We start from the raw sequence: 125,203 nt of genomic DNA, 5'->3' as shown, positions 1-125,203 counted from the left end.
CATCATCCCAAAAGAAACCTATTCATTAGCAGTCACTTCCCATTTGCCCATCTGCCCAGCCCCTGGCAACCACTAATCTACTTTCTGTCTATAGATTTGCATATTCTGGATATTTCATATAAACAGAATCATATGCTATGTAGTCTTTTGTGCGTTTTGCTTCTTTAGCATGTTTTCAAGACATGTTATAGCATGAATCAGTACTTCATTCCTTTTGTAGCTGGATAATATTCCATTTTATGGATTTACCATATTTTGTTTGTTAATCAGTTGATGGACATTTGGGTTGTTTCCAGTCTAGCTCTTGTGAACAAAGCTGTGAATGCTGTGAACATTAATGTACAAGCTTTTGTGCAACCCTATGTTTTAACTTCTCTTGGGTCTATACCTAAGAGTGGTATTACTAGGTCATATGGTAACTATGTTTAACTTTTTGAGAACTGCCTAACTGCTTTTCCAAAGCAGCTGCACCATTTTACATTCCCACCAGCAGTGTATGCAGGTTTCAATTTCTTCACATCCTTGTCAACACTTGTTACTGTCTTTTTTATTATAGCCATGCTAGTGGGTGTGAAGAGGTTTCAATTTGCACTTTCCTGATGGCTACTGATGTTGAGCATCTTTTCATGTGCTTATTGGTCATTTGTACATCTTCTTTGAAAAAATATCTTCATATCCCTTGCTCGTTTTAAAATTATTTAATCTTTTTATTAGAGTTGTATGAGTTATTTAAGTCTAGACCCCTTCTTTTTTTTTTTTTTTTTAGACAGAGTGTAGCTCTGTCACCCAGGCTGGAGTGCAGTGGTGCAATCTTAGCTCACTGCAACCTCTGCTTCCCAGGTTCAAGCGATTCTCATGCCTCAGCCTCCCTAGTAGCTGGGACTACAGGCGTGTGCCACCAGACTCAGCTAATTTTTGTATTTTTGGTGGAGACGGGGTTTCACCATGTTGGCCAGGCTGGTCTCAAACTTCTGACCTCAAGTGACCCTCCCGCCTCGGCCTCCCAAAGTGTTGGGATTACAGGCATGAGCCACCGTGCCAGGCCAATACAGATTATTTTTATGATACTTTCTAACCACCACCGCCTTCCATATTCTAAGGATTTCCCCAGCCCTCTTCTGAGATGCACTCTCTTGCCCTCTAGGTGGCACCAACTCTCTAATTTTACCTCTAGTTTTTTAGCGACGGCACCGCTGGAAGAGGCTTGAAGCCCCCATGCCAGGCCCTGTCTGTCCACTAGAGTGACCCAGGGCAGTTTCAGAGTCCGGGGACTAACCTGAGCATCCCTTCAATATAACAGGGAGACTCAGGACTACCCTTGCTTTAGAGGCAGCTTCCAGCCTCATAAAATGAGTTTTCCAGTAAGTCACCTGTTTTCTTGTCCACCCACACCCACTTTTGAAACCATGCCCTCACTCATTTGGCGTTTGTTGAGCACCCACTGTTACATAATACTTGTAAAAATAGCAAGTACTCTATACATATGAGCTGTTGTTAACAAAAATTAGACTTTTTTAGGATGAGATCATGAATATAAGCGCCCCCGCCTTTGCAAACTGTGAAGGGCAACATTGTGCTAAGGTGTGATCATTATTGGGGCAGGAGGACCACAATACAAGTGCTAGCATTTATCGAGGACTCACCAGGTGAGAAGCACTTCATGTATTTTATCCTGAGCCCACCTAATGAAAGTTCAAAGTAAACATCATGCTGACTTCACTGGCACAAACCTGAATCTCAGACATTATGTACATTGATAAAGGACACATGCCAACTGAATGACACAGCTGGGAATCAAACCAGTTTCCTGGGTTTCCACAGACTGCTACTTACCCTGAATCACAAGCCATCAACTAAAAGGAGAGCTCGGGGGTGAAATCAAGGTTTGACCTGGACACATGGTTATTAGACAACCTGGGGGGTCCCATCAGCTTCATAAACATGTTTTCATTACACCATTTTTCTTTTTTCCCCTTTTATGTATGTATGTATTTATTTATTTTTATTATGTTATATTTAAGACAGAGTCTTGCTCTGTCGCCCAGGCTGGAGTGCAGTGCCACGATCTCGGCTCACTGCAACCTCCGCCTTCCTGGGTTCAAGCGATTCTCCTGCCTCAGCCTCCCGAGTAGCTGGGACTACAGGCGTGCACCACTATACCCAGCTGATTTTTGTATTTTTAGTAGAGACAGGGTTTCACCATGTTGGTTGGCCAGGATGGTCTTGACCTCCTGACGTTATGATCTGCCCGCCTCTGACTCTGAAAGTGCTGGGATTACAGGTGTCAGCCACCACTTCCAGCCTTATTTATTTATTTTTAAAAATAGAGACAGGGGCCTGGGTGCAGTGGCTCACACCTGTAATCCCAGAACTTTGGTAGACCAGGGCAGGCGGATCACCTGAGGTTAGGAGTTCGAGACCAGCCTGACCAACATGGTGAAACCCCATCTCTACTAAAAATACAAAAATTAGCTGGGCATGGTGGTGCACGCCTGTAATCCCAGCTACTCGGGAGGCTGAGACCGGAGAATCACTTCAACCCAGGAGGCGGAGGTTGCAGTTAGTGGAGATCGCACCACTGCACTCCAACCTGGGAGACAGAGTGAGACTCTGTCTCAAAAAAAAAATGGAAACGGGCCGGGCACGGTGGCTCACATCTGTATCCCAGCACTTCGGGAGGCCGAGGCAGGTGGATCACATGAGGTCAGGAGTTTCAGACCAGCCTGGCCAACATGGTAAAACCCTGTCTCTACTAAAAATACAAAAATTAGCCAGGCATGGTGGTGAGCGCCTGTGATCTCAGCTACTCGGGGGGCTGAGGCAGGAGAATCGCTTGAACCCGGGAGGTAGAGGTTGCAGTGAGTGGAGATTGTGCCATTGCACTCCAGCCTGGGTGACAAGAGAGAAACTCCGTCTCAAAAAAAAAAAGAAAGAAAAGAAATCAAAATAATAAAATAGAGACAGGGTCTCACCATGTTGCCCAGGCTGGTATCAAACTCCTGGGCTCACATGATCCTCCCGGCTCAGCCTCCCAAAATGTTGGAATTACAGGCATGAGCCACCAAGCCCAACCTATTACACCATTTCTCTGAGCATGCTAACACAATTCTACTGGTAATGATTCCTAAATTTAGCAAGAGGCATTTCCAAGATTACTTAATGTAGGCCAGGTGCAGTGGCTCACACCTGTAATCCCAGCACTTTGAGAGGCTGAGGCAAGAAGTCACCTGCAGTCAGGAGTTCGAGACCAGCCTGGGCAACATAGTGAAACCCCGTCTCTACTAAAAATACAAAAATTAACTGGCCGTGGTGGCGCACGCCTATAGTCCCAGCTACTCAGGAGGCTGAGGCAGGAGAATTGCTAGAACCTGGGAGGCAGAAGTTGCAGTGAGCCAAGATCACGCCATTGCACTCCAGCCTAGGTGACATAGCGAGACTCAGTCTCAAAAAAAAAAAAAAAAAAAAAGAGATTACTTAATATATTTCATTTTTCTCTTATCAGAAAAAAAACATATTTTGGGGGGAGGGAGCTTTAGGAACATGCAGCAAAGTAACAAGCAGAAAATCAGACATTCTTTTTTCCTTTGTACGTTTTTTATTTATACTTCATTCAAATGAAGGAATATATGTCAACATGTGTAAGTTTTAGACCATAATGATGCCATGAACACCCATGAACTCACCTCCCAAATGCCAATCCGGAATGTTACCAATAACCAGAGCTTCTCCCCTATGCCATCATGCCCTGCCCACCCCAGAGGTAACTCTACCATCTTGAAATTTTAACTTATTGTCTCCCTCCCTTTTGGAAAAAAAAAAATACATATATAGACACACTTAAACAATGAGTTTAGTAGTTTCTGAGCTTTATAAAAATGGTATCATACCATAGGTAGTATTCTAGGACTTGATGTAATCACCATTATCTTTTTCACTACTATATAATATTCTAAGGTGAATATACCACAATGTTCTTACCAATTTTCTTATTGCTGAGCATTTACATGGTTTCTAGTTTTTTTATTACTAAAAAAAATGCTGTTATGAATGTTCTTGTGCCTGTGTTCTGATGCGTATATGCAGGATTGCCCCTTGGATACACACCAAGGAGGGGAAATGCCTAGGCTGTTCAACTTTACAAGATGAACAATTGTTTTCCAAAGTGTTTCTGTCAATCATACTCCCACCATGGATCCACATCCACTCCAATTTGGTATGATTGAACTCACTTTTTGCCAATCTAGTGGATCTAAATGGTATCTCACTAGGGCCTAATTTGCTTTTCCAGAAGCTGAAAATCTTTTATCTGTTTATTGGACAATCATGATACTTCTCTGAAACTGACTGGATGAAGCCCACCCATGTTACAGAAGTCCAGTTTGCTTTACTCAGTCCACTGATTTCAATGTTTGTCTTATCCAAAAACACCCTCACACAAATATCCAGAATAATGTGTGTGTGGTTTTGTTGTCATTGTGCGTGTGTGTGTGTGTGTGTGTGTGTGTGTGTTTATAGACAGGGTCTAGTTCTGTTGCCCAGGCTAAAGTGCCGTCCATGTGGCAGGATCATGGCTCACTGCAACTTCAACTTCCTGGGCTCAGGCAATCCTCACACCTCAGCCTCCAAAGTAGCTAGGACCACAGTTGCATGCCACCACACCTGGCTAATGTTTTTTTCTTCCATTTTTTTGTAAAGACAGGATTTCATTATGTTGTCCAGGATGGTCTTGAACTCCTGGCCTCAAGCCATCCTCCTGCCTTGGCATCCCAAAACACTGGGATTACAGGCATGAGCCACCATGCCCTGCCCTGAATAATGTTTGATCAAATACCTAGGCATCTGACTCCCAGTCAAGTTGACACATAAAATTAACTGCACTTGTTTTTTGTTTGTTTGTTTGTTTTTGAGATGGTGTCTCATTCTGTCGCCCAGGCTGGAGTGCAGTGGCCCAGTCTCGGCTCACTGTAACCTCTACCTCCCGGGTTCAAGAGATTCTCATGCCTCAGCCTCCCCAGGATTACAAGCATGCTCCATCATGCTCCGCTAATTATTATTATTATTATTATTATTATTTTGAGTCAGAGTTTCTCTCTTGTTGCCCAGGCTGGAGTGCAATGGTGCGATCTCAGCTCACCACAACCTCCGCCTCCCAGGTTGAAGCAATTCTGCCTCAGCTTCCCAAGTAGCTGGGATTACAGGCATGCGCCACCACCATGCCCAGCTAATTTTAGTAGAGATGGGGTTTCTCCATGTTGGTCAGGCTGGTCTCAAACTCCCGACCTCAGGCGATCCACCCGCCTTGTCCTCCCAAAGTCAGCGTTTGTTTTTTATCATCTTCTGTTTACCTTTGGAATGTAAGTTCCTTGTCTGCCATATCCACAGGGCATGGCACAAAATAGGTACTCAGTACATATCAGTTAAATGAATGAATACCAGAACCAAGATTCCAGCCCCCCAGTCTGAGCAACTCCAGGTTTATTCTTTTTCTGCAATAAGAAATTCCAGGCTGGGGCCGGGCATGGTGGCTCACACCTGTAATCCCAGCACTTTGGGAGGCCGAAGCGGGCAGATCACGAGGTCAAGAGATGGAGACCATCCTGGCTAACACGGTGAAACCCCGTCTCTACTAAAAATACAAAAAAATTAGCTGGGCATGGTGGCGGGTGCCTGTAGTCCCAGCTACTCAGGAGACTGAGGCAGGAGAATGGCGTGAACCCAGGAGGCAGAGCTTGCAGTGAGCCGAGATCGCGCCACTGCACTCCAGCCTGGGCAACAGAGCGAGACTCCATCTCAAAAAGAAAGAAAAATTCCAGGCTGGTTGCAGTGCCTCACGCCTATAATCCCAGCACTTTGGGGGGCCAAGGCAGGAGGATCGCTTGAGCCCAGGAGTTCAAGACCAGCCTAGGCAAGATGGCAAGAACCCATTCATACAAAAATTTTAAAAATTAGCCAAGTGTGGTGGCATGTGCCTGTAGTCCCACCTACTTGGGAGGCTGAGGTGGGAGGACCACTTGAGCCCAGGAATTCAAGCATGCAGTAAACTGTGATCCTGCTGCTGCACTCCAACCTGAATAACAAAATAAGACCCTGTTTCTAAGAAAAAAAAACCCAGATCACTTTACATTGATCACTTAAGGTTTACTAAGAAGAAAAACATAATATAACATCTAAAGTCTAATCAATATCTGTGTGCAAATGGTTGAGTTTCTTTTCATGTGATAAAGTTGAAAGAGCCCTGGTCTGGGGATCTGAGGGCACTCTACCTACCCTGCTTCTTATGGATCCTAAGTTCTGAAGCAACGAAATTAACACCATCCTGCTCTTCTGAGTGTGTGACTGTAAGCTGAAGAGGCCTGTAGCAAAGCTTCCAGGTTCCTAAGAGCCAGCTTTCCTGCCACTGTAGAGTAGGAAAAGCAGCCGTCTGCAAGCTCTCCCCACCCTCCAGGAGGACTGGAGGGCTGGTGTGGTGGAATAGCTATTAGTGACTCACCAGGAGCTGGTGACAATGAATAGGAAGGGTTTGGAACATCTCCACCCACCAGCAGACTGAGAATAATGACAGTCCAAAAAGCAAAAGGGAGCGTCTATGATGAGGTCTTCCAGGCTTACACCCCCCACCCCAACCCATCAGTGGCACTTCCTTGTTCAAACCATCATACATGGGCACAGTAAACATTGGGTTGTACCTGGGTCCATAACATTTTGTAGTCAAAATCTCCCGGAACAAGTCTGCCTTTCCATAATAGCTAAAATCTGCCTGATATCATGGAGTGTACACAAATCACTTTGTGTGAATAAAGCAATGTGCATTTGTTGTGCAAGGACTGCCCACTTCGCTACGCCTTGCCCCGATCCCATTCCATCAGCTCCCTAAAGGGTGTTTATAGAGCAATTTGGGAAGGGCCTTGAGCTTAGAAGTCCCCAGGAAGTGCAGCCATTGGGTGACTGTTTTCTCGTGCAAAACATGTCACTGGAGACCTACTATATGTGAGCTTGGCTGGAAGAGCCCTAAACAGGAGTTGGTGGGTAGGGGAGGAAGAGCACAGAGCTGGATTGCGCAAGAGATGCAGTAAACAAGTATTTGCACCCCAGTCAAGCAGGGGCACCAAGACGAGAGAGCAAGGAAGGGAGGGAGAATACCTGAAATAATTAAATATTTGATATTTGCTCCCAAAAAAAGACTCAAAGTAGTCATCAGGAAAAAATATCAGGATATTGCTGGTTTATATTAGTCATTATTTTGCTTCAGAACTAGGCAAGCCAGCAGTGCATCCTGGGTAACGTGGAAGCTCCGGAGCCATCCAGCCTGGGCTGTGGTCCGTGCCCTGCCAGAGGTGTTGCTTTCCCATCGTAAAAATAAAAAGAAAACAAAACCCTCTCTCTCACCATCTCCTACTCCTCATTTCTCTCTCCTTCACAGGAAAGAATATAGACAACCCATAAAAATCTAGAGATGGCTCCTTAAAAAAATGTGGCCCTTGCGCACTCCCTGTCTCTGCCTCTTCTCTTCTAGGCCAGCCACTATCCCCACTTCTCCACTAGGATCTGCTCTGCCCAATGTCCCCAGCGTTCTCTTTTTTATTTTGTCTTATTTATTTATTTACTGAGACAAGGTCTGGATCTGTCACCCAGGCTGGAGTGCAGTGACTCAATCACATTTCACTGCAACCTCGAACTCCTAGGCTCAAGCCACTCTCCCACCCCAGCCTTCTGAGTAGCTGGGACCACAGGCACACACCACCATACCCGGCTAATTTTTGTATTTTTTGTAGAGATGGGGTCTTGCTATGTTGCCCAGGCTGGTCACAAATTCCTGGGCTCAATTGATCCTCCCACCTTGGCCCCTGAAAATGCTGGGATTACAGACATGAGCCACTGTGCCCAACCATGTGTTGTTTTAAGCAGCTAAGCTTTGAGATCATTTTTAAGTAGCAATAGATAAGTAACATACCATTTCCTTTGGTGAATTCCAAGAAGGGAGTGGTCATTGGTTTCAAATGTTGCTGAAAGGTTGAGCAAGAGAAGTGAAACAAAGTTCCACCGGAGTCATCACAAAGAGAAAGCTGGGGCTGGGTGTGGTTGCTCAGGCCTGTAATCCCAGCGCTTGTGGGGACAAGATGAGAGGGAGAATCGCTTGACCCCAGGAGTTTGAGAGCAGGCTGGGTAACATAGTGAGACCCTATCTATACAAAAAAAATGTAAAAAATTACTGAGCAGTGTGGTGCACGCCTGTGGTCCCAACTACTTGAGAAGCTGAGGCAGGAGGACTGCTTGAGCACAGAAGGTAGAGACTGCAGTGAGCTATGATTGTACAACTGCACTCCAGCCTGGGAGACAGAGAGACCCTGCCTCAAAAAAAACACACACACAAACCCTACAAAAATCCCTGCACATTTAATGAGATGCTACCTTGTGCCCATTAGGATGGCCACTACCAAAAAAACAGAAGATAGCAATTGTTAGTGAGGATGTAGAGACATTGGAACCCTTTACACTGTTTTGTTTTGTTTTGCTTTGTTTTGTTTTGTTTGAGACAGAGTCTCACTCTGTTGCCCAGGCTGGAGTGCAATGGTGAAATCTCAGCTTACTGCAACCTCCACCTCCTGGGTTCAAGCGGTTCTCGTGCCTCAACCTCCTGAGTAGCTGGGATTACAGGTGCCCACCACCATGCCTGACTAATTTTTTGTATTTTAGTAGAGGCGGTGTTTCACCATGTTGGCCAAGCTGGTCTTGAACTCCTGACCTCAGGTGATCCACCTGCCTCGGCCTCCCAAAGTGCTGGGATTACAGGTGTGAGCCACCATACCTGGCCTTCCCTTTACACTGTTGAAGGGTATATAAAATGGTACAACTGCTGTGGAAAATTGTAAGGCAGCTCCTAAAAAAATTAAACATTGGATTATCATGTAATGCAGCAATCCCACTTCTGGATATATACCCAAAAGAATGGAAAGCAGGATGTCAGTGATAATATTTGCATACTCACATTCATTGCTACATTATTCACAATAGCCAAAATGTGGAAGCAACACAAGTGTCCATTGAAGGATACACGGATAAGAAAAATATGGCATATGATGGAATATTATTCAGCCTTAAAAAGAAGGAAATCATTCACATACTACAATATGGATGAACCTTGAGGATGTTAAGTAAATAAGCCAGCCATAAAAAGACAAATACGGGCAGGCACAGTGGCTCATGCCTGTAATCCCAGCACTTTGGGAGGCCGAGGTGGGCGGATCACAAGGTCAGGAGATCGAGACCATCCTGGCTAACACGGTAAAACCCCATCTCTACTAAAAAAAAAAATACAAAAATTAGCCATGCGTCGTGGCAGGCGCCTGTAGTCCCAGCTACTCGGGAGGCTGAGGCAGGAGAATGCCATGAATCCGGGAGGCAGAGTCCAGTGAGCCAAGACCGTGCCACTGCACTCCAGCCTGGGCGACAGAGCGAGACTCCATCTAAAAAAAAAGAAAAAGACAAATACTGTATGATTGCATTTATTTGAGTACCTAAAGTAGTCACACTCAAAGAAACAGCAGAATGGTAGTTGCCAGGGGCTTGGGGAGGGAAATGGAAATTGTTGAACAATGAGTATATACTTTCAGTTTGAAAGATGAAAAAGTTCTGAAGATCTCTTATACCACAATGTGAACATAGCTAATGCTGCTGAAGGGTACTTTTTTCTTTTTTTTTTTGAGACAAAGCTCACTCTGGTCACCCAGGTTGGAGTGCAGTGGCATGATCTCGGCTCACTGCAACCTCCGCCTCTAGGCCTAAGTGATCCTTCCACCTCAGCCTCCCGAGTAGCTGGGACTATAGGTTTGGGTCGCCATGTGAAGCTAATTTTCTTATATTTTTTTTTTGTAGAAACGGTTTTGCTATATTGCCCAGTCTGGTCTTGAACTCCTGGGCTCAAGCAATCCATCTGCTTTGGCCTCCCAAAGTGCTGGGATTACAGGCATGAGCCCCCATGTGTGGCCTAACTGTACTCTTAGAAATGGTTAGAAATGGGCCAGGCACAGTTGCTTACGCCTGTAATCCCAGCACTTTGGGAGGCCGAGGCAGCAGATCACGAGGTCAGGAGATCAAGACCATCCTGGCTAACACGGTGAAACCCATCTCTACTAAAAATACAAAACATTAGCCAGGCATGGTGGCATGCGCCTGTAGTCCCAGCTACTCAGGAGGCTGAGGCAGGAGAATCGCTTGAACCCAGGAGGTGGAGGTTGCAGTGAGCCGATATATTGCCATTGCACTCCAGCCTGGGTGACAGAGTGAGATGCTGTCTCAAATAAACAAAAAGAAATGGTTAGAAATGGCCAGGTATGGGCCAGGCGCAGTGGCTCACGCCTGTAATCCCAGCACTTTGGGAGGCTGAGGCAGGCGGATCACGAGGTCAGGAGATCGAGACCATCCTGGCTAACACGGTGAAACCCATCTCTACTAAAAATACAAAAAATTAGCCGGGCATGGTGGTGGGCGCCTGTAGTCCCAGCTACTCAGGAGGCTGAGGCAGGAGAATGGCCTGAACCTGGGAGGCGGAGCTTGCAGTAAGCCGAGATCGCGCCACTGCACTCCAGCCTGGGCGACAGAGCGAGACTCCGTCTCAAAAAAAAAAAAAAAAAAAGAAAGAAATGGTCAGGCATGGTGGCTCACACCATTACAGCCCAGCACTTTAGGAAGCCAGACTGGGAACATGGCTTGAGGCCAGGAGTTTGAGACCAGCTTGGGCAACATATTGAGACCCTTCTCTATAAAAAAATTTTTAAAAATTTTAAAAATAAGGCTGGGCACAGTGGCTCATGCCTGTAATCCCAGCACTTTGAGGGTGGATCGCTTGAGCCCAGGAATTTGAGACCAGCCTAGGCAAAATGGCAAAACCCCATATCTACTACAAATACAAACAAAAATTAGCTGGGCGTGGTGGTGCGTGCCTGTAGTCCCAGCTACTTGGGAGGCTGACCAGGTGGTAGGAGTGCACCACTGCACTCTAGCCTGGGTGACAGAACGAAACCCTGTCTCGTACACACAAGAAGACATGTTTTTAATGGTTAGAATGGAAAAATTTCATGTTATATTATTTTTACCAGAATAAAAAAAAACATAAACGCCACTTTTATTGTCTTCCAGTTTCTGTGGGTAGGAATCCAGGCATAGCTCAGCTGGGGCCTCTGCTCCAGGGTCTCTCATGGGGCAGCACAAGGGCTGGAGTCTCATCTGTAGGATCAGCTGAAGAAAGACCCTCCTTCAATATCACATGATCATTGGCAGGACTCAGTTCCTCACGTGCTGTGGGACTGAGGGCCTCGGTTGCTCACTGGTTGCTTACCGGCTGTTGGCCAGTGGCTGCTCTCAGTCCCTTGCCACATGGGCCTCTCCAACGCTGCAGCTTGCTTCTCCCCAGTGTGCCAACCAAGAAGGCAAGAGAGAGAGTCTGCTGGCAGAGGGAAGTAATAATTTTTGGTAACCTTATTACAGAGGAGCATCCCATCACCTTTAGTCATAGTCTATTGGGTAGAATAAAGTCACTGGGTCCAGCTCACTTTCAAAGGGAGGAGTTGACACAGGCCATAAACCCTAGGAGGCAGAGATCACTGGAAATCTCTCAGCCTTTCCACCATGTGAGGACCCAGCAAGAAGATACCATCTACAAACCAGGAAACAGGCCCTCACCAGACACTGAATCTGCCGGACTTCCAACCACTAGAACCGTGAGAAATAAATTTGTGCTATTTATAAGCTTTAAAAAAAAACTATCTTAAGCAGAGAAGGCAAATGAGTAAAATATAGAAATATTATTCATATTCATTAAGAAATACACTTTTTGAGAGGCTGAGGTAGGACGATCACCTGAGTCTGGGAGGTCGAGAGTACAGTGAGCCGTCATCACCCCACTGCACTCCAGCCTGGGTGACAAAGACCCTTCCTAACTCCACGTTTCCCTAACCAGACTCTTCAACCTGTTCCAAGTCCCTGCAGACCAGCTCACCTCTCTCAATGGCACCACTCAGTTGCATAAGCCAGAAACCTAGAGCCATCCTTGACATTTTCTTTCCTCTCATTCTCCACATCCAATTCATCCACATCCTTCTTTGTCTCTTCAGCAAATATACATAGAATTCTTCCTGTAGACCAGGCTGCGTGTCTGGGGATGAGCAACAAACAGGACCGGGAGTCTCATGCTGTGGGCCAGTAGCCAACATTATGCTCTTTCACTGCAGCAGTCTGGGTTCAATTCCCAGCCAGGAAGTGATTCCTTTAAAAAAATTAAACAAAAATAAAAACAGAAACAAGCCTGGGTGCAGAGCCTCACGCCTGTAATCCCAGCATTTTGGGAGGTTGAGGTGGGTGGATTACCTGAGGTCAGGAGTTCAAGACCAGCCTGGCCAACATGGCAAAACCCCATCTCTACTAAAAATACAAAAATTAGCCATGCATAGTGGCGTGTGCCTGTAGTCCTGGCTACTTGGGAGGCTGAGACAGGAAAATTGCTTGAACTCAGGAGGCAGAGGTTGCAGTTGAGCCGAGATCGTGCCACTGCACTCCAGCCTGAGCAACAGAGTGAGACGCCTTCTTAAAAAAAAAAAAAAATATATATATATATATATATAAAATAAAAATAAACAAGTCAGGCAAAATCTCTACCCGCATAATGGCCACAGTTTAGCTGAGGTGATAGTTTTAAACCAGTTTCCTTAGCTTTGGAATTAACTTTAAATAGAGGAATTTTTAAAATTTTTAAATAGGGAGGCCAGTCACGGTGGCTCAAGCCTGTAATCCCAGCACTTTGGGAAGCCGAGGCGGGTGGATCACGAGGTCAGGAGATCAAGACCATCCTGGCTAACACAGTGAAACTGTCTCTACTAAAAACGCAAAAAAAATAGCCCGGCGTGGTGGCGGGTGCCTGTGGTCCCAGCTACTTGGGAGGCTGAGGCAGGAGAATGGTGTGAACCTGGGAGGCAGAGCTTTTAGTGAGCCAAGATCGTGCCACTGCACTCCAGCCTGGGCAACAGAGCAAGGCTCCATCTCAAAAAAAGAAATTTTTTTTTTAAATAGGACAACAGAGTTGGGTAAATGAGCACTAAATGGGTTACTATAATGCAATGTGCTTAGAACCGCATCTGGCACACAGTAGGTGCTCAATAAATGCTAGTTGTTATTATTAGAGAAAGTAAGCAAACTCATAAGGGGTAAAAGAGGAAGCTGTGACAGAGATCAAAAGAGGACCTCCTGTCATGGGGATGGGCAGAGAAGCCTTCTCTTAGGAGGCCACATAGCAGATGAAACCTGACGAATGAGAAGGCGGGGAGATCGACCAGTGCAAAGATGAAAGGTGGCAAATGGTCTGGACTAAGGTGGAGCAGGTGGAGAGGGAGGAAACAGGACCCTTGTCAGATATATCTGGAAGTAGAATTGACATGGGTGGGTAAAGCAAGACAGTGGGAGGGATCCAAGGTGACACCTCTGTTCCTGGCTTTAATAAGCCAACATCATTGATTAAAATGGATAAACCTCAGACAGCACCAGGTTGGGGGAACAAGCTTCCCAGGAGAGGTGTTCCGTAGCCCATTTCCTGCACGGTCACTAGGATCCACCCTGACCCTCCCTCCCTGTGCTACCCTGGTCCCAGTGTGCGTCCCTGGGCTCCTGAAGCAGCCTCCACCCCATCTACCCCTCTCCAGTCTTCCCTCCACTCTGCAGCCAGGATGGCCTTGTGCACACAAACCTCCAGGCACCCCTGGTGAGCAATTAATTGCTCAGTCTAAGAGTTCAACAAGTGCTTATTGACCGCCAGGTTTATAGGCTGTTGCAGCCAGAAGGAGCCTTAATAGCCACCTACAGTCATGAGCCATGTAACAACATTTTGGTCAATGATGGATCGCATATGCAACAGTGGCCCACAAGATTACAATGGCGCTGAAAAATTCCCGTTACCTAGTGATTCTGTAGCTGTCTTAAAGTCATAGTGCAATGCATTACTCATGTTTTTGTGGTGATACTAGTGTAAACACACCTACTGTGCTGCCAGTCATAGAAAAGTACAGTACATAATACTTGATAGTGACAATAAACAACTGTTACTGGTTTATGTATTTACTTTTTTTGTTGTTTTTAAGACGGAGTTGCCCAGGCTGGAGTGCAGTGGCTCAATTTTGGCTCACTGCAACCTCTGCCTCCCGGGTTCAAGTGATTCTCCTGCCTCAGCCTCCTGAGTAGCTGAGATTACAGGCATGCACCACCATGGCTGGCTAATTTTTGTATTTTTAGTAGAGACAGTTTTCACCATGTTGGCCAGGCTGGTCTTGAACTCCAGACCTCAAGTCATCCACCCACCTCAGCCTCCGAAAGTGCTGGGATTATAGGCATGAGCCACCATGCCCAGCCTGTATTTACTATACTATACTTTTTTATATGTAAAAAATAAAGATGGGGTCTCACACTTTGGGAGGCCAAGGTGGGTGGATAACCTGAGGTCAGCAGTTCAAGACCAGCCTGGCCAACATGGTGAAACTCTGTCTCTACTTAAAATACAAAAATTAGCTGGGCATATAAGCCGGGCACAGTGGCTTATGCCTGTAATCCCAGAACTTTGGGAGGCCGAGGTGGGCGGATGACGAGGTCAGGAGATGGAGACCAGCCTGGCCTGTAGCAGGATGAGTCGCAGACAAAACTCCTCAGACACCAGATTAAAGAAGGAAGAGGTTTTTTATTCAGCCGGGAGCGTCGGCAGACTCATGTCTTAAGAGCCGAGCTCCCCGAAAAAGAAACTCCTAGCCCTTTTAAGGGCTTACAAGTCTACGTGAAAAAGTCATAATAGATTAAGTAAGTGTGAGGAACGTGACTGGGGGCTACATACATCAGCTAACAGAACAAAAAGTTTTACAGTGCTTTCTCATACAATGTCTGGAATTTACAGATAACACCAGTAGTTTTGCTCAGGGGTTAATATTATCATTATTTTAGCCACCAGGGACAGGTGGTGGTGCCAAGTTCGTCTAGCTATTTATCTTACTTCTGTTTCTTTCCAACTTTTTGCTTTCTCCCTTTTCTCCTGTCTTATAAACTAGGGAAAAGGGGAGGTTGGGGAGAAACTGAGAAGGACAACAGGAGAAGTGGTAGCCTCATACCATAGGCCAACATGGTAAAATCCCGTCTCTACTAAAAAAAATACAAAAATTAGCTGGGTGTGGTGGTGCATGCCTGTAATCCCAGCTACTCAGGAGGCTGAGGCAGGAGAATCACTTGAACATGGGAGGCGGAGGCTGCAGTAAGCCAAGATTGCGCCACTGCACTCCAGCCTAGGAGGCAGAGTGAGACTCCATCTCAAAAATAATAGTAATAATAATTAATAATAATAATAATAAAGATGGGGTCTCAATATGTGGCCCAGGTTGGTCTTGAACTCCTGGACTCAAGCGATCCTCCCACCTCATCTTCCCAAAGTGCTGCGATTGCAGGTATGAGCCGCTATGCCCAGTCAATACCATACTTTTTTTTTTTTTTGAGACCGTCTCACTCTGTCACCCAGGCTGGAGTACAGTGGCGTGATCTTGGCTCACTGCAACCTCTGTCTTCTGAGTTCAAGTGATTCTCATGGCTCAGCCACCTAAGTAGCTGGGATTACAGGCACGCGCCACCATGCCTAGCTAATTTTTGTAATTTTTGTAGAGATGAAGTTTCGCCATGTTGCTCAGCCTGGTTGTGAACTTCTGGCCTCAAGTGATCTGCCTGCCTCAGCCTCCCAAAATGCTGCGATTACAGGCATGCACCACCATGCCTGGCTTCCTTCTACTTACTAAAAACAAAAGTTAACTATAAAACAGCCTCAGGCGGGTTCTTCAGGAGGTGTTCAGAAGAAGGCATTGTTATCACAAGAGAGGACAGCTCCATGCTTCCTGCCTCGGAAGACCTTCCAGTCAGACAAGATGTGGAGGTGGAAGACAAAGGTATTGATGATCCTGACACTGTGTGGGTCTCAGCTATTGTGTGTGTTGCAACTTAGTTTTTAACAAAAAAGTTTAAAAAGGAAAAAATTAATGGAAAAAGGCTTATAGAATAAGGACATAAAAGCCGGGTGCAGTGGCTCACGCCTGTAATCCCAGCACATTGGGAGGGCAACGTGGGCAGATCACGACGTTAGGCGATCGAGACCATCCTGGCTAACAAGGTGAAACCCCGTCTCTACTAAAAATACAAAAATTAGCCGGGCGTGGTGGCGGGTGCCTGTAGTCCCAGCTACTCGGGAGGCTGAGGCAGGAGAATGGTGTGAACCCAGGAGGCAGAGATTGCAGTGAGCCGAGATTGAGCCACTGCACTCCAGCCTGGGCGACAGAGCGAGACTCTGTCTCAAAAAAAAAAAAAAAGACATAAATAAATTGGGCAACATAGGGAGACCCCATGTCTACAAAAAAAAGAAGGAAAATAAAATAATTTTGTGCAGCTGTACAATGTGTTTGTCTTAAGCTAAGTGTCTAAAGAGTCAAAAAATTAAAAACATTTAAAAGTTTATAAAGTAAAAAAGTTATAATAAGCTAAGCATAATTTGCTATTGAAGAAAGAAAAATATCTTTTATAAATTTGTGCAGCCTAAGTATACAATGTTTATGAAGTCTGCCATAGGGCATAGTCATGCCCTCGACCTTCATATTCACTCACCACTCACTCAATGACTCACCAGAGCAACTCAGTCCCACAAGTTCCAGGCATGGTAAGTGCCCTATAGAGATGCACCATTTTTATCTTTTTTTTTTTTTTAATTGAGTCAGTCTCGCTCTGTCGCCCAGGCTGGAGTGCAGTGGCGCGATCTCGGCTCACTGCAAGCTCCACCGCCCAGGTTCAAGTGATTCTCCTGCCTCAGCCTCCCAAGTAGCTGAGATTACAGGCACACGCCACCAAGCCTGGCTAATTTTTGTGTTTTTAGTAGAGTTGAGGTTTCAACATGTTGGCCAGGCTGGTCCCATACAGCCTAGGTGTGCAGTAGGCTCTTCCATCTAGGTTTGTGTAAGTGTACTCTGTAATGTGCACACAACAGAATTGCCTAAGGAGGCATTTCTTGGAACATATCCCCACCATTAAGTGACACATGACTATACTTTAAACTGTCAGTCATGTGGTCTTTCTGCTTCCACATTCTCATTGCCTACCCTATCCTTGTGAGAGTCAGTGGGCAGGGCAGCAAGAGACAGGGCTTTAAAGTCAAGAACCTGCATTCAGTACAGGAAAGTTACTTAAGTTCCGGGGACTCTCGACATTTTGTCTGTAAAAGAAAAAGTGTCCTTTTTTTTTTTTGAGACAGAGTCTTGCTCTGTCACCCAGGCTGGAGTGCAGTGGCACAATCTCGACTCACTGCAAGTTCCACCTCCCGGGTTCACGCCACTCTCCTGCCTCAGCCTCCCAAGTAGCTGGGACTACAGGCACCCGCCACCACGCCCAGCTTATTTTTTGTATTTTTAGTAGAGACGGGGTTTCACTGTATTGGCCAGGATGGTATCCATCTCCTGACCTTGTGATCCGCCCACCTCGGCCTCCCAGAGTGCTGGGATTACAGGCATGAGCCACCGCGCCCGGCCCAAAAAGTGTCCTTTTTAACTGGTGTGTGGGGGTCCCAGGTTCAGTGATTTGCTAGGGGGACTCATAGAACTCAGAAAAGCTGCTATGCTCATGGTTGTAGTTTATTACAGCAAAAGGATACAGATTAAAATCAGCACAGGAAAACGTGTTTAGGGCAGAATCCGGGAGAGAGCAGGTGCGAGTTTCCATGTGGCCTTACCGGAAGAATTGTAGGGACCGTGCTTCATTCTCCTGTAAGGATGTGTGGCAGCATGCAGGGAGTGTTGACAACAGGGAAGCTCACCCAAGCTTCAGTGTGCAGGTTTTTTATTGAGGGTCAGTCACACGGCCATGGAGCACCAACCTGCTTGATCTTAGTCTCCAGCATGACCCTGCAACCATGTCAAACTCAGTGTGGCCCAAGACCCCAAGCAAACAGAAACGGACATTCACCCTAAAGCACATTTTTAGCACAAGTATCTGGCAGGGCCCAAGGCCCCAGGTATGCAAAGCCACTCCATCAGGCAGAATATTTCAACTGTTTATAGGTTATCTTCCAGGAGCCGGTCTTTGGGATGTGCAGGGTTTGAGCATCGCAAGCCTGCTGAGTCACCTCTTTACTGCATAGCTTAGTCTGAACAATTACCGTGTGTATCAGCCACAGCCCAGGCAGAAGCAGACAGAATTCAGTACAAGGAATTATTACACAGGAATGGAGGAGCTGAGAAACCAAGCAGGAAGCGGTGAGGGAACTGGGAGATCAGCAACAGGAAGGACAGGGAGCCTCTCCTGCCTCTAGGGTACAGGTGGAAGTGGAGCCCAGGGGCTGGAGCCATCTGTGGGAACCAAGGTCGTGATGGGGGCCACCTGGTGGGCACTGCAGCCACAGAGAGAGGGGCTGTCCTACTGGGAACCAGTATTCAGAGGAGAATTAGTTGCCATCCCACCCCAGGCAGAGGGAGAAAGGGAGAAATACCCTGGTTTCTCCCTCCCCCAAGCCACCAGTCTCCCACATGCATCTCCCAGTGGCTGGGCCCGGCCTAAAACAATTGGCAAGGGAGCCTGGGAATGCAGTGTCCACAAGAGTGAGGACTCCTAGGAAATTATCACACAACATTCACTTAGGGCCTTTTCCACTGTGCCTGACACCGTGCCAGGCACATCCACCATTGCCATTCCACACAGTCCTGTATGAGAACTGCCCTACAAGCAGACACCACCATCTCAGTTTTATGGGTGAGGAAATTTAGGGACTCTGATAAAGAAAAACAGTCTGTTGGGAATGGAAATGGAGCAAGAGGGCTGGAGGAAAAGAAGGAGAGCTGTGGGCTTCACTCAGTCATAGAATGCACAGAATGTCCTGTGAAAACCTTCCAGGGCAGGAAGGATCCCCTGTAGCCAGAGCTACAGGTGGGAAGAGTAGGGTATTCATGAAGCACATTCTTTACTAACTTAACACAGTAAAGGATTTTCTCTTGCCAGCAGCGTGGTGGCTCACGCCTGTAATCCCAGCACTTTGGGAGATGAAGCTGGGTGGATCACTTGAGGTCAGGAGTTCGAGACCAGCCTAGCCAACATGGGGAAACCCTGTCTCTACTAAAAATACAAAAATTAGACCAGGCGCAGTGGCTCACACCTAATCCCAGCACTTTGGGAGGCCGAGGTGGGCAGATCACAAGGTCAGGAGTTTGAGACCAGCCTGGCCAATATAGTGAAACTCTGTCTCTACCAAAAATACAAAAATTCACCGGGCGTGGTGTTGCATGCCTGTAGTCCCAGCTACTCGGCAGGCTGAGGCAGAAGAATTGCTTGAACCCAGGAGGCGGAGGTTGCAGTGTGCCCAGATCGAGCCATTGTACTCCAGCCTGGATGACAGAGAGCAAGACTGTCTCAAAAAAAAAAAAAAAAAAAGAATTTCCTCCTCCCTGGAGCTTCATTTCCTTCCTCAATCAAATCGCCCCCACCCATTTCTCCGCCTGGGAAGACCTGGGTTCATTCACAGCAGAAATTGTCTGCACTGAAACTTTTCTGTCTTTTTCCCCTTGCTTGCTAGGATGACTTGTGGGTACAGTTTGTTTCATCTCTCAAAGGCTGATTCGCGTCTGTTTTTCATGTCATTTCACCCTGTTCATCAGTGGGGTCTTCCCAGGGGTTGCTAATACACAAGGCAGTTAATCACACATGCTCAAGATCCAGGCAGCTGAGGTCTCCCACAGATGGCTTTAAGCACACCTTTGAATGATGCTAACTTCAAGCATTTGTCCTGGCCTTCAAGAAGCACAAAGCCCTTTCTTTCCCACACCCTACATTTGGCCTAGCACCCTGGCTGAGTTTCTTGTGATTTCAGATATCTCAGTTATCTCCTTCCCCAAAACCCTTGTTCAAAGATTCTGTCTAAATATAGTTAATTTTCCTCGGTGTGACAATGCTATGGTGGTGATGTAGGAGAATTGAAATTATCTCCGAATCTTTGAGGAAAGGCCAGGCGCAGTGGCTCATGCCTGTAGTCCCAGCACTTTGGGAGGCTGAGGTGGGCGAATCATGAGGTCAGGAGATCGAGACCATCCTGGCTAACATGGTGAAACCTCTCTACTAAAAATACAAAAATTAGCTGGGCGTGGTGGCAGGCGCCTGTAGTCCCAGCTGCTCGGGAGGCTGAGGCAGGAGAATAGCGTGAACCCAGGAGGCAGAGCTTGCAGTGAGCGGAAATCGCACCACTGCACTCCAGCCTGCGGACAAGGTGTGAGGGAGCATGCAGTGAGTGGTCTTGTTGGACCTTTGGACACTGCCTTGAAGCATTAGTTGAGTCAGGAGCTGCGACCCTTGTTTTTCAGGCCGTAAGCCTGCCTCCTGAATGTTCTCCTCTGCATTTCCAGAACCTATTCTGAGAAGCTAGCTAGATCTGGGGACTGCCAGACAGGGAGGGGCTCAGAAGGAGGTTAAAAAATATTATAGCATTGGAGGACTAACATCCTGTTGTAGACACTCTGACACAACATACACACAATCAGATGTGGTGTCTTGAATTAGATTCAGGACCCTGTTACCCATTTCTAAGTATAACTAACATTTGTTTTCACGTACGCCATCCAACATAATCCTCACATCCAGCCAGGAAGAGACAGTCAAAGGGAGCAAACATTTGGGCAACCTACATGCTAAAGTGTGCTGTGGGCTTTAAACTATGTGTTATCTTGGTGAATCTTCCCCATAACTCTGTGAAGAAGGTTTCATTACTATCCCCATCTTACAGTGGATGATATAGGCTCAGAGTTGACACAAGAAATGGCAGAGCTGCAATTCTGCCCTGAGTCTTTTGATTCCAAGTCACAGGCTCTATCCACTCCCTGCTCTGGCTTTCCCACAGCAGGGCATGTCATGGGCGGGTGGCCAGGCTGCGCACTCTCCAAGAGCTTCCTCTCCATACAAGGGTGTGCATGAGTCAGAGACATGCTGGCAGGATTAAAAGAAGATGCTTATCATATTACCTTGAATTTGTCTTTCTTTATCCAACCATAACATCTGAAATACACTATGCGTAGATAGGATATATATAAAATGTTTCTGTGTGTTCACTATACTTTTTCAAATTAACAATGGACTCCATTGTATTTTGTGGGGTTTTTGTTGTTGTTATTTTTAACACAAGGTCTCAGGCTGGGCGCGGTGGCTCATGCCTGTAATCCCAGCACTTTGGGAGGCCGAGGCGGGCGGATCACGAGGTCAGGAGTTCAAGACCAGACTGGCCAACATGGTGAAACCCCATCTCTACTAAAAATACAAAAATTAGCCGGGCATGGTGGCACGTGCCTGTAATCCTAGCTACTTGGGAGGCTGAGGCAGGAGAATCACTTGAACCCAGGAGGCAGAGGTTGCAGTGAGCCAAGACTGTGCCACTGCACTCCAGCCTGGCAACAGAGCGAGATCCCGTCTCAAAAAAAAAAAAGAGAGGGTCTCATTTTGTCACCTAGACTGGAGTGCAGTAGTGTGATCTCTGCTCATAGGCTCAAGTGATCCCCCTACCTCAGCCTCCCCAGTAGCTGGGACTACAGACATATACCGCTGTGCCTAGCTAACTTTTTTAAAAAAACAATTTTTGTAGAAATGGGGTATCACTTTGTTGCCAAGGCTGGTCTTGAACTCCTGGCTTCAACTGATCCTCCTGCCTCAGCCTACCTAAAATTGCTATTATAGACATGAGCCACCATGACAGGCTAACTCCATTGTTTTAAATGTAGAGGTGCTTTACTTGAAAAGGTGACTAAAGGTTTAAAAAAATGTATATTACTGTTTTAAAATAAGCTTACCTGGCCAGGCACGGTGGCTCACACCTATAATCCCAGCACTTTGAGAGGCTGAAGGAGGATTGCTTGAGCCCAGAAGTTCAAGGCTGCAGTGAGCTATGATTGTGCCACCGCACTCCAGCCCAGGAGACAGACTGAGACCCTGTCTCTAAAAACAATTCATAAATAAAATACGGCATACCAAAATTTTAAAGTTGTATTTACTATTTCTTCATATTCAATAAACAAAATTAGAAGTAGCCCAAGTCTCTCTCACCCCCTGAGATGCCCCGCTCCAGATGATTTGAACCATGTCAAGTCTAGGATTTACGTTGCTTTTTAAAATTGCAGGGAAGTGATCTGTTTGGATTACGTTCAACTTGCAGTCCATGTTTAGCCATGGCAAAAACAAACTCTAGGGCAGATAATACTCGTTTGGCTTGGCAGAGCTTGTAGAGGAAGTCCTGTGGCTTCCTTCCACGTCCCAGCTTGCTGCAGATCCTCCTTCCGGTGCCCAGTATGCAGTGGCTGCCAGCATGTCCCAGTGCCCTGCTGGCCCTAGGCTGGAGCTGTAACTGAACAAGAGGCTGTGTCCTAAATAACTCTCACAGTCACCGAGGCTGATTACAATTCTTTCGCAACATAGTCTCTGATTTGCTTTCCAAAGGTCAGAAGCTTGAGCTAATGTGTTTCAGGGACGCCCCAGTCAGCTTGTATTTAAAAAAGAGAATTTTTATAATTTGAAAAAGAAGATAGAGCATCCGGAAACCGAGAAAACAAATTAAAAGTTCGTTCCTCCCATTCTCGATGTGTGTCTTTTTGGAATATAACAGGAAAGGAAATAAAAATTTCAAAACCCTCAACAGTCTCAGCATTCCTCCTTCAGTCCTCATCCATATAGGACTATAGTTTGATAACACTGTAATTGTAGCAGGATACAAATTTCTGTTCTGTCTTCTCTCCTGTAATAAATTCCAAAAAGGAAACCTAGCTTTTTATGGGGTAGGAGTTACTTTTTATTCTAAAGGCAGTGCAATATTACATAAAGTTTGAGGAAATTGAAAAAAAAATTATTCATAAGCCTGTCATCCTTACTTAACAGAATTTTGTTTGTTTGTTTGTTTTTGAAACAAGGTTTGGATCTATTGCCCAGGCTGAAGTGCAGTGGTTGATCTCAGCTCACTGCAACCTCCGCCTCCTGGCCTCAAGTCATCCTCCCACCTCAACCTCCTGAGTAGCTGGGACTACAGGCACCTGCCACCATGCCCAGCTAATTTTTTGTATTTTTTTTTTTTTTGTAGAGATGGGGTTTTGCCATGTTGCCCAAGCTGGTGTCCAACTCATGAGCTCAAGCAATCCATCCCCCTCGGTCTCCAAAGTGCTGGGATTATAGGCGTGAGCCACCATGCTCAGCCAATTTTTGCATTTTCTTTTATTCTTTTTTTTTTTTTTGAGACGGAGTCTCACTCTGTCACCAGGCTGGAGGGCAATGGCACGATCTCGGCTCACTGCAACCTCTGCTTCCCGGATTCTCCTGCCTCAGCCTCCTGAGTAGCTGGGACTACAGGTGTGTACCACCACGTCCAGCTAATTTTTGTATTTTTAGTAGAGACGGCATTTCACCATGTTGGCCAGGATGGTCTCTGTCTCTTGACCTTGTGATCTGCCCACCTTGGCCTCCCAAAATGCTGGGATTACAAGTGTGAGCCACCTTGCCCGGCCTAATTTTTGCATTTTGTATCTACACTTTGTCCACTGCATCCATAGTTTGCATCTTTTACATAATAGAACTATTATGGTTATTCTCCACAAGTATTCACAAGTATTTATTTTAAAAAGACTATATCCTAGCTTGTAAGTAGTACAGAAAAAAACTAAAATAAAAAAGATTACATACTTCCTAGCACTCTAAAAAACCCTAAAAAACTTTTAAGTTCTCCTTACCAGTCCTATTCACATGCATATTTTATTTTTACAGTTGTGAATAAAGCAGGAATTCAATTTAATATTTTTGTTGTCATTTTATATTATAAAAAATTAGCATTTCCTTATAGTCTGTCATTTTTTCCTTAAACTTTCTTTAAGAATTGAAAGAATTACAAAAGTGATTTATGCTTATTTGTTACACACAAAATCCAACATTAGGTGAAAGAAAAATTATATCTGCCCCACCTTATCCTAATTTCATCCCCTAAAGTAATAAATATTAACAACATGAAGTGTATAATCCCAAATCTTTTTTTTCTCCATCTTTCCTATATGAACAATATCCAAACTTGCCCATTTTTTTGAGACAGGTTCTCACTCTGGTGCCTAAGCTAAAGTGTAGTGGCATAGCCTCTACCTGGACTCAAGCGATCCTCCAACCTCAGGCTCCCAAGTAGCTGGGACTATAGGTGTGCACCACCATACCCGGCTACTTTTTGTATTTTTTTTGTGGAATCGGTGTTTCGTCATGTTGCCCAGGTTGGTCTCAAGCTCCTGAGCTCAAGTAATCTGCCCACCTTGGCCTCCACGAGTGTTGGAATCACAGGCATGAGCCACTACATGTGGCCTATGAACCCTTTTCTTAAAACAAAACTGGGACTGGGAGCTGTGGCTCAGGCCTGTAATCCCAGCACTTCGGGAGGCTGAGGCAGGTGGATTGCTCTAGGTCAGGAGTTTGAGACTAGCCTGACCAACATAGCGAAACCCCCTCTCTACTAAAAAATACAAAAATTATCTGGGGATGGTAGTGTGCGCCAGTAATCCCAGCTACTCAGGAGGCTTAGGCAGGAGATCAGTTGAACCCAGGAGGCAGAGGTTGCAGTGAGTCAAGATTGTGCCACTGCATTCCAGCCTAGGCGACAGAGCAACACTCTTGTCTCCAAAAAAAAAGAAAACTATGGACTATGTACATTTCTTGGCAACTTGCTTTAAAAACATAAACAAAAACAAAAAACAAAAAAGGCCAGGCGTGGTGGCTCACACCTGTAATGCCAGCACTTTGGGAGGCCGACGTGGGCAGATCACGAGGTCAGGAGATCGAGACCATCCTGGCCAACATGGTGAAACCCCATCTCTACCAAAAATACAAAAAGTGAGCCAGGTGACTCCAGCACACGCACACAAAAGGTTATAGCAAGTCACATTCCTACCAGCAATGGATGGGACTTTCATTTTCTCTGAATCTTTTTTTTTTTTTTTGAAATGGAGTCTCAGAGTAAGCCTCCTGAGTAGCTGGGATTACACGCACAAGCCACCACGCCCGGCTAATTTTTTTGTATTTTTAGTAGAAACAGGGGGTTTCACCATGTTGTCCAGGCTGGTCTCAAACTCCTGACCTCAGGTAATCCGCCTGCCTAAGCCTCTCAAAGTGCTGGGTTTTTTTCCCTGAATCTTTGCAAGTACTGGATTTTATTTCGCTTTTTAGTTTATGCCAATCTCACGAAAGAATATTACCATCTCATTATTACCTGAATTTTCATTTCCTTGATGACTGAGGTTGTGTTTCTTGGATTTCCTTTTATGAATTATCTGCACATATTATTTACCCATTTTTCTATTGGATTTTAATTTGTAGAAATTCTTGGTATGCTAACAATATTAACATTTATTGTAGGTATTATAACTTTTTTTTTTTTGAGACAGAGTCTTGCCCTGTCGCCCAGGCTGGAGTGCAGTGGCGCCATCTCAGCTCACTGCAAGCTCCACCTTCCGGGTTCACGCCATTCTCCTGCCTCAGCCTCCTGAGCAGCTGAGACTACGGGCGCCCACCACCACGCCCAGCTAATTTTTTTGTATTTTTAGTAGAGACGGGGTTTCACCCTGTTAGCCAGGGTGGTCTCGATCTCCTGACCTTGTGATCCACCCGCGTTGGCCTCCCAAAGTGCTGGGATTACAGGCATGAGCCACCATGCCTGGCCAACTTTTTTTCTGCTCTATGCTTTGTTCATTTGACTTCATAGTATCTTTTGTCACAAAACTTTAAACATTTTAAGTAGTCAAATATGAATATCTTTGCTTGCTTCCATAGCTTCTGGATTCCTTGAAAAGCATCACACATTTTATTTCTTTTGTGTTGTTTTTTCTTTTAAGGTATAAGTGGCCAGGTGCAGTGGCTCACGCCTGTAATCCCAGTGCCTTGGGAGGCTGAGGGCCAGAGGATCACTTCAGCCCAGGACTTCAAGACTAGCTTGGGCTCAAGTGAGACCCTGTCTCCAAAAAAAAAAAAAGGCCGGGTGCAGTGGCTCACACCTGTAACCCCAGGACTTTGGGAGGCCAAGGTGGGCAGATCACAAGGTCAGGAGATCAAGACCATCTTGGCTAACACGGTGAAACCCCATCTCTACTAAAAATACAAAAAAAATTAGCTGGGCATGGTGGCGGACGCCTGTAGTCCCAGTCGCTCAGGAGGCTGAGGCAGGAGAATGGCGTGAACCCGGGAGGTGGAGGTTGCAGTGAGCTGAGATGGCGCCACTGCACTCAAGCCTGGGAGACACAGCGAGACTGTCTCAAAAAAAAAAAAAAAAAAAAAAAAGGTGGGCCTTGTTGCTTGTACCTATAGTCCCAGATACTCAGGAGGCTGAGGTGAGAGGGTTGTGGGAGCCCAGGAGTTCAAGGTTGCAGTAAGCTATGGTCATACCACCACACTCCCGTCTGGATGACAGAGTGAGACCCTGTCTCAAAAAAAAGTAAGATGTAAATATTTCCCATTTGTTGCAATTCTCAAAATTATGTTTTTTGTTTGTTTGTTTGTTTTTGTTTTTGTTTTTTTTTTGAGACAGAGTCTCGCTCTGTCGCCCAGGCTGGAGTACAGTGGTGCGATCTCGGCTCACTGCAAGCTCCACCTTTCGGGTTCACGCCATTCTCCTGCCTCAGCCTCCCGAGTAGCTGGGACTACAGGCGCCGACCGCCACCACACCCGGCTAATTTTGTTTGCATTTTTAGTAGAGACGGGGTTTCATCGTGTTAGCCAGGATGGTCTCGATCTCCTGACCTCGTGATCTGCCCGCCTCGGCCTCCCAAAGTGCTGGGATTACAGGCGTGAGCCACCGCGCCCGGCCAAAATTATAAGTTTTAATGGCTACATAATATCCCATCCAGTGGGTGGCCCATAAATTAATTAAAAGTAGTCTTCTCTTGTATATTTAGGTTGTTCTATTTTTTTTTTTTTTTTTTTTGAGATGGAGTCTCGCTCTGTCACCCAGGCTGGAGTGCAGTGGTGCAATCTCGGCTCACTGTACCCTCCATCTCCCGGGTTCCAGTGTAATCCAGTGGCTGGGATTACAGGCATGGGCCACCACGCCCAGCTAATTTTTGTATTTTTGGTGGAGGCGGGGTTTCCACCATGTTAGCCAGGATGGTCTCAATTTCCTGACCTTGTGATCCACCCACTTCGGCCTCCCCAAGTGCTGGGATTACAGGTGTGAGCCACCGCACCTGGCCTATTTTTCATTTTTAATTGAAACATCTTTGTGCACATGCCTTTTTCTACTTATTCAATTAATTACTTTCAATAATTTCCCAGGAGTAAGGCCCTGGGTTTTGAATAGACAAGTAATTTAAAGACAGTAATGTAAAGAAATACCAGCCTAACATCAGCAAAGATTTCATAGTTCAGTATAAAATGACATTTATAATAGACCTAGAGTTTCAAGGGTTGACCACATCAACCCCAAGTGTGCTTAGAACCCACTGCTGGCTGGGTACGGTGGCTCACGCCTGTAATCCCAGCATTTTGGGAGGCCAAGGCGGGTGTATTGCCTGAGGTCAGGAGTTCAAGACCCACCTGGCCAACTTGGCGAAATCCCGTCTCTAATAAAAAACACAAAAATTAGGCCAGGTGCAGTGGCTCACACCTGTAATCTCAACACTTTGGGAGGCCAAGGTGGGCAGATCACCTGTCAGGAGTTCGAGACCAGCCTGGCCAACATGGTGAAACCTGTCTCACGTGTCCAGGTGAAGAGACCACCAAACAGGCTTTGTGTGAGCAACATGGCTGTTTATTTCACCTGGGTGCAGGTGGGCTGAGTCCGAAAAAGGAGTCAGCACAGGGCGGTGGAATTATCATTAATTCTTATAGGTTTTGGGATAGGCGGTGGAGTTAAGAGCAATGTTTTGGGAGCAGGGGGTGGATCCCACAAAGTGCATTCTCAAAGGTGGGGAGAATTACAAAGAAACTTCTTAAGGGTGGGGGAGATTATAAAGAACATTGATCAGTTAGGGTGGGGCAGAAACATCGCAATGGTGGAGTGTCATCGGTTAAGCTATTTTCACTTCTGTGGATCTTCAGTTGCTTCAGGCCATCTGGATGTATACGTGCAGGTCACTGGGGATATGATGGCTTAGCTTGGGCTCAGAGGCCTGACAAAACCCCGTCTCTATTAAAAATACAAAAATTAGCTGGGTGTGGTGGCAGGCACCTGTAATCCCAGCTACTTGAGAGGTTGAGGCAGGAGAATCGCTTGAATCCAAGAGGCGGAGGTTGCAGTGAGCCAAGACCGTGCCATTGCACTCCAACCTGGATACAAAAGCTCTTGACAAACAAACAAACAAAGACTTAAAAATCAGCTGGGCATGGTGGTGGGTGCCTGTAATCCCAGCTACTCGGAGGCTGAGGCATGGAGAATTGCTTGAACCCGGGAGATGGAGGCTGCCGAGAGTGGAGATCATGCCACTGCACTCCAGCATGGGCGACAGAAGGAGACTCAAAAAAAAAAAAGGAAAGGAAAGGAAAGAAAGAAAGGGAAAGAAAGAAAGGGAAAGGAAGAAAGGGAAAGAAAGAAAGGGAAAGGAAGAAAGGAAGGAAGGAAGAAAGAGAGAGAGAAAGAACCAACCCACTGCTGCCCCTGGCTCAGGGTAGAAAAGAAACTGGGTTCCTAGCAGAGGCGGCTAGGATGGAAGAAAAGGATGCGTCTGGATCTCAGAAACATCAGGTTTTGAAACAATTTTTGGCCACTGTGGTGTCTGCGGCTATTCAGGACTGATTTCTCCCTTAAAAACTTTACAAGTCAGGGCCGGGCGCAGTGGCTCACGCCTGTAATCCTAGCATTTCGGGAGGCCGAGATGGGTCAGCCCAGCCTGACCAACATCGAGAAATCCCGTCTCTACTAAAACTACAAAAATTAGCCGGGCTTTGTGGCGCATGCGTGTAATCTCAGCTATTCAGGAGGCTGAGGCAGGAGAATCGTTTGAACCCGGGAGGCGGAGGTTGCAGTGAGCCGAGATTGTGCCATTGCATTCCAGCCTGGGCAACAAGAACGAAACTCTGTCTCAAATAAAACAAAACAAACAAACAAAAAACTTTACAAGTCAAACTTTCTGGCACTGACGACCTGCCCAGGAGAAAATGACTCTTGAAAAGGAGCTCCCTCATCCTTCTGCGGAAAAAGATAACGAAACACAAGAAGTCCCTAGCGCAGAGTCCCAATTCCTCCCTCATAGATGTGAAACGCCAGGATGCTGGAAAGCCACTACGGCCTCTGGCCATGCACCAGTTGTAGTTTTGTGTGTTGGCTGCTCCACTGTTGTCTGCCAGCCCACAGGAGGGAAAGTGAGGCTCCTGGAAGGATGCTCCTTCAGATGGAAGCAGCACTAGAAGAGCCCCAAGTTGAGGTGCATGGGACACAAACTAAGTGAACATATTTTGGATTTGAAAAAAAAAGAACTTTATAAGTCATGCCTGGGTGTGGTGGCACATGCCTGTAGTCCCAGCTACTTGGGAAGCTGAGGCAGGAGGATGGCTCGAGCCCAGGAGTTTGAGGCTGCAGTGAGCCATGATAGCACCTATAGATAACCATTCCAGCCTGGGCAATACGGTGAGACCCCCATCTCTCTCTCTCTTTTTGTTTTTTTGAGACAGAGTCTGGCTTTGTCACCCAGGCTGGAGTTCAGTGGCGCAATCTGGGCTCACTGCAACCACCTGGGTTCAACTGCCTCCTGGGTTCAAGCAATTCTCCTGCCTCAGCCTCCAGAGTAGCTGGGACTACAGGTTCACACCACCACACCAGCTAATTTTTGTATTTTTAGTAGAGACAGGGTTTCACCATGTTGGCTAGGCTGGTCTCAAACTCCTGGCCTCAAGCAATCCACCCACCTTGGCCTCCCAAAGTGCTGGTATTACAGGCATGAGCCACCAAGCCTGGCTGAGACCCCCATCTCTCTCTCTTTTTTTTTTTTGAGACGGAGTCTCGTTCTGCCACCCAGGCTGGCATGCAGTGGCGCCATCTCGGCTCACTGCAAGCTCCACCTCCTGGGTTCACACTATCTTCCTGCCTCAACCTCCAGAGTAGCTGGGACTACACCCGCTACCACGCCCGGATAATTTTTTTGTATTTTTAGTAGAGACGGGGTTTCACCGCGTTAGTCAGGATGGTCTCAATCTCCTGACCTTGTGATCCGCCCGCCTCGGCCTTCCAAAGTGCTGGGATTACAGGCGTGGGCCACCATGCCTGGCCAATACCCCAATCTCTTAATTAAAAAGAAAAAGGTAGACATTGTCAAAGTTATTTAGTGTGGTGAGTTACAGTCACTCCACTGGCTTTGATCTAATGATGTGGAAACAGAGGCAACTTTAACAACTACTTACATTGTTTATAAAATTATTCAACATAACAAAACATTGTTCAATATAAAAGTATCTGATCTAGACAAGTTTCCTATGAAAACAACAGCACACACAGGCATATCGCTGCAGGGTAGGGCCAGACAGTCCCTTCACTTCTAGGTGGGTGTCGCATTAGGGATGCTCCCTCTCTGCGGCTACCGAGGCGCTCCCTTCCTGTGGAGTGGATCCAGAACAACAGCTCCGTCATCACGGGAGGGCCAGAACCCTCAGCCAGAGACTCTCCACCTTCAAGGGTTAGGATAATGGAGAGACTGCATACCACTCCTGCTGTGGTGGGCACAAATGCCACCAAGCTCTGCAAGCTCAGGGCTTTTTTTTTTTTTTTTTTTTTTTGAGACAGAGTCTCACTCTGTCGTCCAGGCTGGAGTGCAGTGGCATGATCTCGGCTCACTGCAAGCTCTGTCTCCCAGGTTCACGCCATTCTCCTGCCTCAGCCTCCTGAGTAGCTAGGACTACAGGCGCCCGTCACCACGCCAGGCTAATTTTTTGTATTTTTAGTAGAGACGGGGTTTCACCATGTTAGCCAGGATGGTCTCGATCTCCTGACTTCATGGTCTGCCCACCTCCGCCTCCCAAAGTGCTGGGATTACAGGCGTGAGCCACCGCACCCAGCCCCTCAGCTCAGGGCTCTTGCACTCTGGAGTGGGGAATGGCTTTCCAAGATTGATTTCCTTGGGGGTCTTGCCTCGCATAAGCTGCTCTGATGGACTGCCTGCAAATTAGTAAACCCTAATATGCCAGTCCCAGATATGACAAGTGCACCCCTTGCTCTGATGTAGATTTTATGAATATGTAAGTAGGCAGTCCTAGTATATTGATAGTGATAAAAGATATGTTGACCTTTACTGGGTCACGTAGGGCAGCCCCCATATGTTGGAATTGATAATGTGCCCAGAACTGAGACCTAGGGTCATAGTTCATATAACAACCCACTCTACATGCATAAATGAACAGGAAGAAAATCGTAATTTCTCATAATCCCACTAGCTAACAGTTTTTTGAGGTTACGCACATCTATGTATTCATGCATTTGTTGTGATTTTTTTGTCTGTTTTTTTGGTTTTTTTAGACACAGTTTCGCCTGTTGCCCAGGTTGGCGTGCAATGGCATGATCTCTGCTCACCGCAACCTCTGGTTCCCAGGTTCAAGCGATTCTCCTGCCTCAGCCACCTGAGTAGCTGGGATTACAGGCATGTGCCCCCACACCCAGCTAATTTTGTATTTTTAGTAGAGACGAAGTTTCTCAATGTTGGTCAGGCTGGTCTCAAACTCCTGACCTCAGGTGATTCGCCCGTCTTGGCCTCCCAAAGTGCTCGGATTACAGGCGTGAGCCACCGCACCTGGCCTGTTTTAACTTTTTCAAAATATGTATCTGTGCATATAAAACATCACAACAGGCCAGGCGCAGGGGCTTACGCCTGTGATCCCAGCACTTTGGGAGGCTGAGGCAGGCGGATCACAAGAGGTCAGGAGTTCGAGACCAGCCTGGGCAACATGGTGAAACCCCTTCTCTACTAAAAATACAAAAATTAGCTGGGCGTGGTGGCAGGCGCCTGTAATCCCAGCTACTTGGGAGGCTGAGGCAGAAGAATCGCTTAAGCCTGGGAGGCGGAGGTTGCATTGAGCTGAGATCGTGCCACTGCACTCCAGCCTGGGCCACAGAATGAGACTTCATCTCAAGAAAAAAGAAAAAATTAAAACAAGAAATACAGCAATAAAATTGAGATAATACTATGCATACTGTCGCATACCTTATTTTTCACATAAACACATATTAGTGGACATATTTCTGAGTTTTCCCAGAAATGATTAATTAGGTGGTCTCAAGTAGGTTACTTTCCCCATGCTTCAGTGTTGTCATCTACAAAGATAAAAATATAAGTATCTTTTTTTGAGATGGAGTCTTCGCTCTGTCTCCCAGGCTTGAGTGCAGTGGCGAGATCTCGGCTCACTGCAACCTCCACCTCCCTGGTTCAAGCAATTCCCCTGCCTCAGCCTCCCAAGTAGCTAGGATTACAGGTGCACTCCACCATGCCCGGCTAATTTTTTTTGTATTTTTTTTAGTAGAGATGGGGTTTCACCACGTTGGCCAGACTGGTCTCAAACTCTTGACCTCCAGCAATCCGCCCACCTCAGCCTCCCAAAGTGCTGGGATTACAGGCGTGAGCCACCATGCCCAGCCAAAACTACAAGTATCTTAATCACAAGGAGTATTGTCAGGATTAAATAAAATAATGTCTATAAAGCGCTTAATACAGGTCTAGTAAATTAAGTATTTTTAAATATTTTTCTCCAAAGTTTTAAATGGCTGTAGAGCATTTCATTGTTCTGATATACTGGCATATGTATAAATAAACATACATTTATGTACTATAAATGTGTTTAAATATTATTTATGTTATATATTACTTATATATATCTGACATATGTATTGATATATTTATATACTGATATATGTATTAATCAAGATTTCATATACATTATATAGTTTTTATATAAATATACACACACACACACCAATTCCTTACCTTTAAACATTTAGGTTGTTTGTTCTTTTTAAAGATGATTAAAAAATCCAGGCCAGGCACAGTGGCTCACACCTGTAATCTCAACACTTTGGGAGGCCAAGGCAGGTGGATCACGTGAGGCCAGGAATTTGAGGCCAGCCTGGGCAACATATGTTTTTATCTCCACAAAACAATAAAATTTAAAAAAAAATAGCTGGGTGTAGTGGTTTGCACCTGTAGTCCCAGCTACTCAAGAGGCCTAGGTGGGAAGATAGCTTGAGCCCAGGAGCTCGAGGCTGCACTGCGCTATGGTCACACCACTATACCCCAGCCTGGGCAACACAACCAGAACACATCTCAAAATAAATAAATAAATAAAATTATATCTTAAATATTTGCCCAGTTATATATTATATTTCATTTTATTATTTTTTTTAGAGACAGGGTCTCAGTTGTATAATCCAGACTGGAATATAGTGGTGCAATCATAGCTCATTGCAGCCTCCACCTCCTGGGCTCAAACGATCTTTCCACCTCGGCCTCCCAAAGTGCTGAGATTACAGGTGTGAGCCACTGTGCCCAGCTTCATATTTTATTTTAAATACCAAAGTGTTGGCCAGGTGTGGTGGCTCCTGCCTGTAATCCCAGCACTTTGGGAGGCCAAGGTGGGTGGATCACCTGAGCTCAGAAGTTTGAGACCAGCCTGGCCAACATGGTGAAACCCCGTCTCTACTAAAAATACAAAAATTAGCAGGGCATTGTGGCATGTGCCTGTAATCCTAGCTACTCAGGAGGCTGAGGCAGGAGAATCACCTGAACCTGGGAGGTGGAGGTTGCAGTGAGCCGAGATCACACCACTGCACTCCAGCCTGGGGGACTGAGCGAGACGTCGTCTCAAAAAACAAAACAAAACAAAAAACTAAAGTGTTAACCCAAATTGAAATCAGGAAAAACATCATTGATTATATTTACCCATTTCTAAATGTTTTATAAAGGGAGTCATATAGCGTGTATGATTGTGAGATTCATTCATGTTGTTGCAGGCAGTTGTGCTTAGTTTGTTTTCCCTGCTGTATAGCGTTCCATGACCCTACCTGTTTCACCACCTCCTTTTAGTTGCTTACAAAATTTATTAAAATTGACATGTAGTTTCGCTACATTGCCCAGGACAGATTCAAAGTCCTGGGCTCAAGTGATCCTCATGCCTCAGCCTTCCAAGTAGCTGGGACTATAGGTGCATGCCACCAGCCCAGCAGTTGCTTCTGCATTTAACTATGTGTTGCTAATATCCAGATTCCACCAAAAGTCCTAGACTTAAATTGATGAGCTAAGGCCAACAAGAATAACTATCATTTTCCTTTGGGTAATTTATTTTGTGGAAATCCTAATAATGTAACGAACACTAAAATTCTTGACTAAGTCAATATCGAAACTCTTAATTTTGGTGAGTTAAAGATTTTTTTCAGCTGAATGCAGTGGCTCACGTCTATAATCCCAGCACTTTGGGAAGCCAAGGCAGGAGGATTCCTTGAATCCAGGAGTTCAGACTAGCCTGGGCAACATAGTGAGACTGCCCCCTATCAAAAAGAAAAAAAAAAAAAAACCCCAGGAGTGGTGGTGCACACCTGTGGTCCCAGCTACTCAGGTAGCTGAAGCTAGAAGATCTGGTCTTCCTGGGAGGTTGAGGCAGCAATAAGCCATGATCATGCCATTTGCACTCCAGCCTGGGTGACTCATAGTGTCTCAAAAAAAAAAAAAAAAAAAAGGTTTTGTTTCCATTTTTCTCTCAAGAAACTTTAAAGACTGCCCCAATAAGAATAAAATCGTCAACTGAATATTTCAGGAAGGCTTTCTCCTCTGAAGAAGGTTACCTCTACCCTGCAGTTCTTTGCTACCCAATTTTAGTCACAAAACCCTGGAACGGGCCGAGCGCGGTGGCTCACGCCTGTAATCCCAGCACTTTGGGAGCCGAGGAGGGCGGATTGCCTGAGGTCAGGAGTTTGAGACCAGTTTGGCCAACATGGTGAAACCTCATCTCTACTAAAAATACAAAAAAATTAGCCGGGCGTGGTGGCATGCACCTGTAATCCCAGCTACTCAGGAGGCTGAGGCAGGGGAATTGTTTGAACCAGGGAGATGGAGGTTGCAGTGAGCCAAGATCTTGCCACTGCACTCCAGCCTGGGCGACAGAGCGAGAATCTGTCTCAAAAACAAACAAACAAAAAAAAACCTGGAGTGAAAAACATCCTTGCAATCCCAGTCCAGTCTCTCATTTTGCAGAAGAGAAAGCAGACTCAGAGGGAGACAGGGACTCTTCCAGGGCCACCAATGAACTGGAGGCAGAGACGCTAAGCTCAACCACCTTCCTGACTAGTGCAACTCGAGTCCTAAGGCCTGGCCATGGCCAGCCCTGCCTCCACCTGCTTGGCTTCCTCTCCTGGTCCTTATGATGACTGAGCAGAAAGCCCTGGGCAAGCCCAGGTGACTCAGAGCTGAGGGTTAGGAGGGTCAGGGTGGGGTAGTGGGTGGTGCAGGAGTGCCTGGTTACTCACAAGAGGGAGAAAGGCTCTTAGACTGGGAACCTGGGAAGACTTCATGGAGCAGGGCCAGTCAGCTTTGGAATCAGGCCAAGAGCAGCCTAGAAGCTGCACAGGAAGGATCTGAGGAGGCAACTGGTGGGAAGAGAGGGCTGCAGAGGCTGAGTGGAGCCAGCATGGGGCCTCCCTGCCAGTCATGGGGCTGTGGAGTTTTCATTCTGCAAAGCTACAGAGCCACTGAAGGGCTGGTTGGTTTGTTTTCTTTCTTATTTTGGTGGCCAAATGTATATAACAAAATTTGCCATTTTAATCATTTTTAGGTAGCGATTCAGTGACATTAATTATATTATTGTGCAATTATTACTGATAACTATTTCCAAAACTTTTCCATCACCACAAATAGAAACTCCGTACCCATTAAGCAATAACTCCCACTTTCTGTCTCTATGAATTTGTCCCCTTTTATTTATCTTTTTAACAGGGTCTTGCTTAGTCGACTACCCAGGCTGGAATGCAGTGGTGCCATCATAGCTCACTGCAGCCTCAAATTCCCTGGATTTTGCCTATTACAGATGTTTCTTATAACTGGAATCATACATTATTTGTCCTTTTGTGCCTGGCACATTTAACCTAGAAATGTTTTTAAGATTCATCCGTGTTGGCTGGGTGCGGTGGCTCACGCCTGTAATCCCAGCACTTTGGGAGGCTGAGGCGGGCGGATCACAAGCTCAGGAGATCGAGACCATCCCGGCTAACACGGTGAAACCCTGTCTCTACTAAAAATACAAAAAAATTAGCCGGGCATGGTGGTGGGCACCTGTAGTCCCAGCTACTCGGGAGGCTAAGGCAGGAGAATGGCGTGAACCCGGCAGGCGGAGCGTGCAGTGAGCCGAGATTGTGCTGCTGCACTCCAGCCAAAACAAAAGATTCATCCATGTTGTACCTACCATGTATCAGAATTTCGTTCCTTTTGGTTTTTGGTGGGGCTGAATATATCATGCTTTTTTCTTTTTTTTTTTTTTTGAGACAGAGTCTCGCTCTGTCGCCCAGGCTGGAGTGCAGTGGCGCGATCTTGGCTCACTGCAGCCTCTACCTCCTGGGTTCAAGTGATTCTCCTGCCTCAGCCTCTGAAGTAGCTGGGACTATAGGCATGTGCCACCACTCTCGGCTAATTTTTGTATTTTTAGTAGAGATGGGGTTTCACCATGTTGGCCAGGATGGTCTTGTTCTCCTGACCTCCTGATCCGCCCACCTTGGCCTTCCAAAGTGCTGGGATTACAAGCGTGAGCCACCACAGCCAGCCAATATCATGCTTTTGTTTGTTTTTATTGTGGTAAAACATACATAACTTAGAATTTATCATTTTAACCATTTTTACATGTAAAATTCAGTGGCATTAAGTGCATTCACATTGTTGTGAGCCATCACAACTCTCCATTTCTGGAATTTTTCATCTTCCCAAACTGATACTCTGTACTCATTAAATACTAACTCCCCATTCTTTCTCACCCCAGCCACTGGCAACCAGTACTTTCTGTCTCAAGGAATTAGACTATTCTGCATACCTCATATAAGTGGGATCTCATTTGTCCATATGTAGTTGGTTTATTTCACTTAGCACACATTTCTCAAAGTTTACCCCTGTTGCAGCATGTGTCAGAATCTCATTCCTTTTCAAGGCTGGATAATATCTCATTGTGTGTGCAATAATACTCCATTCTGCATTTTGTTTATCCATTAATCCATTGTTGGATGTTTGGGCTACTTCTGCCTTTCAGCTATTGTAAATGATGCTGGTATGATGACTGGTATACACAAAACTGTTAAAATCCTTGCTTTTGATTCCTTGCAATATATACCTAGAAATGAAATTGCTGGATCATATGGTGGTTTGGTTTAAATTTTTAAGGACTCATCAAACTGTTTTCCAGAGAGACCTACCAGCAATGCATGAGGGTTCCAATTCTTCCACATTCTTGCCACCACTTGTTATTTCCTATTTTCATTCCGTTTTAAGGCCAAGTAATCTTCCATTGAAGAGTATATACCGTGTTTTGTGTACCTGTTCATCTATTGATGAACATGAGTTGTTTCTGCCTTTTGGCTGTTGTGAACAATGCTAATGCTTCAATGACCACTGGTGTTTGTGTCCCTGTGTTTAATTCTTTGGGGTATACACCTAGGAGTAGAATTGCTGGGTCATATGGTAAGTCTATGTTTAACTTTTTGTTTTGTTTTGTTTTGTTTTTGAGAGAGAGTCTCGCTCTGTCGCCCAGGCTGGAGTGCAGTGGTATGATCTCGGCTTACTGCAACCTCTGCCTCCCAGGTTCAAGCGATTCTCCTGCCTCAGCCTCTTGAGTAGCTGGGATTACAGACACCCACCACCATGCCCAGCTAACTTTTGTAATTTTAGTAGAGACGGGGTTTCACCATATTGGCCAGGCTGGTCTCAAACTCCTGACCTCAAGTGATCCACCCGCCTCGGCCTCCCAATGTGTTGGGATTACAGGAGTTAGCCACTGCGCCTGGCCTGGTTGGATTGTTTTCTAGAGACACCAGCAGTTATTTCTTTGACTTCGGTTTGATTAACGACTAAAAGAGGTGATAAAATTACTGTACTTAGAAAATATTATATGAAATATATATATATAAGAGGGCTGGGCGTGGTGGTTCACACCTGTAATCCCAGTACTTTGGGAGGCTGAGGTGGGCAATCATTTGAGGTCAGGAGTTCAAGACCAGCCTGGACAATGTGGTGAAACCCTGTCTCTACTAAAAATACAAAAATTAGCCAGACGTGATGACAGGTGCCTGTAATCCCAGCTACTCAGGAAGCTGAGGCAAGAGAATAGCTTGAACCCAGGAAGCAGAGGTTGCAGTGAGCGGAGATCATGCCATTGCACTCCAGCCTGGGTGACAAGAGTGAAATTCTGTCTCAAAATAAAATAAAATAAAATAAAAATAAAAACAAAACTTAGCTAGGTATGGTGGCGGATGCCTGTAGTACCAGCTATTTGGGAGGCTGAGGCAGGAGAATTGCCTGAACCCGGGAGGCAGAGGTTGCAGTGAGCAGAGATCTCGCCAATGCACTCCAGGCTGGGTGACAAGAGTGAAATTCCATCTCAAAGAAAATAAAATAGGCTGGGCACAGTGGCTCACGCCTGTAATCTTAACATTTTGGGAGGCCGAGGTGGGCAGATTGCCTGATTTCAGGAGTTCGAGATCAGCCTGGGCAACATGGTGAAACCCTGTTTCTACTAAAATAAAAAAATTAAAAAATAAAATTAGCCAGGCATGGTGGCGTGCGCCTGTAGTCCCACCTACTCAGGAGGCTGAGGCAGGAGAATTGCTTGAACCGGGAGGCAGAGGTTGCAGTGAGCTGAGATCGTGCCACTGCACTCCAGCCTGGCAACACAGTGAGACTCCATCTCAAAAAATAATAATAATAATAATAAATAAAATAAAATAAAAACAAAAATTAGCTGACCAGGCGCGGTGGCTCACACCTGTAATCCCAACATTTTGGGAGGCCAAGGCGGGCAGATCACCTGAGGTCAGCAGTTTGAGACCAGCCTGGCCAACATGGAGGAACCTTGTCACTACTAAAAATACAAAAATTGGCCGGGCGTGGTGGCATGCGCCTGTAGTCCCAGCTACTTGGGAGGCTGAGGCAGGAGAATCGCTTGGACCCGGGAGGTGGAGGTTGCAGTGAGCCGAGGTCACGCCACTGCACTCCAGCCTGGGTGACAGAGCGAGATTCCGTCTCAAAAAAAAAAAAAAAAATTAGCTAAGCGTGGTGACAGACGCCTTCAGTCCCAACTACTTGGGAGACTGAGGCAGGATAATTGCCTGAACCCAGAAGGCGGAGGTTGCAGTGAGCCGAGATCACGCCACTGCACTCCATCCAGCCTGGGCAACAGAACGAGACTCCATCTCAAAAAAAAAAAAATATATATATATATATATAAATATATATAATATATAGTAGAATATTAAAGTATAAGAACAAAACATAAAATATTTTATGTATTGCTAGTTTCATATAGACTACAAATGTCCTTGAATCAATTAATGCATTCCTTTTATAAAGATTTATATAATGCTATAAAATCCGTGATTTATATTTACTTGGCTTGTCCTAGGCTGGGACAGCCTGAGATATTTTGTACGTGGACTCTGCCAACTCATTTGTGTTTATTTCTCAGAAAGACAGTTCCAGAACACGGGCTGATTATCTGAAAGCCTGCTGGATAAAGTAAAATATTTAAAAGCAAACAATGTTTATAGTTGCTCTGATTCAGCACAATTTAGATTCTGTTTTGGCAAAGAAAACTTAATGTTCTGCTACTTCTCAGCCACCATCAATAGGGAGAGCTTCAAGCCCCTTGTCCAAGTGACCATCCTTGCAAAGGCAGCCTCTGGAGACAGTGGCTGGCAGCCAGTGTGGACAGGCCTCTCAGGCTGCATCGTGCCTTTATGTCGCTTTGGCACATTTGTTTGCAAAATCAGGGCTGACTTGTGTTGTTTTAATTTGAAGCGAAATGAAGGGATAAGAATTCAACTAGAGACTTAAAAAGGAAATAAATTCTGAGCATGAGCTACAACATGGGTGAACCTTGAGGACATCATGCTAAGTGAATAAGCCAGTCACAAAAGGAAAATACTGTATGGTTCTACTTACATGAGGGCCCTAGAGTAGTCAAATTCATAAAGACAGAAGGCAGAATGACAGTTGCTAGGGGGTGGGGGAGGGAAAATGGGGAGTTAGTGTTTCATGGGGACAGAGTTTCAGTTGAGGAAGACAAAAAAGTTCTGAGATGGATGGTGGTGATGGTTGCCCAACAATGTGAATGTACTTAGTGCCACTGGACTCTTCACTTAAAGTGGTAAATTTTATGTTATGTGTATATATATATACACATATATATGTATATATATATGTGTATATATATATACATATATATGTGTATATATATGTGTGTGTGTGTATATATATATATATATATATATATATATTTTTTTTTTTTTTTTTTTTTTTTTTTGAGATGGAGTCTCACTCTGTCGCCCAGGCTGGAGTACATTGGCACGATCTCTGCTCACTGCAAGCTCCACCTCCCAGGTTCACGCCATTCTCCTGCCTCAGCCTCTCCGAGTAGCTGGGACTACAGGTGCCTGTCACCATGCCCAGCTAATTTTTTTTGTATTTTCAGTAGAGACGGGGTTTCACCATGGTCTCGATTTCCTGACCTTGTGATCCGCCTGCCTCGGCCTCCCAAAGTGCTGGGATTACAAGCGTGAGCCACCGCGCCCGGCCATTATGTATATTTTACCACAATAAAACATTCAGATAGAGAATCCACTCCAAAGCTGCAGAAGGCCTTGGCTTGTAAAACAGAAATCTGCTAACCAAGCATGGTGGTATATACCTGTAGTCCTAGCCACTTGGGAAGCTGAGATGGGAGAATCGCTTGAACCCAAGAGTTCAAGGTTGCAGTGAGCTAGGATTGTGCCACTGCACTCCAGCCTGGGCAACGGAGGGAGACCCTGTTTCTAAAACAACAACAACAAAAACAACCAGAAATCTGTTTAGTCTTCCTTTAATGAACACTGACCCTTTTAAAAAAATCAACTTAAAATGTAGTGAGGTGGGCAGGGCGCAGTGGCTCACGTCTGTAATCCTAGCACTTAGGGAGGCTGAGGCTGGGGGATCACTTGAGGTCAGGAGTTTAAGACAAGCCTGGCCAACATGGTGAAACCCCTTCTCTACAAAAACACAAAAATTAGTCGGGCATGGACTACATGCCTGTAGTCCCAGCTACTCTGGAGGCTGAGGCAGGAGAATTGCTTGAACCCAGGAGGTGGAGGTTGAAGTGAGCTGAGATCATGCCACTGCACTCCAGCCTGGGCAACAAAGTGAGACTTGGTCTCAAAAAAAAAAAAAAGTGTTGAGGTGGAGACTTAGAAATTAAAAAAAAAAAATCCTTCCAGATTAAAGTTCTAAGTCAGACTCCGTGTCAGATGCAGTGGGCGCAGGGGGTCAGTATCCAGGGCCATCATTCTGCCACGTACACAATGTAGCCAGGCTGATGAGGGGATCAGCCTGCCTTTGTACACTTGTCCCTTTCAATTTAACAAATGGCTGTAAGCACCTACTCTAGGCCAGCACTGGGGAGACAGAAAAATACTGTGACCCAGTCCTGTCCTAGAAGCAGCCATCCTGGTGGGGAAGCCCCCATGTGTAGACCCTTTCAGCCCAGTCCATAGCATACCTGATGGAGTGGGGGTGGGTCTCTGCCAGGGCATCTCCTCCTGAGGGTGTGTGGGCCACTGCCTGCAAAGACCGTGACCCAGGGATGCGTGGTTCACCTGGGAGTTGGCAGGAAGGGCAAGCACAAGAGTGGTCCAGGCAGAGTATGTGCAGGGCATGAAGGCAGGAAACTCCTGAAAACTCTCCACAGCCCGTGTGGCTGCAGGGAGAGGCAAACCTAGACCACAGAGGCCCACGTGGCTTTAGCGTGTCCTGGCGTCATAGGATACTCTGCTTGTATGGTAGGCTCTTGTCATTTGTAGGCTGAAGCAGTCTTAGTTTGGCCTGTTCTCTGGTGACCCTGAAGGCCCAGGACAGTGTTACTTGGTCATTCTGCTAAGGCATAGAGTTGGGCTTTTCTTGGCTGAGAGTGGGAGAACTTTGTTGTTGCTATTGTTTGCTTACCTCACTACGTGGCATTCTCCCGTTGGCAGTGTTTGTGTATTTATGTTTTGGCAAAGCTCTCTCTAAACACAGCCCTGGTAAACGCCATAAGGCTGGGCACAGTGGCTCACACCTATCATCCCAGCATTTTGGGAGGCCAAGGTGGGTGGATTGCTTGAAGCCAGGAGTTCGAGATCAGCCTGGGCAACATAGGGAGACCCTATCTTTACAAAAAATACAGAAATTAGCTGGTATATTATTAGGTGGTCCCAGCTACTGGGGAGGCTGAGGTGGGAGGATCATTTGAGCTTGGGAGGCGGAGGTTGCAGTGAGCCGAGATCATGCCACTGCACTCCAGTCTGGGCAACAGAGAGAGACCCTGTGTCAAAAACAACAACAATAACAACTCCATAAGCCAGATGATCCTCTGTGTCATCTGCAGTGCCTGGAACATGCCTGTCACACAGTAGGTTCTCAATAAATGTTTGCTGAGTGTACTTTTTTTTTTTGCAACCCTATTAACTGAAGAATGAATTATTGAATCATTTGCCAGAGTTCTACTGCATTTGATTCTGTATTCTTCTCTACTGGAGTGTAGCCTCTGGGCAGGGACAGTGTCTCTTTAGTAGGAGCCAAGAATTAAATAAATCCTGTTAAATTACCATGTTACTTATAAGCAAATGCAGGTTCAGGGCTGATGCAGAAACAGAATTTTTGCTAATGTGATTTGGGCTATATGTTTTTTACATTTATTTACATACCAAAATTCGGGTAATATCTACTTTTTAATTCTAAATTTATTCAGTTATTTAGTTTATTTAATTACATAGTTTTTCTAAAGTTTCAACTAATTAAAATTTCCTAGCTTTATTTTATGATTTTGATCAGAATTTGTATATTGATTATTCCTACCTATTCAAACTGTGTATAAAACCATATAAAACAGCTTTTCACATGAAGAAATATGATGTCTATTTTAATGCCTCTTTTGTTTTTTGTATAATATAGGTACGGGGGAATGAAACTAATAATTATTCAGTGGCCAGTAAATACTAGGCTCGAGCTGGGCACTTTTACATATGTGATCTCATTTCATTTAAGCCTCACAAAGTCATGTGAAGATGATCTATGTTTTGGAGACAAGAAAACTGAGCTCACAGAGGTTGAAGGACTTGCTCCAAGATAAAGTCCTGATTCAAACCCTGTTCTGACTATTTTCAAAATGTATGCTTTTTTGGTATTTCTATAGCACTCAGTAACGGTTATTGGACTGTAAGCAACAGAAATTGTGTATTTAAGGTATGAGGACACTCTGGGCACAGTGGCTCCTGCCTGTAGTCCCAACTACTCAGGAGGCTGAGTCAGGAAGATTACCTGACTCCTGGAGTTTAAGGCTGTAGTGAGCCATGACTGTACCACTGCATTCCAGCCTGGGCAACAGAGCAAGATCCCATCTCTAAATAAATTAACAAAAATTTAAATATAAAGCAACTATTATCAATATGTTAAAGGTTACAACAGACATAATGAATGAAAAGATTAGTTATTGCTGTAGAGAAACGGAAACTTAAAAGTAGCCAGGCTGGGCATGGTGGCTCACACCTATAATCCCAGCAGTTTGGGAGGTCAACACAGGAGGATCACTTGAGGCCAGAAGTTCAAAACCAGCCTGGCCAACATGGTGAAACCCCGTCTTTACTAATAATACAAAAATTAGCTGGGCATGGTGGCATGCACCTGTAATCTCAGCTACTTGGGAGGCTGAGGCAAGAGAATCACTTGACCCTGGGAGGTGGAGGTTGCAGTGAGCCAATATTGCATCACCACACTCCAGCCTGGGCAACAGAGTGAGACTCCATCTCAAAAAAAAAAAAAAAAAAAGAAATACCTGAGACTGGGTATTTTATTAAGAAAAGGGGTTTAATTTCTCACAGTTCTGTAGGCTGTACAAGCATGGCACCAACATCTGATCAGCTTCTGGGGAGGCCTCAGGGAGCTTTCACTCATGATGGAAGGTGAAGCAGGAGCAGGCACATCATCACATGGTGAAGGCAGGAGCAAGAGAGTGTAGGGGGAAGGTGCCACACACTTAAACAACCAGTCTAATGATAACTCACTCACCATTGCAAGGACAGCACCAAGCCATGAGGGATCTGCCCCATGATCCAAACCCCTCCCAACAGGCCCCACCTCCAACATTAGAGATTACATTTCAACATGAGATTTGAGTGGGGACAAATATCCAAACTATATATCGTATGCCCTTAGGGAATTGCAAATTAAAACAAAAATGAGATACTATTACACATCTATTAGAATGGCCAAAATCTAAAACACTGACAATATCAAATGCTGACAAGGATGTTGAGCAACAGGAACTCTCATTCATTGCTCAGGGGAAGGCCAAATGGTACAGACACTTTGGAAGACAATTTGGCAGTTTCTTACAAAAATTAAATATGCTCTTACCATATGAACCAGCAATTTGCTCTGTGGTTATTTAACCAAATGAACTGAAAATACGTCCACAAAAAACCTGCACACAGATGCTTATACCAGCTTTACTCATGATTGTCAAAACTTGGAAGCCACCAAGATGTCCTTCAGCGGGTGTAGCACATTCAGACAATGGAATAGCATTCAGCACTAAAAAATGAACTATCAAGCCATGAAAAGACATGGAGTACCCATAAATGCGTATCACTAAGCGAAAGATGCCAATCTGAAAAGGCTACATACTGTGTGATTCCAAATACTGTACATAACAGTCTGGAAAGGCAAAAATACGGAGAAGTTCAGGTTGCCAAGGATTAGGAGAGAGTGACGAATAAGCAGAGCACAGAGATTTTGGGGGCAGTGACAACCACTCTGTATGATACAAAGGTAGATACATATTGTTATACTTTTGTCCAAACCCATATAATGTATGGCACCAAGAGTGAACCCTAATGTAAATTATGAACTTTGGGGGGTAATGATGAATCAGTGAAAGTTCATTGATTGTAAAAAATCTATCACTCTAGTGGAGATGCTGATCCTTGTTTATGCATGTGTGGGGGCAGGGGATGAATGGGAACTCTGTACTTTCTACTCAATTTTGCTATGAACTTAAAACTGCTCAAAACAATGTTCTGGGCTAGGCACCATGGCTCACACCTGTAATCTCAGCACTTTGGGAGGCTGAGGCACTTTGCATCACTTGAGCTCAGGAGTTTGAGACCAGCCTGAGCAACGTGGTGAAACCTCATCTCTATCAAAATTTTTTAATAACCCAATGTTCTGGAATTAGTGATAACAACTAATTTGATGTCATGGCACTGTGACTGTACTAAAACCTACTGAATTGTACATTTTAAAAGGGTGGCTTTTATGGTATGTCAATTATATCTCAATAAAGCGGTTATTAAAAAGACACTATTTCACAAGATTATTGTGTGGATTAAATAAGATCATGTGGCATTTTATATATGTCTGTTATAATAGTTGGTAAATATTGTTTCGTAAATACTTGTTGCCTTCTACCCATAGACATTAACACCTGCAGAGCCTGGCCTGGGCTGTCTTTTCAACTTTAGTTTTATTTTTATATTTTACTTTTTAGAGACAGGGTTTCACTCTATTGTCCAGGCTGGAGTACAGTGGCACGATCATGGGTCACTGCAGACTTGACCTGTTGGGCTCAAGCAATCCTCCTGCCTTGGCCTCCTAAGTAAGCTGGGAGTACAAGCACCCACCACCACCACCGGCTAAGCTTTGTATCCCCAGTGTTTAGAATAATACCTGGCATTTGGTGCTTAAGGAAGGAATTGCAGGTGAGAGACAAAGTAGAGAGAAGGACCACAGATGACTCCAAGGCTTCTAATCTGGACTAACAGATGAATGGTGGCCAACAGAGACTTTAAAATGATAAGCTGGTTTTGTTTGCTTGTTTGTGTGTTTGGTAAAGTACATTGTAGTTTAAATGAGTTGTATTTGAGCAGTGTGTGGAAATGCCTGGCTTAATCTATCCAAATTTTAAGTAAAGATACAAGTCCCAAACTCAAAAAGGAGGTGAGGGCTGGGCGTGGTGGCTCACACCTATAATCCCAGCACTTTGGGAGGCCGAAGCAGGTGGATTATCTTAGGTCAGGGGTTAGAAACCAGCTTGGCCAACATGGTGAAACCCCATCTCTACTAAAAAAAAAAAAAAAAAAATTAGCTGGGTGTGGTGGCGCTTGCCTGTAATCCCAGCTATTTGGGAGGCTGAGGCAGGAGAATTGCTTGATCCTGGGAGGCGGAGGTTGCAGTGACCTGAGATTGTGCCATTGCACTCCAGCCTGAGCAACAAGAGTGAAACTCCATCTGAAAAAAAAAAAAAAAGGGAGCGAGAGAGAAAGACATGAGGGGTAAAGCTTGAAAATGTGTCATCAGTCACCAGCGGTCTGTGGGCAAAATCTATCCTGCTAATGGGTTTCATTTGGCCAGAACAATCTTTTAAATAATTTGTCAACAGTTGAAAATTAGAAGATTCTCAAAAATATCAAGAATTTTAACTTCTGCCAAAAAGTCAGATATCTGGCAACGCTAATCTCGTGTTCCCTAAAGGCAATGACCAGCTGCCCTGAAGTGAGCTTAGTTGGCTCCTTTCATCTTAGATGGGAGTTGAAACGAAGATTCCGGAGAGCAAGGAGGGACACCGCAAAGGACAGATCCTTCAGAATCACCAGCAAGTGGCTGGGAACGGTGGCTCATGCCTGTAATCCCAGCACTTTGGGAGGCCAAGGCGGGCGGATCATGAGGTCAGGAGATCGAGACCATCCTGGCTAACACGGTGAAACCTTGTCTCTACTAAAAATACAAAAAATAAGCCAGGCGTGGTGGCTCATGCCTGTAGTCCCAGCTACTTGGGAGGCTGAGGCAGGAGAATGGCGTGAACCCGGGAGGCAGAGCTTGCAGTGAGCTGAGATCACACCAGTGCACTTCAGCCTGGGCGACAGTATGAGACTTCGCCTCAAAAAAAAAAAAAAAAAGAAAAAAAAGAAACACCAGCAAGTACAGATGAGGAGGTGAAAGCAGGCATGGGGTGGCAGGGCTCGCATTCTCTGGCCTTTCTATCTCCTTTTCTGGGTCGCCAATGTTTAGCCTGGCTTCTTGTCTTGTTGCTTCACCATCAAGAATCTCAACATAGTTGACTTTGGAGGTCATGGACCCTTGTACTTGAAACTCTTTTCTACTCTATCCCTTTTCTCTTTCCCAGCAGAAGGCTAATGGAAACGAGAAATTAAAAGTAGCTCTACTCTTCCTATTTATTCTGGCAAAACTCTTGGACTGAGTAGTATGGGTAATTGAAATACGAAGTTTTGAGATATTTTGCCAAAGTGATTAACTGACCAAAAATGTTGAGAACCATTGCTTTGTCACATAGGATGAACGTGACTGGAATCATTATTACTTATAAGGTCCTATGGGTTGTTTTCTGATATAATAATAACAACAAAACATTTGAGTAGCATATTACAGTGTAAAAAGTACTACTTATATATACTTGATTCCAAACTCACAGACCTCATGTGGGTAAGTGATAACTTCCTCATTGTATGGCAGTTCCATTTAGAAACTATTCATATTGACATCAGTTCTGGAGATTCCAGATTCCATTTGCTGTATCATTGCAAAGGCCAGCATAAAACACAAGCCAACTGCTGTTATCAGCAAATTGAGGTTGGAAGGTACTTAAAAAACAGGAAAAGCCTGTGGAAAATGCCTTGTCTTAGCGACTCTCAAATGCAATGTAATAAATGCTGGCTCTGAGGACAACATATAAATCGGGCAATCTCAGGTGTGATGCCAAGAGGGAAAATGAGGTATTCATTCAATAATAGTTCATTGGCTGGGCAAGGTGGCTCACGTCTGTAATCCCAGCACTTTGGGAGGCCAAGGTGGGTGGATCACGAGGTCAGGAAATCCAAACCATCCTGGCTAACACGGTGAAACGCCGTCTCCACTGAAAAAAAAAAAAATTAGCCAGGCATGGTAGCGGGTGACTGTAGTCCCAGCTACTCGGGAGGCTGAGGCAGAAGAATGGCGTGAACCCGGGAGGCGGAGCTTTTAGTGAGCCGAGATCACACCACTGCGCTCCAGCCTGGGCAACAGAGCGAGACTTCGTCTCAAAAAAAAAAAAAAAAAATAGTTCATTGAAGGCCCATGTGCCAAGTACACTGTTAGATACCAGGACCTTGCCTACCCTGGGCCTGTAGAGTCTGTTCTTAATTTATTTTATTTTAGGGACAGAGTCTTGCTCTGTCACCCAGGCTAGAGTACTCTAGGTATGTGCCACCACACTTGGCTAATTTTTATTTTTTAATTTTTTTGTAGAGACAGGGGTCTCACTTTGTTGCCCAGTCTGGTCTCAAAACTCCTGGCCTCAAGTGATCTCACCTCAGCCTCCCAAAGTGCTGGGATTACAGGTGTGAGCCACTGCACCCAGCCTGCAATTTAGAAACATATAATGAAATGATGAGATTTGTTTTCAAGACCTTCTATGATTGTAGTTGGCAGAGTTAGCTTTTTTTCCTCTCTACTGTGAATCCTAAGATATAATTTCACCTTTTATGCCCCTGTGTAACAACCCAGTGTATTATCCTTCACATAGAAATATATTGCTTGGCACAGGGGCTCACTCCTGTAATCCCAGCACTCTGGGAGGCCGAGGCGGGCGGATCACTTGAGGTCAGGAGTTCGAGACCAGCCTGGCCAACATGGTGAAACCCTGCCTCTACTAAAAGTACAAAAATTAGCTGGGTGTGGTGGCGGGCACCTGTAGTCCCAGCTACTCAGGAGGCTGAGGCAGGAGAATCACTTGAACCTGGGAGGCAGAGGTTGCAGTGAGCTGTGATCGCGCCACTGCATTCCAGCCTGGGCGACAGAGCGAAACTCTATCTCAAAACAACAACAAAACAACAACAACAACAACAACAAAATTAGCTGGGCATGGTGGTGGGTGCCTGTAATTCCAGCTACTTGGGAGGCTGAGGCAGGAGAATTACTTAAACCCAGGAGATGGGGGTTGCAGTGAGTCAAGATCGTGCCACTGTACCACTCCAGCCTGGGTGATAAAGTGAGACCCTGTCTCAAAAAGAAAAAAGAAAAAAAGAAATATATCAAAGTAGGTATTAGGAGAAAGTGAGTAAGGGTCTGCAGATCTGATGTGAAGAAACTCAAGGAGACTGCTCCTTGGCTTCTCTGGGAAATCTACCACAAGAGATTTAATGCGGCCTTCAAGAAAGACCCTTGGAAGAAACCCCGGAAATGCTAAGACCTTGGCCAATGTCCCCTAACTTCTCAATGGGAAGTTATTTACTGGTTCTTATTCAGCTGAGACCACAACCTATGAGTACTGGAAAGGTAACAGGAAGGAAGGGGAAAGGGAGATGTGAAAAAAGAGACAGAAATTAAAGAAAAATTCCACACTTTAGTTGTGCCTTAGGTCTCCCCGAGTCCCAGTCAATACCCTGGGGCTTAATCCTGCTGTATTATTCTTCCAGTTTTCCATTAATAAAGGAAGTGCAAGGTGCTGTGTGCAGCTGTGAACATGTGGGTGCGTACACACACACACACACACAGTTGGATTGTTGTTCAAAACTTGGGATGTTGCCTGTGTCTATCCTGAATTTTTCAGACATGCACACCTTCCTCACCCGCTGCCAAGCAGCCCTATAGACAGTCTCCTGGGAATAGCAGGCCAACAGGAAAAGCTTGCTGAACTGCCAATGTGCAGACATTCACATGTCCCAAGCCCCAGCCCTGCACTCCCTAGGGTTCTTCTGCTCTAACCCCACACAGAAGGAATATGAAACAGAAACTTGTTTCTGTCCTCTTTTCTTCTCCCTGCAATCTAAAAAAACATTAATTCTCAAGGATATCTCGCCAAAGCATTGATTACTCTACAGAGTTCTTGCTATATTCAAGGGAGGAAACAATCTTGTGTTTTACTTTTAATGGCAATAGTGTATTTCTTGAGAATCTTCTCTTCCAACAGAATTAGCACACAAATCATCTGACAAGTGACCCTCAAGCCTGTAAGATGCCAATATTTCATTAGGTGAGAGGCCCCGAAAATGCTGCCCCATCTCCTGCGTTTCTCTTTTACCACCGTTAAACATTCCTTTAGATTATTCCAAGTATGGATTCCCACACTTGGCTACACTTGCATGCCATCAGCTCAGTTTTTGCCAAATCTATTGTTGTGCACCATCTTTCTAAATATTTACAACAAAATCATAGTCCCTGATGGATTGGCAGGTCAGTCTTGGACAGAGAAGGAAATGGCCCTGACTGCCCTAGGATGTCCCAAGGAAACTAGCTGTGTATTTGAAGTATCCAAAAGGAAAGAAAAGGGAGGCACAGAAAGGATCGTATTAGCCACCATTTCAGTTTTGTTCAGCGCTATCTTTGAATTCTGTGTCACCCAAAACAAACCTCATTTGGGATAAATCTTCAACATCAGTAACATTTAGTCCCTTGAGAATATTACCTCAAATCGGGAAGTCAAAATCTCAAAAAGAAAATTACTTTCAACCATTATTCAAATACAATAGAAATTCTATGATTGCCTATTCACATGTCAAAAATATTTCCTTATATGTAATAAATCAGTGTAGACTTGATTTCATGATTGGATGTATGAGACTGACAGAAACTGATTTTAAAAATCTTTTATCTTGGTAAAACATTTTGGAATTCACAAAACATTTTCATATATTATGCCTTATTTAATCCTCACCACAGCCCTTTGAAAATATCCAAAGCCCGTTTTCTTTAACATTGTTTGTGGGGCATAGATATAAATTCCATATTCCCAGAAATCCTAGTACTTCCCTTCATGTTTTTGCTATGGTTTGAGGGGAAATTATAAGAAACATTGTAGATCGGTTTCTCCATGGCTAATTTGGGGTAATTGCAAAATTCATATAAATAAGCTACTCAAGGTAATCTTCGTCAGTGAGTGTTTTATAAGGTAATTTATTGAAATGAGAGCTGAAGTTTGAATTGTTAGCTCAGCTATGCAGACGGCTTCACTGTGAGCATTGCACCACAGCCAGGCTCTCTCAGTGCAGATCAGAAGGGCAGTTCACTGAACTCAGTAGGGCAGTACTGGCTGTGCCAGCTTGTACAATTCACAGCTTTATGGCCAGGACTGCAGAATCACGGCTTCCGCTTCCCATCAGGGGAGAAAGCAGCAGCATCTGAGCAGAGAGAAAGTTAGAAAAGAAAAGCTTGGCTATTATCTGAAATTGCACTGGCTTTGACTTGTCCAAAAGCTATTTCCCCTTTCAAAGTCACTTCGTGAGCATTGACTGTACCAGAATAATCAGCATTCTCTGTGGCTGGCTGAAGGGTGAGTCAGGATTCTAAATTCTAGCTGCAGTGCTGGGGAAAATGGAAACACCAGGCAAGGAGTACATCATGATGTCAGCAGTTTCCGAGGGCTGGTCAAAATGCCAGAAAACACGGCTGGTTTTACAATGCAATAAATGTATCTGAATGTTCCAAAAAAACGAGGCAAAAGATTTGTGCTCCTGACATTTGCCCTCAAGCAGGTAGATGTTTTGATATGGTGTGCCTAGGACCTAACATGCCACCAATTAAAGTGTATCGCTGGCATGCAAGGATGCAAAGAAAACACTGCTACATGTAAGGTGCAGCAGACCCAAAGCTCCACAAGGTGGGCAGCCCCGAATGAAACCCCTTGGTCACTTCATCAGTGATCCAAATTCAAGTTTCAGAAATTATTCATCTATTCCTAAACTTTACAGCATGTTGAGAAACAATGACCACCAAAATGTCAACACAAACAATTTCATGTAACTGACAAAAGATTGCTATACAGAACATATAAAGAACTTTTAGGCTGGGCGCAGTGGCTCACGCCTGTAATCCCAACACTTTGGGAGGCTGAGGCAGGTGGATCACCTGAGGTCAGGAGTTCAAGACCAGCCTGACCAACATGGAGGAACCCCGTCTCCACTAAAAATACAAAAGTAGCCGGGCGTGGTAGTGCATGCCTGTAATCCCACATACTCAGGAGGCTGAGGCAGGAGAATCGCTTGAACCTGGGAGGCGGAGGTTGCAGTGAGCCGAGATTGCACAAAACTCCGTCTTACAAAAAAAAAAGAACTCTTACAAAGTAGTAAGAAAAAGACAAACAATCCAACAGAAGAAATAAGCAAAATAGCTCCTTCTCAAAAGAGGAAACCTGAATAGTCTACAAATATATGAAGAGATATTCAACCCCACGGGTAATCTGGGAAACGCTAATTGAAAAAAATGAGACACCAAATGGAAATTAATGTTCGCACAAAAAACCTATACATAAATGTTAACAGCAGCTTTATTTGTAATAGCCCAAACTTGGAAATAAACATAGGTCCTTCAATGAGTGATGGTTGAATAGACTGTGGTCCATCCATACCATGGAATACCAACAATAAAAGGGATTTTTTTTTGTTTTTCTTGGTTTTTTTTTGAGATGGAGTCTCGCTCTATCACCCAGGCTAGAGTGCACTGGTGCAATCTTGGCTCACTGCAACCTCGGCTCACTGCAACCTCTGCCTCCCAGGTTCAAGCAATGCTCCTGCCTCAGCCTCCCAAGTAGCTGGGACTATAGGCATGCACCACCACGCCCAGCTAATTTTTGTATATATATATATTTTTTGAGATGGAGTCTCACTCTGTCATCCAGGCTGGAGTGCAGTAGCGCAATCTTGGCTCACTGAAACCTCCGCCTCCCAGGTTTAAGCAGTTCTTTGCCTTAGCCTCCCAAGTAGCTGGGATTACAGCGTGTGCCACCACGCCCAGCTAATTTTTATATTTTTAGTAGAGACGGGGTTTCACCATCTTGGCCAGCCTGGTCTTGAACTCCTGACCTCATAATCCACCCGCCTCTTCCTCCCAAAGTGCTGGGATTATAGGCGTGAGCCACCACGCCCGGCCTACTTCTTATATTTTTAGTAGAGACAGGGTTTCACCATGTTGTCCAGGCTAGTCTCAAACTCCTGGCCTCAGTGATCTGCCTGTCTTGGCCTCCCAAAGTGCTAGGATTAAAGGTATGAGCCACTGTGCCCGGCCTTGGATTATTGATACATGCAACAACTTGGATGGTGAATATGCTGAGTGAAAAAAGCCAATCTCTAACAGTTACATACTACATGGTTCCTTTTATACAACATTTTGTTTAATTTTTATTTTTTTTTCTTTTTAAGTTTCCACATACAATATTGAATACAACATTTTGAAAGGATAAAATCTTTTTTTTTTTTTTTTTTTTTTGAGATGAAGTCTTGCTCTGTCACCCAGGCTGGGGTGCAGTGGTGCGATATCAGCTCACTGAAACCTCTGCCTCCTGGGTTCAAGCGATTCTCCTGCCTCAGCATCCCAAGTAGCTGGGATTACAGGTGCCCACCAACACGCCTGGCTAATTTTTTTTTTTTTTTTTAGATGGAGTCTCTCCCTGTCATCCAGGCTGGAGTGCAGTGGTGCAATCTCGGCTCACTGTAACCTCTGCCTCCTGGGTTCAAGCAATTCTCCTGCCTCAGCCTCCCTAGTATCTGGGACTACAGGCACGCGCCACTGCGCCCGGCTAATTTTTGTATTTTTAGTTGAGACGGGGTTTCACCACATTGGCCAGGCTGGTCTCGAACTCCTGACCTCGTGACCTGCCCACCTTGGCCTCCCAAAACGCTGGGATTACAGGCGTGAGCCACCGCTCCCGGCCTAATTTTTTGTATTTCTTTTTTTTTTTTTTTTTAGTAGAGACGCGGTTTCACCATGTTGGCCAGGCTGGTTTCGAACTCCTGACCTCAAGTGATCTGCCTGCCTTAGCCTCCCAAAGTGCTAGGATTACAGGCATGAGCCACCTTGCCCAGCCTGAAAGGATAAAATCTTGCAAATGAAGAACAGAGGTTAAAAAGGAGGGGGAGGCCAGGTGCAGTGGCTCACACCAGTAATCCCAGTACTTTGGGAGGTCGAGGCAGGCTGATCACTTGAGGCCAGGAGTTCCAGACCAGCCTGGCCAACATGGTAAAACCCCGTCTTTACTAAAAATACAAAAATTAGCCAGGTGTGGTGATGCATCCCTGTAGTCCCAGCTACTTGGGAGGCTGAGGCACAAGAATCGTTTGAACCCAGCAGGTGGAGGTTGCAGTGAGCTGAGATTTCGCACCACAGGAAGATCCTTGTGTTTTAACTGTTCTGTATCTTGAGTGTGGAGGTGGATACATGGACCTACATATGACATAAAATTATATATAATTAAATGCATTCACATACACATAAAATGAGTCTGAGTAAAACCAGGGAAACTTGTACAAAATTGGTGGACTGTGCCAATTTTGATATTCTGGTTGTGACTATACTTTTGCAAAGTATTATCATTAGTAGGATCTGGGTTAACGGTATGCAAGTTCTCCGTATTATTTCTTTTGACTACATATGAAATCTATAGTTATCTGAATAAAATCTTTTTTTTTGAGACAGAGTCTCGCTCAGGGTGGAGTGCAGTGGCACAATCTTGGCTCACTGCAACCTCCACTCCCAGGTTCAAGCGATTCTCCTGCCTCAGCCTCCTGAGTAGCTGGGACTACAGGTGCTTACCACCATGCCCAGCTAATTTTTTGTATTTTTAGTAGAGATGGGGTTTCACCACGTTGGCCAGGATGGTCTCAATCTCCTGACCTCATGATCCACTCGCTTTGGCCTCCCAAAGTGGTGGGATTACAGGCATGAGCCACTGTGCCCGGCCTGAATAAAAATTTAAATAAAAAGAGACGCCATGCTTCACCCATGAGATTGGCAAACAAATTTTAAAATCTCACAGTATAAAGTTCTGGCAAGGGTGTAAGAAACATGAAGTCTTCATCCACTGCTACTGAGTGTATAATTAGCTATGGCCACTTTTGAGAGTAATATGACAAGCAACCAGTGAAATTTAAAATATCACCCTTCATTGCTCAACATTCACCTTCTGGGGCATATATACTCTAGAGAAATGATTCTGCATGGGCCCGAAAAAATTTGCAAATTTGCATGTAAGGGTTTATGATAGCAAAGGAGTGAAAATAATGTAAATATCCTCTAATAGGTGAATGAACAAATAGAACATAGTTTATTTATAATATAAAGCAGCATAAAGTAATGAACTAGATGAGAATGAACATATATATATACACACACACACGCAGATAGATCTTAGAGACACAATATCAAATTTAAAAAGCAACTTACGGATTGATATTTACTTATTCAACAAATACTTGAGTGCTTACCATGTATCAGGAGCTGTTCTAGGAGCTAGCAGTACAGCAGAAAACAGACAAAGAAAGATAAAGTCTCTGCTTCACATATCTTACATTTTTGTATGGGAATACAAGCAAATAGACACAATACTATTTACGTAAAAATGTTAAGGGTGCATGTATGGTTTGGAATATATATCACATGTATACACATACACACACATATGTTAATGTATACACACATTTTTTAACTGCTCCTTGTGGAGCAGGGGTACCCTAAAAGCAGTGTGCCTAGGGAAGCCATACTTTTTAAAAAATAATATTTAAGGCTGGGCATGGTGGATCACGCCTGTAATGACAGCACTTTGGGAGGCCAAGGCAGGTGGATCACCTGAGGTCAGGAGTTCAAGCCCAGCCTGACCAACAAGGTGAAACCCCATCTCTACTAAAACTATAAAAATTAGCTGGGCGTGGTGGTGTGCACCTGTAATCCCAGCTACTTGGGAGGCTGAGGCAGGAGAATCACTTGAACCTGGAAGGCGGAGGTTGCATTGAGCCAAGATGGCACCATTGCACTCCAGCCTGGGCAACAGAGCAGGACTCCATCTCAAAATAAATAAATAAATAAATAAATAAAATCTTAAAAATAGTATTTTAAAGTAGACTAGAATGATATACTTAATTTTTTTGAGACAGGGTCTTGCTATGTTGCCCAAGCTGCTCTTAAACTCCTGAGTTCAAGGGTCCTTCTACCTCAGACTTCTGAGTAGCTGAGACTACAGGCACATACCTGTGCCCAGTTTATACCATTTTTATGATATTGGGAGGAAGGAAAATAAGTAGGACTTGGGGTGAGGGTGGTTGAAGGGAATGTTAACTATATCTGCAATATTTTAATTATCTAAAAGGCATTCTTTGGCCAAGTATAAACACAAATGTTTTCTTTTGTAGTTACAATTAATAATTGAAAGGTATATATTTAGATGGAGTCTCACTCTGTTGCCCAGGCTGGAGTGCAGTGGCACGATCTCGGCTCACTGCAAACTCTGCCTCCTGGGTTCACTGCATTCTCCTGCCTCAGCCTCCCGAGTAGCTGGGACTACAGGCGCCTGCCACCACGCCCAGCTAATTTTTTGTATTTTCAGTAGAGACGGGGTTTCACCGTGTTAGCCAGGATGGTCTCAATCTCCTGACCTCGTGATCCACCCGCCTCGGCCTCCCAAAATGCTGGGATTACAGGCATGAGTCACAGTGCCCGGCCATGAAAGGTATTTTTATAGTATAAAAATTTAGAGTCTAAGCTAATATTTCATAAATTGAGGTCTGAGCACATTTCTCAAGATTGAAAACTACTGACATATTTATTGATTCATCCTTGCCAAACTCACGAGTGACTAATTTATAAACTAGAATGGCATTTGTGTTAATTTTTGAAGAAAGGGGCTAGAGACTCAATGAACAAATGGGTAGTATAAAACCTAGGCTCTCCTTTTCTTATCATCACTGCAATTAATTGCATTAATTAGGCATTAAGCCCCTTATGAGATGTGGCTGGCACCCTAGTTTAGATCATGTTCAAAACATTTGCTCTTTTTGGGATTTGTAGGAACTCCTTGCAACTCTGTAAGTCTCCTTTTTTCATTTAAAATGAATGGATTAGGCTAAATATCTGAGATTAGACTAAATACTTTTCTGGATCTTAGCTTCTAATTCACCCAATTATATAGTAGTTCTTTTTCAACTTAGTCTTTACAAATTTGTTATTATTATTATTACTATTTTTGAGATGGAGTCTCACTCTTGTCTCCCACGCTGGAGTGCAATGGAACGATCTCAGCTCACTGCAGCCTCCCACTCTGATTCTCCTGCCTCAGCCTCCTGAGTAGCTGGGATTACAGGCGCCAGCCACACCCGGCTAAGTTTTGTATTTTTAATAGAGACGGGGTTTCCCCATGTTGGCTAGGCTGGTCTCCAACTCTAGACAAATGGCTAGAAAGTACTAGAATCAGGATTTCTTTTTTGTGTGTGTGTGAGTCATCAGCGCCAGGCCACAAAGGCTTTTGTTAAGAGTTAAATGAAGCTGGGCGCGGTGGCTCACGCCTATAATCCCAGCACTTTGGAAGGTGGAGGAGGATGGATCACCTGAGGTCAGGAGTTTAAGACCAGCCTGGCCAACATGGTGAAACCCTGTCTTTACTAAAAATACAAAAATTATGGCCGGGTGCGGTGGCTCACGCCTGTAATCCCAGCACTTTGGGAGGCTGAGGTGGGCAGATAACCTGAGGTCAGGAGTTTGAGACCAGCCTGGCCAACATAGTGAAACCCTGTCTCTACTAAAAATACAAAAACCTACATGGTGAAACCCCGTCTCTACTAAAAATACAAAAATTAGGTGGGCGTGGTGGCACGTGCCAGTAATCCCAGCTACTTGGGAGGGAGGCTGAGGCAGGAGAACTGCTTGAATCAGGGAGTCGGAGGTTGCAGTGAGTCGAGATGGCGCCACTGCACTCCAGCCTGGCAAGAGAGTGAGATTCCTTCTCAAAAAAAAAAAAAAAAAAGAAAAAGAAAAAAATTATATGGGGATGGTGGCGCATGCCTGTAATCCCAGATACTCGGGAGGCTGAGGCAGGAGAATCGCTTGAACCCGGGAGGTGGAGGTTGCAGTGAGCCAAGATCGCGTCATTGCACTCCAGCCTGGGCAACAATGCGAGACCTCGTCTCAAAAAAACAAAAAGTTAGCCAGGCGTGGTGGTGGGCGCCTGTAATCCCAGCTTCTTGGGAGGCTAAGGCAGGAGAATCGCTTGAGCAGGCAGCAGAGGTTGCAGTGAGCCGAGGTTGCACCAGTGCACTCCAGCCTGGGTAACAGAGCGAGACTACGTCTCAAAAAAATAAATAAACCATATCAAAAAAACCTCATTATTTTGATATCCATTGTTTAGTTCCAAGTTTAATTAAATTATGTAGATACTTGATATAAAATTACTTTTTAAAAAAATTGAAACTCTGTCACCCAGTTTGGAGTTCAGTGGTGCTATCTCAGCTCACTGTAACCTCCACCCTGGGCTCAGGTGATTCTCCTATCTCAGCTTCCTGAGTAGCTGGGACTGCAGGCAGGTGCCACTACGTCTGGCTAATTTTCTGTATTTTTGGTAAAGACAGGGTTTCACTATGTTGCCGAGGCTGGTCTGAAACTCCCGAGCTCAGGCAATCCACCTGCCACAGCCTCTCAAAGTGTTGGAATTATAGGCATGAGCCACTGCACCTGGCCAGCTATTTTTCTTTTAAGGAAAAAAAGAGGCTGCTTTGCTTATGGAGTAGCCCTTCTTTATTCCTTTACTTTATACAAAGAAAAAGAAAAAAAATGGGAGGTTTTACTTTCAAACTTTTTTTTTTTTTTTTTTTGAGACAGAGTCTCACTCTGTTGCCCAGGCTGGAGTGCAGCTGCACAGCTTCAGCTCGCTGCAAGCTCCACCTCCCAGGTTCACGCCGTTCTCCTGCCTCAGCCTCCCGAGTAGCTGGGACTACAGGCACCTGCTACCACGCGGGTAATTTTTTGTATTTTTAGTAGAGGCGGGGTTTCACCTTGTTAGCCAGGATGGTCTCGATCTCCTGACCTCGTGATCCGCCCACCTCAGCCTCCCAAAGTGCTGGGATTACAGGCGTGAGCCACTGCGCCCGGCCTACTTTGAAACTTTTAAAACTATTTGCAAATAAAATTTTTCTCTAACCAGTTAGTTTGCAGTAGAGAGTTTCAATTCAAGGTCACAGAAGAGGAAGCCAACTAACTAATTAAATGCTCACTAAATGATTGTCAGTGTTTCAGATTTTCTTTATCATCAGTTAGCATTCCCTACACCATCACTTTAGGGAGTCAATAGAATTTTATAAGAGTAGGCCTCAGTAAGTACTGGGAGGCCAGTAGCACTGTTCAAGCACACGGGCTGTCTGTGTTTGAAGCCTGACCTGTCATTTGTTCACTTTCTGACCTTGAGCAGATTACTTAAACTCTCTCAACCTGTTTCCTCATGAGGATAATACAAGTACTTCTAGGGGGTTTGTGAAAACTCATAAAGAGGTTAAAAACATTGCCTGGCATATAGTAAGCACCCAATAAATAAGAAATAATATTTGTATAGTAATTATGCCAGAAACTGTTATAAGAGCTGTATATATATTAACAATTAGCTATTACTAGTATTACTAATACCTAGTTCAGGATTTAGCTTAGTAAACTTTCTGCTTCAGAAGCAAATATGAGAGGTGAAAACATCAATTTATTCTCCTCAGTCTTAGTTAGACATACTTTCCAAGTAAAGTCACAGAGCACAATTTCCTTGCTGGCAGGGACAAGACATGGGTTTACATGATATCACCTATCCCCTCAATTTAACAGCATGTACTATGCAGTTGGGCATTTAAGCAGAAATTAAGAGTTGGCAGGTATTGCTCAACTGGTACCCATTTTAGGAATAATGCTGAATCATAGCATTTTATCTGGTCTTCTCTCAGGATATTTAATGCTAATTTTTTGTATTTTTAGTAAAGACGGGATTTCACCTTGTTAGCCAGGATGGTCTCGATCTCCTGACCTCATGATCCACCTGCCTCGGCTCCCCAAAGTGCTGGGATTACAGGCGTGAGCCACCGCGCCAGGACTTTTTCTTTTCTTTTTTTTTTTTTGAGAGAGTCTCCCTCTGTTGTGCAGGCTGGAGTGCAGTGGCTCACTCTCTTGCTCCCAGGTGCAAGCGATTCTCCTACCTCAGCTTCGCGAGTAGCTGGGATTACAGGTGCCCACCACCACACTCGGCTAATTTTTGTGTTATTAGTAGAGACAAGTTTTCACCATGTTGCCCAGGCTGCTCTCAAACTCCTGACCTCAGGTGATCCACCTACCTCGGCCTCCCAAGTGCTGGGAAGTTTTTTTTTTTCTTTTCTTTTTTTGAGACTGAGTCTCGCTCCGTCACCCAGGCTGGAGTGCAGTGGCGTGATCTCGGCTCACTGCAAGCTCTGCCTCTCAGGTTCAAGCGATTCTCCTGCCTCAACCTCTCGAGTAGCTTGGACTATAGGTCCCCGCCACCACGACCGGCTAATTTTTTGTATTTTTAGTAGAGACGGGATTTCACCGTGTTAGCCGGGATGGTCTTGATCAGCTGACCTCGTGATCCGCCAGCCTCGGCCTTCCAAAGTGCTGGGATTACAGCTGTGAGCCACCGCGCCCAGCCAGTGCTGGGAAGTTTTTTGTATTTTTAGTAGAGACGGGATTTCGCCGTGTTAGCCAGGATGGTCTCGATCTCCTGACCTCGTGATCCGCCCGCCTCGGCCTCCCAAAGTGCTGGATTACAGACGTGAGCCACCGAACCCGACCGACACTTAATACTTTCTTATGGCCCTTGTTATCCTGTAAATTCTTCAAGGGCAAACTCTGTGTCTCAACTAGTCACCTTTGTAACCCTTGCAATGCTGAGCATGAGACTGAACACTGGGGGAGAGGAAGGGAATAAAACATCTCCAGGGAAGAGGAATGTAATGGGAGCCTCTTCAAGTCCCACTGGCAGCTTATCTTTCGAGTGAGCCTTCTCCTATTTTCAAACATCTCTAGTAAAATAGGCATACCAAAGGGCATATCCAGGCAATACAAGCCATTGTAGTTAAATTCCATCATACACCTTTTCTGGCGCCTCACGATCAGCCTGGCTCTATTAATAATAGTCATTACAGAAAGCTGCATGCCAGGTAGAAAGAGCCATTAGCTGTTACTACTCCACTGCCAAGAAGTAAAGACATTATGTTTCCATTTCTTCTACTTAAGTCTTTTAAAACCTATAGAACATTATGTCCAGTATCTCTATCTCACACTCACTTTCATTTTCTACAGCTGTTAAAATTTTTGTTTTAAATATTAGGAATATTCCATTCCTGGGTCTATAATGAATAGCAAACATTTTATACAGTACTATGGTTGGAATGGTAAACAAAAATAAGTCAGAGAATATTAATTTTTTGCCCTATGGTAATTTTAACTTGTCCTCTTGGTGTGGTGTGGACGCACCCAGGTTGGACTTCATACACAGCCTCTTGCATTATATTGACTCATTGTCAGAGCTCACGAAGTCACTACCTAAGTGTCTGATTGCTACACTATACATTACCTCAAGATACTATGAAGGTTAATCAGATTACAGAGGGGAAATCTATAAAGCTGAGTAAGCTCCTTGGTAATAAAACTATATAAATACAAAATACTGTTTTTTATTGGCAGATAATATATCGTGTTTTAGCACAACACATAAGCTGCTAGGCATTTATTCAATCTGATCGGGAATGGGTTAAATTTGGTTAAAAAATTACCTTAGGTTGCTTTAATTAAAAAAATGTTTAAGGCTGAGTGCAGTGGCTCACACCTGTAATCCTAGCACTTTGGGAGCACTGGGTGCAGTGGCTCACACCTGTAATCCTAGCACTTTGGGAGCACTGGGTGCAGTGGCTCACACCTGTAATCCTAGCACTTTGGCCTAGCACCGCTTGAGGCCAGGAGTTCAAGACCAGCCTGGCCAACATGATGAAACCCCATCTCTACTAAAAATACAAAAATTAGCCAGGCGTCGTGGTGGGAGCCTGCAGTCCCAGCTACTCAGGAGTCTGAGGCAGAATTGGTCGAACATGGGAGGCGGAGGTTGCAGTGAGCTGAGATAGCACTCCAGCCTGGGCAACAGAGGGAGACCTTCTCAAAAAATAGTAATAAATAAATTTAAAAAGTTCGGCCAGGCGCGGTGGCTCATGCCTCTAATCCCAGCGCTATGGGAGGCTGATCACCACTTTGGGTGGGCGGATCACCTGAGGTCAGGAGTTTGAGACCAGCCTGACCAACATGGAGAAACCCCGCCTCTACTAAAAATACAAAATTAGCCCGGCGTGGTGGCGCATGCCTGTAATCCCAGCTACTGGGGAGGCTGAGGCAGGAGAATCACTTGAATCAGGGAGGCAGAGGTTGCAGTGAGCCGAAATCGTGCCATTGCACTCCAGCCTGGGCAATGGAGCGAGACTCCGTTCTCAAAAAAAAAAAAAAAAAAAGTTTAAAATATCATTGGTCCTTAAAGTTATACATTCATTCTTTGATAATTGCTATGTTGAACACAACCTCCTAACTGCTTTACAATGATTAAGCACTAATGATTTGAACCCAGGTTTAATGCCTGACTCTCAACACATGTGCTCTACCTTCTCACGAACATGATTTCAAAAATCATAGCCCCGGGATTCGGGATTGGCGGCTCATGCCTGTAATCCCAGCGACAGAGCAAGACCCTACTCTTAAAAAAAAAAAGAAAAAAGAAAAAAAAAGAAAAATAAATCATAGTATTGAACTGGGAGGTTTCACTGAGACGAAACTTGGGACTCTTCCTTTTTTTTTTTTGTTTCGAATAAAGCCATTCTAGAATGAGACAAAATTCTAAAATATTTTATAGTTAACAGTTTAAATTGGGTTTAATCTTGACAAGACTATCTAGGGCTATATACACAAATCTCTTTTGGAGAAAATACCACATCTAAACTGAAGTCTATTCCTGAATATGACACACCAGGTCAAATGGTTCTCCTGGCCCTCCCGGGGGATGTCACTCATAAACGTGCTAAAAGTCACAGTCTAGGCGCCATTACCTTACATACTCATGACCTTCCCAGGAAGGCCCCTCGCCCTTACCAGGCACTTTCATTTTGGGAAGATACATCAGTCCTGGCGGAGAAAGCAGCAAGGCCTTTCCCCGGTTCACAAAAATTAATACAAATCTCAGAGGCTGCATCCCACAGCCGTGACCACCGTGACCTGGCATCCCCTTTTCTGCAAACTTAAATGTTATCTGGAATTCGGGCCTGGCTCTGAAAGCCAAGGGCCTGGCAGGAGCCCGAGAAAGGGGAGAAACTTTCTGCGGCCCCAAGCTAATAGCAGTCACTGCACCGAGACCCGTCCCCTGGCATCCCTTTGCTCCAGCTGGCAAGACAGACCACCAAGGTCAGCCAGATTTCCACCCAGTCTGGCCGGGCCCGGACCCAGCTGGGAAGGGACCGAGAAGCACCGGGACCTGGATCCCGGTGGGAAAGGCCGCGCGCGGGGCACGGCGGGAAAAGACGCGGCGCGCAGAAACACCCGCCCCACCCCTTGCCGCGCCGCGCCGCGCCGCGCTCTAGTGGGCGGCCCTCCCGCGGGCGACTCTGATTGGACTGCCGAACCCCTCGCGCTGATTGGCCGCGTGGGCGAGGCGGAGGAGAGCCGTGCGCAGCGGCGTATGTGGGGCCGTGTGCAGACCCGCGTGTGGCGCAGGCAAGGACCCTCAAAATAAACAGCCTCTACCTTGCGAGCCGTCTTCCCCAGGCCTGCGTCCGAGTCTCCGCCGCTGCGGGACCGCTCCGACGCGGAAGGTGAGGGCTGGGGGAGGGGGCCGGCGCTGAGGGAGCCGCAGTGCGGGTCGGGTCTGTGGCGGACAGAGAGGGTAGGGAGCGGCGAGGTGGCGATGGCGGCCGCACTTTGGCCTGCGCCGCTGCTGCGTCAGGCGGGAAGCTCGGCTGCTGCCGCCGCTTCGGACCCGGGTTTCTGGCCCACCGCTGTCGGACGACACTTCTGTCCTTTCTTCGTCCTGGAAAGCTGGGTCGCCGAGCATGCGGGTCTTTCGGCGCCAGGGCCGCACCCCAGGCCGCAGGCTTAGGGCAGAGGAGGCCCGCCCGTGCGCCCTTGGGGCCGAGGCCCTGACGCTTCGAGGGTCGCGGAATGAGGGACCGAGGGTGGATTTGGCGGGAACTCACTGGAAGAAGTCCGTGTGGTGGGGAAAGGCTCTCGGCTGCGGATGAAGGGGGGGATGGGGTGGATATAGTCGTGCCGGCCATGTGCTGGGGTCGTGCGCCTGGCGGGCCATGTGCCAAGGGTTTTGGGGGCCTTAGAAAAGAGTTCTTAGGCCGGGCGCGGTGGCTCACGCCTGTAATCCCAGCACTTTGAGAGGCCCAGGCGGGCGGATCACGAGGTCAGGAGTTCGAGACCAGCCTGACCAATATGGTGAAACCTTGTCTGTACTAAAAATACAAAAATTAGCCGGGCGTGGTGGCGGGCGCATGTAATCCCAGCTGCTCCGGATGCTGGACAGGAGAATCGCGTGAACCCGGGAGGCGGAGGTTGTGGTGAGCCGAGATCGCGCCACTACACTCCAGCCTGGGCAACAGAGACTCCGTCCTTTAAAAAAAAAAAAACAAAAAAAAAAACGAAAGAAAAAGGTTCTTGAAGAAGCCTTTGTGTTTGGGGTGACGAGACTCTGCTGGAAGACTTGGGAGCCTTTAGAGTTTATACTCCCTATACTTGATAGTTTTCCGATTTTTGAATTTTTATCGTCATTTAAATACTAAGTTGCTTGTGTTACATTATCATCCCAAAAGGGGCTGATGGGGCTCACTTTCCCTGAGTCAACACGATTTAAGTTGCTGGGATCCTTTAAAAGCGCCGTTACCAGAAAAAACACGAATTTGTCAAACCTCCAAAACCACAGCAGCGGGCGGTAGTCTGCATCATTTCTTGGATTAATGAAACAGATGTAATTACAAACGAGACACGAAATTCAACTAGCTCTCCTCCATCTAGATTTTTCCATATCGTGAGAACCTATTTTAGAATGGCATAATGGTCCACATTTGGGTTTAGGTGTTGATTTTATTTTGGGTAAGGCTTGTGCTTGTTCCCACATGTTAAACACATGGCCTCAGCCACAGGGCACTTCCAAAGGAAGTGACTGTTTCTGGTCTTGGGGGTCTTGTAAAAAGAGAACATTGCTCAGTAATCGTCTGTGTTTTTAGCTAGTGTGTTTCAGGCATTATTCAGAAGGACTCAGAAGAGGTAAGATAAGCCAAAACTGAATTTGTTTTGTGTCTTTTTCAGAGTGAAGGAGGTCTAGTGAATATCCCCATCTTGCTTTTAAATTACATTTTTAAAAGTAGATTTTTCCCCGTTTCCTATTTGACCCAATTTTGGAGTGAAACGTAACCAGTTAGTATTTCCATTCGAATTTAAATTAGCAATTTTATGTTATTTGTTTGCTCAAGCAGTATAACTGGAGTGTAGAGCTTTGAGGGTTTCAAAAAGATAACGAGATGCAGTCCTTATCTCCTGGGCTTCCCCCTCCCCCCTCCTAAATAGTTTTAAATGCTTCTAATGAGTTACTCTGGTTAAGGATAATCAAACACCTGTAAACTGCCAGGATCCTAGGTACATGCTGTTTTTAGTTTGTTGAGCCTGATTCTTATCTACAAGAGTTCTTTGTGTATTGGAATATAAAAGGAATAATTTATTACATTCCCAAGGGCAGAATTAAAGACTTAAGTTTTTCCGATTTCATCTCTTGATAAGTTTTTCTTTAAAAAAATAACAGTTTGTGTTTTTCTGAGGAACCAAAGGTCCTTTTTTTTTTTTCATATTGGTAACAGGAGAGGTAATGTATTTCAGATGGTGCATTCTGTAAAATATTTTGAACCAAATCAGTGGAAGACCAGGGGTTTTTCTTTTTTTTTTTTGAGAGGGAGTCTCACTGTGTCGCCCAAGCTGGAGTGCTGTGGCGCGATCTCGGCTGACTGCGACCTCCGCCTCCCGGATTAAGCGATTCTCCTGCCTCAGCCTCCGAAGTAGCTGGGATTACAGGCGCCCACTGCCACACCCAGCTAGTTTTTGTATTTTAGTAGAGACGGGGTTTCAGCATGTTGGCCAGGCTGGTCTCGAACTCCTGACCTTGTGATGCGACTCCCTCAGCCTCTCAAAGTGCTAGGATTACAGGCATGAGCCACCGCGCCTGGCCAGGTTTTTCAGGGAAATGTCTTTTTTTAAAGTATAAATGTGTTTTGTTACATGATTTATGACAATTGTACTTGGTTTTTTTTTTTTTTTTTTTTTTTTTGTGAGACAGGGTTTTTCTCTCGGCCAGGCTGGAATGCAGTGGCACAATCTCGGCTCGCTGCAACCTCCATCTCCCAGGCTCAAGCAATTCTCCTGCCTCAGCCTCCCAAATAGCTGGGATTACAGGCGTGTGTCACCACGCCCGGCTAATTTTTGTATTTTTTGTAGAGACGGGGTTTCACCTTGTTGGCCAGGCTGGTCTCGATCTCCTGACCTCAGGTAATTCACCCTCCTCGGCCTCCCAAAGTACTGGGATTACAGGCCTGAGCCACCGTGCCCTGCCAACAATTCTACTTGTCTTTTAAAGTTCAATAAAAAATATATGGCATGTATATGGGATAGTACCAAACTGGTGCCTAAAAGCAGTGAAACCACAAAAGCCAAAATTGACAAATGGGATCTAATTAAACTAAAGAGCTTCTGCACAGCAAAAGAAACTACCATCAGAGTGAACAGGCAACCTACAAAATGGGAGAAAATTTTCGCAACCTACTCATCTGACAAAGGGCTAATATCCAGAATCTACAATGAACTCAAACAAATTTACAAGAAAAAAACAAACAACCCCATCAAAAAGTGGGTGAAGGACATGAACAGACACTTCTCAAAAGAAGACATTTATGCAGCCAAAAAACACATGAAAAAATGCTCACCATCACTGGCCATCAGAGAAATGCAAATCAAAACCACAATGAGTGAGATACCAGCTCACACCAGTTAGAATGGCAATCATTAAAAAAATCAGGAAACAACAGGTGCTGGAGAGGATGTGGAGAAATAGGAACACTCTTACACTGTTGGTGGGACTGTAAACTAGTTCAACCATTGTGGAAGTCAGTGTGGCGATTCCTGAGGGATCTAGAACTAGCAATACCATTTGACCCAGCCATCCCATTACTAGATATATACCCAAAGGACTAAATCATGCTGCTGTAAAGACACATGCACACGTATGTTTATTGCGGCATTATTCACAATAGCAAAGACTTGGAACCGACCCAAATGTCCAACAATGATAGACTGGATTAAGAAAATGTGGCACATATACACCATGGAATACTATGCAGCCGTCAAAAATGATGAGTTCATGTCCTTTGTAGGGACATGGATGAAATTGGAAATCATCATTCTCAGTAAACTATCGCAAGAACAAAAAACCAAACACCGCATATTCTTACTCATAGGTGGGAAGTGAACAATGAGAACACACGGACACAGGAAGGGGAACATCACACTCTGGGGACTTGAGGGGTGGGGGGAGTGGGGAGGGATAGCATTGGGAGATATACCTAAAGTATGATAATTAAAAAAAAAAAAAACAGTGAAACCACCATTGGACTAATTGGAATGATTTGTCTATTGGCTGAAGATTTGACCACAGAGAGATTCTGCTTTTTTTTCCTTGCAGGGATGAAAAATTAAAAAAAAAAAAAAGGTTGGTTCCTTTTTCTCTTCCTAGCCTCCTACATTAAGTAGAGAGCCAGAAGAATGATGCCAAGGCATCCTGGCCTGCTGTGTGGAGAACCCTCTTTCCTTACTGTCTCACTTAATAGTTCTGGCAGTGTCAGATGCTGCAGCAGCAAGGGAATGCCATTGAGTGATTGCAGTAAGCTATGCAGCATTTTCATGTTTAAAACTACTGAGATAATAAAGTGAGAACTTGAGGCCACCAAATTTTAAGTTGTAATTAGAAGGATTTTGTTAATTAGAAATATGAGAGTGCTACAATGATCACCTGGAATGGCTCCATAAATACAAATGAGGTGTTAACTAGTGAATCTAAGTTGCCAGTGTTTGTGTTTGGTGAGACTCCTAAGTTCTGCCGTGAAGTTAAAGAAAATATCTATCTTTTAAGATTCAAGAAACCTGTGTGAATGAATTCAAAATTTTTATGACTGTAGATTTTTTAAAAAGCCATCAGTTCTAGTTTACTTTGATTTTTATCTAAAGAGAAATACAGAATGAATACTTACAGCATTACAATTCAAATGTGCGTGGCTTTTTTTTTCTTAGTTACTAGATACGTAGTAGTAATACCTTTATGTAATATTTTGAAGTAGAGATTGAATTGGTATAATTCCCTACCTTAAAAATACTACACAATAGCATTTTTGTCATATATTACGATAGCATTTTTGTGTACTTTACCACTTAACTTTTTTCTTTTCTTTTCTTTTTTTTTTTTTTTGAGACAAAGTCTCGCTCTGTCACCCAGGCTGGAGTGCAATGGCAGGATCTCAGCTCACTGCAACCTCTGCTTCCTGGGTTTAAGCCATTCTCCTGCCTCAGCGTCCTGAGTAGCTGGGACTATAGGCATGTGCCACCACGCCTGGCTAATTTTTGTTTTTTTAGTTTTTTTGGAGACGGAGTCTCGCTTTGTCACCCACACTGGAGTGCAAATGGCATGATCTCGGCTCACTGCAGCCTCCACCTCCTGGGTTCAAGCAATTCTCTTGCTTCAGTCTCCTGAATAGCTGAGATTATAGGCACGCACCACCACGCCTAGTTAATTTTTGTGTATTTAGTAGAGATGGGGTTTCACTATGTTGGCCAGGCTGCCGACTTCAAGTGATCTTCGTGCCTCAGCCTCCCAAAGTGCTGGGATTACAGGCATGAGCCACTGCGCCCGGCCTTGACTCTTAACAAAAGCCTTTGTAGAGGATTGAGAGCCAGACTCTTGAAATTCTGATTGTAGTACTTTCTAGCTGTGTGGCTTTGGGTAAGTCACTTGGTGTCAGATTTTTTAATTTATTTTTTTGAGATGGAGTCTCACACTGTCGCCCAGGCAACCTCGGCCTCCGAGGTTCATGCCATTCTCCTGCCTCAGCCTCCCAAGTAGCTGGGACTACAGGCGCCTGCCACCATGCCCGGCTAATTTTTTATATTTTTAGTGGAGATGGGGTTTCACCGTGTTAGCCAGGATGGTCTTGATCTCCTGACCTTGTGATCTGCCCGCCTTGGCCTCCCAAAGTGCTGGGATTACAGGCATGAGCCACTGCCCCTGGCCAATGTCAGATGTTTAGTTTGTCATTAAGATGGAGCAAGAATACATAACTTGTGAGTTTGTAAGATTATAGATATGTTTACTAATGACTGACTCATAGATATCCAGCTGTTAAAACTCTTCAAGAAGTAATCAGGGCAGGCGGAAATGGATGTAATTAACCAAGGTCAGGCAGTAAGTTCAGGAACCAGGATAAAAATACAGAATTGCTCCTGAGTAAGTACTCTGTTTTCCATTATTCTGGCTGGAATGCAGGTAATACAGAAAGTATATTTGCTTCCTTTCATTGCTTTTTTTTTTTTTGAGGTGGAGTCTCGCTCTTGTTGCCCAGGCTGGAGTGCGATGGTGTGATCTCGGCTCACTGCAACCTCTGCCTCCCGGGTTCAAGCGGTTCTCCTGCCTCAGCCTCCTGAGTATCTGGAACTACGGGCACGTGCCAGCACACCCGGCCAATTTTGTGTTTTTAGTAGAGACAGGATTTCTCCATGTTGGTCAGGCTGGTCCTGAGCTCCAAACCTCAGGTGATCCGCCCACCTCTGCCTCCCAAAGTGCTGGGATTACAGGTGTGAGCCAGCGCACCCGGCCCCATAGTTTGTTTTTATTAAAACAATCTGGGGTATCCTGGCTAACACGGTGAAACCCCTGTCTCTACTAAAAATACAAAAAAAAAAAGTAGCCAGGCGTCATGGCGGGCACCTGTAGTCCCAGCTACTCGAGAGGTTGAGGCAGGAGAATGGGGTGAACCTGGGAGGTGGAGCTTGCAGTGAGCCGAGATTGTGCCACTGCACTCCAGCCTGGGTGACAGCAAGACTCTGTCTCAAAAAAAAAAAAAAATCTGAAGTGTTTCAGTACCATGTTGGAACAGTAAACTGACTTAATGGAGCATAATAATGTGCATACGTATATACATTCAGAGGGCAAAAGCTCCAATATGGTCTAAATGCAGTTAAGTGAACAACATGAATGAGTCGGAGATAACCCTGAGCTTGCGAAAAGTAAGGATATATACAAATGTGAATGTGTACAGCTGTGTTAGGAAAACCATATAAAGTAATAAAGATAGCCAGAATCATACCCTACTTTGCTAGTATCATTTTTATCTCCAACTTTCCTGTTGCTACTTTATTTTAAATGTATTTTCTAGGACAGAGTTATGATCATTCTATTTATTAGAACCCTGGTTGTTAGTCTTGACCACATACTGTTAGATTTTAGTAGTTTACTATATTTGTTTTTAGTATCAATAGTATGGTACAATTACATTAAGGAAGACAAATTTAGTATAGTAACCATTTGTGGTTTCTTTAATTCCAAGATAAGTTCAAAATTTGTAAAATAGTTACACCTCTTAGTTTAGCATACATGGCTCCTCACAGTGAATCTTAAGTCTTGTCAGACCTTATCTTTTTTTTTTTTTTGAGACAGAATCTTGCTTGCTCTGTTGCCCAGGCTGGAGTGTTAGTGGTGCGATCTCGGCTCACTGCAACCTCTGCCTCCTGGGTTCAAGCAATTCTTGTGCCTCAGCCTCCTGAGTAGCTGGGATTACAGGCACTCACCACTGTGTCCAGCTAATTTTTGTATTTTTAGTAGAGACAGGGTTTCACCATGTTGGCCAGCTGGTCTCGAACTCCTGACCTCAGGTGATCCATCTGCCTCGGCCTCCCAAAATGCTGGGATTACAGGCGTGGGCCACCCCGCCCGTCCCAGACCTTATCTTGACTGTCTTAGTCATTTCTTCTCTTGCCTGACATGCCTTGTGCTCCTACCACCCTTTAAAGTGGTTTGTGTCGTAAACATTTGATACACAAAAATTGAAACTTAGGACAAATATCTTGATGTCTGGTAGTTGAAAATGTGAACTGATTTGGAAATCACCAGTTTTTCTCCTCTTAATCTCTTCCCCATTCCATTCAGGAAATAGACTGTAAGGTGGGAAATAAGTATAAGCAGTTAACCTCACTCTAAACCTGCTATGTAGTAGACATTGGACTGAGTTCTGTCTACTCTCTGTAAGCAATCCAAGGTAATTGGCGAAAGTGGAAAGAATATTTACTGAGAAGACCAAAACTTTGGTTTTTAAATTGAATATCTATTAAGCACAAGGTAACAATTCTTACCACACACATCAGTTTTATTATTTCCCTTTTACAAATAAGACAGAGATGGGTAGTCAGATGTCTTTGAGGTAACACAGCAAGTAGTTAAACTGGGTTAAGTGATTAACCCAGGTTGAATATGGTTCCAAAATCTCTTATAGTGTCAGGCAGGCTACATCAGTGCAGTATACATATATCAGGTTTCACGAAAATTTTTTTCCAGAGAAAACACAAACCCAAGGAACCTTCAGTAAGTGGTCCCTTATATTAGTGGTTTTTAGCAAAAGGAAGAAACTTAAGTGTTTTCCTGCTGCCTGACAAAAGTGAAAAACAGTATATTGGTTTTTATTGAAGTTAGTATGTTTTGTAGCTTGCATAAAATAGTATTGAAATCCAATTGATTATGAATTCTTGGACTAATAGAACCTGGATGACAAATTAGAGGTTCTGGCCTGGCTGCTGGCTTTTTTAGTTGTCTTGGGTGTACATTTCTCAGCCACACGTGGGGATTGTGTTAGATAATCTGAAAAAAAATCTAATTTTCATGGTTTTATGATTCAGCAGCTTTCTTCCTTTGATATTTTCTAGTATTTGCTTTATTATAGATTGGAATCCTCAAAATAACATTTACAAGTAGAAGATACTTATGTTACTGGATTTTAAAAAAAATTACATTGGGAATGTCTTTTGAGTGGTTGGCCCTAATCCCTGTCAGAAGCTGAAAGTTGTGGATCCTAAATTCATCTGGGCAGAACCTTACCTATGATTTCAGAAAGCTGAGAGTTTCAGAGAGTGACTGTAGTCAGTCTTTAGTGAGTACAAAATTGATAATACATCATTACTTCAAATTAATGGTGCAGTAACTCTTGTGACTGATAGCAATAATTCAGGTGCTTTGTTGTTAGTACTTGATTAGATTGGATTGGGTAAGTAGTTTCACCAAATTGCTAAAGACCCCTGCCCCCCTAGAATTAAAATACTGAGTTACATAATGGCTACTAAAAGGATAACTATATGGGGTGTTTGATGATTCAAAGGTGAATTACTTGGTCTCTACCTTCAAGGAATATGATACAAGGCAATATGGTACTGCCATTAGACAGATATTAACAGAGTGTCCTGGGACTTAATAGGAAGGGTAGTTCCAGGCTGGGAGATGTAGTCAGATTCTTTTATAGAGTTGGCATTTGAGTTGGCCCGTGAAGGTTGGAAAAAGTTGTGACAGGTGGAAAAGGAGCAGGGGAGACCAGGACAGTGCAGTGAAATTCCAGCCAGGAGCAGTCATAGGCAATGAGACAGACTCATGGAGCCATGATTCTCAGCTGTCTTACCTTACCTTAGTTTTCCTAAGGAATATCATGGAATTATGTAAAGACCTTTAAACTAAATACATCCATATGAGATGAGTGCTAGGATGGGGACCTGCTGCCTAATATAAGTAGTGTGAGTCTAAAACATTGTGGAAAGTGGTTAGTTTAATAATGTTATTAAAGAGACAAGTCTATCACAAGGGACCAGTTACCAGTGAAACTGTAGACCACCTGATTCACTGTGATAGGGTTAGCCAAAGGGAGGAGAGGGCAGATTACATACATAGTACCTAAGGCCACTCAAAGACCTCTTTTAAAATCATGGTGTCATATTGATGACATTTGGAGGCTATTAATGTTTTTCTTCCCTTTTAAGACTTAGTGTTTTTTTTTTTCTTTATTAGCATTAATTTACTCTAGTAAATAAAATTCTGTGTGACTAAAAATGGCAAAACAGGCTGGGCGCAGTGGCTCACGCCTGTAATTCCAACACTTTGGGAGGCTGAGGCAGGTGGATCACTAGGTCAGGAGATCGAGACCATCCTGGCCAACATGGTGAAACCCTGTCTCTACTAAAATACAAAAAATTACCCGGGCGTGGTGGTGCACGCCTGTAGTCCCAGCTATGTGGGAGGCTGAGGCAGAGGAATCGCTTGAACCCGGGAGGTGAAGGTTGCAGTGAGCCAAGGTTGCGCCACCACACTCCAGCCTGGTCACAGAGCGAGACTGTCTCAAAAAAAAAAGCAAAACATCTAAAACTTCTGTTATATTCTAGTGTGTAAAGTTCTGCCTTTGCCACTGAGGTGCATATCTGTTTTACAGAATAGTTTTTTTTGTTCTTTCTTTGAAGACGGAGTCTCGCTCTGTCACCCAGGCTGGAGTGCGGTGGCCCAGTCTCAGCTCACTGCAACCTCCGCCTCCCGGGTTCAAGGGATTCTCCTGCCTCAGCCTCTCGAGTAGCTGGGACTATAGGTGCGTACCACCACGCCCGGGTAATTTTTTTAATTTTAGTGGAGTTGGGGTTTCACCATGTTGGCCAGGATGGTCTTGATTTCCTGACCTCATGATCCTCCTGCTTCCCAAAGTGCTGAGATTACAGGCGTGAACCACTGCGCCTGCCCTAATTTTGTGTTTTTAGTAGAGATGGAGTTTCACTGTGTTGGTCAGGCTGATCTCCAACTCCTGACCTCAGGTGATCCTCCTGCCTTGGCGTCCCAAAGTGCTGGGATTACAGGTGTGAGCCACTGTGCCCATCCTTGTTTTGTATTTTCTAAAAGAGATGTATCTTGTTTAAACATTAAATTATAAGATATTCAGGCCTTGCAAATTGTCTGGATTACACTGTAAAAGTAATCATTTATGTGCAAATAATTCCTTGAGATCAATAGTTAAATGAGCTCAAGCTGATCTCACTAAACTGGAGAAGATACAAAATGAAGATGGGGAGGAAGTGGTGCCATAAGCAGCTTTTTTACTTTGATCATTTTATATACCTTTTTTTTTTTGAGATGGAGTTTCACTCTTGTAGCCCAGGTTGGCTTGTAACAATCTCCACCTCCCAGGTTCTAGAGATTATCCTGCCTCCGCCTCCTGAGTAGCTGGGATTATAGGCATGCGCCACCAAGCCTGGCTAATTTTGCATTTTTAGTAGAGACGGGGTTTCTCCTTGTTGGTCAGGTTGGTCTCAAACTCCCACCCTCAGGTGAACCATCCTCCTCGGCCTCCCAAAGTGCTGGGATTACAGGTGTGAGCCACCGTGCCCTGCCTGCCATTTGTTTTTTTTGTTTGTTTGTTTTTAATTCTGACTCTTCTCTGTGGTGGAAACCAGCAAATACTTCACATAATTTAGGATGCTAATACTAGTACAGTTAAAAGAATGATGACAAAGCAGATACTATTTCAAATTCTGTAAAAATCTGTTATTAATATCCTTCACTGGCTGTTTCTTCTGACTAGAAATGTTTTGTACATCTGAAAGCACCGGTAGTAACTCATAGCCAAATAATTTTTTTGGTGATATGTTCATAGGCAAGTGGCAAGAGTTAGTAGAAAGATTTCTCTAAGAATTTATCCTAAATCAGATTGCACAGAGTTCGGGTAAGTGAGTATTGGGTTATTTTCTTTTGTATATTTGACAATGGGAACTTTTTGAAACTCAACTTCAGCGTAATTTTAAGTCACTAAATTTGTCCACAGGTTAATGATTAAACAGTTACTGAAAGTGGAGAACCTTGCCATTTTTCTGACTGCGTTTTGGGTCTTTGGCACTGTGGTTGGGTTAGCTAATTCGATAATCCACTCAAGTTTTACTCAGTTGGAAATATGTTTTTCTATATGATGGTGCCTGTGCTTAGGTTTGAGAGGATATTTAAAATACGATTTTGTGTGCCATTGTTTGACAATGGAATTAAGGGTAAAAATATTTAGATATGGAAGTGTGAAAATACAGTTGCATTGTTTTCATTCCATTCTATTCCATTTCATTCTATTTTAAGAATAGCCTCAATTTATTTTTAGATTGTTACATAAGTACAAAATCCATTTGCTTTAGTGGGAGTTTTATTTTTATTTTAAAATGATACCCAATTAAAGGAGTTTATTATGAAATTCTAAGTAGCATTGTTTAAAATGTAAAATTACATTACAGAAACATTTGGAAAGGGGAGATTAAAAGAAAAGAAAACAAAACACAAATGTCCCAGTGCTGTAGGTGCTATTATTTGCGCTTTGGTATAACTCATGGTCGTTTTCCTACTATTTTTATTATACAGTCATCTCTTGGTATCTGTGAAGTGGTTCCACGAACTCCCTCAGATACCAAAATCCTCCTATGCTCAAGTTCCCGATATAAAATAGTGTAGTACTTGCATTACAACCTTTGCACATCTTCCCACATACTTTAAAATCATCTCTAGATTACTTATAATACCTAACACAATGTAAATGCTGAATAAACTTATAATACGTAACACAATGTAAATGCTGAATAAGTAGTTGTTAACATTGTGTTGTTTAGGGAATAATGGCAAGAAAAGTCTGCATGTTCAATACAGATGCAACTTTTTTCCACTGAATATTTTTATTCCGAGGTTGGTTGAAGCCATGGATGCAGAACCCATGGATATAGAGGGCCTACTGTACTTGTACCATCTAGAGATAAGATTTGTATCTTGCATTTGTTTTAACATATCTGTTCTAAAGAATATCTCAGTCACCAGGCAAGTGCTGCAGTATAACTAGGTACGTCAGGTGCTAAGGTTAAGAGAGTATTTTCCTTCACTGACTCCTCACTCCGAGAATCCATTTTACAGCTTCATTGGTTTGGGTTATTCCAATTTTTTGATGTGAGTAAATAAATGACTTCTATTTGCCCAAAATAAAGCTTATATAGGCCTTATAACCATGCAAATGTGTCCATTAAGTTGGACCTGGAATGAGTGAATGACTATTACTGCCAGTGTGTGTGTATGTCTGTGTCTGTGTCTCTGTCTGTCTGTCTGTCTGTCTCACTTTGTCCCCTAGGCTGGAGTGCAGTGGTATGATCTCGGCTCACTGCAACCTCCACCTCCCGGGTTCAAGCGATTCTTCTGCTTCAGCCTCCCGAGTAGCTGGGATTAAAGGCACATGCCACCATGCCCGGCTGTTTTTTGTATTTAATAGGTCTATAATACCCAAGCATGTAGTTGTGTGATTATTTTATTTTTTTGAGACGGAGTCTCACTATTGCCCAGGCTGGAGTACAGTGGCACCATCTCAGCTCACTGCAAGCTCCGCCTCCTGGGTTCACACCATTCTCCTGCCTCAGCCTCCCAAGTAGCTGGGATTACAGGCGCCCGCCACTTCGTGTGGCAAATTTTTTGTATTTTTCGTAGAGACAGGGTTTCACCATGTTAGCCAAGATGGTCTCGATCTCATGATCCACCCACCTCGGCCTCCCAAAGTGCTGGGATTACTGGCGTGAGCCACCACGCCCAGCTATTTTTTTAACCAATATATTAGCTAGCTTTTTTCCCCAGAATAATTTTCCAAAAATACATTTAATAGAGAATAAAAGTTAAAAGAACTTTCAGTGGTTTAATGCTGTTACTTTTAATATTTCAAAGATCTGACTGCAGCCATGAGCAGCAATGAGTGCTTCAAGTGTGGACGATCTGGCCACTGGGCCCGGGAATGTCCTACTGGTGGAGGCCGTGGTCGTGGAATGAGAAGCCGTGGCAGAGGTGGTTTTACCTCGGATAGAGGTATTTTGTCGAATAGAAAAATTTGAAGTACTTCAGTATTTGTTAGTATCAAGACTGGTCTGACTAGCCGAATTCTTTGTTTTTGCTCAAAACAGGTTTCCAGTTTGTTTCCTCGTCTCTTCCAGACATCTGTTATCGCTGTGGTGAGTCTGGTCATCTTGCCAAGGATTGTGATCTTCAGGAGGATGGTAAGTATTTAACACTTCCTTTTCATACCCCTCTAGAGCTTGGAGAGGTGAGCACATGCAACTGTGTATAGCATTTCCACCTTTGAGGTTTTGTATTGTATAATTTAAAACGTAACACTTTGTAAAGGTTTTATAGTCTTGGCCTGTTTCTTTTTTCCTTATTGTTGAAGCCTGCTATAACTGCGGTAGAGGTGGCCACATTGCCAAGGACTGCAAGGAGCCCAAGAGAGAGCGAGAGCAATGCTGCTACAACTGTGGCAAACCAGGCCATCTGGCTCGTGACTGCGACCATGCAGATGAGCAGAAATGCTATTCTTGTGGAGAATTCGGACACATTCAAAAAGACTGCACCAAAGTGAAGTGCTATAGGTAAGGTGTCAGAATGTTGTTAGAAGAAAACTCATTGCAGATTCTTCCAGAGATGAATTAGCTATAAATGGAAGGGACTTAGTAAATTCAGTGAAACTTAGCTGTGACCAGATAAGACCAATTTTCAGCATATGTAACTGGCAGTCTATCTCTATATAATTCTGTATTCTGCCCTGATATCCTGTGGCTTATGGTACCTGGGCAGTTTTCACAACTGGACTTTTTTAATATATAAAAGTAAGAGTGTTATAATTTGAAACTTCCAGAGACTTCATAGAAAGCTCTGTAATATACATAAATCTTTTATCATGTAACCAGAAATCTTTGCCTGTTTGTGACATGTAAGTGTATAATTTGATAAATGTTGTGTACATATCTGAAACCTTAGGAGTTAATTGCATGAAAACAAAGATCAGGCGTTTTGTTCTGCATGGTGGCTGTTGCTTTGGTAGACAGTTTTGTTCTGAGGCCCATTGTGAAAACTATGTTAATTTCTTTTTTAGGTGTGGTGAAACTGGTCATGTAGCCATCAACTGCAGCAAGACAAGTGAAGTCAACTGTTACCGCTGTGGCGAGTCAGGGCACCTTGCACGGGAATGCACAATTGAGGCTACAGCCTAATTATTTTCCTTTGTCGCCCCTCCTTTTTCTGATTGATGGTTGTATTATTTTCTCTGAATCCTCTTCACTGGCCAAAGGTTGGCAGATAGAGGCAACTCCCAGGCCAGTGAGCTTTACTTGCCGTGTAAAAGGAGGAAAGGGGTGGAAAAAAACCGACTTTCTGCATTTAACTACAAAAAAAGTTTATGTTTAGTTTGGTAGAGGTGTTATGTATAATGCTTTGTTAAAGAACCCCCTTTCCGTGCCACTGGTGAATAGGGATTGATGAATGGGAAGAGTTGAGTCAGACCAGTAAGCCCGTCCTGGGTTTCTTGAACATGTTCCCATGTAGGAGGTAAAACCAATTCTGGAAGTGTCTATGAACTTCCATAAATAACTTTAATTTTAGTATAATGATGGCCTTGGATTGTCTGACCTCAGTAGCTATTAAATAACATCAAGTAACATCTGTATCAGGCCCTACATAGAACATACAGTTGAGTGGGAGTAAACAAAAAGATAAACATGCGTGTTAATGGCTGTTCGAGAGAAATCGGAATAAAAGCCTAAACAGGAACAACTTCATCACAGTGTTGATGTTGGACACATAGATGGTGATGGCAAAGGTTTAGAACACATTATTTTCAAAGACTAAATCTAAAACCCAGAGTAAACATCAATGCTCAGAGTTAGCATAATTTGGAGCTATTCAGGAATTGCAGAGAAATGCATTTTCACAGAAATCAAGATGTTATTTTTGTATACTATATCACTTAGACAACTGTGTTTCATTTGCTGTAATCAGTTTTTAAAAGTCAGATGGAAAGAGCAACTGAAGTCCTAGAAAATAGAAATGTAATTTTAAACTATTCCAATAAAGCTGGAGGAGGAAGGGGAGTTTGACTAAAGTTCTTTTTGTTTGTTTCAAATTTTCATTAATGTATATAGTGCAAAATACCGTATTAAAGAGGGGAATGTGGAGGACTGAAAGCTGACAGTTTGGACTTTTCTTTTTGTACTTAAGTCATGTCTTCAATAATGAAAATTGCTGTTAAAAGGATGTATGGGATTTAGATACTTTTGCAAAGCTATAGAAAATTCACTTTGTAATCTATTATAATAATGCCCTTGAGTTCTGTGTTCAGTCTGAACAGGTTTTTTGGTGGTGGTGGTGGTTTTGTTTTTTGGAGACGGAGTCTCACTCTGTCACCCAGGCTGAAGTGCAGTGACGTGATCTTGGCTCACTGCAATCTCCACCTCCCAGGTTCAAGCAATTCTCTTGCCTCAGCCTCCTGAGTAGCTGGGATTAGAGGCACCCGCCACCACCCCCCGCTAATTTTTTGTATTTGTATTTTTATTTTTATTTTATTATTATTTTTTTTGAGACGGAGTCTCTCTCTGTCGCCCAGGCTGGAGTGCAGTGGCGCGATCTCGGCTCACTGCAAGCTCTGCCTCCCGGGTTCGCGCCATTCTCCTGCCTCAGCCTCCTGAGTAGCTGGGACTTACAGGCATCTGCCACCGCGCCCGGCTAATTTTTTTTTTGTATTTTTAGTAGAGATGGGGTTTCACCGTGTTAGCCAGGATGTTCTCGATCTCCTGACCTCGTGATCCGCCCGCTTCGGCCTCCCAAAGTGCTGGGATTACAGGCATGAGCCACTGCGCCCGGCCTATTTTTTGTATTTTTAGTAGAGACTGGGTTTCATCATGTTGGTCGGGCTGGTCTCGAACTCCTGACCTCAGGTGATACACCTGCCCCCCCCCCAGAGTGCTAGTGTTACAGGCGCGAGCCACCGTGTCCGGCCGATTCTGAACAGTTTTAATACCATTGCTGTTTTAGTGTTTTGTGTTTTCCTGGGCTTTTTTTTTTTTTTTTTTTTTTTTTTTTGAGACACAGTCTCGCTCTATTGCCCAGGCTAGAGCGCAATGGTGCAATCTCAGCTCACTGCAACCTCCACCCCCCACCCCCACACCCCGTTCAAGTAATTCTCCTGCTTCAGCCTCCCAAATAGCTGGGATTACAGGTGTCCGCCACCACACCCAGCTAATTTTTGTTATTTTTAGTAGAGATGGGGTTTCACCGTGTTGGTTAGGCCGGTCTCCAACTGTTGCCCTCAGGTGAGCCACTGTGCCCCACCTTTTCCTGGGTTTCATAAGGATCTGAAGTGGTGGATTCCTTGTTTTTGCTAGTATCTCATTTAGAGTTGAGATGGACCTTAAAACTCATCTGTTTTAACTCACTTTTTAATAGATGAGTTAAACTTAATTTACTTAAGGATGTACAATTAGAGCCTGGAACTTCAACCATTATTCACTCCCCATGCCCTGTTTCCCCCCACTTCGAAATTAAATGCAGTTAGCGTCATATACTTTTTCCATTTAGTTCGTTTTCCCCCTCCATACTGCTGTGTGATTCTTGACTTTGGGTATGAGTTTTCATCCTTCATGCAGGGTTCTGTCAGTTCATGGTATAGTGATTCAGTGTTAAAATGGTGGTGTCTCAGCTGTGCTGTGCACATTCCAACCTTGTCAAATTAATAGTCCCAAGCAAGCTGAAAAAGAGGTAATAACATACTCATTTCTTTATGAATATAAGCTTATAATATTTTTTCATGTGCTATTTTTACTGAGCAAATTGTATGTCTCACATGTTAACACAATAAATATCTTGACAATTTTATTTTCTACCATATGTATGAAACAGCATAAGGAAAGACTTGTTTTTGAAGGCATCACTGTTAGGTTGGGGGAAAGACTTATTTTTGAAGGCATCAGTGTTAAATGAGGTTTGGGGGCTGGTGTGCACATGGAGTTATTTCCCCCCAAATTCTGGGCCTCATGTAGGAGACCTAAAACATAGCAAATGGGATATGTTGTTATGGCTCTTTAGGTCAGCTTAGTTCTCGTTAATAATACTTTTCCTGTGTTAATCACAGCTTTGTGTGTTGGGAAGGGAAAAAGTAAAGTGGGTTGGTTAAAATTTAGAACTCGTTTGCTTCATGGACCCATTCCTTGTGCTGAATTTGTAGTACTTTAGTTGCCTTTTGAGACCTTTTGAAACAACATAATTAAGGACCTATTCACAGGAGACCTCAAAGCGTTCCTTTATAAGATAAAATTTATTTGCATTGACCTGGATGACTGGAAAGCAAATGCAACATGAAAATGTGTATTTTACAGAGAAATCCGGCTAACTAAAAGGAGTCACGCTGGACGTGGTGGTTTATGCCTGTAATCCCAGCACTTTGGGAAGCCAAGACGGGTGGATCATGAGGTCAGGAGTTCGAGACCAGCCTGGCCGACATGGGGAAACCCTGTCTCCACTGAAAATACAAAAATTAGCCAGGTGTGGTGTCACACGCCTTGATTCTCAGCTACTCAGGAGGCTGAGGCAGGAGAATACCTCAAACCGGGAGGCAGAGGTTGCAGTGAGCCAAGATTGGCGCCATTGCACTCCATTCTGGGGAACAGACAGACTCCGTCTCAAAAAAAAAAAAGTACAATGAACCCCTATGTGTTATCGATCTAGATTTAACAATAGTTTGAAAGTAAGTTATAGACGTGACACTTCACTTTATCATGCATCTTGTAAGATGTTCTCATTACCACAATACCATTATCATACTTAATGTATCTAAACATTATTCCCTAGTATCTGATACCTAATACTGTATTCAAATAGCATAATTGTGTCTAAGAAGTGTTATGTAGCTACTTTTTCCAAACCAGGATCCAGTCAGCGTTTATGAGTTGCATTAGGTTAATGTGTTTCTTTTTCTTATTTTGAGAAGGAGTCTCGCTCTGGAGCTCAGTGGCATGATCTTGTCCTACTGCAACGTCCACCTCCTGGGTTCAAGCAGTTCTCGTGCCTCAGCCTGGGGGATAGCGCGAGACTGCCTCCAAAAAAAAAAAAAAAAAGATGAGGTCTTGCTATGTTGCCTGGGCTGCTCTCAAACTACTTGGCCTGAAGTGATCCTCCTGCCTTGGCCTCCTAAAGTGCAGGAATTATACGCAAGAGCCACTGTGTCCAGCCTAGTAATTCTTTAGTGGCATGCATAACTCTGTGTTTAATTTTCTTCACTTAAAATTAGCTGGGCGTGGTGGCGGGCACCTGTAGTCCCAGCTACTGGGGAGGCTGAGGCAGGAGAATCGCGTGAACCCAGGAGGTGGAGCTTGCAGTGAGCCGAGGTCCTGCCACTGCACTCCAGCCTGGGCCACAGAGCGAGACTCCGTCTCAAAAAATTTTTTTCTTCACTTGATGAAAATATTTTTTCTAATTTGTTTTTTTGAATCAAGATCCAAATCCTCTCTATACATGTGTTTCGTAATGTCTCTTAAGTGTCTAAGTCTCTTAACAGTTACCTGTCTTTATTGAAGAAAACCTGAGGTTGATCCTATGACCTATATTTGGCTGATTGTATCATTGTGATATTGTTTCACATGATTTTTAACCCCTGTGGTTTTTGTAAAATGGTAGATTCAGAAGGTTGATTTTACATATATATAAACATATATATATAGAGGTTCTGTTTTTTTTTTCTTTCTTTTTTGAGACAGAGTCTTGCCCTGTTGCCCAGGTTGGAGTGCAGTGGCGCTATCTCAGCTCATTACAACCTCTGATTCCCAAGTGATTCTCCTGCCTCAGCCTCCCAAGTAGCTGGGATTATAGGTGCCTTGCCACCATGGCAGCCTGGTTTTTTTTTTTCCTTTGCATTGGAATCTCACTCTGTCGCCAAGGCTGGAGTGCTGTGGGAGTGTGATCTTGGCTCACTGCAACTTCCACCTTGCGGGTTCAAGCAATATACCTGGCTAACTTTTGTATTTTTAGTAGAGATGGGGTTTCCCCATGTTGGCCAGGCTGGTCTCGAACCCCGGACTTCAAATGATCCGCCTGCTTTGGCCTCCCAGAGTGCTGGGATTACAGGCGTGAGCCACTGCACCTGACCTCTTTTTCTTTCTTTTAGACAAGAATATATCATAGGAGATGCAGTGTGCTTCCTGTTGCATCATATCAAGAGGTGCAAAATGTCAGGTTTTAGTTTTGGTGATCATAAACATAATCGGTTTGGTGATTTCAGTTTTGTCCATTCATCTTGAAGTTCCCCATTAATCTTGTACTAAGTGGTTTTTACGGTTTGAGAGCCATGGATGATAGATATCCTGGATGACTTCAGTTATGAGGAACAATTAATGGAAGAATTTTAAATCATTTAAAATGCAAGACTCCCAGGAATTAATGTGTGCTCATTCTTTTCTTTTTTCCTTCTGTCTGTCCACCCGTCCGTCCTTCCCTCCCTTCCCTCTCTTTTTTTTTTTGACAGAGTCTCGCCCTATTTCCCAGGCTGGAGTGCAGTGGCACAATCTCTGTTCACTGCAACCTCCGCCTCCCAGGTTCATGCAATCCTGCCTCAGCCCCCCTAGTAGCTGGGATTACAGGTGCCCATCACCAAGCCTGGCTAATTTTTTTTTGGTTTTTTTTTTTTTGAGACGGAATCTCAGTTGCTCAGGGTGGAGTGCAGTGGTGCTATCTCGGCTCACTGCAACCTCCGCCTCCCCGGTTCAAGTGATTCTCCCACCTCAGCCTCCCAAGTAGCTGGGATTAACAGGTGTGCACTACCATGCCCAGCTGATTTTTGTATTTTTAGTAGAGACAGGGTTTCGCCATGTTGGCCAGGCTGGTCTTGAACTCCTGATCTCAGGTGATCCGCCCGCCTTGGCCTCCCAAAGTGCTAGGATTACAGGCATGAGCCACCTTGCCCGGCCCGCCTGTTATATATATATATTTTTCAAGGCAGAGTCTTGTTCTGTTGGACAGGCTGATCTCAAACTCCTGGGCTCAAGTCCTCCTGCCTTGGCCTCCCAAAGTGCTGGGTAGAATGCTATCTCAGATCATCATGGTGGTAGTTTCTGGTTGTTTGGCTGCTAGTGTTTGGGGGGTTAGAAAATTTACATCTTTGGGAGGGTACTATTCTGTCTGGCTTCTGGTCCCCAAAGTTTCACATCCATTTCACATACAAAATGCATGTATTCTATTCCAAATTACCCAAAGTATCAGCCCATTGATACTTTTGTAAAATCTTTGATAATTGGGGTGGGGGGTGTGGAGTAAAATCTCATCTACATCTCATCAGTTCCACCTGAGGATATCCTCAGGCTCAAGCCTTTTCTTACGTTTTGTCCTTTTTCTCACAGTCCAAGCTGGCAGTGTTTCTGCTGGTATAAAATTCTCAAGAACCTTGTGAGTCTCCTTTGTGTGTCGTGGGAATTCATTCCATTAGACAAACAGGAGGCTCCTCCACAGACAGAGGGGATAATCTCATCTCTATTTCTGGTTTCTGCTGAGATGGTTGTGTCAGTTGCCTAGTCTCTTCAAAGAGCCTTCGGTATGAATGAATATTCTGATCTTTTGATTCTTCTGAGGCACTAGAAAAAGGTCGTACAACTGCACCCTTGGCTTTTTCTCCAGAGCACACATTCCTTGCAGTGAATCCCCTAATTTTAGCATCTTTTGCTATGTAGAAGACTGAGAATTTCCCAAATCAAGTACTGGTTCCTTTTGGCTTAATAGTTCTTCCCTCAATCTCTCTTTTTTTTTTTTTGCATTTTATATAAGCAGTAGGAAGAAACCAGAAAACCTCCCCAGCTAAATATCCAAGTTCGTTGTTTACAAGTTCTGCTTTCCTTATAACTGTAGGACACAATTCAGCTAAGTTTCTCCCACTATTTGAGGACCCCCTTTCCTCCCATTTCCAGTAGCATGCTCCTCACTTCCTTCTGAGCCCTCACTATGAGGATTTTTTTCCCCCTCGAGATGGAGTCTTGCTGTGTCACCCAGGCTGAGAGTGCAATGGCGCAATCTCGGCTCACCGCCACCCCCGCCTCCCGGGTTCAAGCAATTCTCCTGCCTCAGCCTCCCGAGTAGCTGGGATTACAGGCATCCGTTACCACACCCGGCTAATTTTTGTATTTTTAGTAGAGACTGGGTTTCACCATGTTGGCCAGGCTGGTCTCAAACTCCTGACCTCAGGATCTGCCTGTCTTGCCTTCCCAAAGTGCTGGCATAGGTGTGACCACTGCGCCTGGACCCCAGCAGGATTTTTAATGTCCATATTTCTACTAACAGTCTTTATGATGATTTACATATTCTTTAACACTATATGTTCTATTACATTTTTCCTTTTTTTAGATAGGGTCTCTCTTGCCCAGACTGGAGTGCAGTGGTGCAATCACGGGTCACTGCAGCCTTGACCTCCTGTGCTCAAGTAACTTCCCAGTTCAGCCTCCCGAGGAGTTGGGACCACAGGCAAGCCACCATGCCTGGCTAACTTTTAAATTTTTGTAGAGATGGGGTCTCCCTATGTCGCCCAGGCTGGTCTTCAACTCCTGGGGTCAAGCCATCCTCCCACCTCGGCCACCTAAAGTGCTGGGATTACAGGTGTGAGCCGCTGTGCACTTCTTCTATTGTGCTTTTCATTTCCTTCAAAGTCCTCACTAGCAGAGTTGCTAACCCATACTTCTACTAATAATTAAGGCATTCTAGGCTTTTCCTGTCATCTTCAGAATTCTTCAGCTTCTGCCCATTGCCCAATTCCAAAGCCACTTCCACAGTTAGGTATTTGTTAGAGAAGCATCCCACTTGGAGGTACCAAAATCTGTATTTCATATTGTTGCTTTAACAACCTACCACAGACTTTGTGGTTTAGAACAATACCAGTTCTTTATAGTTCTGAAAGTCAGAAATACGTCTTATGGGACTAAAAGTGTCAGCAGGGCTATTTTCCTTCTGGAGCTCTAGGGAAGAATCTTTATCCTTGCATTTTCCAGCTTCTAGAGGCTTTCTGGATTCTTTGGCTCATGTCCATGTCACTCCAGCATCAACTTCATCACATCTCCTCTGATTCTGAACTTTGGACCCCGTCTTGTGTTTTCTTTTTTTTTTAGACAAAGTTTAGCTCTTGTTGCCCAGGCTGGAATGCAATGGTGCGATCTCGCCTCACTGCAACCTCCACCTCCCAGGTTCAAGCGATTCTCCTGCCTCTGCCTCCCGAGTAGCTGGGATTACAGGTGCATGCCACTGCACCCAGCTGATTTTTGTATTTTTAGTAGGAACAGGGTTTCATCATATTGGTCAGGCTGGTCTCGAACTCCTGATCTCAGGTGATCCATCTGCCTTGGCCTCCCAAAGTGCTGGGATTACAGGTGTCAGCCACCACGCCCGACCTGGCCCCCCTCTTACAAGGTTACTTGGGATTGGCCGGGTGCGGTGGCTCACCTGTAATCCCAGCACTTTAGGAGGGTGAGGGGGGTGATCTTGAGGTTAGGAGTTTGAGACCAGCCTGGCCAACATGGTGAAACCCCGTCTCTACTCAAAATACAAAATTTAGCTGGGCATGGTGGCGGGCACCTGTAATCCCAGCTACTTGGGAGGCTGAGGCAGGAGAATCACTTGAACCCGGGAGGCGGATGTTGCAGTGAGCTGAGATTGCACCATTGCATTCCAGCCCGGGCGACAGTGTGAGACTCCGTCTCAAAAAAAAAAAAAAAAAGAATACTTGTGATACTTGTGGTTGCACTGGGGCTGTCGGATAATCTGGGATAATCTTTCCGTCTCAAATCTTTTTTGTCTGTTTTTTGTTTTGTTTTCTTGAGACAGAGTTTTGCTCTGTTGCCCAGGCTGGAGTGCAGTGGTGCAATCTCGGCTCACTGCAAGCTCTGCCTCCTGGGTTCACGCCATTCTGCCTCAGCCTCCCGAGTAGCTGGGACTACAGGCACCCGCCACCACGGCCAGTTAATTTTTTGTATTTTTAGTAGAGACGTGGTTTCACTGTGTTAGCCAGGATGGTCTCGATCTCCTGACCTCGTGATCCACCCGCCTCGGCCTTCCAAAGTGCTGGAATTACAGGCATGAGTCACAGCGCCAGGTCTCAATTTTTTTTTTTTTTTTTTTTTTTGAGGCAGAGTCTCACACTGTTGCCCAGGCTGGAATGCAGTGGTGTGAACCGACTCACCGGCTCACTGCAACCTCCGACCTCCTGGGTTCAAGCGATTCTCCTGCCTTAGCCTCTTGAGTAGCTGAGATTACAGGCATTCACCGCTGTGTCCAGCTGATTTTTGTATTTTTAGTAGAGATGAGGTTTCACCATGTTGGACAGGCTGGTCTTGAACTAATGACCTCAGGTGATCCACCCGCCTCAGCCTCCCAAAGTGCTGGGATTACAGGCATGAGCCACCGCACCCGGCCCTATCTCAAGCTTCTTAACTGCACCTGCTAAATCTCTTTTGCCATGTAAGGTAACATACTAACAGGTTTCAGAGATTAGGATGTGGACATTTTGGGGGGCTGTTTTCTGCCTGCAATACCTGCTCTCCAGTGAATCCATGTTTAGTGGAGGACAACATTTGAGGCACTTACATGGATGCTAGGGGACATATATGTGAATGTTAGGCAAAAGTCCTGCCTGAAGCCGGAAAATACCTTTTTAATATTAGTTTTTTTCACCCAATTTGATGTATTATTCTATCCCACTTAAAATACATGAACTAATAAAACCAGATTTTTTTCACCTGTGTGGTTGCTGTTCAGGAATATAGGCTCAATGTTGTCTCACATCAGCATCTGTATGTGAGATTTTTTAATTTTTGTAACCCGATGTAAATCATAGCAGCTTTATTGGCCAAATCCAGCCTGCTGGCCAGTTTACAACTGCTGCTTTAGGATTAGTGATGTGATCCAATGACAGATCATAGTTGGGATTGGAATCCCGGATGTTTAAACTGTCTCAAATGGTAAGTAGGCATCAACCAGTCAGATTAGTCAAGTGGCAGGGGGGATAAAGGACAGGGTGCTGCAAGCAAAAGGAGCATCATGAACAAAGGCAAGATCAGTGTGAGCAGAGAAAGGAAGGCCATTTAGCAGACTGGCAAGATAGGTCTGACTCTTATTGGTTGCAACCCTAAAGAATTTTACATAAATCTTCACATAACTAAAGATTTAAGTGGGCTAGAGGCAAGGCCATATTCTCATCCACCCAGCACTAAATCTTGTCTCCTGAGCTCTGAAGTGGCTGACAGTTGGTATTACCTTCTGTCTGACATCCAGCAGGATCTATTTTCTCCAGCATTGCAAGCAGATCTCAAGACTCCATCTGGCTAGGTCAGCTTGGGTCTGAAGCCCACCAGTCACTATGCCTAGGGAGATGGGATGGATGGATTAGCTTAATCTAGCGTTTGATCCATACTTAAAGCTGGGGATGCAGTTCCCTTCCCCACAACCAGAGGGCTCCCCAAATGGAACTGAGATAAGTGGGTAGGGGGAGCAAATGCTAGGACAACATAGGTAACACCTCTTGAATCCTGCTAATATGTGATCTCTGCATCCTAGAGTCAGGGACTTAATGGATAAAGGTGGTATGGACATGTTGAGAAGGCCTCATTTGAGTGAGGAATGACCCTGCTTGTTTCAGATCAGATATTTAAGGTAAAAGTTAAGCTGCTTGAACAAAAGACCCCCAAATGCAGAGGGCTTAACAAGACACGTTTTTATTTTTCTCATTTTGCAGAGCTCAGTTTTCCATAGCTGGGAGGTGGGGAGTCTGGCGTCTTCACAATACTTCCATTTCTGAATTCAGGTTGGCTGATCCCATGGACACGTCTCAGTCAGCAGAGAAAGGAAAAGGGCAACGGATGTATATTTTTGTCATGGCTTCATCTAAGTGATGCACATTCCTTTGACTCGATTCTCATTGGCCATTATAAATCATAAACCAGACAGGTGGGAGGATGGGGTCTGTAGTGGGTGGTCATATGCCCACTTAAAACTTGTCACATTGGAAGTGAGGAGCGCCTCTGCCCGGCCGCCCTGTCTGGGAGGTGAGGAGCTTCTCTGCCTGGCCGCCCCGTCTGGGAAGTGAGGAGCGCCTCTGCCCGGCCGCCCATCGTCTGGGATGTGAGGAGCACCTCTGCCAGCCGCCCCGTCTGGGAAGTGATGAGCGCCTCTGCCTCGCAGCCCTGTCTGGGAGGTGAGGAGTGCCTCTGCCCGGCCGCCCTGTCTGGGAGGTGAGGAGCGCCTCTGCCCGGCCGCCCTGTCTGGGAGGTGTACCCAACAGCTCCAAAGGGACAGCGACCATTGGGAGTGGGCCATGAGGACAATGGCGGTTTTGTTGAAAAGAGAGGGGGGGAAGTGTGGGGAAAGGAAGGAGAGATCAGATTGTTGCTGTGTCTGTGTAGAAAGAGGTGGGCATAGGAGACTCCATTTTGTTCTGACTAGGAGAAATTCTTCTGCCTTGGGATGCTATTGATCTATGGCCTTCCCCCCAGCCCCCTGCTCTCTGAAACATGTGCTTTGTCAACTCAGGGTTAAATGGATTAAGGGTGGTGCAAGATGTGCTTTGTTAAACAGATGCTCGAAGGCAGCATGCTCTTTAAGAGTCATCACCACTCCCTAATCTCAAGTACCCAGGGACACAAACACTGCAGAAGGCCGCAGGGACCTCTGCCTAGGAAAACCAGAGACCTTTGTTCATGTGTTTATCTCCTGACCTTCTCTCCACTATTATCCTATGACCCTGCCATATCCCCCTCTCCGAGAAACACCCAAGAATGATCAATAAATACTTAATAATAAAAAAAAAAAACTTGTCACATTTCAGGTATGAGATTCAGGTGACTATTCTAAGTACTTTTCCTGTCCTGTCTGATCCTGAACCACATGTCAGCTGCTTCTCTCTTTGGCTTGTGCCTCCTGCCTGCGGCTAGGGTGCCCATCACTAGTTAGGTCCCATGGTGGAGGGAGTCCCTGCAGCTAAGGCACCATGCTTGAAAGGGGAAAGCGGCTGTAACAGAATTTGCTGCGGGCCCTCACCTGAATTCCCCACCACAGTTCCTCTCATTGCTGACACCATGCGGGAATAACCATCAAAACGTCTCCTACCAGGGACCTCTCCTGTCTTCCTGGTCCTTGTCTAACGATCTTCTGGTCCCAGCAATGTGCTCAGGACACAGTGACCGCACTTCTCCAACCACCCTCCTCCCCTAAGTGGCACTTTTTGCCTGGAACTTAAAATTTTAAAAGAGGATGACCTCAAGCATCGTCCAGCTCTGAAAGGCCCCGGGATTCCAACAGACCAGCTCAGAAAAACTAGAAATGGCCCTAAGAAGTGACAGGGAAAAGTAAAGGAGTTTACGAAGCCCAGCCAGCTCCAACTCCAGGACGCACACTCCAGCTCCCACTAGAGGAGCTGTCGGGGCCGTAGATCCCTAGTCGCAGAGATGAGGTCGAGTAATTTCCAAAAGGGGACATTTGCTCTCACAGAAGAACCAAGAAGGAAGCCGGTGGGATTAGAGTAGCGGCAATCACTCAGACCGCGCCCAGCGCTGCCTGCTCCCGCAGTACCAATAGTGAACGCAAGACATTTAGTATGCCTGTTTCTAGAGCTAAGACCCGTCGCCCGGGCTGTGTCCGAAAACCGCCAGTCCCTCTGAGCCAGTCCCTCTGCGCAAGCCCGATCACACGTCTGCGTGTGATGATGCCGCGTGCCGGCGCTACCGGAAGACCGCCTGCCGGAGCGCGGGAATTTTCTCTCCCAATCTCCGGCCGGATCTCCCTTTCACTTCCGGTCCTCCCTTGCACTTCCGGTCCCTTTCTTTTACGTTTCCCACAAAACATCAGGCTCTGTGGGCAGTTAGAATCTTCAGTTCCTGTGAGCATCGCTTCGTCCGGGCACTTCCGGACGAAGTTCACTTCCTGTCCCTTTCTTTTACGTTTCCGACAAAACAGTGTCTGTGGGCAGTTAGACGCTTCAGTTTCTGTGAGCGTCCGCTTCGTCTGGGCACTTCCGGTACTCCCATTCACTTCCGGTCCCTGTCTTTTACGTTTCCGGCAAAACATCAGTGTCTGTGGGTAGTTAGAATCTTCAGTTCCTGTGAGCGTCGGCTTCGTCTGGGCACTTCCGATACTCCCGTTCACCTCCGGTCCCTTTCTTCTACGTTTCCGACAAAACATCAGTGTCTGTGGGTAGTTAGAATCTTCAGGTCCTGTGAGCGTCGGCGTCTTCTGGGCCTGTGGAGTTTCTTGGACAGGGGCCTCGGGGCTCCAGGACGGCGCCCTTAGCGACACCATGGTGAGTAGGGTGGGCGGCTGAGGGAGCGAGTGGATGGGCGGGCAGGCGGGGGGGCGCCCAGTCCACCTGGGGCGCTCGTTCGGTAGAGGCTCAGGCGTGCAGTGCTGAGAGCTTCAGGTTCCTTGGTGTAACGAGGGGATTCTCTTCCTGCCTCCATTAGCTGTCACAAATTGGAAAACTGGAAACTCGGGAGCCGCGTTACCGTCCTGGACAGTGTCTTAATCCCGATGAAGCTCTTTACGTTAACCTGAGGGAAATTGAAACACGGAGAAGCGCTAGGTCTCCCTCCGAGTTACGGTGCATAGTGTGGGCCGGCTGTTTGTCCCTAAATACCACAGAGAAGATTAAGAGCAGTTGTGACTATATATTTCTGGGATTATTTCATTTATGTCCGTTCTCAGTCTGCTCCATAATATACGAACATCACGAGGGTAGGGTCTTTTCCTTATTGCTTCCTTAATGTCTGACACAAAGTCGTTGCAGATGTTGAATAACTATTGAATAAATGAATGGCGTAGACAGAAAGTGTTCTATGAGGGTGTGCTCTCTGTGGTCTGGCGTCATTTGTTGGTTTCTTCATTTCTTCAAGAAGCATTTATAACGTGTAAATATAAGAATACACGTAGTGCGGGTACAAAGATGATTGGTACCGGCACTACGTAATATTGGCTACTGTATTATTTTCATTAAGTGAAGCCCCTATAAGAAACTATAAGAAATACTGTATTATTTTCATTAAGTGAAGCCCCTATAAGAAACATTGGGCGTCATGGTTAGGTTATAAGAGATATATTGGAAGCCATTGTAGATTGATGAGCAGAAGCTCCCAAGAAAAAGAGAGAAACCAGTGGAATAGAAGTAGCCGTTTCGCGGGAGGCTGAGGCAGGAGAATGGTGTGAACCCGGGAGGCGGAGTTTGCAGTGAGCCGAGATCGCGCCACTGCACTCCAGCCTGGGCGACAGAGCGAGACTCCGTCTCAAAAAAAAAAAAAAAAAGTAGTAGCCGTTTCTGTGAGAAGGTATATCCCAAATTACTGCGGTGTTTGCCTATCTACCAGGCATTTGCCAAGTTTGTTTCTGTGTCAGTTGAAGGGGAGAATCTCAAAAGAGATTTAAATTGAACTCGATTTTGCTGAGTGTCTATAAATTGCATGCCTGGTGTATTTGTCTCATGAAGATATCGTGACAGCTCTGTAAGATGAGGTATGATCTCTATTGTAAAGATGGGGAAACTGAGTGATAGAGAGACTACTTCTCACAGATGGTAAGTGGAAGAACTGGGAATGTAAGTCCCTGACTTAGCCAGGACTCTTTCTACCTAGACTACAACCCAGAAAACTCGTTCTCTGTCAGACACTGTGTTTCAGGGATAATTGAGTTGACATTTAGTGTGACAGTACTTACATAAAACTTTACGAAAGGCAGTCTTCAGACTTATTTTCCCCAAATACCACTGGCAGGGAACAGGCAATTGTGATGCTGGGTGTTAAATGCCACGGTAAGTATAATCCTTGATAGAGGACACCAGCCTAACTGGGAAGAAGGGGTCACAGAATAATGTTCTGGGTGGTCAGGAAACAAGTAAAATTTGAAGGAAGAATAATGCAAGTTAGCCAGATACAAGGCGTTAGGGTCAGTGGAGGAGTAAAGATTTTAAGTAGAGGGAGGAGCAGACTTGGTCACAGGATTTGGACATCTTTTGATTTTTGTTTATTGTTGTTCATATAGTACTTCAAGTGGTTTGCTTGTGATTGTATTCTTGTAAAACTTTTCAATAAAAAGTAAATGGCAAGAAAAAAAAATATTTTAAACATGGGCATTTTTCTTCTCTTTTCTCTCTTTCCAGGCCCGAAATGCAGAAAAGGCCATGTAAGTATCAACTTGTTTTTGGCTGTAAATTTTTTGTAACTTAATAACCACCATGTAACTCTTTGTGTATTTCCTCTTTTTGGTATCTGAGCCTTTTGAGAAGTTGTTTCTTTCTTTACATATGTTAAAAATAGCATTCCTGTTTTTGCCCATTTGTTTTCTCCATTTATGTGTTTTCTCACAGTTTCCAGAACTTAAACACTGGATGAACATTTGTTCACCTGTGGTTGGTGTAGGGGTTGTGAGAGTGACAGCCAGGGAACACCATGATGTTAGTCTTTTAACACCTGGATGTATTGCTTATCACAGTGGTCTGATAAGTAGAGTTTCCCACAGTCCTTATGTGTAGTGTAAGTAAAATAGATTCTTGGGTATTCAGGAATACAAATTGCCTCATAATCCCTACTCTTGAGAACATGGAAGTCCCTAACTACTCTGTGATTTCTTAATTACTATATATATATATGAATGACATTAAATATGGTCATAAGCAGATCTACCCCATCCAGGAACATGGGTAATGAGAAGTCGGTATGAGCAGGATCTAATGGAGTCTTTTATATCCCTGGTAGGACGGCCTTAGCAAGATTTCGCCAGGCTCAGCTGGAAGAGGGAAAAGTGAAGGTTGGTGTAAATCTTCCTCATGAATTGTAAAGTGTCAAGAATAAATGCAGGCTGGGCGCAGTGGCTCATGCCTGTAATCCCGATACTTTGGGAGGCTGAGGTGGGTGGATCACTTGAGTCTAGGAGTTTGAGACCAGTCTGGGCAACATGGCAAAATCCCTTCTTTACAAAAAATACAAAGATTAGCCTAGCCAGGCATGGTGGCACCTGCCTGTAGTCCCAGCTACTGGGGAGGCTGAGGCAGGAGAATCGCTTGAATGCAGGAGTCTTACATTGCAGGGAGCCATGATCATGCCACTGCACTCCAGCCTGGGTGACACAGTGAGAACCTGTCAGAAAAAAAAAAAAAAAAAAAAAGCAGGGTGCAGTGGCTCACGCCTGTAATCCCAGCACTTTGAGAGGCTGAGGGGGGTGGATCACTTGAGGTCAGGAGTTTGAGGCCAGCCTGATTAACATGGTGAAACCCCGTCTCTACTAAAAATACAAAAATTAGCTGGGCATGGTGGCAGGCACCTGTAATCCCAGCTACTTGAGGCTGAGGCGGAAGAATCACTTGAGCCCTGGAGACGGAGGTTGCAGTGCACCGAGAGCGCGCCGCTGCACTCCAGGTCAGCAGACTTCAAACTTCAAAATTTCTATTTCTTATCTGTACCTGCTGACGCTCTTGAGAGTCTGTACACTTGAATTCCAATACCTCCCCACAGCTGAGGCAGGGTGATGGATCTGGCTGCTTGTTTTTCCGTTTCTTTTGTATTATAATGACTGGGCCCGGCCCTCTTTTTTTTTTTGAGATGGACGCTCTGTCACTCAGGCTGGAGTGCAGTGGCGTGATCTGGCTCACTGCAACCTCCAACTCCCTGATTCAAGCAATTCCCCTGCCTCAGCCTCCTGAGTAGCTGGAATTACAGGCACATATCACCACACCCAGCTAATTTTTTTATATTTTTAGTAGAGACAGGGTTTCCCCATGTTGGCCAGACTGGTCTCAAACTCCAGGCCTCAAGCAATCTGCCTGCCTTGACCTCCCAAAGTGGGAATTACAGGGATGAACCGCCGTGCCCGGCCTGATGACTGGGTCCTTTATTACTCCAGCTCTAATATTGAATAGGGACTGGAGTATGATGTGGAGAACAGCTGTAAGCTGAAACCGGTAAATTATTTCATTTCTTAGAGACTCACCCAAATTAGAGATAATATATACCATTCTTTGGATTTTTTTTTAATTTTATATACACACATGTATATGAATACACCCATATTTATGTATGTTTGTTTTAAACACTGATAGACATTGTTTCTTAAGGTACTATAAATATGCCATGAAATAGCTATAACCTAGTTTGGCTGTCTCTCTATTGCAGGACAGTTAAGTTCTTTCCAATACTAAATACAATGCAATCAATGTTTTTCCTAAGGAGAGATTGTAGAATGAGGTTTAAGGCTTGATGCAGATCATCTGGAATGAAAACTTCAAATATTTTTAGGCCATTAGATTTAGGCTTAAGGCCTGAATCAGTTGTGAATGTTGTATGAAACTTTTAAATAGTATAATGGAAATGTGTTTTTTTTTTCTCCTTAGGAACGAAGACCCTTTCTGGCCTCAGAATGTACTGAGCTGCCTAAAGCTGAGAAGTGGAGACGACAGGTATGTTCTGGGTAAATCTGATTTCAGTAGAAGTAACAAGTCTCTCATTTCTTCTTATTATCTAAATGACTGCTAGACCAAAAGTCTAAGTATTTTTGAATACTAATTTTGAATTATAGTTTTTCTGTGCTTTCTAACATATTCAAAAATCATTAAAATGTATTACTTTTTTTTTTAATAGATCATTGGAGAGATCTCTAAAAAAGTGGCTCAGATTCAGAATGGTAAGCAAACTTGTTCCTTTAAAGTGCTTGATTCTCAAATCCACAGTTAGACTTGAGGACTTCAATACTCCTTTCACAATAATCAATAGAGCAAGTAGATAGTAAATCAGTAAGGACATAGAAGAGCCAATCAATACGATCAGTCAGTTTGATGTAGTTGAAAGTTGTAGAATACTCTACCTCACAACACTGTACCTAACAAAAAAGAATACGTCTTTTTTTTTTTTTTTTTTTTTTTTTTTTGAGACAGAGTCTCACTCTGTCACCCAGGCTGGAGTGCAGTGGCGCGATCTCGGCTCACTGCAAGCTCAGCCTTCCGGGTTCACGCCATTCTCCTGCCTCAGCCTCCCGAATAGCTGAGACTACAGGTGCCCACCACCATGCCCGGCTAATTTTTCTGTACTTTTAGTAGAGACAGGGTTTCACCGTGTTAGCCAGGATGGTCTTGATCTCCTGACCTTGCGGTTTGTCCGCCTCAGCCTCCCAAAGTTCTGGGATTACAGGTATGAGCCACTATGCCTGGCCTAATACATGGTCTTTTTTAAGAGCACATGGAACATTCACCAAAATAAAACATATTCTGGGCTGCAGAACAAATGTTAGCAAATTTAAAATATTTGAGGCCGGGCGCAGTAGCTCACGCCTGTAATCCCAGCACTTTGGGAGGCTGAGGAGGGAGGATCCCCTAAGGTTTGGAGTTTGAGACCAGCCTGACCAACATGGAGAAACCCCATCTCTAATGAAAATACAAAATTAGCTGGGTGTGGTGGCTCATGCTTGTAATCCCAGCTATTTGGGAGGCTGAGGCAGGAGAATCGCTTGAACCTGACGGGCGGAGGTTACAGTGAGCCGAGATCACGCTATTGCATTGCAGCTTCAGCAACAAGAGTGAAACTCCATCTCAAAAAAAAAAAAATTGAAATTACACAGAGTATTTTCTCTGATTATAACAACAGATTCATATCTGAAAAATTCCTAAATATTTGGAAATTAAACAATGTACTTGTAAATAATTCATGTGTCTGAGAGGAAACAGCAAAGAAATTAGAAGATATTTTGAATTTAATTAGAGTGAAAACATAATGTCAAAATTTAGGGGATGAAAAAATTTATGGGATATAATGCTTAGATAAAAATGTATAGCACTGGCCTGGTGTGGTGGCTCACACCTGTAATCCCAGCACTTTGGGAGGCCGAGGCGGGTGGATCATGGGGTTAGGAGATAAGAGACTATCCTGGCCAACATGGTGAAACCCTGTCTCTACTAAAAATACAAAAGTTAGCTGGGTGTGGTGGTGTGTGCCTGTAATCCCAGCTACTCAGGTGGCTAAAGCAGGAGAATCGCTTGAACCCAGGAGGTGGAGGTTGTAGTGAGCCAAGATCGCGCCACTGCACTCCAGGACTCCATCTCAAAACAAACAAACAAAAAATACATATGTGGCACTGAAATAATAGAAAATTATGAAAGTTTTCAAATCAGTGATCTAAGCTTCTACCCTATGAAATTAGAAAAGAAGAGCAAATTAAACCCAAAGCAAGCAGAAGGAAGGAAATAGTAAAGATAAGAAATCAATAGCATTGAAAACAAGATGAATAGAGAAAACAGACCAACAGCTGGTTCTTTGAAAAGATCAATAAAATTGATAAACTTCTAGTAGACTGACCGAGAAAAAAATATACACAAATTAAGAATATTGGGAATATTACTATAGAATCTACATACATTAAAAGGATAATAAGGAAATATTACAGACAATGTTATACCCATAAATTTGACAACTTAGATGAAATAGGTTAATTCCTTACAAGACACAAACTGCCAAAGCTCACTTAAGAGAAGTGGTCCTTTTTTTTTTTTGAGATGGAGTCTCACTCTGTCACCCAGGCTAGAGTGCAGCGGCGAGTTCTCGGCTCACTGCAACCTCCACCTCCCTGGGTTCAAGCAGTTTCTCCCACCTCAGCCTCCCGAGTAGCTGGGATTACAGGCACCCTCCATCATACCTGGCTAATTTTTTTTTTTTTTTTTTTTTTTTTTTTGAGACGGAGTCTCACTCTTTCACCCAAGCTGGAGTGCAGTGGTGCGATCTCGGCTCACTGCAGGCTCCGCCCGCCGGGGTTCATGCCATTCTCCTGCCTCAGCCTCCCGCGTAGCTGGGACTACAGGCGCCCGCCACCTCGCCTGGCTAATTTTTTTTTTTTTTTTTTTTTTTTTTTTTCTGAGACGGAGTCTCGCTCTGTCGCCCAGGCTGGAGTGCAGTGGTGCAATCTCGGCTCACTGCAAGCTCCGCCTCCCGGGTTCACGCCATTCTCCTGCCTCAGCCTCCCCAGTAGCTGGGACTACAGGCGCCCGCCACCACGCCCGGCTAATTTTTTGTGTTTTTAGTAGAGATGGGGTTTCTCTGTGTTAGCCAGGATGGTCTCGATCTCCTCCTGACTTCATGATCCGCCCATCTCGGCCTCCCAAAGTGCTGGGATTACAGGCGTGAGCCACCGCGCCCGGCCTAATTTTTTGTATTTTTAATAGAGACGGGGTTTCACCGTGTTAGCCAGGATGGTCTCGATCTCCGGACCTCGTGATCTGCCCGCCTTGGCCTCCCAAAGTGCTGGGATTACAGGCGTGAGCCACTGCACCCGGCCAAATTTTTGTAATTTTTTAGTAGAGACAGGGTTTCACCATGTTGAACAGGCTGGTCTTCAATTCCTGACCTCAGGTGATCCACCCTCCTCGGCCTTCTAAAGTGCTAGGATTACAGGTGTAAGCCACAGTGCCTGGCCAAGAAATAGTTCATTTTGTTTTGTTTTGTTTTGTTTTGAGACAGAGTCTCGCTCTGTTGCCCAGGCTGGAGTGCAGTGGCATTATCTTGGCTCACCGCAGCCTCTGCCTCCCGGGTTCAAGCGAATCTCCTGCCTCAGCCTCCTGAGTAGCTGGGCCTACAGGCGCCCACCACCACGCCCAGCTAATTTTTTTTTGTATTTTTAGTAGAGACGGGGTTTCACCATGTTAGCCAGGATGGTCTCGATCTCCTGACCTCATGATCTGCCCACCTCACCCTCCCATAGTGTTGGGATTATAGGCGTGAGCCACTGCACCCAGCCCTGAAGAAATTTTTGATTGTTACAACTGGAAGGGTGCTACTGGCGCATAGTGGGTAGAGGCCAGGGATGTGCTAAGCCTCTTACAAGTAATTATCCTAAATAAACTACAGTGTCAATAATTCTACTGTTTAGAGACAGTTCAAAAAGAAATGGTAAACCCGAGTAGTCCTATATCTGTTAAAGAAATTGGGGCTGTGCACCGTGGCTCACGCCTGTAACTGCAACACTTTGGGAAGCGGAATTTGGTGGATCACCTGAGGTTAGGAGTTCAAGACCAGGCTGACCAACATGGTGAAACCCTGTCTCTATGAAAAATACAAAAATTAGCCAGGCATGGTGACGCATGTGTGTAATCCCAGCTACTTGGGAGGCTGAGGCAGGAGAATCACTTTAACCCAGGAGGCAGAGGTTGCAGTGAGCCAAGATTGGGCCATTGCACTCCGGCCTGGGTGACAGAGCGACAGTCCATCTCAAAAAAAAAAAAAAAAAAGATGGAAAGAAATTGAATTCATTTCTAAATACCTTTCTAAAAGAAAATTCCAGGCCCAGATGGCTTCACTGGTCAGTTCTACTAAATATTTAAGGAAGAAATAATACCAACTCCACATAGTTTCCTCAAGAAAATGGAAGAAGAGGGAACACTTTTTAACTCATTTTATGAATTTTAGTATCAGCATTACCCTGATGCTAAAATCACAAAAAGATATTATGAGAAATAACTACTGACAATATTTCCTATGAATATAGACAAAAATCTTTAATGAAACATTAGCATATCAAACCTAGCAATGTACGGCCAGGCGTGGTGGCTCACGCCTGTAATTCCAGCACTTTGGGAGGCCGAGGTGGGTGGATCGCGAGATCAGAAGATCGAAACCATCCTGGCTAACACACGGTGAAACCCCGTCTCTACTAAAAATACAAAAAAATTAGCCAGGCATGGTGGCTGGTGCCTGTAGTCCCAGCTTCCCGGGAGGCTGAGGCAGGCGAATCGCTGGAACCCGGGAGGCGGAGCTTGCAGTGAGCCGAGATCGCACCACTGCACTCCAGCCTGGGCGACAGAGCGAGACTCCGTCTCAAAGAAAAAAAAAACCTAGCAATGTATAAAAAAGATAATACACCACAACTAAGGAGGATTTATTCTGGAAAACCATAGTAGATTCAGCATTCAAAGATAAGTGAATTCACTGTGTCATTCTAAAGAAGAAAATCTGTATGATGATCTAAGTAGATGCAGAAAAAGTATTTGACAAAATTAGACGTTTATTCATGATAAGAACTCAGCAAACTGGGAATAAAAGGGAACTTTTTACCCTGATAAAGCACTTCTTTTTTTTTTTTCTGAGACGGAGTTTTGCTCTTGTCACCCATGCTGGAGTGCAGTGGTGCAATTTCAGCTCAATGCAACCTCCGCCTCTCAGTTCAAGTGATTCTCCTGCCTCAGCCTCCTGAGTAGCTGGGATTATAGGCGCCAACCACCACGCTTAGCTAATTTTTGTATTTTCAGTAGAGACAGGGTTTTACCACGTTGGCAAGGCTGGTCTCGAATTCCCAACCTCAGGTGATCCACCCACCTTGGCCTCCCTAAGAGCTGCGATTACAGGCATGAGCCACCACACCCGGCCCTGATAAAGTACTTATAAGAAACCTATAGCCAATAAACTATTTAACGGTGAAGGAATGAATGCTTTCCTCGTAAGATCAGGAATGAGGCAAAGACATCCATTCTGACCACTATATTCAGCGTGATTCCAGAAATCCTAGCCAGTGCAGTAAAGTAAAAAAAGGAAATATAAGGCATAAAGATTAGAAAGTAATAAATAAAACTGTCTTTATTGTAACATAGAAAATCCTATATAATTTTCTTTTTTTTTGAGATGGAATCTCGCTCTGTCGCCCAGGCTGAAGTGCAGTGGTGCAGTCTCGGCTCACTGCAACCTCTGTCCCCTGGGTTCAAGTGATTCTCCTGCCTCAGCCTCCTGAGTAGCTGGGACTACAGGCATGCGCCACCATGCCCGGCCAATTTTTGTATTTTTAGTAGAGACAGTTTTGCCATGTTGGCCAGCCTGGTCTCGAACTCCCAACCTCAGGTGATCCACCCGCCTCTGCCTCCCAAAGTACTGGGATTATAGGCATGAGCCACCACGCCCAGCCTAAAATCTTACATAATTTTCTATGTAGAAAATCCCAAGGAACCTACAGAAAGACTTCTAAAATGGATAAGTGAATTTATCAAGATCACAGAAAAGAAGTTCAATATACAGAATTATATATATACACACACACACCCATAAATATATATATATATATCTATATCTATATCTATATATATATATATATTTTTTTTTTTTTTTTTTTTTGAGGTAGAGTCTTGCTCTGTCACCCACGCTGGAGTGCAGTGGCCCAGTCTTGGCTCACTGCAACCTCTGCCTCCCAGGTTCAAGCTATTCTGCCTCAGCCTCTCGAGTAGCTGGCACTACAGGCATCCACCACCACACCTGGCTGATTTTTGTATTTTTAGTAGAGACAGAGTTTCACCATGTTGGCTAGGCTGGTCTGGAACTTCTGGGCTCAAGTGATCTGCCTGCTTCAGCCTCCTAAAGTGCTGGGATTACAGGTGTGAGCCACCATGCTCAGCTTCAAAATTATATTTTTATATACTAACATTGAACAGCTGGAAATACAACATTTTTTAAAAGTGCTATTTACAAAAGCACCAAAACACAATAAATAACTTAGGTATAAATCTTTTTTATTTTAATTTTATTTATTTATTTTTTTGAGACGGAGTCTTGCTCTGGAGTGCAGCTAACTGCAAGCTCTGCCCCCCCGGGTTCTTGCCATTCTCCTGCCTCAGCCTCCCGAGTAGCTGGGACTACAGGCGCCCACCACCACGCCTGGCTAATTTTTTTTGTATTTTTAGTAGAGACGAGGTTTCACCATGTTAGCCAGGATGGTCTCGATCTCCTGACCTTGTGATCCACCCGCCTCGGCCTCCCAAAGTGCTGGAATTACAGGCATGAGCCACCGCGCCTGGCCATACTTAGGTATAAATCTAACAAAATACAGTCAGGATCTGTATGCTGAAAACTAGGATGCGATGACTAAAGAAACCAAAGAAGACCCGAATGAATGGGGAGATACACTGTGCTCTTGTATGGGAAGACTTAACACAGTATAGATGTTAATTCTTTCTCTCTTCAAATATATCACAATCAAAATTCTAACAGGATTTTTTGTTTACATTGACTGTCTGAAATTTAATTGGAAAGGCAAAGGAACTACAATAGCCAAAACAATTTTGAAAAGGAACAAAATTGGAGCATTCATTCCACCTGATTTCAAGATGTAATAGAAAGCTCCAGCTTCCAGATAATGTGGTATTGGTGAAAGGACAGGTTACATAGACCAAAGAAACAGAATTAGAAGTCCATTAGAAGTCCAGAAATAGAGCCACACATAAATGATTCAGTTGACTTTTTTTTTTTTTGGAGACAGAGCCTTTCTCAGGCTGGGTAGCCTGGAGTACAGTGGTGCAGTCATAGCTCACTGCAGCGTCCACCTCTTGGGCTCAAGTGATCCTTTTGCCTCAACCTCTCATGTAGCTGAGACGGCAGACGCATGCCACCATGCCTGGCTAATTTTTTTCTTTCTTTTTTTTTTTTTTTTGAGATGGAGTCTTGCTCTTTTGCCCAGGCTGGTGTGCAGTGGCACGGTCTCGGCTCACTGCCTCCAGGGTTTAAGTGATTCGCCTGCCTCAGCCTCCCAAGTAGCTGGGACTACAAGTGCGTGCCACCATGCATGGCTGATTTTTTGTATACATATATATATATATATATATTTTTTTTTTTTTTAGTAGAGATGGGTTTTCACTGTGTTAGCCAGGATGGTCTCCATCTCCTGACCTCCTGATCCACACACCTTGGCCTCCCAAAGTGCTGGGATTATAGGCGTGAGCTGCTGTGCCTGGCGTGCCTGGCTAATTTTTTTTTTTTTTTTTTTTTTTTGAGATGGAGTTTTGTTCTTGTCGCCAGGCTGGAGTGCAGTGGCGTGATCTCAGCTCACCGCACCTCCACCTCCCGGGTGCAAGTGATTCTCCTGCCTCAGCCTCCCAAGTAGCTGGGATTACAGGCATGTGTCACTATGCCCAGCTAATTGTTTGTATTTTTAGTAGAGATAGGGTTTATCCTTGTTTGTCAGACTGGTCTCAAACTCCCAACCTCAAGTGATCTGCCTGCCTCGGCCTCCCAAAGTGCTGGGATTACAGGTGTGAGCCACTGTGCCCAGCCCTGCCTGGCTAATTTTTAAATTTTTGGTAAAGATGGGCTCTTGTTATGTTGCCCAGGCTGGACTTAAGCAGTCTTCCCATCTGTGTCTCCCAGAGTGTTGGGATTACAGGCATAAGCCACTATGTCTGGTTTGGTCAGTTGACTTTTGACAAAAGTTGTGAAAACAATTCAATGCAGAAAGGGATGACAAATAACTCTTAAAAATTCATCGATTAGAAAATATAATTTGTTTTAAGAAGTGGGCAAAATTTTGAACAGATACTTTACCAAAGAAAATCCGTAGGGTGGGCATGGTGGCTCACGCCTGTAATCCCAGCACTTTGGGAGGCCGAGATGGGTGGATCACTTGAGGCCAGGAGTTTGAGACCAGCCTGGCCAACATGGCAAAACCCCGTCTCTACTAAAAATACAAAAATTAGCTGGGTATGGTGGCTTACACCTGTAATCTCAACTACTTGGGAGGCTGAGGCATGAGGATAGCTTGAACGTGAGAGGCAGAGGTTGCAGTGAGCTGAGATTGTACCACTGCACTCCAGCCTGGGCAACAGAGCGAGACTCTGTCTCAAAACATAAAATAAAATAAAATGTAGATGCAAATGAGCATCTTTTCATGTGTTTAACATAATAGTCATAAAGGAAATGCAGATTAAAAAAACAGTGGGATACTACACACTTAATAGAATGACTTACACAAATAGTGACAATGCCAAGTGCAGGTGAATATGTGAAGTAATGAACTCTCGTGAGGAGGCAAAATGGAACAGTTACTTTAGAATGGGGTTTGGTGGTTTCTTATAAAGTTAAACATACACTTAACCTATGATCCATCAATTCCACTCCTAGATATTTCTCCAAGAGAAATGTAATACTTTTCTGTTACACAAAAACTCATACATAATGTTTATAGTAGCCCCAAAACTGGAAGCAACCCAAAGGTCCTTCTGGTGAATGGATAAACAAACTGAGGTGTGTCTATAAAATAAAATAATACTCAGTAGTAAAAACAAACATATAGGCTAGGCACTGTGGCTTATGCCTGTAATCCCCAGCACTTTGGGAGACCAAGGTGGGAGGATCGCTTTGAGTTCAGGAGTTGGAGACCAGCTTGGGTAACATAGTAAGGCCTCATCTCTGTAAATAATAATAATAATTAAAGTAAATAAATAAAATTAAAACATATGGATGAATAAATAAAAATAAAACAAAAATAAATAAAATTAAAACATTTCAACTCAGCATAATGCTGAGTGAAAGAAACAAAACTCAAAATACTACATAATTTATGATCTCATTTATATGATGTTCTGGAAAAGCAAAATTATAGGAACAGAATACATTGTGTTTACTGGTGGCCAAAAGTTGGGTAGGAGGAGGGGTTGACTATAGTGGTGCATAAGGGAATGTTTTGGGGCGATGGAACTTTTCTGTGTCTTAATTGTGGTGATGATTACATGATTATATGCATTTGTGAAAACTCACATAATTGTGTACCAAAAAGTAATGTTTTTATATGTAGATTTTGGAAAGTCAATAAAAAAAAATAAAACGTGTGATTCTTGTTTTCTCCAAGATGCCTTGGCTTTGCTTTGGGAGAGGCTTCTGGAATCCTCTCCCTTTGCTTTGGTTGAGGCCCTCAGAGGATTGGGCTGCCTTGAGTTCTCTGTGTCTTTAGCACTGGAAAGTCTCACCATGGTGGTGGCAGGTCTTTTTTATTTCTTAATAGAACAGAACGTGGGAGTGGGAGGTTCTAAAATGTATTTTTTTTTTTTTTTTTTTTTTTTGTGAGACAGTCTTGCCCTGTCACCCAGGCTGGAGTGCAGTGGCATGATCTTCGCTCAGTGCAACCTCTGCCTCCCAGGCTCAAGCTATTCTCCTACCTCAGCTTCCTGAGTAGCTGGGATTACAAGCGTGCACCATCACTCCCGGCTGATTTTTGTATTTTTAGTAGAGACAAGGACTCCCCATGTTGGCCAAGGCTGGTCTCGAACTCCTGACCTCAAGTGATCTGCCCTCCTCTGCCTCCCAAAAGGCTGGGATTACGGGTGTGAGCCACCGCACCCAGTTACAATGTATTCTTACTTGACTTTTTTTTTTTGAATGGCGGACTCACTCTGTCACCCAGGCTGGAGTGCAGTGGTGCTATTACAGCTCACTGCAGTCTCTGCCTCCTGGGCTCAAGTGATTCTCCCACCTAAGTCTCCCAAGTAGCTGGAACCACAGGCATGTGCCACCACACCCAGTTAATTTTTCATATTTTTGGTGGAGATGGGATTTCACTATGTTGCCCAGGCTAGTCTTGAACTCCTGAGCTCAAGCAGTCCACCCACTTCTGCTTCCCAGAGTGCTGGGATTACAGGCGTGAGCCACTGCACCTGGCCTGTTTGACTTTTTTAAAAAAATGGACTTTATCCAGGCAAGAATTACATGTAATAAAATTCCCCCGTTTTTAATGTAGAGTTGGATGAGTTGCAGCAGATTTTTATACCCGTGAAAGCCACCACCTCCACAAGCAGTATCCATCGTCCCTAGAAGTCCTCTCATGCCCATCTTCTAGAGCATCAGTCTTAGCTGTAACCCAGGTGTAAGAGCCCTTCTGGATTTGCTGTTGTCATCCAGCATTACCTCATAAAGGCCTTGCTGTGTCTCCACTGTGTGCAAATTGTCCCTTTCAAAAGTTACATGATGTTTCATTTCAACATACTAGGGTTCATTAACCATTTTCCTACCTTCTCTTGGTGTGATGCCCCAGCTGCACCACAGTGAAATTTGTTGTGCACATCCCTTTCAATTAATCCCTTAGCCTTAATTCTTAGCCCTATAGTCCTTGCCAAAAATTTTTCCCATATAGCAATACATTGCTTTCCTGAAAACGCTAAACCATCATAGAATGCTGCCATCCCTAGGTGCGTATCCCAGCCTTATTGTGTCTTTGCTGGCCTTGGTTGCTGTTTCCCCCTCTCTCTTAAGAGCTTGTTATTTCAGTAGTTGTATAAATGGAACTGCCGGGTTGTTTCAGGGTTGTTTATATTTTTTTGGTTGCTAATGAGGATGAAGTTATTTTCAAGGATTTTTTTTTCTTACACTAGTGGGAACTCTGTTTATAATTCTTGTCCTTTCATTTATTTGGGTGGTTTTTCTTATCAATTTAGATGAATATTTTTATGTAGTATACCTTCGTAGGTGTTGACATTCATTTTAAGGATATGATACTAAATGTACGTGTTAGAGGTGTTGACATTCATTTTTATGGAATGATATTGTTAACCTTTTTGTTTTCTAGCTGGTTTAGGTGAATTTCGAATTCGTGACCTGAATGATGAAATTAACAAGCTGCTAAGGGAGAAAGGACACTGGGAGGTCCGGATAAAGGAGCTGGGAGGTCCTGATTATGGAGTGAGTACATGGCAGCCCCAGTGGCGGGTCTTGTCTAGTTTTCCACCTACAGCAGTTCCCAGCCCATTCCTGCCATAGGAGTCCCTTGATACAGGAAACCTATGAACAGGATGGGTAGGATGATGCTGGAAGACCTCACAGCACATGCCTCACAGCAGACAGGGCATCTATCTGTATGTACCAGCCAGAAGGCCTTGCGGAAGCTGCTTCATCTCTGGGCCTCGTGTTTAAAATCACCATGAGCCCGGGTGTGGTAGCTCACTCCTATAATCCCAGCACTTTGGGAGGCCGAGGCGGGCGGATCACTTGAGGTCAGGAGTTCAAGTCCAGCCTGGCCAGTATGGCAAAAGCCCATCTTTTCTAAAAATACAAAAATTAGCTGTGTGTGGTGGTGCACGCCTGTAATCCCAGCTACTTGGGAGGCTGAGGCAGGAGAATCACTCGAACCTGGAAGATGGAGGTTGCAGTGAGCAAAGATCGCCACTGCACTCCAGCCTGGGCAACAGAGTAAGACTCTGTCTTCAAAAAAAAAAGACTATGGTCCTTCACTGGGTGCAGTGGCTCACACCTGTAATCCTAGCACTTTGGGAGGCTGAGACAGGATGAGCCCTTGAGCACAGAAGTTTGAGACCAGCCTGGGCAGTGTTGTGGGACCCTGAATCTACAAAATATTTAAAAATCAGCTAGGCATGGTAGCACATGCTTATAGTCCCAGCTGCTCAGAAGGATGAGGTGGGAGGATGGCTTGAGCCTGGGAGGTGGAGGCTGCAGTGAGCTGTCATCATGCCATTGCATCTCAGCCTGGGTGCCAGAGCAAGATACTGTCTCAAAAAAAAGATAAAATGACCATGGTTCCTCACATTCTTTGAGTACCTTAGGAACTGGAGACAGCCATTTGTTGGCTTTGTTATCTGAGAGCCATAGAGACACTACATTCTGTCCTTTTTTTGGACTTCTATAAATGCAATACTCTAGAACCATAGCTTTCAAACTTTTAAGAACATGGCCCATTGTAAAACACACACAGACACACACACAATCACAAGCCAGCACACAAAGGTGCTGAAAAAAACAATAAGTATGGTATATTTTTTATTCTGTTCTATTTTGGTTTTTAAAAATTTGATGTTTGTGACCTGCTTAACTGATTTCATGACGCACTAATGGGTCTTGGTTTTGAAAACTCCCGCCCCAGAGCCTAATTCATTCACACTTTTGTGATGAGACCTACCTCAGATCACTGGAAACAGTATGTAATCAATGGACTATAACGTGTTATATAAGAAACACATGCAGTTTTTCTACGTGTTGATCTTTTCACCTTTGAGAAAGTCTAACACATAACCATAATTCTTACCCTAGTACATACAAATGGAGTGTTCAGCCTTCCCACTGCAGAAGAGGAAAGGCATTCCCATTTCTGAAGCACCTTTTGTGTCCGGGCACCGCACTAGGAGACTTCTCTTGGGTGTCTTGCCTAACTTCTTTTTTTCTTTTCATTTATTTTATTTTTGTTGTTTTTTATTTTTATATGCCAATCTTCTCTATCATTCCGATTTTAGTATATGTCCTGCCAGAGTGAGCACTTGCCTGACCTCTTCAGCGGTTGTGTGGTGGAGATTTTATTTTTCCTGTGAGGCGGCTTAAAAGCAGCTCATTAATCCACCTAGAAAAGTAGTCTCAGGTATGAAAAAATTCGTATGTGAAATGTTAAGTTCCACCACCCAAATTCAACACTATTAATATTTTTATATATTTTTTCCAGAGATTTTTAATGCTTAATAATTTTATTTTTATTTTCTACATAGAAAAGTAATATATTATCACTAAGTTCAGAAAAGTACGAAGAAGTAGAACAACACTCAGTCACAATCCCATTACATAAGTGCAGCCACTTGAATATGCTCTTTATCTTTTTTTTTCCTTCTGTTGTTTTTGTATGAATGTCATAATTGAAACCATACTCATTGTATGTGCAATTTTGGTTCTGGATTTTGTTTTTCTTTTCAAAATGTAGCTTTCATTATATAAACAGTACATATTTTTGTGCAGAGAAAAAATATAAAAATTATAAAATATAAAAAATACATATTAGTATATACATTATAGAAATTCATTAATATTCTAACTATGTGCTTTATTCTCTAAACTGTATAAGGAATACAGTTTCATGTCAATAAATAATCATATGATAGATATGTATATTAAATTGTTTTATTCTAGTTTAGTTTTTTTTTTTTTTTTTTTTTTTTTTTTTTTTGAGACAGAGTCTCGCTTCATCACCCAGGCTGGAGTGCAGTGGTATGATCTTGGCTCACTGCAACCTCTGCCTCCTGGGTTCAAGCAATTCTTGTGCCCCAGCCTCCAGAGCAGCTGAGATTACAGGTGTGTGCCACCACACCTGGCTAATTTTTATATTTTAGTAGAGTTGGGGTTTGACCATGTTGGCCAGGCTGGTCTCGAACTCCTGACCTCTGGTGATCTGTCCGCCTTGGTCTCCCAAAGTGCTGGAATCACAGATGTGAGCCACTGCACCCAGCCTCTTAGTTTTTGAGACAAGATCTTACTCTGTCACCCCAGGCTGGAGTGCAGTGGCACGATCATGGCTCACTGCAGCCTTGACTCCAGGTGCAAGTAATCCTTTTACCTCAGCCTCCCGAGCAGCTGAGATGACAGGTGTGTGCCACCATGCTCAGCTAATTTTTTTTTTTTGAGACGGAGTCTCGCTCTGTCACCCAGGCTGGAGTGCAGGAGTGTGATTTCGACTCACTGCAACCTCCCCTGCCTGGGTTCAAGCAATTCTCATGCCTCAGCCTCCAGAGTAGCTGGGATTACAGGTGCCTACCACCACGCCCAGCTAATTTTTGTATTTTTAGTAGAGAGGGTTTCACCATGTTGGCCAGGCTGGTCTCGAACTCCCTACCTCAGGTGATCCACCTGCCTTGGCTCCCCAAAGTGCTGGGATTATAGGTGTGAGCTACCGTGCCTAGCCATGCCCAGCTAATTTTTAAATTTTTTGTAGAAATGGTGTCCCATTATGTTGTCCAGGCTGGTCTTGAGCTCCTGGAGTCTATCAGTCATCCTGCCTCAGCCTCCCAAAGTACTGGGATTACAGGCATGAGCCGCTGTGCTCAGCCAAATTGTATGATTTTAAAAAATGTTTTTTAACTCAAAGAACATTGCAAAAATATACAGAGAACTTTTATATACTGTTTATACAGATTTACTGGTATTTAACATTTTGCTTGTATTTGCTTTATTTTCTTTGTGTACCTTGAGATTTATTTTTTGTGAACCACTTGAAAGGTAGGTTACAATACATCATGCTTCTTTACCCTTTAATATATGTGTATTTCCTAAGAAGAAGAATATTCTCTTATGTAACCGTGGTAGAGCTATCAAGTTTAAGAAATTTAACTTGGCTACAATAATTGAATCCATGTGGCATTTCATCAGTTTTCCCAATAATGTCCTTGGTAGCATTTCCCCTGCAGTACAGGACCTGATCCGGGGTCACATACTACATGTAGTTGTCAAATCGTCTTTTTTTTTTTTTTTTTCGAGACAGAGTCTCACTCTGTCGTCCAAGCTGGAGTGCAGTGGCGCACGATCTCAGCTCACCCTAACTCCGCCTCCGAGGTTCAAGTGATTCTTGTGCTCCAGCAAGTGATTCTTGTGCTCCAGCAAGTGATTCTTGTGCTCCAGCCTCCCAAGTAGCTGGGATTACAGATGTGTGCCACCATACCCTGCTAATTTTTGTATTTTTAGTAGAGGTGGGATTTTACCATGTTGGCCGGGCTGGTCTTGAACTCTTGACCTCAGATGATCTTCCCGCCTTGGTCTCCCAAAGTGCTGGGATTACACATGTGAGCCACCGCACCCAGCAAATCATCAGTTTTAATAGATATAGTTGTATCTTCTGGATGTATTTCATTTTTTTTCCACTGATTGTCATATAGGTTGTTTGTAATCTTTTTAAAGGTTTTGTCACTTAGCATCGTAAGTGTTTTTTATCTTTATTTATTTATTTATTTATTTTTAAATTATTTTATTTTATTTTTTTGAGACGGAGTCTTGCCCTGTCGCCCAGGCTGGAGTGCAGTGGCGTGATCTCAGCTCACTGCAAGCTCCGCTTCCCAGGTTCATGCCATTCTCCTGCCTTAGCCTCCCAAGTAGCTGGGACTACAGGCGCCCACCACCATGCCTGGCTAGTTTTTTGTATTTATAGTAGAGACGGGGTTTCACCGTGTTATCCAGGATGGTCTCGATCTCCTGACCTCCTGATCCGCCCGCCTCGGCCTCCCAAAGTGCTGAGATTACAGGCGTGAGCCACTGCGCCCGGCCTAGTTTTATTTTTTTTTTTTGAGACAGGGTCTTGCTCTGTCACCCAGGCTGGAATGCAGTGGCGCGATAGGTGTGTGTCACCATGCCTGGCTAATTTTTGCATTTTTTTGTAGAGACAGGGTTTCGCCATGTTGCCCAGGCTGGTTGTGAACTCCTGGCCTCAAGTGATCTTCCCGCCTCGGTGTCCCAGAGTGCTGGGATTACAGGTGTGAGCCACCATGCCCAGCCCATAAGTGTTTTTTATTTATATATTTATTTATTTATTTTATTTTTGAGACAGAGTCTCACTCTGTCACCCTGGCTGGAGTAGAGTGGCACGATCTTGGCTCACTGCAATCTCCACCTCCCAGGTTCAAGCAATTCTTCCTGCCCCAGTCTCCTGAGTAGCTGGGATTACAGGCGTGTCTCACCACACCCAGCTAATTTTTTTATATTTAGTAGAGACACAGTTTTGCCATGTTGCCCAGGCTGTCTTGAACTCCTAAGCTGAAGTGATCGCCTACCTTGGCCTCCCAAAGTGCTAGGATTACAGGTGTGAGCCACTGCATCCGGCTATTATCTTAAAATATATTTGCAGACATGGAAATAGTGGGTTTAAAGATCAGATCCGCCAGGCTCAGTGGCTCACACCTGTAATCCCAGCACTTTGGGAGGCTGAGGTGGGCGGATCATGAGGTCAGGAGTTCAAGACCATCCTGACCAACATGGTGAAACCCCGTCTCTACTAAAAATACAAAAATTAGCCAGGCATGGTGGCACGCACCTGTAATCCCAGCTACTCAGGAGGCTGAGGCAGGAGAATCGCTTGAACCTAGGAGGCGGAGGTTGCAGTGAGATTGTGCTACTGCACTCCAGCCTGGGCAACAGAGCGAGACTCCGCCTCAAATAAATAAATAAATAATAACTAACTAACTAACAGATCCATTTTCTCTTTTTTCTTCACAATAAGAAAGTCGGCCCTAAAATGCTGGATCATGAAGGAAAAGAAGTCCCAGGAAACCGAGGTTACAAGTACTTTGGAGCAGCAAAAGATTTGCCTGGTGTTAGAGAGCTGTTTGAAAAAGAACGTAAGTAACTAAGTTTGTGACAGTTTTAGCCTTTCATTGGTAATAATCATAAGAGTAGATATGCTATATGCTAACTGCTCTTACTTTTTTTTCTTAGTTGCATAACAGCCTTATAGTGTAGGAATTATTGTTCCCAGATTTTAACTGAGAATTCTTAAGAACTGGGATAGAATCATAGGCCCATGCCATACAATTGGGTCTGGAAAGTGCACCCAGGATTGGCTGGTGCAGGATTCTGCCTTTGGCAGGTGCTAATCTGTCAGTCTGGACAAGGAGTTTCCCTACTTGAAGTTTCCCAGAACGATTGGGGCAGGCTCTGAAGTTCATTGAATCAGGTTCATGTTTCAGTTACTTATTAGTTGAACAAATGATAACCAAAGAACAAATAAAATCTTGGGCCAAACCCTAACATGTAAAAATGGACAAAAGTGAGGCCCAGCACCGTGGCTCATGCCTGTAATCCCAGCACTTTGGGAGGCTGAGATGGGCGGATCACCTGAGGTAGGGAGTTAGAGACCAGCTTGACCAACATGGAGAAACCCTGTCTCCACTAAACATACAAAATTAGCTGGGCATGGTGGTGCATGCCTGTACTCCCAGCTACTCAGGAGACTGAGACAGGAGAATTGCTTGAATCTGAGGGGTGGAGGTTGCGGTGAGCCGAGATCATGCCATTGCACTCCAGCCTGGACAACAAGAGCGAAACTCCATCTCAAAAAAAAAAAGGAGAAAAGTGGAGCTACTTTGTGTGAATCCAAATAGGGCACACCCACCTTTCCTCCTCCTTTCAGCCAAACCTCCTGAATATAATTTGAAACTGTTAGTCTGGAGTTTTAGTCTGTTTTGATTTTGTATTTTAGAAAGGTAGTCAACACTTCATAGGAAAAAGTATGAGAGGCAGAGAAGAATGATGCCAGTATTTTCACCATTATTAGCGTTTTGTTATATCTCCTTCTAGTTAGCTTTTCTATTTAAAAAAATATATAGTTCTATTTTTATTAAATGCTGCTTGTTTTAAAATTCATTATTCCAAAACTAGTTTTACATAGGGCACTACCATCACTTAAAAATAATTCAGAGTTTAAATATTGTGCCATTAATTATGAAGGAATATATTTTTTACTACAGAGGAGTTATAGCCAGGCACAGTGGCTCATGCCTGTAATCCCAGCACTTTGGGAGGCTGAGGCAGGAGAATCACAAGGTCAGGAGTTCGAGACCAGCCTAGCCAACATGGTGAAACCCTGTCTCTACTAAAAATACAAAAAAAATTAGCTGGGCATATGGCAGGCACCTGTAATCCCAGCAACTCAGGTGGCTGAGGCAGGAGAATCACTTGAACCTGGGAGGCAGAGGTTGCAGTGAGCCGAGATCGTCCCACTGCGCTCCCCTGGGCAGCGGAGCAGGACTCCATCTCAAACAAAAAAAAGAAGTTATAAAATACAGAAAATCAGAAAAAACCACTCACATTTTCACACCTTGTATGTGATGATTGTTAATACATTAGGGCATTGTTCCCTCTAGTTTCTTTCTTTCTTTCTTTCTTTTTTGAGATGGAGTCTTGCTCTGTTGCGCAGGCTGGAGTGTAGTTGTGCGATCTCGGCTCACTGCAACCTCTGCCTCCTGGGTTCAAGCAATTCTCCTGCCTCAGCCTCCCAAGTAGCTGGGACTACAGGCGCATGCCACCATGCCCAGCTAATTTGTATTTTTTTTTTTTTTTTGAGACGGAGTCTTGCTCTGTCGCCAAGGCTGGAGTACAGTGGCCCAATCTTGGCTCACTGCAAGCTCCACCTCCCGGGTTTACACCATTCTCCTGCCTCAGCCTCCTGAGTAGCTGGGATTACAGGCGTCTGCCACCATGCCCAGCTAATTTTTTTTTTTTTTTTTTTTTTTTAGTAGAGACGGGGTTTCACCATGTTAGTCAGGATGGTCTCGATCTCCTGACCTCGTGATCCACGTGCCTCAGCTTCCCAAAGTGCGGGGATTACAGGCGTGAGCCACCGTGACCAGTACTAATTTGTATTTTTAGTAGAGACGGGGTTTCACTATGTTGGCGCCAGGGTGGTCTCGAGCTCTTTTTTTTTGAGATGGAGTCTTGCTCTGTTGCCCAGGCTGGAGTGCAGTGATGCGATCTCGGCTCACTGCTGCAAGCTCTGCCTCCCAGGTTCACGCCATTCTTCTGCCTCAGCCTCCCGAGTAGCTGGGACTATAGGCGCCCGCCACCATGCCTGGCAAAGTTTTTGTATTTTTTTAGTAGAGCCAGGGTTTCACCGTGTTAGCCAGGATGGTCTCGATCTCCTGATCTCGTGATCCGCCCGCCTCGGCCTCCCAAAATGCTGGGATTACAGGTGTGAGCCACTGCTCCCGGCCGGTCTCAAACTCTTGATGTCATGATCTGCCCACCTCGGCCTCCCAAAGCGCTGGGATTACAGGAGTGAGCCACCTCGCCTGGCTGTTCCTTCCAGTTTCTAAAGGGTTGTATTGGGGCGGCTCCTATATTGTGATTATGCTCTGTATGTTAGGTTTTTTGCATTTACATTTTTCTAAATGTATTTTTGCTTATTCCAGTGATAGATTTTTGGGTTTTTAAATTTATTTTTCCTTTTTTGTCATCTATTGAAAAGATTTTTGTTTTAGAAAGAAAATGAATAAGCGAATTTTACTGGTTATAATTCAAATAGTACAGATAGAGTTAAAGTCCTCTTACCTCTACGCTCATCCCAGTGCCCCTCCTAGAGGTAACTGATAACCATTATTATCTGTTTGGTATGTTCCTTTCCGGCCTTAAAAAATTTTTTTATTTTTTTAGGCCAGGCGCGGTGGCTCACGCCTGTAATCCCAGCACTTTGGGAGGCTGAGGCGGGCGGATCACAAGGTCAGGAGATCAAGACCATCCTGGCTAACATGGTGAAACCCCGTCTCTGCTAAAAAAAAAATACAAAAAATTAGCTGGGCATGGTGGCGGGCACCTGTAATCCCAGCTACTTCGGAGGCTGAGGCAGGAGAATGGCGTGAACCCAGGAGGCGGAGCTTGCAGTGAGCTGAGATCGTGCCATTGCACTCCAGCCTGGGCAACAGAGCAAGGCTCTGTCTAAAAAAAATAAATAAATAATAAAAAAGAAGAAGAAGAAAATACAAAATTAGCTGGGCATGGTGGCAGGTGCCTGTAATCCCAGCTACTTGGGAGGCTAAGGCAGGAGAATGGCGTGAACCCGGGAGGTGGAGCTTGCAGTAAGCTGAGATCGCGCCATTGCACTCCAGCCTGGGTGACAGAGTGAGGCTCTGTCTTAAAAAAAAAAAAAAAGAAGAAGAAGAAGAAAATACAAAATTAGCTGGGCGTGGTGGCGCGTGCCTGTAATCCCAGCTACTCGGGAGGCTGAGGCAGGAGAATTGCTTGAACCTGGGAGGCGGAGGTTGCGGTGAGCTGAGATTGCGCCATTGCACTCCAGCCTGGGCAACAAGAGTGAGACTCCGTCTCAAAAAAAAAAAAAAAAAAAATGCTGGGATTACAGGCATGAGTCACTGCGCCTGGCCAGCTTTTATTCTTTGACCAATCTGGTTGGTTGTCATTTTGTTTTTCATTTTTAATAATTACTTAGCTGGGTGCAGTGGCTCACACCTATAATCTTAGCACTTTGGGAAGCCTAAGCGGGTGGATCACCCGAGGTCAGGAGTTGGAGACTTGCCTGGCCAACATGGTGAAACCCCATCTCTACTAAAAATACAAAAATTAGCTGGGTGTGGTGGCGGGTGCCTGTAATCCCAGCTGCTCGGGAGGCTGACGCAGGAGAATCGCTTGAACCCAGGATGCAGAGGTTGCAGTGAGCCAAGATCATGCCATTGCACTCCAGCCTGGACAACAAGAGTGAAATTCCATCTCAAAAAAAAAAAGAATTACTTAAATATTCCGGATTGTAGTCCTAGTCTGAAAATATCTTCTTTAGGGCTTTCTCATGTATCTTTTTTGTTTGTTTATAGTTTCTTTTGTCTTTTTTATTTACTTACATTTCCTGTCATGCTTTTTCATTAAACATTATGACAGTTCCTGTGTTATTAAAATACTTTGTGAAATAGCATTACAGGGGCTGCAGGATATCCCATCCCATACATATTCTGCAATTTACAATCCTAGGTTATTCCCAAGTTTTCTCTATTATATAAATAATACTGTGATGCATATATCTGTCCATGAAGCTTTTTGCTATCTTGTGTTTGGTTTTTTTTTTTTTTTTGAGACGGAGTCTCGCTCTGTCACCCAGGCTGGAGTGCAGTGGCGCAGTCTTGGCTCACTGCAACCTCTGTTCCCTGGGTTCAGGCGATTCTCCTGCCTCAGCCTCCGGAGTAGCTGGGATTACAGGGGCCCCCACGACCATGCCTGGCTAATTTTTATATTTTTAGTAGAGATGGGGTTTCACCATGTTGGCCACGCTGGTCTCGAACTGCTGACCTGGTGATTCTCCCGCCTTGGCCTCCCAAAGTGCTAGGATTACAGGCATGAGCCACCACGCCCGGCCTGGTTTTGTTTTTTACTTAGGTAGATTGCTTTTAAATGGATTAATGGGTCCAAGTACTGATTTTAAAAAGGGCTCTACCACTTAAATAATCCCATGAATAGTATAGAAAAGTGTCTATGCATGTTATTTTCTTTTTTTGTGTGATGGAGTCTTGCTTTGTCGCCCAGGCTGGAGTGCAGTGGCGTGATCTCGGCTCACTGCAAACTCTGCCTCCCAGGTTCAAGCGATTCTCCTGCCACAGCCTGAGTAGCTGGGATTGCAGGTGCGCACCACCACGCCTGGCTAATTTTTGTATTTTTAGTAGAGACGGGGTTTCACCATGTTGGTCAGGCTGGTCTGGAACTCCTGACCTCGTGAGCCACCTGCCTGGGCCTCCCAAAGTGCTAGGATTACAGGTGTGAGCCACCGCGCCCACCCGGTATTTTCATGAACATACGTGCCACGTGTGTGTATAGCGTTGCATCAGGAGACAGCTTCGCTGGAGTGTGATTATGACTTGGAAACTCAGCTCCATTTCTGTTTCTTATAGCTCTTCCTCCTCCCAGAAAGACACGTGCTGAGCTCATGAAGGCAATCGATTTTGAGTACTATGGTTACCTAGATGAAGATGATGGTGTTATTGTGCCTTTGGAACAGGAATATGAAAAGAAACGTAGGTCTCTGGGCATTTCATTTCATAATAGATGGCATCTGTTTTCTGTTGTCTCCTTTGAAAACAGGATTTTCAATAGTGCTTTATGCCAGAAGGGAGTTTTCTTTGTTGCTAATGGTCTTCAGGCCTGATGGTCTGCTAATTCCCTGACCCCTGTGAGGCAGTCAAAGCTGTGTGGGCCAGAGGTAACAGGTTGGGGAAGCCATGAGAGCCACGTCTGACCGGTCCCTGTCTGCTAGGAGGTCACCATCTGGATTCGTGCTAATACCAGTGCCCATGTGACACATCAAGCCAGGACTTTGGAAGCAAGTGGTCTGGAGCTGGAGCTGCTTTCTAGCATGCTCTGCCCCTGTCTTCTCTGTTTTCATTTGGACATGTTGGGAAGCCACTCAGGTTATGGAAGTGGGGAGGATTTGGGAATGTTCCCTAAAAAGCTGTTTTGTAGTGACTGAAGGCCAGAGCTGTTGTAGGACTACCATGCCTCACATCCATTTCCACCCATGGGGGCAGAATGAAGGGTGTCCCTTTCTAGAGGGGATGTCTAGACTTTCCCTGCATAGTGTTGGCCTTTCCCTGCATAGTGTTGAAAGCTAATTTAGAGACTGAAATAAATAGCACCTACCCTCTCTTGTGTTCAGTCAGAGCTGAGTTAGTGGAAAAGTGGAAAGCAGAGAGAGAGGCTCGGCTGGCAAGAGGAGAAAAGGAAGAGGAGGAGGAAGAGGAGGAAGAGATCAACATCTATGCAGTCACCGAGGAGGAGGTATTGGGGTTGGCCCCTTCTGGCACTCACTGCCATCTGCTCCAAGCCATGAAGTGTGGCAGGGAGGAAGCTTGGCTCCCAAACACAGTCAGGGTTCACAGCCCAGCTTGCTCACCTGCAGGATGGCTGTGAAAACACTTGTGAGATTACAGGAGGGTTTCAGGAGGCAGCAGCCATGAGATTGCCCTGCCGGCCGTGGTTTACACCAGGGCTTCCTTCTTTCCTTCTTAAAGACAGGCCCTCCTGCATACACTAGAATTAGATTGATAAACACAGAGGAAGCCATGAGCTTTAGCCCATGACCTGATCACTTCTGTTCACGTGGCAGTGGCAGTCGCTCTTCTGTAGTCTAACACCCCCATCTTTTTTATTTTTTTTGAGACGGAGTCTGGCTCTGTTGCCCAGGCTGGAGTGCAGTGGCACGATCTTGGCTTACTGCAACCTCTGCCTCCCGGGTTCAAGCAATTCTTCTGCCTCAACCTCCCAAGTAGCTGGGACTACAGGCGAGTGCCACCACGCCTGGCTAATTTTTGTATTTTTAGTAGAGACGGGGTTTCACCATATTGGCCAGGCAGGTCTGGAACTCCTGACCTCGTGATCCACCCGCCTTGGCCTCCCAAAGTGCTGGGATGACAGGCGTGAACCATTGCGCCCAGCCCTAACACCCCCGTCTTACACATGGAAAGAAACGCAGAGCAGAGAAGAAACTTTCTCAGAGGGTCATGGTTGGGGAATCTTTGCATATTTTCAGACCTTTTGCATATTTTCTGATCTTTTGCATATTTTCTGATCTGTAGGAAATACTCATTATATATCTTACTTATTACTTTTTATTATAGCCACCATGTAAGTAATCTTGACATATCTCTGTCTGTGCTACACCTTTTATTTTTTTCTATGAAACACTACCAAAACTTCACTGCATTTAAAGAGGTATTCTGAAACAAGGAAAACTCAGCATTTGAAATCTCTGCCTCCCAGGCAGAGCTCTTCTGCAGGGCCCTATATTTGGAGTCCTTGCTGCCTGCACAGGTCTAGGTGGATCTGATGTGCTGGACTGAGAGAAGGGAGGGGATCACCCACACATGGATGATGGCTCAGGTTCCACATGAGGAGCTTGCTGAGACACCACTGGTGAAGAAGCAGGCTCAGGTTTAGTGACTTAATGTCACACGGGATATAACAGGCCTGACGTTCCTGCTAATGTCCAGCTGGGCCAGCACTGGGGTTCAGTGCAGGTCTGAAGCAGGATGGCAGCATGCCTTAGGAGGATTTCCTCTAGGTACAAATATTCATTTGCTCTCTCAGCAGGTGTTTAATTCATGGCTCCTGTGAGCCAGCCCCATTCCAGGTGCAGGGACATGGTGGTACAGAGGCTTGAAGTGTAGCTCATAGTCCAGGCGGAGGCAGTCCAGTAAGAGAGACAGTGAGCAACAGAACCTCAATAGAGCCTGGTGCAGGGACAGCCTGCAGACACTCTGCTGGGAAGCTAACCCCTCAGCTGAGATTAGGACGATCCAGCGAACTTAACCAAGGAAGGAGGAGATGAGGGGAGAGGGCTCCCAGCAGGGGCGCATCATGTGCTGAGAGATCCTGTGATGAGTGTGAGAGACAAAGGACAGCCCAGTGTGCTGGAGTGCAGAGATTGGGTGCTGGGTGTGAGTGGAGGCTGATGGGGAGCTGGTGTTGTGGGGAAGAGCAGTGGAAACCCACAGCAGAATTTTTTTTTTTCTTTTCAAATAATTATAGAGATATAGGAAGTTGCAAAGAGTACAGAGAGATCCTGTGTATGCTTCACCCAGTTCCCCGCAGTGGTTGTATCTCATGTAGTTCTAGCACAGTAGTAAAACTGGGAGGTTGACATTGGCATAATGAGTGTGTGGAGTTCTGTGTCATTTGTCTCCATGTGTGGAGATCCATGTGGCCATCATGACAATCCAGATACAGAACTGGCCGGGGATGGTGGTCACGCCTGTAATCCTAATACTTTGGGAGGCTGAGGTGGGAGGATTGCTTGAACTCAGGAGTTCAAGACCAGTCTGGCAACACAATGAGGCCCTGTTTCTACCAAAAATAGAAACAATTAGCTGGGTGTGGTTGGACATGCTTATAGTCCCAGCTACTCAGGAGGCTGAGGTGTGAGAATTGCTTGAGCTCAGGGGGTTCAGATTACAGTGAGCTGTGATTGCACCACTGCACTCCAGCCTGGGAACTGTCCCCTTACTACAAAGATCCCTGGTGCCACCCCTTCACAGTTCACACCTCCCTGTCCTCACCATCTCTTCTCCTAGCTGATCCCTAACCTGTTCTCCATCTCTGATTTTGTCATTTCAGAATGTTTTATAAATGGGATCATGCTGTGGGTCACCTTTAGCGATGGCCTTGACACTCAACATGATGCCCTTGCCATCCCTCTGGTTGTTGAGTTCAATAGTTCATTCCTTTTCACTGCTGAGTGTTGTTCCATATACAGAAAAGTACACACCTGCTAAATGTGTAGGTCACTGGATTTTCACAGGGTGAACACACACATATAGCAAATACCAGTGAAGAAACAGAACAGGACCACAATGCCAGAAGCTCACCACTGCCTCAGGGGTCACCCTCCTGACCTCTCGTGATCTGTATGTTTCACTTGTGTCTGAACGTTACATATGTGGAGTTGTGTGTACTCTTTTGTGTCTAATGTTTGTGGGTATTTGTGTTGTGTCCAGCTTGGGGTTTTGGCAGATAGGGTTGCTGGGAATTTTCTTGTTCCCGTGCAGTGTTTCTCTTGAGTACATGCTGAGGAGTGGAACCGCCAGATCAGGGTAGGTATCTGTTTAGTGTTAGATACAACCAGTTTCTCCAAGTGCCAGTGGATGAGAGGTTCCTGAAGAGGATTTTGAAGCCATCCCCACTGGGAGCCAGTCAGGGAATGGGTCGTGCACGGTGTCTGCCAGAGCCCAGCAAACAGTGGACTCCCGACTCGCCACAAGACCCCTTCTCTCTTTCCAAGTCCGTGTTGTTTTCTTTGTTATTAGAAATTTGTATTGACTCATAGGCAACCTCTGAGTTGATTATTTTTCTATACATGGTGCATTCTTTTACATTTAAATTTTTAAAAATAGTGATACATTCACAAGGTTCAAAAGTGAAAAAGTATATAAAGATATTCCACAAAGATTCTCTTTCCTCACCCTGTCCCTCATCTACCTTGTTCTCACTGCCGTCAGTAATTTCTATTCTTATTTCCTCCTTAGACAAAAGGTAGCATAATATACACCATGTTCTATGGCTTTTTTTACTTACTCTTGTGGCTCAAGTGTCTTTCTATAAGTATAGAACTTTCTTAGTTTTTTTTTTAATTTTAAATAGTTGCAGAGTAGTGTGTTTTATAGAGTTGCCAGCATTTATCTAGCTGGGCGCCTACTGATGGACTTTTCGCTTGTTCTGTTTGTAGTCGGACGAGGAAGGCAGCCAGGAGAAAGGAGGGGATGACGGCCAGCAGAAGTTCATTGCTCATGTCCCCGTTCCCTCGCAGCAAGAGGTAGGACCACAGCTAAGAGCTGCCTGGGTGCCGGGGGCTTCTCTAAAGCAGACTGCACAGAGCACTATAGTGGGTTTTCATTGTCCTTCCTACCCATCAGGGCAGCTCAGGGTCTTGACCACATGACACCTGTCATTATGCTCAGGGTGTGGGGTCCAAAAAGGGCAGGACCCTCTGCTCTAGGCCATTCTTTTGTTCAAATGTTTCCAATGGGAGGGAGTTAGGACTCTTGGAGACTATTCTGCGTATTTAAATCAGACTCCTCGATGGACTTCTCCCACGGGGACTTCCTCCTGGCTGGGTCTGGCAGGGGTTGGAGGGCTTTGCTGAGGAGTGAGCCCTGCACTCTTAATTTCCACAGATTGAGGAGGCACTGGTGCGAAGGAAGAAAATGGAACTCCTCCAGAAGTATGCAAGCGAGACCCTGCAGGCCCAAAGTGAAGAAGCCAGAAGGCTCCTGGGGTATTAGGACCCAGCTGGGGCTCTCCTTGGAGTTCTTCCATCCCTGAGTGGTACCTCAGGACCCAGGGCTGCAGACAGGCAGGCTGGTGCTGCAAGGGCTCCTGCCCCATTCTCAGCCTTCCTTCCCTCTCGTCTCATGTTGACCGGAGGGTAGGGGTCTGTCCCTGGTCTTCCTGGTAGGTTTTGTACACATATTTTGCTACTGTGTGGATCCATTTATTTTTATTGTGGAGTGTATACAACAGGTTGCGAACTGGCTGCCTGTGGCTTATTTTGACTTGCACTGCGATTTTGAGGGGAGAAGAATCAATTAGTGGCAAACATTTAAAAATGCAATTTTTTGCAGACCAAAGTATAATTTTAAAAAATGCAAATTTTCTAAAAGACACATCTCTTAAAAAATGAGATGATGTGGCAAGGCATAGTGGCTCACACCTGTAACCCCAGCACTTTGGGAGGCCGAGGCGGGCGGGTCACGAGGCCAAGAGATCAAGACCATCCTGACCAACATGGTGAAACCCCATGTCTACTAAAAATACAAAAAAATTAGCTGGGCGTAGTGGCATGCACCTGTAGTCCCAGCTGCTTGGGAGGCTGAGGCAGGAGAATCACTTGAACCTGGGAGGTGGAGGTTGAAGTGAGCCGAGATCGTGCCACTGCACTCCAGCCTGGCGACAGAGTGAGACTCTGTCCCCCCCCCCCAAAAAAAAGAGATGATATGTCAGCCCTGAGCACGCAACCCACAAGTCAATGACCAGGTCCCTCTGTGTTGGTCGCTGCTCTGGGCTCTCTGTTAGCCCCCCTCCACCTGCTCCACTCGCTCCTGCCTGGGTGGCAGGAATTTGAGTTTGCTACTCCTGTTTTATAACCCATTCTGCAGAAACCTATTTTTATTAAAGATTTTTATAAGAAAGGGAAACCTCCATGTCTTCAGCTTGTTCCCTGGGCCGACGGCTCTGAGGTGACAGTGACATTAGGATGTGGCCAGTCACTGAGGGGCACTGCCTTCCTGCAAGGGAGTCCCTGAAGCCCCAGCCCCAAGTGTGGCAAAGACAGGACCAGATCCCAGGAGTCTAGGTGGGAGTGAGCCGACCCACCGTGGCATCCGTGGCCACAGCTGTAGACAGGGCTCCTTGGCAGTGGGCCACACTGTGGCCTGCTGAAAGCACACAGTGGACATGAGCTGAGTCCAGAGCTTCCTCTGAACTGGGGCTTAGCTCTCTAGTAGGGAACCATGGTCAGCGGCTGCAGCCCCTGGGCAAGATGGGGCCTGGCCTCCTGCCCTCTGCAGGGTCATGGGAGTATCTGGGAGCTCAGGGTCAGGGCCAGATGGCTGTTCCTGGGGCCTGGGGCTCCAGCTCAGGCTGTTTGGGACTAGGAGGAACTCGGCTTGGAGAAGCCCATCACACAGCAGGAGGCCTGGGATGGTTGGTGTGTGGGGAGCAGCTCAGACTTGGGGTGGCAGAGCCGTGTGTGGCTGTGTGTGGCCAAGTCGGGAGAGTGGCCAGTGCTGGGCCCACTCTAAGGAGCCCGAGGGCCACAAGGACTGTGGAAAAGGTCTGAGTGAGGGAGTTGGGAGCTAGTGGCTATGGAACTTGCTTGAGGATGCTCCGTGCGGCCACAAGGAGAGGCCCAGGCAGGACCAGGTCAGGAGGAGGCCGGGGCAGAGGCCCTGGCAGGAAGTGGGTGGGCTTGGTGGGGATGGGAGTAGCCAGGGTGTAGGTGAGGATGGGGAAGGGGCCCCCCTGCCTCCTGGCTTCCCTGAGGGCTGGGCTGGCCAATCCCAGCCCTCAGTCAAGCCCGGAGGCAAATGCGTGCAGGGAGGAGAGGTGTCCAGGTTGAAGCTTTGGGAGCCCTTGGAGGCAGCAAGGCAGACTCGCCTCTGGGACCCAGCACCCAGCTTGGGCCTGCAGGTGGGAGCTCAGGAGTGAACATCGTGGGGGCCTTGAGCAAGACCCTCTGGGCCCAGCCTCACCTTCCATACTTTGAAGTCAAGGAGTGGACCTGTGCTGTCTCAGTTCGCTCTGGGGTCTGGGCAGTCCTGTGGTTTGGGCAGAGGCCTCAGAGGGCCCTAGGGACAGACTGACCCAGGTCTGAGCCTCTGGGGAGCGTGCGGATGGCCGGGCTCAGACAGGCCTGGTTGTGGGTTTGTCTTCCAAGGGGCACACGCGCACTCTGGTGCTTCCTGGCATTCAGAAGAGAATGGGGAATCCAGACATCAGGCCTTCCTTCTCCCTGGGAAGGATGGCAGGTGCTTGGAGCCAGGCCTGTCTTGAGAGCCAGGGCTCTGGGCCTTCCTCCTCCAGTGCCCTGTTCTAGGCCTTCAGTGCACAAAGCACTCCCCTCCTGGGGTCTCTTCAGGGCTCTGCCGGATGCAAACTGGCCAGGGATTAGGATTCCACATTTGAGGAAACAGACTGAGAGTGGAGAAGCACCAATCTGGACATCCTCTAGGTGTTCCTGGCAGAGGCCCTTGCTACTTGTCTGTGCCCAAAGGCCCTAGAGGGTCCTAGATGTGGGACAAGGTCTCAGCAGGGCTACAGTCCCAGGCCTGGAAACAGCTGGGGGTGGGGGAAGCTGGCTGGGTGGGTGTGGTCATCTTTTCCCAGTTTGTGGCTCCGAGGTGACAGAACCAGTCTCAGGAGGCTTTGTTTGGTTAATAAAATCTGCTGAATGGTTTATATTAGCTTTGGCTCTGCCTGTGGTTTCCCGAAAAGCTACTTTTTCATAGTCTTGTTTCCATCAACTTCCTTCTTCCCTCACACTGCCTGTCCTCCGGTGTCTAAAACACACCACCTCTCTCCTGTTTTGCTTTAAGACTAGTCATAGCATCCCCACCCAGGCCTCCTGGACCTCCTCCCACTGCATCCCCAACCGGCTGACCCCACCTGCCCTTGGGCAATTTATAAACAAGAAATGAAAACCTTTCTCCTCGTGCCCTGCACTTGCCCTGCAGTCCTGCGCATGGCCACCCCATTCCCTGAAACACTGGCAGGATCTGGACCCGAGCTGGGGCTCCTCACCCTGCTCACTGCGCAGCACTAAAAGTAGGAACCGGCCTGGATGGACATCAGGCCTGGCCCAGCACCCAGCTGACTAGCAAGCAGAGGGATCCAGGGGGAGGGGCAGCGCCACCCAGCTCCTTCTGGCATCTCACTTGCTGCCCGCCTGCTCCACCCAAAAGGATGCAGAAGGCAGTGTCTGTGGAGGGCTGGCCTGGCACTCTGAGTCCTGCTTCTCTGCTGCAACTCCTGGGGGCTTTTAGCAGGTCATGCAGTTCCTGAGCCTGGATTTCCTTTCCTACAAAATGAGCCGTGGAGAGGGCAGAGTTGTTCACAGTTCTCTAGCTGGGCCAGGGTAGAAGTCTAAAAAACCGGTGTGTTTGAGGGGCTGGGAAGTCAGATGAGGGGCTGAGGGGAGATGATGTTGGGAGAAG

At 45.0% G+C, this 125,203-nt stretch overlaps 2 protein-coding genes and 1 long non-coding RNA gene across 6 annotated transcripts; 2 read left to right on the top strand and 1 right to left on the bottom strand.

Annotated features, from left to right (window-relative positions):
• Nucleotides 1-51,166: 51,166 nt before the first annotated feature.
• LOC134739220 (uncharacterized) lies at nucleotides 51,167-63,559 on the bottom strand. The gene is made up of 2 exons (XR_010125811.1): nucleotides 63,156-63,559; nucleotides 51,167-51,406 (listed from the first exon to the last, which is right to left on the bottom strand). It is a non-coding gene; the product is annotated as an uncharacterized LOC134739220 (long non-coding RNA).
• A 107-nt stretch (nucleotides 63,560-63,666) lies between these two features.
• CNBP (CCHC-type zinc finger nucleic acid binding protein) lies at nucleotides 63,667-79,082 on the top strand. 4 transcript variants are annotated; one of them, XM_054482170.2, is made up of 5 exons: nucleotides 63,667-63,871; nucleotides 76,891-77,007; nucleotides 77,124-77,216; nucleotides 77,387-77,585; nucleotides 78,089-79,082. In XM_054482170.2, the coding sequence occupies exons 2-5, from the start codon at nucleotides 76,905-76,907 to the stop codon at nucleotides 78,204-78,206; spliced, it is 513 nt and encodes a 170-aa protein (XP_054338145.1). In that variant the 5' UTR covers nucleotides 63,667-63,871; nucleotides 76,891-76,904; the 3' UTR covers nucleotides 78,207-79,082. The 4 variants fall into 4 exon arrangements, with proteins under 4 accessions (XP_054338145.1, XP_054338143.1, XP_054338144.1 ...); XM_054482168.2 differs by having other exon boundaries at nucleotides 76,891-77,028; XM_054482169.2 differs by having other exon boundaries at nucleotides 63,698-63,871; nucleotides 77,384-77,585.
• An 8,056-nt stretch (nucleotides 79,083-87,138) lies between these two features.
• Nucleotides 87,139-122,686, top strand: ISY1 (ISY1 splicing factor homolog). The gene is made up of 11 exons (XM_054482152.2): nucleotides 87,139-91,300; nucleotides 93,146-93,168; nucleotides 93,741-93,792; nucleotides 95,372-95,437; nucleotides 95,619-95,661; nucleotides 106,327-106,439; nucleotides 111,733-111,850; nucleotides 116,894-117,016; nucleotides 117,655-117,776; nucleotides 121,219-121,305; nucleotides 121,667-122,686. Exons 1-11 carry the CDS (start codon nucleotides 91,298-91,300, stop codon nucleotides 121,772-121,774), a joined length of 858 nt encoding a protein of 285 aa, XP_054338127.1. The 5' UTR covers nucleotides 87,139-91,297; the 3' UTR covers nucleotides 121,775-122,686.
• The last annotated feature ends 2,517 nt before the right edge of the window (nucleotides 122,687-125,203 follow it).

This window comes from Pongo pygmaeus, chromosome 2 (assembly GCF_028885625.2).
Source record: "Pongo pygmaeus isolate AG05252 chromosome 2, NHGRI_mPonPyg2-v2.0_pri, whole genome shotgun sequence".
Lineage (NCBI taxonomy): Eukaryota > Metazoa > Chordata > Mammalia > Primates > Hominidae > Pongo > Pongo pygmaeus.
The sequence above is the reverse complement of the archived record's forward strand: the minus strand, read 5'-3'. Positions and strand labels throughout refer to the sequence as shown.

Coding starts and splice junctions, on each gene's coding strand:
- CNBP (XM_054482166.2), top strand. CDS start 76,905: ATGAGCAGCAATGAGTGCTTCAAGTGTGGACGATCTGGCCACTGGGCC. Junction 77,029..77,123: donor TGGTTTTACCTCGGATAGAG/GTATTTTGTCGA, acceptor TGCTCAAAACAG/GTTTCCAGTTTGTTTCCTCG. Junction 77,217..77,383: donor TTGTGATCTTCAGGAGGATG/GTAAGTATTTAA, acceptor TCCTTATTGTTG/AAGCCTGCTATAACTGCGGT.
- ISY1 (XM_054482152.2), top strand. Junction 106,440..111,732: donor TGGGAGGTCCTGATTATGGA/GTGAGTACATGG, acceptor CTTCACAATAAG/AAAGTCGGCCCTAAAATGCT. Junction 117,777..121,218: donor ATGCAGTCACCGAGGAGGAG/GTATTGGGGTTG, acceptor TTCTGTTTGTAG/TCGGACGAGGAAGGCAGCCA.